The sequence below is a fragment of the Poecilia mexicana genome, unplaced genomic scaffold (assembly GCF_051168715.1).
Source record: "Poecilia mexicana isolate PSO_F unplaced genomic scaffold, ASM5116871v1 scaffold_1, whole genome shotgun sequence".
NCBI classification, from domain to species: Eukaryota; Metazoa; Chordata; class Actinopteri; order Cyprinodontiformes; family Poeciliidae; genus Poecilia; species Poecilia mexicana.
The window spans coordinates 15,369,827-15,498,624 of record NW_028263370.1 but is presented as its reverse complement, the minus strand read 5'-3'; the positions used below and the strand labels follow the sequence as shown (position 1 = coordinate 15,498,624).

At 39.6% G+C, this 128,798-nt stretch overlaps 2 protein-coding genes across 3 annotated transcripts in view; both read left to right on the top strand.

Annotated features, from left to right (window-relative positions):
* LOC106920279 (uncharacterized) overlaps positions 1 to 4,589 on the top strand; it is a 4,996-nt gene extending 407 nt beyond the window's left edge. Inside the window, exons 2-4 of the mRNA XM_014991195.2 lie at positions 1 to 102; positions 1,950 to 2,092; positions 3,558 to 4,589. The exon at positions 1 to 102 is cut by the window's left edge and continues 216 nt beyond it. Coding sequence (XP_014846681.2) covers positions 1 to 102; positions 1,950 to 2,092; positions 3,558 to 3,662 — 350 coding nt within the window. The 3' untranslated portion in view covers positions 3,663 to 4,589. The remainder of the gene's footprint in view (positions 103 to 1,949; positions 2,093 to 3,557) is intronic.
* Positions 4,590 to 24,603: 20,014 nt separating this feature from the next.
* On the top strand, positions 24,604 to 86,615 carry septin9b (septin 9b). 2 transcript variants are annotated; one of them, XM_014968360.2, is made up of 11 exons: positions 24,604 to 24,697; positions 42,356 to 43,039; positions 68,577 to 68,762; positions 74,993 to 75,124; positions 75,310 to 75,391; positions 76,704 to 76,841; positions 80,391 to 80,508; positions 80,716 to 80,811; positions 80,936 to 81,032; positions 83,794 to 83,845; positions 84,879 to 86,615. In XM_014968360.2, exons 1-11 carry the CDS (start codon positions 24,676 to 24,678, stop codon positions 85,093 to 85,095), a joined length of 1,824 nt encoding a protein of 607 aa, XP_014823846.2. In that variant the 5' UTR covers positions 24,604 to 24,675; the 3' UTR covers positions 85,096 to 86,615. The 2 variants fall into 2 exon arrangements, with proteins under 2 accessions (XP_014823846.2, XP_014823845.2); XM_014968359.2 differs by lacking the exon at positions 24,604 to 24,697 and adding an exon at positions 34,256 to 34,601.
* Positions 86,616 to 128,798: the final 42,183 nt, after the last annotated feature.

The window sequence follows — 128,798 nt, the reverse complement described above, 5'->3', positions numbered from 1 at the left end:
TCAGCAACCTGACCGTGGATGACCAGGGTGTCTACACATGTGTCTACAAAAAATCAGATAAAGTCTTTGTCATTTGCAGCATCTACGGAGTTTTCATAACAGGTTTGTTTATTTTCTCTATTCTATTTAGGTTTTATGTACAATGTCATTCGTCATTCCAGAGTTGTGTACAGCTGTGGAGTGAATTTTCTATAACTCTGCTTATACTTTTATGGACCAGAGTAAACATACGTTTAAAATGATTTTGTATGCAGCAAACACAGAGTTTATGTCACATTTAGACTAGACACAGAAGGATTTAGACCACCCGGCTTTGGTCTAAATGTGAAACAAAATGAGTTCATTTTATGCTAACGAGTACAGTTTCAGTTCACTCTTCCCATCCATCAGCCCACAAACATTAACAAACATTAAAGCATTGAGCTTACAAGTAACATGAGACGTCTTTATCGTCGTTTTGCAGATACAAGACAATTTCCAGAAGCTACAGTTGTAAGGTATATTGAAGTCAAAATGGCATCTTAAGGTAAAACTTGAAAACAAAAAATGATAATCTAATAGCAAAAAAAAATTGGCATAAATGTAACGCAAATAAAATGTTGTGGCTAATACTTCTACAGAGAATTGAGAAATGTATTTACATGCATGCATGTATCTCCATTCATGCTTCTATAATCCTGATTTATGAGGATAAATTGCTTAGGCTTAGACCAACCAAGAGTTTAAATGAAGAACAAAAAACCTCTAAATGACAAAAAGCACAAACCAAAACTCTAGAAAAACTTGATTAAACAGTTTTCATTGTTTTTCCAGTAACATTTTTGGGGAAGTGCTCTGTATTTCTGCTCAACTGAAAGTAAAAAAAACAAAAACAAAACTAAAGATTAGTGTTTAATCAGATGACATATTGTCCTGTGCAAGAAGATGGAAACCATAAGCATTGAATCATTTGGTTAAAATGGACACAAGTGGAGACAAAGAAAACCCTGAAGCAATTAAAGCAGTTGGTGCTCAAAATTTCTCTAAACAGGACTGCAGCAGAACAATAGTTAAAAGTGCAGTACCTTAAAATAGTTCATATCCTGTTAAGCACAATTTGCTCTGACTGCTTATTTCTGCGATCACCTTAAGAAGTAGATTGCTCTAATTTACATGCACGAGCAAATATCTCTTCAATCACAAACAAAAACAGCTGCAGCAGAGGTAAACAAAGAAAGTGAAATATGAAACATTTTTCCCTAGCATTTTAATTCACATATGACCAAACATGTCTCAAACCGTTCAGAAGACCATCTGTTTGTACAGAATCACATTACAAGGTGTTAAAAGACAGGGCTATGATGCGTCGCTTTAACTAATTATCTCAGAAATAAAACAAACAAACAAACAAAAAAATATATATATATATATGTAAATGTGGTTACAGAATATATTGATCCTATTACCATAAATCCGCTCATTAAGTCATTGGCAACACAGGTCTTGTCTTCAATAAACCACATTTCTGTGTTTAGATTGTCATGATTTACACCTTTGAAATGGTTTTTAATCTTTATTTTGGCTTTGAGGAAACAGGTATTGTCTCAGTAGGTTAATAGTGGGGGAATTTTGTCTTGTTTTATGTTTTCTAACCTTGATCCAAAAGAAAAAAATAAAACAATAACAATTGTATATACAAATTTCCAATGAAGACAAGGACAAATGGAAGGAAAAATATTATCTGCAGGTTGTTTGAATCACTTTATATATATGTGTGTGTATAAACATTATTAAAAAAAAAACACTTGTTTCTTACTCATCTAAATTAGAAATGCAGTAAAAACACAAAAGAAGATTTACATTCATTTCCAGTTCTATCTGGAGTTGTAGTGCAGCATCAGCTCGTGAAATCAAATATTCAAGAGAATTTAATGGTTTCTGTTGCTAATTTCTGCCTCTGTTTCACACAGAAACAATGTCATGTCCCACGATGCCTCCCACCAAATGTTCCACCTTCGTTGACACAAGGACAGCACTGATGCTGTTTATAATTTTAATCTGTGTCATCAGTGTGCTGGCCATGTGGATCTTCTTCTTGCTGATCACTCCAAGGGTAAATTTGCTTCTTTGCTCAACACTTTGTGGCTCTGCAACCTTTAGAATGCAACACTGGTTCGAAATGTCTATCAGCGGATATGATCACTCTAACCCATTTCTGAAACGCCGTTATCTGAAACCATCTAACTGCTGGGAACATGACAAGCACCCACAAACTCAAATACAGATAACATCTAAACCACCACAGTTATGTTTACATTGAAAATGCGCCTGCGGCTTCCTCTGACTTTACTCCGGCTACGTTTATTTTTTCCATTGCTGTCCAACTTGCGTGTGCTGCTTTCTGTTACACGTAACGTTACGTATTACACAGCCCCCTCAACAAAAGTACCACTAACATGTGTCCGCTTGCGAAAGTGTTTTAGCCCCTTGACTTTTTCACATTTTGTCATATAACCCCAACAAACATGTGATAGATAAAACATTACTGCGTATAGTTGTGAAGTGGGGAAACAAAAACAAACGTTTTTCAATTTTCTTTTAATTAAAAAAGAAAAAAAAAATCTGGACAGCAGGACTGTTACTTTAGAATCGAGTAATCTATTGATTATTCTGACAGTTAAGTAATTTAATTAAAAAGGAGATAAAGTAAAGCATTGTAAATGCTGCCATAACAGCAGTATTACTGTCAGATATCAGCATCGTCCCAAATTTCCGTATTTGTGTATCCCTGCAATGACTTTTCTGTAGTTTAGAAGTGACCCTGCAACGGTATTAGCTCATTTTATACAAAAATCTGAAATTACATTCAATTTAATAATAAAGCAGCAGGTTCACAAAGACGCTTCTAAAAAAAATGTCTGAGCACCATTCTTTAGTTTATGTATTTGTTGTCAGTCAATTTAATAGATTAACTCTCACTTTGCCCAACTATATAACTTTTGTGTCCATGTTAGCAACATGATTGGGCTCTTTCGTCACACACAACTAAACATCTGCCAGCTTTGTACCCCCGTGATGCGCTCCGCCACCCATTTGTTGCTACCGGGATGGTGGTAAATTTATTGTCTGGTTCATCCATGAAGCTACACTGAGCTTCAGCTACAGCAGCCCTCTGCGTTCAGGCTATCCGCTCCACCTGTATAAATACTCCCTTTGCGTACTTAATCCTGTTCGGTCCCATCCATCCTCTAGGCAGCAGCTCCGGGAGGAGAAATGCTGTTTTATTCCATGCATTGTGAAAAATACGTATAATTTTCCCTTTAGTTCAGAGCTAAATACTACTTTGTGTTAGTTTATTACATAAAGTCTACAAAACCCATTGCTTCCTAAAGGAGGACAAGTTAAACGGTATCAATACTTTTTTTTTTGTACCTCAAAGTGAACATTTCTATTCCCATTTATTCAAAATTTGTCGCTCAATTAAGTTGCATTTTCATAACTCTGAATTATTATTTTTTTCATCCACAACGATGCTAGAATAATAAAGAAGGTTTCCTCTGTGAATTGTTTGCTTACAGGTGAAGCAGTGGTGCATCAGGAGAAGAGCGGGAGGCGAACAGAAAGTCTCCACCGATAATGTGTATGAAATCATGAGCAGGAACGGACGAGGCCAAGCTGCTTAGAAATTCAGCCAGTAGGTTTTTATTGTGCTGGGCAAGATTTACTTCTTTTTTTTAAGCTTTGTTTTCTTTTAACGTTTTAATATTACAGTACAACTGAACTATACTCTGTCTTGTTTTTTACCGTTTAATTAACTTGTAAACTTTTGAGGTTTTCTAAAAAATAAAGCCAAAAAAAAATCAATTTAAAAATCCCATACAGGGCCTACTTGATCATTTTTTTCTGTATTTCCTTCAGTTCGCATCTGTTAATACTCAAGAAATTTTAAATGTTTTTTTTTTTTTCAAAACTAAGCGTCAAATCTATGTGATCTACAGTGCAAGTAAGAGAGAACAAGAGTCAGACACAATGAGACCAGATGCTGTTGTGTCCCACATATTGATGCAGCAGATCTAACTGCTAGATATAACAGTGGTTTACAAGTCTGTTGTTAAAATGTCAGATATGTAGAAAATTATTATTGTCATGTAGCTGTTTTTGGCTTTAAACCAAAATTTTGTTTGAAAATCGGTACAACAAGTAAACGACTAAATAAGATTTTTCTCAGAATCTGTGGTATTTAAAGGTCCGGACTGGGTTTGGTGATGAGTTTATCAGATGTGAACAGAAGGAAACCACAAGCGTCGCTGAACTGCTGTCATCTTAAAGACATGCTTTTCTCACCAGAAGAGACCATTTGGTGGCACTGAACCATGCAATGGAGCAACTTCACTCTCTTTGTATGCAACACGCAACTTTTTGTTTTCTAACATTTAATTTTCATGAAACAAAATGTTTTCTTTTTGCTCATTTGTAAATGTTTTGCCTTAGAGGCCACCTTACATTGTATGATTGCTTTGACTTTTTACTGTTATTTGGTGTGTTGGAATCCCTGGAGGACTGAAATGCAATAACCTAAAAAAAAAACAAAAAACATTTTATTAAAAGAGCCTTCCTGTTCGGATCTTTACTTTCACCAAACCACTGATCTGCGAGAGTTACCGTCTTGAGGTTTGTGGTGCCTTCCTTTGTCGTTTTTTGTGAACTTTGAATGGGTCGAGTGCCATTCAGGGTCTTTCTGTTCAGAGTTTGCATACAATCTGCATGCATGAGTGTTCTCCCTCTGTGCTCTGCTTTTCTCTCACAGTCCAGAAATAGGCGGGTTAGATAAGTTGGAAACTCTAACAGTGTTTTTACACCAAAACGGTTCCAGTGTTATAGTAAGTAAAGACTGTGGCACAGAGAAATGATGCTGCCCCGACACTGTCTGCTGTTTTCTGGGCCAGAATAAAGAACTGCTTTCATCAGAGGCTGGGAGATAATCCACATGGAAAACAACAACCAGTCACAAGAGCTTTATGCAGCAGGGGGCAGCTTTATATCACATTATGATGCTTTTCCCTCATCAAAAGCATACCTGGACTGTTGCTTTCATTCTTTCATGTGTATGTGAGAAATCCTCACATACACATGTGAGGATTTCTCACATGTGTATGTGTATGTGTAGGCACTCTCAAATGGTAACCATTTGAGAGTGCCTAAAGCACTTGCTCACACAAAGTGCCGTCTAGTTACAGAAACCTCCACCTTGGAGCTGCAGTCTCCAGCCGACCTTCCACTTCACAGAGCAACTCTTCTCCTGGCATCCCCCACTCTGCTCCTCCAGACTAGCGGCAGCAGCAATTAGCAAATGCCTAACTGCTGAGAGTCTGCTGAGCTCATCATACAAACCTCTCCTCAGTCTAACACTGTTATGTTGTGACCACATGCTGAAAGCAGAGTGTCAGAGCAGGAGCTTCTTAAAGAGACGGAGGCGATTTTTAAAGCGTCAGATTTCTTTTCAGTTATGTTTGGTATGCACAAAATTTTTACATGGTTGTAATTTTGAAGAGTTAAAATGAAGCTGGTTATTTCAGAGCATCTCTTTGCAGTGATGCTGAGATAATTGAGTTTGTCTAAGTAAACCGTGTTCATCACTGTTTGCATACACCCAAAACAAATCAGCTAGAGGTTAAAAGATTTACTAGTTGAGATGTTTATGACCTTATTTTGGTAGCTTTTGATGGGGGGGGGGAACTTGTACGCTACCCGTTGTGGATGTATGCAAATGTTTGCATGTAGGACATGTGATGGACTGATGACCTGTACAGGATGTGCCCAAATTCAAGCCCATTAAGTGGTGGAAACAGGCTACTGAAGACCTTCACCGCATAACCTTTACCAGGATTAAGTAAAAAAAAAAAAAAAAAGATTGATGCTAGATTATTTCAGATTCATTTTAGTTGAATTTGCCGTTTTCATTTTGTGCTTCAAAATCATATATTTTCCCAAATTATGTGATGGATTTCAGCTGAATATTGGCTTCCCCCACCTCCCTTTCAACATTTTTGATTTATTTTACAATATTACACAACTTAATTTCTGAACTCATTTGTTTTGGTCTCTTTCTATGCATGGATTACTTTAAGCTTTGAACAACAAATTAATTTAACATATTTAAAGTAATAAAACAAATTTACGTCTTTCTGCGTTCGCTCATGCTGTCTAAAACCTGCACCAGTCAAGGTTGTGAAAGCACTTGTTTGTGAGTATGTTTACACCACTCTTGTTGTGAAGTTAGTGCTTTTGTGAGGCTACATGCCTTGTGGCCAAAGGTTAGGTTAAGTGCTCTACATAAAATGTCACTAAATGATTGAGCTTGCTGCTCGCTCCAGTTGAGAAGTAGGTTTCCTTTCTTTTTGATGTACAGTAAAGTCATCAGCATCCTCCACCACAAAATGTCAAGGTTGTAGTCTAAAGCAGATCCATGCCAGCAGAAAGCTGCATCCTGTCATTCTACCTCTTCTGCAAGATGCTTTAACCTTTCAGCCTGACAGATCGACTGATTTCATGTGACAGAAAAGAGTCGACAAAATCAAAGCCTTGAGACATCCAATAGTCCTCATTCACTATTCATTTAAAAAAAAAAAATCATCTAAAAATATTTTTACTCACTGGTTTTCAACCCAACTGACACTTGATTTTACTCAACTTTTGCTGGTATTGATTTTATCTGTTTTAATTTGAGTTTTTTTTATTCAATTTACATTGTCGTCTGTTTGGTTTTGTCATTTTATTTAGCTGACTTTTATCTTTTGTCTGGTCCTCATCAGGCCGGTGTTGAAGCGCTTCATGAATAAAGTTGATGGTCTGACACCTCAACGATTACAACCATCTCTGAAATGAACACAGCCTTTTATGTACTGCTATGTTATCTAATCAGCCCACTAAAGTATTGAAGGAACAGCCACCGTGAGAAAACTTGAAGCTGTACAGCCACTGTACAGCTTCAGACATCGGCTCTTGACCTATTTCTGTCGTAACTGTGGGGCACAAAGTGAAAATTCGTTGAATTTGACAATCACAGAGGTAACAAATTTACAGGACAGTCAAGTGGACAAATTGGTTTTCTCTTTACAGTGTTTTACTCACCATGATAACAGAAGAGACACTGCCTCACCTGTGCTCCCTGACTGCAAGTCACTGACCTGAAGCAAGAACTGGATAAAGTTTCATTTAGGCTACAGCCATCACGACTGTCGAAAATGGAAAATGAACCAGATAAAATCACTACATTTTCCTTTGCACAATGTTTTTACCTCGCCACAAAATGACCTGCTAACATCATTTTGTTGATCTTATCTTCGTCTCTGCTCACAGCTTAAACGAGGAGAGGGGATTGAAGCGTTCAGAGCTTGAGAAGATGATGTTTGTTTTATTTATATAATTTCTATGTTGCATTAAATAAAAGTTTTGAATAAAACAATGTTTTTATGAAGGACATCACCTTAACAGCTCTTGTAATGAAGAACCATATATACTGTGTGATTCAAAAATCTTTGAAAACAAGAGTAGTAAAAAAGCCAAACCAAAAGATAAATCTGAGATTTGTTTGAGGTTCCGTTTGAGTTTTGCTTGAGATCAGAGCCCGTCAAATACAGTTTAAACAAATTTCAATTTCAACCAGAAGAGGGCAGCATTTCACAGTTATTTCACAGCAACACATTCATTCATAAAATCAGACATCGTGGAACGCGCTGCACAATCGACATGTCTATAAATGTGAGATTTCACTTTGAAAATTGTGGATCCCACATGGCAAAAATGTGAAAAGTGTCTTAAAATGAATCCATCTTCAATTCAGCACCATAATTTCACTGGAAATTGTAAATAATCTGCCCTAGGAGGATTCAGTAAGGGAGAGAAGAAATATATGTTTAAAACAAACAAACAAACAAACAAACAAACAAACAAACAACACATTCTTTAAACTAACCATCTTAATTTTGATTTAGCAGTAGATTCCACCTTCCTTAGGAAATGTAAAAATGTACCCAAATTAAAAGTGTAAGTGGGAAGTTTTCTCAACCCAACCAGGAACAACTGGAACCATGTGCTATCATATCATGGGACACAGATTAAGCTTTACAGTAAAACACTCCAAGTAAGTTTGGTTTGAAATTAGGCAAAATATGTGGAAAAGCCCCTCATGCCTGCTGGGCATAATGGAGGATGTGTGGTGCTGTGGGCCTGTTTGTTCTGCACACTTTGTCAGATTACATAGCATCATGAACTATTTGAAATACCAGGTTTTAGAATAAATTAAAGAATGCTTCTCTAAAAACTGGAAATATTTTTTTGTTATTGTTTTTTTTTTTTAAATCCAGATTGTCAAACCAAATCAGCACAGAAATGATTAATTAGGCATAAAAGTAATCCTCTTCCGTGGCCATCTCACCCCATAGATCTAAATCATGTGGGAACACCATGGGACGAGCTCTTTCAGGACCAGTAAGGAAGGAAAAACTCTCCAGTTAGGTTTAAAGCTTTTGTAAAGCCCCATACCTTCTCTGTTTATGAAGTTTGATTGACCAATGTAAGCAACTCTCGACTGTACTTAATGTTCTGCATTAAAAAAATCACAATATCTACGAAAAATAAAACAGAATGCATATATTTTTACAGTGTGTGAGTTACGAGTTTGTGATGTTTATGGTTTTATATTATATGTATGCCGTATACATTATTTTTTGTTGTGTTTGCCTTAATGATTGAAAATGGAAATGTACCAATTGCTAAATCTGGTGCAGATGTCGATGCTACCTTTTGTGAGATCAGTGTACATAGTCCTATGTCAATAAAGTCAGATTCAAAGAAAGACTGCAAAAGAGAAGACAATAAAAAGAGGAATAATCAAAGATCATTCTCTCTGTGTATCTTCTGAACTGTCTAGTAGGGAAAATGTTGGTGTTCAAAGCAATAAAAGTGGTAGAATATCTGGAGAGTCAGTTATTCTAATAAAACACGTTATTGCCAAAGAGAAGATATATTCCACCACAAAATTTATATATATTTTTTGAAAAGTTAGACTTTTCTACAATGTTCAGAGTTCATCCGTAATGAGAGATGAATGTATTTTACCAAACGTGTCAATAAATGTGACACACACTATAGCAGGTTTATAATTCAGCATGTATGTACAGGGGTGACCATGGAAGCAGCTCCGCACCAGAGCTGTGTCCGACTGCGATCCGTGCGTAAAAGCGCGTCAGCTGCGCTGTGCCCCCCCTCTCTCTCCCTCTCCTCCCCGTCATGCGCTCTGATTTCCTTTCATAGCAAAAAACGGTCAGCTTCACTCTGAACTACGCGTCATATTTACATCTGCGTTTGCCTGCAGTCGAAGGACGTCATTACGCACTCGGATCAGCTGAGCCAGAACAGAGAAGTATAACAGTGAAGTCCTCCTGGCTTTTGGGTTGAAGGAACCGGAGGAAAGGGACAGTCCAAAGTTTTCCTCTGGAGACAAAGACGCTGCTTTTTCCTCAGACGACTACGAGACGTTAACTCACCGGAAGCATGAAGAAGACCGCCAATCCAGGTACAAATATTATCAGAAACAAATTTCATCTCGGGACTTAGTGATAACATATATGGATGTCATGCAGAAAGTCATTAATTACGTGCCTTCATGTATTTATGTTGATTGTTAATTGGTGTATATTGGTACAGGAATGATTATGTCTCAATTTGTTTTTAATCTTCTGGTCATATATAGCAGATCTGATATAAGATTGGATAAAATGCATTGTAAATAATACTCCAATTTAAATGTGTTTTTAATCTAAATTAAATAAGTAAAATCATGATGAGAACTCATAATGTGCAATGTATATGTACAAATTACTGCTGATGCTCTTCTTAACCTTTATTTTTTTCTTCTCTTGAGCTGTTCTGTTTTTTTGGCTCCAACTTGTCACACTCTTTTAGACGTCATCACCTCTGTTGTTTTGGGCTAATTTGTTATACAGATGAGTGTATGTCCCTCAGGAAACCCCTTCTGGGTCTCTTGGCTTCTGTGGTCTTATGTGCCATCCTGAGTGTCATCATCACCATCATCACCATCATCATCATCATCCATCCTTTTCTTCCTGACCTTCTGTTTGAACGCATCGACTCCTCCGGGCTGCGCTCTCTGTCTTGAGTCATGATGCGTGCCTGTGTGTCCGTTTGGCTTCGCTTTTTAAATGTCTGATTTCTCATAATATCAGGTTGCATGGATATTATTCGAGCGGCATTGTAAGAGTTCAGGAGTCGGAAGTGCCTTGGAAAAGCATTCATGAGCCATAAAGATTTCCTCATTTTGACACATTACAACCGGAGGCGTCCATACGTTGTTGCATCATGTGTAGTGTGACAAAAGGATTCATGGTTTTCATTTTTCGGTGAAAAATGCTGCTCCAATTTTCACCCCAAAAAAAAAGTCATAATGTGAGAAAAATGACCAAGCCTTTATTATTTCTTATTTAATTTATTTAACAAACAAATCAATCTAAAATAAATGCTAACTTAGACTATCGTCCCACCGTCCTTTACTTTTCAGTTGGTCTCATTCTTATGGCTTTGGTAATAAAACTCTGTTCATCGTGACGTAATTTCACCAGGCAGACAGGATTCAGCCACAGAGAGGAAATATAAGGAAACTGAATCTAATTCAGCTTTTTAAGTATTATAACAGTGCTGGATCTCTTCAGCAGACCAGGAATCAGACAGAATAAATAAATCAAATGAAATAAATGTGTTTGTTTGGAAAGCACAAACATATTCACGTGATGTGAGAATAAATCCTTGCAGGCTCAACAGACCTTTTCACCCAGCAGCTCTATTTCTGGTTCTGGGGACATGCAAACACATAAATGTGGGTCACACAGACGAAATGTTGCACTTAGGCTTTCTAATTCTACACACTAATCCTAGCAATAAGCTAAAATAGGCTTCAGCATGTAGTCAAGATTATCCCCCCCAAAAACTGTCTTCTCATGACAAACTTTGGATTTTACAGCAGGAGTTCCAGCCCTCGACAGGCCATTTGAAAACACAAAAATCTATGTTTTTGGTATATTCGTAAACATTAAGAAGATAAAATCCCACAACTTGTTTGTTTGTTGAATGCTGCTCCGGATAAAAAGACACATTTCCAGTATTAAAACCCTTCCACCGCTAATAACAAAGCAACAAAAGACTAAATTTTAATTTCCAAATGAGGTAAGTTCAAACCAACAGAAAGGGTGTCCATTGTCCTAAAGCAATGCAGTTCTGGTGAGTAACTGCACTAACGTCTGTTAGAGAGAGTTGTGTATGTTGATGCAATTTAATATTTCTCAAATCATTTCCCTAATGTTAGAGCTTGGATATTTTCCCATTTTGGGAAAATAAGTTTGGTAGTAAAGGTGGCACCTGCCATGACACAGCATCACCATACAAACACTCTCACAGAGTCTGAGATTTATTTTTTTCTCTTGAGTTGTTAGCTATGCAGGTGGTCTGACTGCCACGTCACATCTGATGCATGATGAGAGCAGGTTTCTGTCTTGATGTTTGGCATGAGTTTCCCCCAGAAAACTGCCCACATCTACACACGTTTCCAGCAGGATGGGAATCTTGTCTCCCATCCAAAGCAAGCGTTTGAACTGAGAGGCCGCTTTGCTTTTTGATCTATCCTTTGTGGAGGAGAAAGCATAAGACCTGGCAACCACAGACTGGATTTCAGAAACATTGTCCATGCAGCATTATGACCTCAAGGTGTCACGTTATAGGTCAAGCTGGTGAATTTCATGGCTGAACTGAGAAAGAACTCAATTTGAAGTTGTTGCTTTTTTTTAATGATTGAACTGGCTTACCCCGAGAAAAAGATTTAATCAGTGTAGAGTTTACAGATGTAAAAAGTTGGATTGAATTTGAAATAAAAGCAATGGTAAATCAGTTCTGAATTTGAAAAAAGAAAAACAAACAAACTAAAGCAAAACAACCAACGTTCATTTATTCACCAAACGGTAAAAGTTTGGGTAACTCGCCCAAAACTGGCAATGAGACAACACGTTGTTTCAGTGGCATCCTGAAAATACGGGTTAATCTCTGATTGAAATGTCATAAATCTGTCCAAAAACTACCAGGACCATCTCAAAGTGGAGGAAGTCTCATTTTTACCTTTTACCTCTAATAATTATTTGCTGTTTTTATGCAGCAAAGTCCACAGGGACCCGGAGCCTGTTGGACTTAATGAACTGGATGCGCCCATGTTCTCGTGCAGCTTCATGTGTGACCCTTGAGTAAAGAGCATGAGCAGGCAGACCCAGGGGAGTAAATGCACTCTTACTTTCCTGCCTTTATTCCCTTTTTTCTTCCTACGCATGAAAGATTTCAGTGAGCTGTGCTGTATATTTTCTTGGATGGGTTTTCTTTTTTTTCTGAAGCAGGCTTGTCCTCAGCTGGAACAGGGTTCTCTGGTGCTGCTTGTTCTTATTAGTCTGAGCTTAAATTTATTTTTTCTCAATTTAGCATTGCTTTTTTTTTTTAAGATCCTATAATTCCTTATTTTAGTTTGGACTAAACATTTTAGAGTGGTGAAAGAATAACAGCCACGACTGAGGCTGCTTATATACAGTGTCTTGCAAAAGTGTTCAGTGTTCAGCCCAGCCTCACAGTAGCTGCATTTGCATTACAAATGTGTGCAAAACTTCGTCAATATTCTGCTAATGTCGAAAAAACACAATTTCATAATTGTGGTGCTAATTAAGAAACACAATTAAAATCATACATGAGTGTTCACACGATGTCATCGAGAAATATGCCACACAGTGGTCCTTCACCTACTTCCTGTTGTTTTCCTCTTCGTGGTTTGCGCCAGTGGCAACATTCGGTTGTTGATCGTGAGACTCAGGATATGAAAGAAATTTTTTTTTCATTGCAGTTTTGCAAAATAAACCAGCAGAAAACCTCATATTTTAAATCTGATGTAGCTCTATTTGCACAGCGACATGAAATATTGTTAATAGCATTCTGTTTGAAAGGTCTGTTTCTGAGTCATTTGGCATTAAGTGCTACGATGACCAATATACTCCAACTTACTTTGAAGAACGTCTTGGGACAGTATCAAAAACTTTGTATAAATGCATCAAACCTTGTAACCGCAGTCTGAGGCTCATCATTCATCCTCCCACTAAACCTCACCATCGCGTCCTCAAGAGAACGAGCAGATGAGGGGAGTCAATACTGCTCTTTATTTCTGCTTAACAATGCCTCTTCAGTGATAGCTAAGCTGGATTCCCTTATGTCTGAGTCACACTCTGGCCCGGCCTGCCAGTGCATTCTCTACAACCCCCTGTGATAATGAAACTGTCGTTCATTGTCTATTTTTTTTTAATCACCTTAGTGCCGAGCGGCCCGGCTCGCTGCATAATATGACCCTTATCTCCCCAAAGACCCCGTGCTTAAGTATGAAACCACTTTTTATCAGTCTTAGGTGCTAAGAAGAAAAGCTGACTGTTGGCCCCGCGGAGCTGCATTAGAACCCAACTACTTAGCTAAAGTTTTTCCTCTCAGTTGACTTTCTGCTCTGAGATAAGCTAATAGCCTAATGCGCTCCCTCCCATCACAGGGTGAAACGACATATGGTTTCTGTTCTGTCTCTCGGGGTTGTGTCTCCCGGTTATCTGTCCTCACAGCTGTGATTGCGATCTGAGTAAGCGTGGCTCAGGGCTCTGAAACGCTGACCCATACCTCTGTAAAGCACGCTCCAACAAAGGAGACCTCTCTCCCCGCTGATGAGCTGTCTCATATACCCCCCCCCTGCATTTGTGTATGCACATCCACGCATGTGAGCATGACATCATCCTGCCACTGTGTAAGAGTTTGGTTATAAATAGAGGCGGCCGTTGATGACGTTTTAAGCTCAACAAAGCCCCCTGTGAACAACAGGGGCGAACACGAGCCATGTCACTGCTGCTTATCGTGATGCGCAGCAAGTCGGCTGTGAATGATTTGGCCTCATGTTCGTTTAGGAAACACCTGATGTTGGAGCAGATGCCATCGGAAACGCATAAGGTCACTGTAATTAGAGCGTCACTGCGATAACAAGCTTGATATCAAATGTAGGGCAAGCAGTAGCGTTTGTGTTCTTATCTTATTTGGTGCTGCTGCAAATGAAACCTTTGAGGTGTTTGATACATTTGTATCAAGAAAATCGGAGATGGTTCAGGAAGTCTTGTAAGTCGCAAGGTGGGCCACCACGGATGGGATTAGTTTGTCCAAAATGTTCGCCTGATGTGCTCCTGAAATGGTTGTTGAACCATTTTATGTCTGTGGCAAGCAGCTTCATCCTTCTGAAAGAGGCCTCAGGCATCAGTGTATATCGTTTTTATGAAAGGGTTCAACACTTTCCCACAGCAGAAGAATACAACCCATATCTGACTTTTAAATGGCAGCCTGAATGGCCCATTTGCGATGGTTTCACCCCAGAAAATACACAAAACCCACCAGCGATGTATTTTGTTTTCGAAGTATCTGCAGTCTGAACAGTCGTGTCGCACTTTATCCGACTTTTAAGTCATCGAAGTGACACATGCATCATGACTTTGCGACCAGAAGAACCAGATACTGTAAATTTGGATGTAAATGATGATGCTGAAAATTATAATTCTGAAAAAATTTGGAGAAAAATCCTAGTCTCTCCTCCTGCATGAGCGTGTAGCGACAGCGGACAGTCACGTGCATCGCGTTCGTTCACTTTGCAGCAATCCCTCACACTGAGCGTGCACGTAGTGGGATGTCACGCTTTTTGTGAGAGAAATTAAAAACACAACTAAGATTTTTATATTAAACTCAAACGGATGAAATGTAGACAAAAGAGAGACGCAATAAATTTTCATGTGGTTTGGCATCATTGTAATGGAAATTACAGCTTTGGCCTCAGTGGTGAGAGCTTTTTCTGAGTGCTTATTAGGTCCCTTGTCTTTCAGTTCAACTGGAATAGAGAGATCTCGCTAGTAATGCGAGACGGAACAGTTTATTTAAAAACAAGTAATGTTTTACTGCTGCACAAAACAAGACTGGAGCCGATCCGCACAGAGTTCCTTTTCACTGAATTGTGAGGAGACTGAGGAGTTCTTTTGTGGGATGTGCCATTGGAGTAACAGTGGGTACTTGCGAGACCACTAAGAAATGAGATTAAATTTGTTTGTGTAATAAAAAGTAACTTTGTAGATGAGAAGAACACATGCAGTCACGGATAAATGAGGTGGAGTGGGAAGAAGAGAGAGCGGTGGAGACCAGAGCGTGAAAGGAGCCGACTCTGCTTCATTGTGGCAACTCTTGTTGGTCAAAAGTTCAAACTCGTTTCAAGATTTTACAACAGGTGGGGCTGCTTGTGTTGTAGAAATCTAGCTCTATAATTCACATTTAGCTTTGGTAGAAGAATTCAAAGTTTAAATGCTCGTCTAGTAATATTATCATTCATTTTTACACTGTACCGGCTAAAACGATCGAGTTTTGAGTTGTAGGTTTTTCTAAGGTCAATGCTTTTTCTCTTTCAGTGTAAACACTCCTCGAGTCACCATTGTCAGTAAGTAATCACACCATTATGCTTTGTAATCCTTCCCCCTCAATTAGATGGGCAGGATTTTGGTTTTAGTTTGGGTTGGCTTTGGCTTTAGCCCAGAAGGAAGGGAAATAACTCTAAACCTCCGCATGGCCCGTCCTTGGTAAGACGCTGGATCCACTTCGCCCTCGGTCCTCACAATGATGTGTTAATGTGTTAATGGGGGATTCTGATTTGTAGTGCGAAAGCACTACAAATCAGAAATGAATAGCTTAGATTTGCTGAAGTGAGGTTCTGTGAAATTACTTCCAGCAAATAGTTCCCTTACCTGTTGTAAAACGATATAATGTAGTGGTGAGGAAACGTAGAGAAATTTTAAGAGCAGTGAAAACCTAACAGGCAGTTTTAGATATTTTAAACAACTTTACCTGAAAATGTTAACGTCCACGTAATGCAGCGCGGTGCAGACGTTTGCGATAGACCACTGTTTGTCACAGTCTTCAGTTTTCCTTCAGGCGGATGGAAAAAGTTAAAGGGTAATGCTGCCCAGGGTGAGAGTCAATGATTATGAGTTTGCCATAATGCTTCGTGGCCCTGCAGCTGGAAGTGCTGAGAAGCAGTGGAAGAGCGGAGCCAGTAATCCACTCTGCTGTTCGCTCTACCCGCTGCAGCTTGGCACGGTTCTTTGAGGTGAAGGATTCAAACCAGACAGTTATTGATGATGTGAGGCAGAACTGGATGATTGCCGTTTAGAGCTGAAACATCAAGAACTGTGGCAGGTTGAATTTCAGGTTGAACTGCTGCAGAAAAAAAAATAAAAAATACTTTGCCTTTTTAGCAAAATACAGTGGAAGATGAAGTATAAAATTTCATAAAATAGACACATGGAAGGAGAAGTGACTTGAACCTGCAGGTGACCTAAAGGACCTTTGTAAATCCTAAAGTACATGAACCTCCATTTCAGAACTGATTTAGTGATACTAGCAAATAAAACTGCAGTATTCTCATGTACAGTTTTAAAAACTCTTTAATAAGGTAATGAAACAGCCTTTTAACGTAAAATAAATAACATTCTCCCATGAACACACAGGGAGAATGATTACGGTTTTTAATGCTAACTGTGCCAATTGCTAATATAAGACAGTGAAGACAGATTATAATGTGAACTTCTCAAAGGTTTTGTCCTTGCTTTAAATTATTAAAACCCTTTTCACAGCAACTACTCTCTCACATGACTGGATGTTGCTAATATATGTATTGATCACTGCTCTTAACATTTGCCAGTTGTAGTTCTTAAAAAGAAATTGTAATTGGCTAAATTATTGTCGTCGCTGTTCAAAAATTGGAGATCCGAAATTGGACACAAATCTCTTGTCGGTGCATAATTTGTAGAGATCGTTAGGCGTATTACACTAACCTGATTATTGTTACATCAACACATCTTGCATGTCTTTGTGTAGACGATCTTAGAGGCCATTCCCGTTACTGCTCTCAGGGCTGCTAAAATGATTCTGAACAGTAACTCTGCATGATGAATTTCTTATGCAATATCCACAGAATCCACTTATTTATCAGCTGCAACAAGAAACCTCTTATTTCCTGAAAGACATCTAAAACCTTTTTAGGATATCCCATCTTATTGAGGCTGCTGCCAGTCGTCTTTCACGTCTAATGGTTACCTTATGCTGAGAAGGAAATAGCCAGCAGTGTTACCACAGTGAGGCAGGAAAAGACAGACACACAGACTGCACTACCAGCACTTTTACTGCCTCTGACAGCCTAAATGACCCGAGAATGGGATTTAAATAAGAGAGGAGCCTGTGTGAGTTATTGCTTGAATGAATGAGGTTTTTTGTAAGCTGGAAAAGCACGTTGTTTCCTGCGCGCAGGCACTGTGTAAGCACTGTGTCACGTGCTGCCAGTCCTACGAATCCCCACGATTTGTTTTTCGAATTGTGGACAGATTTTGTTTGAACGCATATCGATCACTTTGTAATAACTTCTGTCTGAAGTTTTGACTTAAACTATTATCGTCATTGAGACATCTATTATAGAATTTATGATCATTTTGCGAGCCTCTATAAAGGTCATTCTTTAATTGTAGGTTTGCTATTTATTTTTTGGTCTGCTTTAAACTTATTCAAAGGTACTTATTCATAGCATTCATAGGCTAGCATAGCAAGCCTCAGCCTAGCTAGTTCACTTTGTTTGCACCTTGTTACTTTTTCCTAAATAAATCCTTTATTCTCTAACAAATCCTCTTCTAAATCCACCACCGACACTGTCTCGTATAAAGTTATCTATTATTCTGCTACGCTGAGAGAACGTTATTGGTGAGGGATCCGTTAGCTCAGCAACATCTGTCACAGCTAACCGTAACCACCGACGCTAACAGAAGTCAGTAGCGAAGACGAGAACAGGTGGTGTCATGCTGACAGGTTATGTCAGCGAAGAAAATAACCCAGAGACTAGAGGCTAGAAAACAGTCTTGCGCTGACTTCCTTTGTTTTGCAAGATCCATCTTGCAGGCAGGACCAAAGCACAAGGAGTTGGTGTCTAACTTCATTGGTCAGCCAGACCAATACGTACAAATGAATAAAATGTTGGGACTGTCGGCCCAAATAGCACGTCTGCCCATCGGGAAAAATGTCCAGTATGCCAGATGGCTAGTTTGTCTCAATTATTTGTGACCCAAATTGAAACTCAGAATATTTAGGTCTCCTTTTGTAAAGACTGTAGACCCAGTTTGGTTTTTTATAGTCAAAAAGACTGGTTTGAATGGTTTACCATGACCTATTCCACATAAAACATAGTTTGTGGCCATTGTGGTTTAACTACTTTTGTTTAAGAACTTCTCCATATTGTCCTTTATTTTTGTTAATTGCAACAAAGGGAGAAGACAGAATTATTCCACTTTTACCACATAACGTTGTCTGACAATAGTGTAGCATGTCCGTTTTAGAGGTTGATAGGTTGTAACTCCTTAGGAAAAACAAATAAAACAAGGTGAACACACGTTTAAGACGTTAATTTGCTGTGTCACTGTCTGTTCTCTTGTTCCCATAGTTCCTTGAGCGCCTTGGGCTGAAAGTTCAAAGCTCTATAAACAACCTAACAGGTCAAATAAGTATTACAAAAAAAAGTCTTTCCACTGATAAAATCTTAAGAGCTGATATCTGTAATCTTGGATAAACAGTGTGGCTTAACACCTGCCTGTGGCTCTTGATAGTGTGAGTTGGATTGGTTTTGTTTTTATTGTACTTATTCCAGTCTTTGTTTTATTGTTTTATTCCTGATTTTCATGGTTTTTCCTTTCTATTTTATTTTTGTCTGTTGGCACTGATTTAGTGCTTTGCAGCGCTTTGGTTAAACTAATTGAGTTTTTAAAATGTGCTTTACAATGGAGCTGTACAGCTTTGCAGTTTTTAACTTTGTAGAGCTCAAATAGCCACTTGGGAATAATTTGATTCCCACCTTGTGTGAAAGATCTCTAACTAACTGATTTCTATGAAGCTCAAAGGGAAAGGGCTTTCAGTCATTCATCTTCCATTTGTAACAGCAGGTAATAGCACAAGCTTGTCCTAATCGCTATCTGAGCAGAAATGTCACTTTCAGCTTGCCTGCTTTCTGACAGGCAAGCAGAGCAGAAATCAAGGATTGTTCCAAACATAGTTTCACACCTTCATGCTTTGAGCTTTGCATAAATTAAATCTTTCTTGGTTGGCCAGTAAAGCTTCATTATGACACGTACTGTACTTTATGAAAGTCCTGGTCACAAGGACGTTGAGATGTAAGAGATGTAAAAACAGGAGGTAATGCTGAAGTTGTGTGGCTTGGACTTATATTAACCCTTTTCCAACTGGATCCCTGAGCCATTAAACAGCAATTCAAAAGCATATTACAAAAGTGAAAACGTTCACTGTTACCCCGCAGCTTTAAATCCATAAACCTTTCAGTCTGCGAGGATTAGAATGATCCTGCTTTCATTGGAATACCGGATAAGAAATCATCTTGGTAGAAAAGAGCGAAACATGAAAATTAAATGTAAAATCTTCAGGGTTGTTGTTTTTGAAACACTTTTGCTGTCTGTCCATAGAAAATTGATGCTGGAATGCAATTTACAAAATCATCGCATCTTCATACACCGTTGCTACACGAGAAAGGGAGAAGGGAGTATTAGCATTAGTGTGTGTGGTCCACTTTTAAACCTGCCTTTCAGTGATGGGTGATGTGAAGAGCTGCATTTTCTCTGCACATGCCTCAGGTTGTGTGTGCCGAGTGCTGAAGCTGCAGGAAGGGACTCCCGTGTTACGGACAGCATCTTCCTCTCATCCTCTGTGAGTGTTATTGCGAGGAACCCGGAGGAAGATGAGTGCTGCGTGTCTCGCTGGTGAAGTCATCTTTCTGTGGTTTGCTGCAGCACGTCACCCTGTTGTCCCCTCCTACTGTCTCGTGCGTGCAGAAAGGATTTTTAAATATCTGCTGCTATGTTTGGATGAAAGACTTAAGGGAAACTCTGCATCTGTGTGTGCTTAGTTAGGAATGCTGTTGAGTAGTATTTATACAGATGTATACATAGACCAAGTGAGTGTTTGCAGCGCGGTGTGAATGTCTGTCTTTTGATAATTGCTTGTGTCAAAACTTTGAGCTATCCTCAAACTTGCTTGAGAAATAGTTGCAGGTGGCTTTCATGAAGTTACCAGCAGGGATATTTCAATAAAATTTAACTATGAGTTCTTTCTTCTTCTTCTTTTTTAAATGTAGCTGCACACAAATGTTGTTTTAAAAGGGGTGCGGGTTGGAGTACCCCCCGCTGTTTTTTTATTCTTTTTCTGCCGATTCGAAGGTCAGAACTTTGGCAGAAAATGTAATGTTTTTGATTCAATGTTGCATGACTCTGTTTTTGTGTTTATTGACGTAAAGCACTCTGAAATGCCTTGCTGCTGAAATGTGCTATACAAATAAAATTTGATTTGATTTGATTTTGATTTGAAAAGTCCCAACTAAATCAATGGACAATCCTGTAGAATGGTTTTGAATCGATGTTTCAAAGTTTTCTTTGACATAAGGCCACTAGGCGTGTTTTCACATCTGCTGGCATGGATGCTTCAAGCCGTCACCTTATCCTCTGTTCTTTCCCATCATGCATCTCTTTCTGCCACTCCACCATGCATTCCCGCTATTTGTCTCTTATCCTTCCTCACGCTGTTCGTTCTCCATCATTGTGCAGCGCTCCCCTGCAGGCAACTCTTTAGCGTTGGCTGGCATGCTGGTGAGTCCTTTGTCCAACCATTATGTAACTAAATTTAGCTAGTGTGTGTCACGTGCTCTGCCACAGGTCATGCTCTGAAGTGACAGCTTACATTAATGCTCACCCCAAGGCACACCATCCCCTCCTGGTCAATGTGGGAGACATTTTTTTTTCTCCGTTTTGGTTCAGCATGGGGGTTGAGTTTGTTTCGCATGAGGGAACAAGCACACGTGTCCGTCTGCGCCTTATGAGCATCTGCCTCATCGAGTGGAAACGTAAACTGTGTTTGGTATTTGTGGATCTAAGGTAGGGTAAATAGGAGGCTGAGTGTGTGCGTGTGTGTGTGTGTGTGCGTGTGTGCGTGTGTAGGATAAACTCTGATATGAGTGAAATCAGCTTGGATACCTCTATCCTTTCAGCTTGTATCTACCTCTCTGTGCCATTGTGTTGTGTGTGTGTGTGTGTGTGGGGGTGTGTGTGTGTGTGGGGGGGGGTGTGCGTGTGTGTGTGTGTGTGTGTGTGAGAGAGTTTTTCTGAGGCTCAGCTGTAACAGGGCAGTAGGTTGTAGGTTGCAGTGATTAAAGGTGTTGAAAGTTTTAAGCGAGGAGGGCATGCAGAGTTTATATTTTCTGAATCAGACGACATAAAACCACAGGAACACGTAACCAGTTTACTTATTAGAGCCACAACCTTATAACACCTGGGGAGGCTGCAGGATTTTAAAGTGAGGCTATTTTAAAAGGTTATTAAAAGTTAATATTTCACTTGTGGTAACTCTCTTGGCATCTGTAATTCGTGTAAATCCAGATTAGTCGTCATGAAGGCTGCAGCTGAAGTGGAGCGAAAGAAAAGCAGATTTCAATGAATTAGAATCTCCAATCTAAAAAAGAGTACTGTGTTATTTGTGGCGTTTGCGTTGGAAAGTTACTTTCAGAGAAGCTCATTTCTATTTTAATTTGCATCAATTTTTATGCCAATAAAAACCTTTAAAGATTAAATTTATTTTTCAATACACTGAAATAAAAACGATGTTGCGAACACAAATAGGGCAAATGTTAAAATATCAACTCCAAATCTTTTGTGTTCATAAAACCATTGATTAGTTACTCCACTTTCACACAGTTGCAAATGTCCAATTTCCAAATGTCACCCTCAAGTCTTATTGTATACCACACACTACATGAACTGCATAATTTACATAATCCAAAAACATTCAAATAAAATCATTTTTATCATTATCAGTAAAAAGTAATTGTTAGAATTTTTAAACCAAGTAGATGTTTATTTATTTAAATCAATAGACTTCCTGATAGTTCCATGTATTATTGTGCTACTGTAACCTGCGCTAAGCAGGTACCACTATACGCGTTTGTATGACATTAGTTATGAACTGAATGGATGAATGAGTGAATCAGCAGTTCATTTTATGCACAAAAACACATGAAAGCGTGTCTTCCTGTGTGCTATGCAAATGAGAGTGAGTCATCTAATACATGCACTGATGCTGTGTGCTTCATGTTTGTTCTTTTAAACTCAGGGATTAGCTGCTGCCCTATATGTCTAGAAAATTATCACAGGGCAGAAAAAGCCGCTGGCCAAAAGAGACGCGTCTATTTTTAAAAGTGCGCACACGTCGCCCTGTAAACCTCCCGCTTTCCTGCGACGTACTCAGCAGCAAAATACTTTTTCTTCTGTTGTTTGGTTATAAGCATAGCAACATCACAGACTAAATTTAGCTTAAGCTAATTTATAGGAAACTGCTGAAGTTTCTTTCATAGCTATAGTGAGAATGCATAAATATACAACCGAAATTCAACCATATCAGCTCGTGAATTAACTGGGCTTCTTTCAAGTAGACGTGGCGCTAATAGCTTTAAAACAATCTTATCTTAATAGTCAAGTTTATTTGCATAGCACATTTCAGCAACAAGATGGATCAAAGTGCTAAAACATAAGAGCTCTCGGTAATGCCTATCAATTTAACACTGCATTAATCTCTGAGGGTTTCTAAAAAGCCAAATTAGTCTTTGTAAGTGAGGAAGCAGCAGTTGTTTTTTCAGCCAGCTGATGGTGTGCAGCCCCTGGTGGGGGAGTGACTGTGCTACTGCTGCTGCTGCTGCTGCTGCACACAGACTTTCTCGGGCATCTTATTTACATCACTTTTAACCATATAGGAGACGTATGAGGGAATATGTTTGTGGCTTTGAAGGCATACCTTCGTAAAACCTTGGTGTACCATGATAGCCTGCCCACAGCCACTTGAGTTGAAATGCAGTATGCAGTATAGGATAATTAACAGTTTGCAATGTCCAGAAAACTGTGCAACCAATGCACAAGTAAGACATTATACAGCATAGAGGGTTCCAAGGTTGGGCTACAGTCTTGATTTCAGCAGTAGGACCTGCCAGCCGTACTATGCTTATTTATCTTAGACGTGGTGCTCAGAATATGGACAGAAAGGTTCTGCTTTGGCAGGGGAAAAACTTAGATTATTTGATGTCCATAAATATTTTGAGGTCTGTTCCATTCTGTGACTGTGTGAGTCTGTTTATTTTGCTCAAAGTGATTTGGTAGCTAATTGTAAATCTTGAGGTCAGGGTGTTGAGAGGGACTGTTCTTTGCAAGAAAGAGGAAGAGGAAGTCAGCAAGTTGTTTTTCTTGGACGATCGCTTGACCCGACAGAAAGATTTGTGTGTCTGCGTGTGTCTGTTTGCGTCTGGGCATTGTCTCTTTGACTTTCTTGTCAAGAAGCTCACCAAGTGGTCCTTGACCTTGTAGGAGCAGCATGAGGGGAGTTGGGTGTGATGTGTGTTTGTGTTCTCACTCTTTGAAGTTTTCCACAACTTAACATGTTCCAAGCAGAAATATCAGTATACATTACCAATATTTTATGCGACAAACGAACACAAAGGAGAGGAATTGGCTTTTTTTTTTGTCATTTTAAACTCCAACTCAGATTTACTGAATATAACCATGTATCCTTTTTTTTCCCTTCAGATCTCAACTATGCACATTTAGTCTTGGTTTTTCATATAAAATTCCAATAAAACAAATTGAAGTGTGCCATTGTAACTTGACAAAATGTGGAAAAGTAGGACTACTTTTGCAAGGCACTGAAGATGTGTGTGTTTGAGTCAAAAGTTGAATAAGCTCTCTCTCTCTCATCATTTAGTTATACACTTAAGTCAAATCTTTAAGCACTGAGCTGAGAGAAGTTCATAGATATCAACACACTTAAGAGTGAGTGATCCTATTATTAGAGCGCTATGAAGCAGTCTTCTTGAGATGCACTTGATGCATGAGACTCTCGGACTGAAGTGCTTATAGCCGCTGCGTGTAGAGAGTTCTCTCTCTTGTCCATTTCAGCAGACTCGCTGTGTTTGAAATGTAGCCTTCATGTGGGTTTGTGGATACTTTTAATAAAGTCATTACAGCAATTACAACATAGCACTGGAGTGTGCTGTCTGTTTTCTCTCTGACCAAAGGAGCTATTTAAAAAAAAAAAAATTCTTCACTGTCAGCACGGCAGCAGAGGCAAAAGGGGAGAAGAAGAGTAGCTTGGGTATAGAAGGAACTAGAAAAAAAAATGAGAGAGTGACTCCATACGATTCACACATGGTGGCGGATGTCTGTTCTGTTCACTTGTTTTATTCTGACAGGCTGAAAACATTAAAAGTTGGAGGACATGAGAGCAACAGAGACAGACGGAGGAAAGGGGAGGAGGGGGGAGGGACGGAGCGAGGGTGGAAAGACGGGGACAGAATGACTAAGTCGGGAGAAAGGGGAAGTCTTCTTGCAAAAAGAAAAGAGGGAGGGGAGGAAGGAGAGAAAAAGCGAGAGGTTACATGTGGCTATCTGAGGTAGCCGTTAAGTTATGGACCGAGACAGAATAGCTGGTAAGTTTTGACTCTTTCTATACTTCTTTTGCTCTTTTACAGCAGAGGAGGAAACTTCTCAGACATATGAAAGCTTAGCTCTAGATACCTCCCTTTTTGTGATTTTTTTTTTCTCATTATTTGGTGGTGAGACAGCTGTTCTGAGACATGTGTGTGTGTGTGTGTGTGTCAGTTTCTCCTCTCTCTGTATCTGATTCAGTGGGCAGCTGTAGCTACTGTGGGCTAGCTTTGAAATCACCCAGAATATTTCTGAACAGATACAGTGAGCTAACCTCATGTGATGTGCTGTCAGAGTTAACTTCCCAAAATGACAAGTCCTAATCTCCCCGGGCTGAAGTGGCGCTTTGATTGTCAGCCTTGAAATCACAGATGACCCCCCACACACACACACACAGCTGGAGTCCACAGACAGATACACAGAATCAAATCTTTATTGCATAATCACAAGCTTGGACATTTAAGATGAGGGGGACGATGACTTCACTTGTCAGATTACTTCTGGTCAGCCTCAGTTATTTTATGTTACGTAGGAGTGGAGTGACGCTCATGTGTCCTTGTATATATGGTGGAGATTTTAAACCAGCTCAAAACTCCTGAGTTAGAGAGCGTCAGACTTTACCTGAAGAACTGCATTTGCTATTTTTTTGTCACTCGCAGCACAAATCGTGTGTTGCTTTTCTTAGGTTTAGGGTGGAGGTCAGACTTTGGTGAGACGTTCCTCAGCTTTCTGCCCCTGCTGTCTGAGTGCTACTGTAGAGTTTAAATGAAACTTAATGGTGTGCATCAGGGCGAACCGTAGGCAAACGGTTCCTGGTGTTTGTAGAGGCCGTTGGAGTCCTTTCTGGTTTGAGAAAATGATACAACAAGTGTGTGTTCATGTGTACTTTTAGGGAATTCCCATTCGGCATTTGATTTAGCATTAACCAGATCGACTGTTTGTACAACGAGGCTTGGCTTCATTCTGACTTTTACTTGACTGCCAGTGAGAACTCTGGGACTACTGCTGGGTGACTTTGTCCCAAGCCTCTGCAGACACTTTTAGTTCCACTGGGTGGCACTGTTGTAGTGTTGTAATCCTCTCTCACGCAGGCCCTTATCTATATGTTCGATGGAATTTCCATGTGCATGATTTACATTCTGCAGACAGAGAGAGATATTTTTGTTTATGGGATGGGGAGGAATGCAGTAGGCTGACACTCTGATAGGAGATGAAGGTGGAGAACTGAATTATGGAGCTTTATTTATTTATTTTTTTCCTCCATCAGAAAACACAGTAGTTAGGCATTGTTTCGCCTCTTGTTGCTTTTTATTTGCGGAAGCTACACTCGGTCAAGGTTTCTTCCTGGTTTTTCGGGCTGAGCTGTGGACTTCTGTTTGAGCCTGTTGTCTTGGCAACAGCCGCAGAAGAAGCCCCATTTCATCTGGAGTTTTCCAGACAGAAGAACTAAGACCGTGTGGTATAAATGGGTTATTATACGCCTTTATTGAGCATGTGGCTGTGCCTCTGCCATCCAAAGTCTCAGTTTCCTTTTGTAATCTGTTGAAGATGAATTTAATACATTCAATACGACGAATGCTCTGACACATGTGGGGTCACATGTGGCCAGCACATTGACTTGTTGAATCTGCTCATTGACAGTGCGGAAGATAAAAAAGATGAGAGATATTTGTTGTTTGAAGTCGGGCCAACAAAACAGGAACTTATTGACGAGAGCAATTACAGTATTTGCGTGGTCTGTTGAACATAAGTGAGGGAATGATTCAGCCCAGGATTCAGTGTTAGATCTAAAATTAGATTGGTTATTATTTTCAAAACAAATTAATACATTCCAGTGGAGGAAATAAGTTAGTCCAAACCAGCTCACATCTGTTTGGAGACATGGCATGAGGCGGTGTTTGCACCAAGACACTGAAATGTTTGATTACTCTCTGCTCAAGTTCACTTAGAATAAAAACTGATAATTTATTACCAGCAATTTTCTAGACCTGCCATGGATTTTCGACGGGGTTTAGGCCTGAACTTTGACTGGGACATTTGAAAACACATGAACAGGCTTTGATCTAAGCCCTTCATGTAGTGATTTTGGTGTGTCTGGGTTTGGGGATATGTCTATGTCAGTGTATTTAGGATGCTTGCATGTTTTCCCATGTTTAACAGCCATTTCTCCCATCTCCTTAGTTCAACTTCAGTTACTTGTTTTCCCTCACAGCTGCACCCAGTTTATAATCAACCACTAGCTTCATCTTCTGCAATCGACTGTCATACATAAATATGTCCCAGTCAGTCAGATCTACTTGTTAGCATCCTGTATGCCACCAGGCTGTTTCCCTCTGTCTCCCGTGTTTTGTAGGATTTTAGTTTTCCTTATTTTCATCTCCCAGCGTTCTTCAGGCATTTGTGCCCTGCAATTTATGACCATTCCAGCCGCAGTTGTTTGCTTAGGTTGCAGCTCAGTATCAAGTTTGGCGTAGCTGTGGCTCAGTGGGAAATATAATCATTTTCTAATTGGAAAATGCTGGCTCAAATCAAAAATCCTCTCCTGCCAGAAGACCCTGTCCTTGCAGGAGAATTAACCTCGAGTTTTCTCCTAATCTTTGTTGGTGTAGAGAAGTTTGTAAGTGAGCGAGGCTTGTGGTTTTTTTTTAAAGATATTTTCAGAAAATTATATTTTTAGTAAGAAATTAATAAGAATGTCTTAGCAAAAAAGTGAGTAAAAAACTGGATTTCAAGATTAGTCCAGCCTCTGCTTCTTCTTAACTTTGACAAGCTTATTTATCCCTGGTGATAAAAAGTCTCCCCACAGCATGATACTTCCACCGTGTTTTACCAAACATTTAAAAATTACATGCATTGACTAATTATGTGAATTAGGAAGGGAATTAGTTGCACTATATTTTATTTGGAGGCATCAGAGTAAAAAAAAAATCTGAATACAAAATACATGAAACACATCTAATATTTTTATTTGATCAATTAATATGCAATGGTCTATCCCAATAAATTATGCAGATGATTTTAATTGTGCTGTAACAAAATGTAACATTTTTAAAGGGTTTTCACATGTCATATTTTTTTAAATGCAACCAGAGATTTATTTTATTTTATTTTATTTTATTTTATTTTATTTTATTTTTTTTTGCAACAAATGCCTTTTCATTCACATTAAGGGTGATATAAAGATTGAAGCACAGATATTGGAGAGACAGTCTCTTGGCTTACGGATCGTTATGGTGAAGCTCAGATGGTTTTTGGGTCAGCACTTTGCCTGGAACTGATTCTGCAAAGCCAGCAGTGAAACCTGAAGAGAATGTGGTGGGATTTAAATAACCATTTATTAAATCTGCAGACAGATGGGAGGAAAATCACTCAGCATGCTGGGATATTAAAAGCAAAGAAAATCTTCACATAAAATAATAATAATAATAATAATAAAATAAAGAAAATGTAAAACTCATTTCACTTATTAAGGTTCTGCTAACTGAAAATGACTTTTCAGATCAATATAGATTAGAAAAAAGTGGAAGTAAATTGAACAGAAACACATAATGGGGGAAAGACTAAAACCCAAAGTGAAAATAAAACCAAGTACAACTTCACAGAGATCATTTTTGTTAGATCTGAAGCGCCGTAGCCGCCCTGGGCCTCAGGTCCTCACACCTTAAAGTGTTCGCCCTCCTAACCCCACCCACACTGATAAACACACATGAACCTGAAGTCAGAGGAAATTAAGGAAATCACTCAGCTCTCCATGTTCCATAAATGAAGTGTACAGGATATCCTCAATGAGTAAACGCCCTGTAGTTCTCCTCCTACTGCCCTCCTCGTATCTCTCTTCACATTGTTCCTCTGATCATTATTCAGTCCTGATAGGGAACCGGTAAAACAGCCAGTGCAGCGAGTGACGGAAGCTGACAGGGGAAGCTCCACCTACAGGCATCCTGCCGGGGAGAGCTACTGACAGGTGATGTTGGAAACAAAGATTGGTCCAGAGGAGGCAGAAACAACTCATAAAGGTGCTCTTATGGTCAGTTTTACATAAAAAGGAACAAAGGAATAAGAGACAAAGTTTTCCTTAGCATTTTATATGACAGTCAGCTGCTTGTAAAGTCCTTGGATAGATCTTAGAGTTGTTTGGTATGGAAGTGCCTGTAATTCTGTAATATTTTTTACTTTTAAGGTAAAATTAAAAGAAAAATAGTTATCAGAAGTTATTGCTTCATTGATGATTGCATTTCAAAACCAGTTTTGCAGTCTTGTACAAGCAATCTGAAAGGAATATTTGGATCTGCAAGAGCTACAAAAGCAAAATAATGTGTCTTTTTTTATTGGAATTAACATTAAAATGCAATTTATTAAAGAACTGTTGAAGCCTTCATGGACACTGACGCTCCTGTCACAACTGGTTTTAATTTTTAAATTTTAAATAGTCAGTATTTGCTCGTAATAATGCTAATGGAAATAACGGTTTGGATCAAAGTCAAACGTCAGCCATCATGTAGTATTGTTGGTCCAAATGGATTTCACTGATATCTGTTTAAATAAATCTTTTAGGATACACTTACATTTAGCTGAGTGTTACATGTAACTGCCTTTTCAATCTAAACCTCTTGGTTGAATATGTTAAATAAAATTTTAATGCTAGCCACTAGTTGGAAACAGAGGTAATGATGGGATGTAAACTGAGCCACTTTGTTGTATTTTGCTTAAATTATGAATAAAATATAGACTGAATGCAATATATTATCGCAAGAACCTCTTAAAAACTGTCAGAATCGCATTAAGCACTAACTTATGTTTTCTGTTTTTTCAGAATAAGATGTATGTTGCCGTTATTAAAAGTAGCATTAAAATGCAAAAAAAGAGTCCATTTTATGGGTGAAACGTTAAAAAATGCAAACAAAGTGAAAAAATAAAACTAAAAATTCTGTTTTTTTACTTTTTTCCCATTGATCTCAGAGAGTTACTCATTCTGATACAAAGAACACTCCAGTGCGTTCACGCAATACCTGTTTTTATAGGAATCTTGAGCAGAAATATTTTAATAGTAATTTCATGAAAGAGCTGCTGTAGATTGGAGGTAAAAAAAAAACAAAAAAAAACTTTGAAAACACTTTGTTTCTTAATGTTTCTGGGTAAAAAAAATAAAGTAACCTTTAAATGAATCCAAAGACCTTTTTGTTTACTGGGCTATTTCAAGGGAACAGACACACAAACACGCCCGTTTCCAGTCACAGTTAAGAAACCACACATGTGTACAGGCTCACATTAAAGTACAGTTACTCACAGAGTAAATGCGCGCGCACACACACACAAACAGGAACAAACGCCTCAGAGGCTGTTTTAGCTCACTACAACAGAGACTTGTGGTATGGAAGCATATGTTTTACAGAACGTTGCACTGCCTTTTGAAAATAAAAGCGCTCCCCTCTGGTGCATTCTTATACGCATATATAATCAAACACAAAGCACAACATATGGTAGGCATCACAGGCATAACAGTTCTGTTCATTTAAGTATAAAGTGTGCAGCAAAAACCCACCAAAATTAAATTATTTGGATTCGATCTGCATGTCCGTCATATATGTAAAGATTACACATTATGAAAATAAGAAGGGTCAATTAATCTAACCTGCAATGCACTATAAAAGGGGTGACTAAAGCAACTTCTAATTTGAAAATAACTACAAATCTGTTGCATAATTTTTGTTTTGCAAAGCTTAGAAATTTGACAGTGACACCTGCTGGCCAGACAGAAACAACTGCTCAGATCGTTTCGGTGCTTAGTGGTTCATCAGATTTTTGTTTTGGCTCAGTTGAGCTCAGATCAGTTTATTTAAAATCAAATGACAACATCGAATCATCTCTGTGCACCTGACATAATACTGGTCTAATTCAGATTTAGTTGCATTCAATCAGCCACATTCACATCAATCCAACACCAGAGTTTAATTTGATTTCAATCAAATTCATTTCCAAAGAAACACATAAAATCTTTTTATTTTATTTTATGAAAGCTGCATATTTTCTTGAGTCTTCACTCTTTATGCGATCCCAGTTGAATAAAAGAGAGTAGCAACTCTATTTTAAGATAAATGAATCTCCATCAGAACATCTGTCTGCTTCGTTTGGCTGAAGGTTCAAGAGGCACAGACTATCTTGCTGTATTTGCACCTTCTGACAACATACATTTCATAAATGCGTTTAAAAATTTATATATTTTTAAAATCAATATCGTATGTGTAAGGACTCGATGTTCTGACATTAGACTTATTTCTTTGGCAGGAGAAAAGGATGGACATCAGCTAGAAAGATTCATTTTTGAAGATGTAATTCAAAAACCGTAAAATACGTAAAGGTCTTTGGATTGGGTAACATGGACAGGGAGCGTGAAATAAGAAACAGGCCTGAAGTGGAAGAATCCAGCACTGAATACAATACAAATCAAGAGTTTAAATACATGAGATGAGGGTGGATAGTGACAAAAGAACAAGATGAACTAATCAGAAGAAATGTGGCGCATCTGGGGAAAAGCTAGGAAACTGACAGAGAAGATTAATTAACACAGAAAGAGCTGAACTTAGACTCAAAGAAGAAACTTGAAAAATATATAAGAAAATATATTCAAATGTACAAATAAGGAGCACAAGAGTCCTCTGTGTTCTGGTTGGAGGAGACGCACACTAAGACCACACAAGCAAAGATTTATGGTTCTCTGCAGTTTACGTCTGAAATGGATTATTTACCATGTCCCAAAGCTAAAGTAATAAATGACACAACGTCATGTCTTTCAGTTTTATCCTCTTTTAGAGGATTCACTGCCATTTTGCACAATTTTATTTCAGCATTGCTCTTACAGCAAAAGAGAGTCTTGAAAGGCTCTGTGCTTAGGGGTTTACATTATTCCTAATGTTTCATATTGTTGAAGCTGTTGCTGGTCAGGAACATTAAACCATTATTATACTGACAAGATTATTTTAGATCCATATTTTGTACTTTACTTTTCATTTTTGCAAGCCAGAGAATTTTTTTTTCTTTAGAATAAAAGAACCAACCTAAGGCTCTCTCTGTGAGAAATGTGTTTTTTTTTTGTCTGTTTTGGAAAGGGTGATTGTAATTTACTAAGCTCACATACTTTCAAGAGCTTTCAGTAATCTGGCTGTAAAATGTGATGATATTAGTCTTCTGAGGAAACAGAGTGAAAGACATCCATTAAATAATAACTTTGTTGTAGTGCAGCTGGGACCATAGACAATCAGTAAAGCTCTTGGCTGCAATAACCTGCCAAGAGAATGAAGAAGTTAAAAGTTATTAAAAATAATGGTGCGCAACAACATGACGTGCCAGAGGGAAGTGTGGACGTTTTGTGGTTGTTGGTTTAACATCCCAGGTTCGGTCCGATACTCGGCTATGTATGGGTGCAAATTGCTTTGTTAAATCCCACAGGGAGGCAGATCAGTCAATGAGCAACTAAATCTGTCTCCTGTGGTGTCATTGTTTGCAAAATTGTTTACACTTTACAAAGTATTTTGGTATCTCTCCTGTGTTTAAATTCATCTACACTTCGTCAGCGTCTGCCAGGGGTCAAGAATTTGCCTCGGTGAAGTCATTTTTGCTGGGTTTAATGAACCCGCATGCTCCGTGTGCCACGCGCTGTTCTTTGTCCAGACACACCTTCAGAGAAGCTGCATTAGGGGAGCAGACTGGCTCAGAAACACACAGCATTATTCTGCATTCTCAGTGACCTCTGAGGTGTTGGGGTCAGGGGCCTCCGAGGTGCTTACTATTCTGTTTATGCCCCTAAGAACGCAGCTTTTCATTCAGGTGGGATTCTCAGTGAATTTTCCAGACCCTGTTTAGGGCCTTTTAGCTGACGCCGTTGACACTGAAAAACTGGATGTGATCTGGGTCATGACATCCATTGTGTTACAAATGTCTGTTGAGTGTATAGAAAGGAAAATATCAGTTCCCTTTTGGTGCACACACACACACACGCACACACACACACACACACACACACACGGCTTAGGCTTATTTCAAACACTTTTCGAAGACTTTTACCATTGAAATGTAACGCAGCATCAATATGTTTTCTTCACAAATCTCCTGTTAGTCTGATGGCAAACAGGACATTGTGGAAAGATATTCATTGATTGTATCTCTACTTCAGAAGATGTGTGGATAAAGAACATAGCAATGTGTTAAATCGGGATTAAATCTATCAACACAGTTTTAACAGTGTTTCATTTTTCACTTCAAGAATCTATCATTGAACCTGCAGAAACAGTTTCAAGGACGAGCCATGAAACCATGGCGGCACATCAAGCACAAGCTTCTTTTCATCTTTGCCAAAAACGTGCTGCAGTTTTGGGTTACATCGTCTGATGTCCACGACAAACTCAGAATCTCCCCCCTCCCCATTTATTTTTTTTAAAAATTGAATCACAGAGGACAGGTTAATGGAAGAATCATCCACAGATTGACTTCATGAGACACTGTCAGCAGCTTCTGAAATACTCAGACTGACCCGTCTGGCACCGTTCTTTCTTTTTAGGGATGCTCGGTTTCATCGTCATCAAGTCGCCTTCATCACTTCCACCTAAATGCTTTGAGCTGCTGTCATGTGATTGACTGAGCCACCGCTTATATCAACAAATATTTAGCCAGGTTTACCTAATGAAGTACCTGATGAGTGCAGTTCACTCTCTAAAAGCAAAATGCCACAGCCAGTTTATTTATTTGTTTTGCTGTTTTCATCATTCAACAAGATTACAAGCAATCCAGCACCAGAGATGCTAGATTGCAGAGAGTGGAGCATTGCTCAGTGTGGCTAATTTGTAGGAATAGTAAGACTATTAGTGTTTATATCAGTGTTATGTTTGTTCACACTTCTTCTGAGATGTGAGAAGACTGTAGGTTTCAGGTTTGGTAACAAAAATAAAACACACATGAAGGCGTTTGGTGAAGAAGAGGACATCATGGTTATTGGTTTTATCATGGTTATTTTCTGACTCAAAGGTGTGATGATGAACTCTTCCCTCTATCTGACCTTCCTTGCACTCTCTATCTGATTTGCACGCTGCAGGTAAAATATCGGTCATAGGTGAAAATGCTTCGGGGTCCACAGGGTTTAATAACAACTAAAAATTCCCCACGATGCTTTGCTTCTTTGAGTTGATTCTGATTGCTTTGCTTGCAGTCTTTACTGCCCCTTTGTTTTTATTCGACTTGTGCAGCTGCTGAAAAGGGAAATGCACCTCTGACTGTTCGATGGAAGTTATTCTCTTCCTCCATCAGTTTAGCTCGATTCTCTACGACGGTCGGCTGAAAATCAACACATGTAGCCCGGTATCTTTTCTGATCATAATTCATTTCAGTTGCTCTTGCACTGTTTAAAAGCTTGACAAAGAAATCAGAACTGAAAGCCTGTTAAGTTGAAAAGAGTCTCAGGTTATCAGGGCGTCTGTCTGCATGAACGCCTGTGTGTGCACGTAGGAGTGTGCGGGGGGCAGGGGACACACTCATACATAGGACACTAGAGGAGGGGAGTGTGTGCTTGTGTGTGTGTGTGTGTGTGTGTGTGTGTGCATGTGTGTGTGTGTGTGTGTGTGTGTGTTGCTACAGGGAGGAGGACAAGGGAGGAGGCTCGCCTTTTCCCCTCACTCTGACGCGTGTGTGCAGCAACAGAGCAAACTTAGTGGGATCGCTGCTCCCTTCACTGAGAGCTGTGGGCTAAGTCGTGTTTTGTATCGGGTCTATTTTTGAGTTTCTACAGAATCAAGAGGGAACCACTTCAAGGGGAAAAAAAACGATTTTTGTGAAAGTTTAAGCCAGGAAAAAAAAAACCAAACATGTCTGATGCTGGAGTAAACCCGCACTTGGAGGGAATTATTTCGGATTTTGAAGGTTTGTCATTTATTTTCTCTATTTTTCTCAGTCCCAGTGTTTATCCTGCCGTTTTATAGTGAGCGCCAGCATCTGTCAGATACTGTCCACAAGCTTTCCACCATACAGACTTGAACTCGCTGGGTTCAAGTCTGTATGGTGGCTTACTTGTGTTTTTACAAGAGTGGTTGTTAGCCTGTCAAAAATAGGGCGGTGGGTAAACGCTAGCCAAATCAGCCTGTCATCTGTTGTTGATTATCCTAGAGAGTAACGTCAATAACAGAAACAGACACAGCATTGCCCTCACTTCAGCGCGTTAAAACACCTGCATGTAGCGCATGAGACATTTGTCCCACTCTTTTCCCTGCTTTGTTTGTCTGGTGCATCTGTTCCCTTTGTCCTATTTTCCTCTTGTATTCTGTCATCCTTCCTTCTCTCGGCCTTCCTTTCCTGTTTCTGCTGCTGTCAGTACCTCCAGCTGCTGCCCGGCCTGCTGCGTTTGACGTCATGGCCTGGTGACGCCGACCATACTCACAAAGCTGGTTAGGGCTCAACAATGAGAAGGGCTCTGGCTCAGTGCCTTGCAAAAGTATTTGTGCCTCTTCAACTCCTACACGTATTGACACAAAACAAAATATGACATGACGAAGCGGAGCGTCGACATGAATTGACAGAGAAGTAATACGTGTACATTTTTCAGCAATGGACCAACCTATGTGCTCCTTTAAAACGTTAGTATTGTTGTTTCTAAATTAATATGAACTTGTTTTCTTTACGTTAGTTGAGGACAGAAAGCACTGCATCTTTTTCATTACTTTAACCATTTTTCATTTTCTGTAAATAAAAATAAAATTTTTGCTTGGACTTCCAGAGGCATGTTGTCACAATGTTCATTTTACTCAAACATTTGCCTATAATAAGCAAAATCAGAGAAACTGATCGTTTTAAGTGGTCTCAATTTTTTTTCGGAGCTGGATATTTTTTAGAAGGTAACCTAATTTCCATTTAGTTGAAGCTAAGCAGTGTCTGTTACATTCAGTGTTTGATGACGTGACTTAGGATCTGATTTGTGTAGTTCAGATAAAACACTGTATGCAGTAATAATTTACTAACTCGAGGTAACCTGCTGTAGCTCTTTGTCCTTTTACTCTGTCTGGTTCTCTGCATTCTTCCTGTTGCAAATGTGTGATGCTCTATCACTTCCACTTTTTCCAAGTGATATGAGCAGAGATGCTACTCAGGCAAAAGAAAAACATAGCTTTATCACATTATAATGTGTAAATGAACTCTAATTATATATTCATCGTGTTTCTAGAATACACATATTTATGAAATTATAACAAAAAAGTTCACCCTCTTACAATAGCACTAACACAATAATATACAAACATAAAAATTATTTTTAGAATTACATGATACATTTTATGATTAGATTTAGGGGTGCACTGATTGCAGTTTTCTGGCCGATCGCCGATTACCAATCTTTTACAAAGCCTAACTTACAGATTCCGATTTTAGGCGATACCATTTGTTGGACTGAAATGTTACTTAATATATCAAGAAAGTTGCTGAATTGGTAACAGTGGGGTGAATATTGTAAATGTGCAGACATGACCTGGTCAGCCGGTTTGTCAGTCAAACCTCTCTCACGGGAGAAAAGAAAAGCGCAGTGGTTGACTTTTAGACTTTTGCAGAGGCTGATCAGCTTCCCATGTAAAAATCGGTCGATCATCAATCTCCCCAAATTAAGGAAATCGGCACCGATAAATCGGTGTAACCCTAATTAGATTACAATTTATATTAACCATATAAGATGATGATGGTGCAGAAAAGTAGTTGGGAAAATGTTTCATCTATGGGAACTAATGAAGTTTATCTGATGTCTGGATGTTAATGAGAGACTGAAGATTTCCTGAAACTTAAAGGGGGGATGGTATAATGTACTTTAAAGGCACATTGTGTCATTTTATAGCATGTATGTTCATTTCAGTTCTTCTGATACCAAAAATATCATCACCGCCTGTCTCTTTAAGAACCTCCTACCAGCTGCTGCTGCATGAAAAGCTGCAACCCAGTAAATAAACACATCTGCCTGAATAAGTTAGCATGAGAGCATGTGTGTTTTTCTTTTAGTCGTCAGGTTCCTCAGATGTTGGGCATATTCTGATCAAGCTTCTTGTTTGTGTGTTGTTGTTTTTTTACTTCACTAAACACCCATGTCTATTACTCTTCCATATTGCCCAGAGCTGTGGGGAATCATGCAGTACACCTGACAGAGTGAGGTTTACTGCGCTGCTCCTGGGCAGCACTCACACCCATCACCGTCAGTGGAGGGAGGTGTTTTTGACAGTGCACCATTAAGGCTTTTCTTACCCAGAAAAATACCATAGCTTGAAACTTCATCGCTTACTGTTTGGCCTTGTCCTGTCAGTGGCGAGGGTCGGTTGTGTTTTTCTGTGCGTGACCACAGATTTTTCTACTCTGTGAGGACTGACAGCGTCTAAAGCCCCACTATGCATGAAACGGTTTTATATAACCGGTGTCTGACACAGAGTTACTGTCCTAATCAGTTGACTTATTGCATGTGGCTACAAAACCAAATTTTCTCAAGGATATAGGCAGTGAAGTATACCCGGCCATTTAAGAAAATTGCATTGGCTGCTTGTTATGCACATTCTTTATTAAATAATCTACTGAATTGGCTTTCTGAGGGTTATTTTGTTAAATTGTTTAATAGTGCTGTCACATAGTGTAAGTTGTTCACATGGTTTATTAGTGGTTTGACCCCATGTTTTCTCCAGCTAATGATATAGCTGTGGGTTTTATTCTCACTTAGACCTTCGTTGCTTTTCTTCCCTATTTTGTAATTTTCTTGTAAAAATCACTGGTTTCCTAATCGCTTCCTGTTTTAAATGCATACTCAGCACTTGACTCACGCGGTCCAGACTAAAATCTTGATGTCTCAACAATGCAGAGACACAAACTATTTGTATAGTTGTTATGATATGGTATTGTTTATGAAATGACAGGAACTCACTGGCTGTCAAGTGGCTAACCTCAGGCTAGAAACTGTATAATATTAGTTAAATTATACTCTGTTTTACATTATGAAACATTATAATGTTGTGTTTTTGCTGATAAATTACAAAATTTAATAGGTGTTTATTTGAAATGTCTAAAAGTCAATATCATCATTTATTTTAAAAAAGGAACAATACACATTAAATTTGTTTATTTCTGTCATGTAAGATTTAGCTGTAGAGACAGATTTTCATTTCCACTGAAGGTTGATGATATTAGTATAAAAATATTAAAATGGAAAATATAACTTTATCATAACTTTAATATGTTATACATTATATCCAATGTGCAATGTCCTTTAACAGCAGTAGGAATAATTATTGTTTCCATGTTTTATTTAAAATCAATGAGATATTAAACATTTTTAATACAATTTGTATGTATATACAATGAATATTATTATTTTTATTTACTTTTCAAACATTGCTCTGCCATCGCTTTAGATATTTACATTAGAAATGCTGCATTATTCTAACAGGACATAGTCCCAGTTTATATATTTAATTTTTGGTCAACTAAGGAAAAGCATGTTTTTGCTAACCTCAGTCTGGCCACAGATTGCACAAGTTTTGCCTAATGCATGTGTTACAGTGTCTTAGCCATCTTATATAATTTTCTGACCAAGTTTGGCAGAAAAGCTTATTGTCTGGTGAGAGCTAAACGTAGCCACAACCTTGGATTCCCCCATAGCAATCATGTAACAAAATGGAAAGCAACGAGTTAGACGGACACAGTCCAGTAAATACAAGCAGCACATTTATTATTAGGCTTAACTGGCAACATTTTCATAAAAATGAAATGGTAGGATTATAAAGTTCTTGGACAAGGAACAGATTCCCCTCAAGTTAATAAAAAAAAATTAAAACGTGACAAAATGAGTGTTACTGCATTGATGAATGACTTCTTTTTTTCTAAAATATGTTTCTGGAACTTGCGGCCTTTATTGAACACTCAATTTACAGGAAATATGGTGCAGAGAGATGGGGAGGAGACTAGGAATTGAACCCAGAACAACCAGGTTGAGGGTTGAACACAGGCAGTAACAACTGAGCCACTCAGCGCCCTATAAGTAATGCTTTAGTGGTTTTACCTGCAATGCCTGTAAAACCACTGTGTAAAAGGACATGTTTCACTTTCTCATTTCATGTTGTGACCTTTTCAAAAAAGTAAGAGTGCAAAAGCAGTGAAATGAAGACATATTTTAAAAAAATAGACTTCAAAACCTGCTTGGCATTCAGTTCAATTGCAGCGCTGCGTGAGTATTAGCAGCTGCTTCGTGAATATTAGCAGCTGCGTGAGTATTAGCCACTGCTTCGTGAGTATTAGCCGCTGCTGCGTGAGTATTAGCTGCTGCTGCGTGAGTATTAGCCGCTGCTACATGCTTAATATGGTTAAAGTCTCTTTTTGTGGCATTCCTTAATCAGAAACATTCTTCTTTTTCAATTCCAGTTTATTTCAAACATGAGTATAAATTACAGAAACCAAAGAAAAAAAGTATAATCAAACAAAGAAAGTCTAAACTCATTCAAAACAGGAAATGATTAAAATGATTTAGATTTTGCTTAACTCAAACGGAGCAGATATTAATCTCATTCTTTATACATAACAGTCCTGCAGTTAAAAATGGCTATAATGGCTATTAGAGATAGAAACACAATAGGGTTTATCGTAAAATCTGGATGCAAAATGACTTGCTTTCTAGAAGAAATTAAAAAATTTAACTGCTCATTTCTTCTCTGCTCTTTACTTCATTTCAATCTTTTGAGCTTCAAACACAGGATGAAATAGAAATATTAGTCTTTGTGAAAGTGTGTTTCTTATTTTCAAGGACTTGCTTTAAAAGTCCCTTTGGGCTTGTTCAGATGTTCATCTTCAAATTTCTAATCCTAAATTTCACACTAGCAGAAAATATTTTTGTTTTATTTTCAACTGGCCTCTTTTTATAGCTTTTTCCTGCTTTCAATTTAGATTTTTGTTTTTGATGTTTTAAAGGAATCTCTCACTCCTCTGGAACTATTCTTATTTATTTTTTTCCGAAACTATTAATTAGTGTAACTGAATAAAAGCAATTAGATTTGCTCTTTTGCCTTTCTTATCTCACTTGATTATTGATCGATCCTGAGACCAGGACATTGTTCATGTGTTCAGTGGGCAAAACGTGGGGTAAACCTTGCGTTACAAATGAAAAAATGTATCCACATCCTCACAACTAAGGGAAATTTAAAGTCAGCAGATCAGTTTTTGGAGCACGGGAGGTAATTGGAGAACTCTGAGAAAACCCACAGAGACTTAACAAGTGCATATAAACTCCATGCAGAGTCTCCTGCTGAGATCCAAACCTGCAACAATTTAGAGTTAACTGAGACAACAGGGTCAACCTCCTCTCTCTTTAATATATTTTCAAATTAGTGCATGTAATAAAGTTATATTTGTAAAAAAAAAAAATAAAAAAAAAACTTGTTAGTATTTGTGGGTTTTTTTGTTGACTGTGCTTTTCATGCAGCTGTTTGCATTCTGGTTTAAAGAGAGCTAGATTATTTTATTGCTTGCAGTAGACTGTAAATTACTAAAAAAAATAAACAAACTAAAGGAAAAACTGTCTCTCATATCTGAAAATCAGATTAGTTTCCCCTATTAATTTGCGGGGAGACAGCTGAAATGTTATTGTGTCTAGTTCTTAACCAATAAAGACATTTTGGTTTAAAACTGAGAGGCTGGGGAAAACCTCCCTCCCCTGCGGGTGTAGAAATGTTTAAAAATAAACATGTTCTCGTTATACATACATAGTTTTCACAAGGATTTTGAACGCAACTCTACAAGTAAACATGAGCACATGTGTTGCAGGCGCACCGCAGGCCAGAAACAGATCAAATAATCAGCACTGTGTTTTGAACTGAAGGAAACTTTCTTAGGGTGTGTGTGTGTGTGTGTGTGCGTGTGTGTGTGTGTGTGAGTGGTCTAACTTGTGTATAATTACGATGCCAGCTCTTGGCCACTGGCTGCGCTCCTCTGCTTTTCAATGGAAGTCAGATTCAAGCTGACTTTCAGCCCGATGAAATCTTCCCAGGGGGTAATTCCATCCCTCTGTGTTTGCGTCTTGGACAGTGCAGCTATTTCCTGGCATAAACCAAGAGCAGGGAAGATGCATAAAAGTAGAAACAGGGAGTCATAGAAATTCTTTGTTCCTACGACTGGAGGTGGATGGCATTTGGATGACTGTCTGCATTAGAACATGGAGGGAAACACTTTAAGCTGTTCCATGTAAAAGTGCGGAAGTAAATATTATATTGCGCCACACATGTAGCAACCAAGTCATGTCACAACAATGCATAGAATAAACTGTAAAATGTAACGAAAGCCTGGATGTGTTTATGGGTGAAATGAAATCAGAGCATGATTTAATTATTTCTGCTCATTGTTTCTTTCCAGCTTCAAACCTCAAGTATTAATTCTTTGACATTTTGACTAAAATCTAATGGGAAAAATGGTATCAAGTGGAAAAAAATGGGAAGCCACTCAGTTCTTGATGAAGAAATGTTAAAATTTTGATGCCTAATATATATATTTTATTTAGTTCCTGGTATTGTTCTTTTTCTCTTTTTTTTTTGTATATGCAGTCTATTTCAAGTCACCCCAGCTTCTCAAAGGAAATGCACCAAGGTCTTGACTAAGCCCAGGGTTTCTATTTCATAATTTTCATCCACTCTTTGGAGGATAACATTAGAAATTTTGCATCAATGTCATTTTGCACATTCCAATTCTTGAGATTGTCCTACATTTTCCTAGAACCCCCCCTCTGATGATCAATAAAATTTATGGTAGATTCTACGTTGGTCCTGCTGCAGCAAAGCATCCCCAAACCATGGCATCCTCACCGCCATGCTTTACATTTGCTATGAGATTATTTTCCTGGAAAGCTATATTTGATTTAAGCAAAACATGTCCTCTGTTCTCCATGTTGGACTCATATGTGCAAAAAACCGCAGAAGCCCTGGTCTTTGTTTATGTTCTCTTTGTGACTCTTTAGTCTAGAATTGCATTTTTTTTTAAGGGAGCAAATGTTTCTTCCTTCCACATCACCCAAGGAAGTGTTTGTCTCTGTCTAATTGTAGAGGTGTGAGCCTTCATATTCACAGTAACAAGTCTCTGCTGTAGATTTCATGGTGACATTTTAGCTTTAAAAAAACAACAAAAAAACGTATATGAACATCTTGTGCTCTAATTTCAGGGTATGCTTTCTTTGACAGTCACACCTGGCTAGCCTTGAATTCCCTCCAGGCTGATAGCCTCCCAGCTCTCACTGCTATCATACCGTGTCTGTCAAATGCAGCTAAAGGAAGAGTTACTGATTATAACTTAACAGACAGCTTAATAATGGCTGTCTGACTACACTGTAAAATGCCACTAAGGAAGGAACAGGAACAGGAATTTCACTTAAAAAGGGAAAATGAAATGATAAAAAATAGTTCAGTTCCAATTTAAGTTCAGTTCAGTTTATTTAAATAGTGTCAGTTAAAAACAAATGGCATCTTAAGACACTGTACACACAAAATAAAAGTGAGTTCAATCCAGTGACTGAGAGCTGGAGAGTTGAATGCTGAACAAGGTGTCACAGGCATATTTGATCATGTTAAAAAAAAAAGGAAAACACATCCCGATTGCTATACAGTTTTTTCTTTGTCCTCCCCATGCAGCCCTGAAGAGGTCCTTCGAGGTTGAGGATGTTGACACTCCGTCCCATTCTTCGCCCGGCTCTCGCCGAGCCACCAATTCCCCTCTCCGTAACGCCATGTCTCCCACCAGTATCTACTACCGCGACCTTGGCAGTGCCGCCCCCGCAACCAACAACAACAACCTCAACTACTCCCAACCGCGGTCCATCATGGGCGGCGGTGGATCCAGGACCCTTGAACCCGTTTCACGCCGTTCTGAGCTCTCCATTGACATCTCCTCCCCCAGCAAGCAGGTGGACAACATCACCAGCCCTGCCTCCTCGCGCTTTGTGAGCAACAGCGCGCTGAAGCGCCCCGAAGTCTTGGGACACTCCAGGACCCCAGAGATGGGCCACAGGAGGGAGGTCACATTTGCCAAGACCCTCACCGATTCCCCGGTGATCCGCCGCAGCGAGGGCAACAACAACAACAACAACGGTATCATCCGAGCTCCGGAGCAGAACCACGCTCGCAAGTTTGAGTCGCTGAGTCTTGGTGATGTGCGTAAACCTGAAATCAACATCACGAAAGCTCCCCCAGAGAACAATGGCCACCATCCAGCTGTGCATCACCCTCACCACCCCAACCCGCACCACAACACCATCGTCACCACCTTCCGCTGCTCCTCTCCCAACCACGCTGGACGCAAGTCTCCTAACCCTGACAGTAAGTCTGCGTAGTTGTGTCTCAGTGCAACACATGCTTGCTTTAGTTATATTCTCTTTTACTGTCCAATTCTGTCTTACCAAATGCAACTCCAAGCAGGATTCCTGTGTTAACAAGAAGTCATTTTCTTTAATTGCTTTGCAGATGACTGTAAAACTGTTTTTTTTTTAGCAAAACTTTCTTTCTAAGTAAGACAGAGCAGAAGCCAAGAGTAAGTTCAAATGAAAAGAAACTTAGAAACGTTTTAAACATTTGAAGTATGTCCTAAACCTAGAAGCTTTTGGAAAAACATCATTGTCAGTATTTACATCTGGTCAATTATGTATCTGTGACAGAAACACCATTGTTTAAACGAAGCACTAATGCAGAAGACCCATACTTGGACCAATATGAGTGTAAATGCGACTACATGCTGTTGTCCTCTACTTTCTGCTGGTATGTCACACTGAAAAATTAAGAAAACCTTTGAGGGCACGAGTACCTTTTCAATGAATTGTTCTTGAAAACCTTTACAACTAGTCCTGCCCTACATTCAATATCATCCCCTACTTAACTCGTATGATCTTAAATTTCTTAGATCGTGACTAGAACATGCCATCTGAAAGCAGTTTTTACTTTTCCTTCCATTTTTGTCCCATAAGTTAGTTCAGTAACCTCTCTTAGAAGATCGACACTAGCCTACCGCTATGGTGTGGCGACGTCTGCAGAGGAAAACCATTTAAACTGAGTGAAAGTGACTGTCTTCTAATCACATAAACCCAAGTCACACATTCTCCTTTGGTGGAAGAACAAGCATCCTGCTGGTTTAATAATATTGCTTTTTCCAGTGTAGAGTTTCTTTGAACTTTCCCCTTAAGTCCATAGCTGTTGGTGCACATCCATTCACACTATACTATAACTGACTGAACCAGTATTAGATATCGCACCAAGAAACGAGCCAAGAACAGGAGCAGCTTGTCTGATTAATCGGATGTCTGCCTGTCTGCCAGTAATACAAGAAGCCGTGTCCTTGGAGAACCATCTGTCAGCAGTAAGAGAAGGCAGACTGACTGTCTGTATCTGTGGTTATTCATTTCTTTTGTTCATGGCATATTAAAGCTCGGGGGATTTTTGCGATGTGAGGAAAACCTCACATGGCAAAAACCAGTTTGGCGTGGCAGTTGAGCTCTTAATTAGAGTTATGATAGAAGTGAAATTATACATGTATGTAAGTGAGGACGAAGACGTTTTCCCCTCCCGGTTGGATTTGTTCTGTTTGATTCTGTATGACAACATGATCCAATTACATGCAGAGTACAATTCTTTTTCAAAACCACACAACTGCATGTATTCCAGTGTGGAATACTTTCGAGTGCAATTACATGGCTTACAGATATGTGTGCCACGTTTTAGTAACACATAGCCAAGTTTATGTAACCCATATATAGTTTTGTGACACTTAAACATATTTTGTGGAATTATTTTGGTAATAAAAGTTAATTAAGTTCACAGACTTATTGGGTCGAGTGTGTAAGATACACAGTTGACAGATGTGGACACTTGTGTTGATCGTCCTGGTAAAGATCTGAGCAATCTGAAATTTGATTTGAAAAATAAATAAATAAATCAAACCCAGACCAATAATGAAATTGTTGCCTATATAATTTCATTTCTATTATAATTGACACCTTGAAATTGTCCTGCTTCTTTAGTTAGACTAGGAGTTAAGAAACTGCTACTCTTTCAAACACTTCCCCTTCAGCATCTTATCACAACAATGCTCCTCCTTTATGTTGTTTAATTAAAACAGTTTATAGGAGTGTTGAACTGATAAGAAGTTTGTATGATAAACTCAACACTGGAAACTCATGCAGCAAATAATCAAAGCAACACAGGGAATATTGTTCCCTGTTTTGGATGAGGGAATAACATTGTCCAAAAAAAGAGTTTAAAAAAATAGATTTTAGTAACACTCCCACTTTAAAAATCTTTTTATATATCTTTGTCATGCAGGGGAACACATTTCATTTAATCTGTGTATGGAGTGATAGCATCATCCTGTTGAAGAGTCCTGTAAACCAGAGAGGCTCATCTGGAGTGATGACTGTTATATCGTCACACTGATTTATGCTTTTTATTTCTTTGTCCTTTCTACTATATGGAATACAAAAGATATCCACCAGACCATTCCAATATTGTTTGATCATGTTAATCACTGCCAAAAGTAACATGTGAAATAAATGGCTGTAGCTACTAGAGGAAAACTAGGTCTTTTTGAGATGCATTGCTATTAAATGCATTACTCAGGTATTTTTGTACTTACTTTATGATTAGATATAATCTCTTTCTGATTTTAGGCCATTTAACGTTTTGTACTCTTGGCTGGGTCACAGTATTACGTGTTTCCAGATGAAATAGCCCACTTTATCATTTAGCTTTAGAAGTTTTGTCATCAGACTGTGAACAATGCGCCAATGTCTGAATCTGTCCGTGTTCGCCGGTGCTGCAGGATGTCATGTTGTGTTCTGCCTGTTTGTTGTCTTTTGCAAGCAACTATAAATCTCTTATCTGTGTCTTTGCTAAGAGTTTGACACGGCACTCTTAGAGATTATGTAGGGAGCTAGCTACTTACTGGTCCACAGGGAGGGGCCCAGTCAGGAGTCGAAATGAGTAGTGACCTGACTGGGAGTCCCAATGGCTAAAAACTCTAACCCAAGCATTTTTCAGGCATGAAACAATTACCTTCCTTTTCAATTTTAAAAAGATATAATGGAAAGTGTGGCATGTAATTGTATTCATCCATTTTGAAGAATCCCCTTTCATTGCAGTCATGGTAGTAACCTTAGGTTATGTATATTTTAGCTTTCAGCTTGTGACTGAAATGTTTATGTTCAGTTTCATCTGAACCGTTGCTTTGTAGCTGGCTGTTGGCTTATTGTGCAGAATCTTGAGTCTTCTGCGACATTTAACCTGTTTGATGATGCAACCATCACCATGTTTCACTTGGGGATGATGTGAATTAGTTTTTGCAGTCAAAGACAGCGGCCTGAACACTGACCAAAAAGAAACAACAAAACAAACTGTTGTGGTTTCAATGTTTCCCACACTTGTCATTTCCTGTACGGCTTGTGGTAAAACGAGCAGACCTCTTATTGCTTCTTTTCGCCTTTCTCTCTTAATAAAGGCAGCAGTTTTTGAAGTTCAGCACTTCCCTCAGAATTTCACTCTTGAGCTGTGGATCTCTGCAGCTCCTCCAGAGTTACCATGTGTCACTTGGCTGCTTCTCTTATTAATGATCTAAGTGCTTCGAGTCTGAACTTAGACAGACTGCTGTGTCTTGTTGGGTTTTGAGAGATGTCCAAAGCTTGGGTTTTTCTTTGACATCATATGTCTGGACAACAGCGGACAGGTGAGAACTGGAGCTTTAGTGCTGACCTGTCTGCTGTTGTCTTGATGCTCTTTGTTCACTAAAGATCTCTAACAAACCTCCAGGACCTTCACGGATCAGCTCGATTTATACTGACTCTATTTACTTATAAGGTCACTTTTAGGTGGTGCTTCAGTAAAGGTGGTATAGTTTTGCAGAGGATCGTGAGAAATCTATCCCTCCACAACTTTTTCGTCATACAATTAATGTGTTGGGTTAATCTTGTTATTTTTTTATGTGAACATCAATTGTGATTTCTTGGCTGCTCCATAAGCTACCTTCCTGCCCATTTGGTTTTTCCATGGCGAAATGACATCACAAGCAAGTGCACACAGAGTCCACTCTGCTTCCTTCCTTGTTCTCTCAACTGGGATTGTTTCCCCCGCAGTGTGACTGTGAGGGTTCTTGCATAGACCAGCCAGAGAGACGCTGAATGGAATCCAAAAATAATCTTAATTTATTACAAAAAAGTTCAAAAGTAATTAAACAATGAAGAACTGGGCCCAAACCTGAGGTCAACATAACAAACTACAACTCAGGTGGTAACACAAAGAACTCAAGCACAAAACTGACCTAACAAACAAGACATGAGGGGAACTTAAATAGTGACTGATCAGACCACTGCTGACACATGAGGGGTAATTAAACATACAGGAACTTAAACAAATACTAGTGAATACAATACCAAATCTTTAAATTAAATAAACATAAAAATGAAACTACCAAATAGAAGAAACATTAAAGAAATGGTTAAATTAAACTAAAGAAACGGCGTCAGCTGTCACAGTGACCTCACTGCAGGGTATTTCCTCTCTCTTGTGTCTTGTGATATTATGATATTAGTCCATCAGCTTCCCAGGTCCTGGTGCTCTGCACTGTTTGGAACATTGCAAAGCAAGACATCAGTATGTTTATACAAAAGGTGATCCTTATAAATGTTATGGGTAGGCAACCATTTTGCATGAACTGTTACTGATGGCTGCTTACTGCTGGGCAAATAGGTCATTTAGGTTCAAGAATTTAGTCTGATTTCTTTCCACCAAAAAGCAATTGATCATCTTCTGAAACCACATCCTCAACTTCAGTTACAGAAAGTGAGATGTAGTTATTTATCTTCTAGGGAATGAGACCAAAATCTCTCTTCTAATGGGTTGTGGTACTTAACAAGAGCGAGGCAAGAATTATAGTAATTTCTGAGCAGAACGCAGAGCTGACGCGAGTCGAAGCCTTAGAAAAGTCCCACCTCAAAATGGGAAGGGATATTTACTTAGAAGAATTGTAGAGACACATTTTAAAGCAATGGCAAGAAATCCCTCCATCTGTTTTCTGTACCTGCCTGTTCCTGTTCACCACGGCGGGGAGGAATAGCCGTTCCAGTAATCCTTGCATCCATTGCTGACATCCAGAAGGATCTATTTTTATAGCGCGGCTAATGATGAGACCCCATTCCATATAAACTCACAAGTATTAAAATAATCACACGTCTTGTCAAAGTGCAGTGTGTCTTGTCAAACAAGATCCAATTGTAATTACCTTGACTGCATCTAGTGAAGTAACTGTAAAGTATTATTATTATTATTATTAGTCCAGATATGATTTGTGTCCCACGCAAAAAGTTAGACCAATGAGACTCATCGCCTGCTCAGGATCAGCTCAAGCAACCTGATGGAGAGCCTAAGCCTTAGTCTCAACACCAGGTCAACACCTTAGGCCCTAAGATGTTGATCTGTCCAACAAATTCCCCAAATTGCAGTTGGATGGAGCATCTTAGGGATGCGTAGGAACAAGCCCCATCCACGCTATGCAACTCAGCGACTGCCAATATCCTGACTGCAGATAATGAAGGTCAGCTGTGTCTATTCTATCAAAACAGAGCTGATACTTGACAGAAATTGTAACGATGTTGCAGAAATCGACGAATGTTATCAGAAGTAGAGAAAGATAATCTGCATTAAAACAAGCAGATCTCTTTATAAGAAAGCATGCTGTCAGCAAACATGGAACAGAGTTGTAGTAGTGGTAGTAGTAGTTTGACATAGATACTATTCCATTAAGGACACTTTGTTTTGGCTTTTTCCAGCTATCATCCTTCATGAAGCCTTGAATTTGTAGGTTCAGGAATCCACAAACAAACAAACAAACAAAAAAAGACAAGGTAATTACACTCAAGTCTGTGTTGAGACTGACTGACCGAGACTTAGGAACAGAGAGTTGCTTTCATTCTAACACTAAAGATGAACTTCCTCCATTTTTACAGCTACTAGAGAGCGGTGAGTGAGGTCAGCAGGGCCAGCATTCGACCATAAACTACATCCTTATCTGAGGACTGGTGGGTTATCGTTGGGATCACATCCAGATACCTCATTGAGTTTCGTCTTTAGTCATGACTCTAGGGAAACAACCACTTTTTATAGCAGTGGCCCAAGGGTAAAAATAACAAGACTGAAGCCAAGGCTATTTTTTGGGAAGATGTGTATTCACAGAGTGGTAGTGCTATTGTGTCACGCCTTCCTGTTGTTCTGATCAAGAACAAAAGAGATACCGTCACGTCAGACCAGCAGATGCTTTAAGTAGAGCTAGAAAATGGCTTCAAACTGTCCAAATAAACACACTGTCTTCAGCTACATTTGTCTTACAATTAAGGTGTAACTGCTCTGGTCAAAGGAGCAAGTGAAATCATTTGTCTTTAATTTGGACTGACCTTCTGAGACCGAGGGGGAGGGATCCACAGAGGGTGATTTGTCTCTGCTTGTCCGCAAGTCAAAAAAGAGTATGCAAACACACTTTCGTTATCTTTGGATTTTTTTTTGTCTGATTTTCATTGTCTCTCATTAACAAGCCCTCCCACACACACACACACACACACACGCACACATGCATTCAGCCATACATGCACCCTCAGGCAGAGGCATATCTGAGGTCAATCCTCTCCCAGTGCAATTACTCTGGACTGATCCCAGACCATTACTCAGCGTGACCTGTCGGCTAATTACCCTGGAAAGAAAGATGTTAGAGGCAAAGTAGAGGAAGCAGAGATTTTTGTGTAGGTGGTTATGAGGGAGAACTGCTGCAGAGAGAGAATGAAGTCAGCATCTAGGTTTAAAAGGATGATTTGAATGAATATGACTGTAATAATCACCCATTTTGACATATTGGACTAGGCTACAGAAGTATACATTTACTTTTTCAATGACTTTAGATCGCTGGATATAATAAAACCACAAAAGCAATGTTGTGTATTATCCCCCCCCATGCCAACAAAAAAGTGCCTCACTAGACATCTGTAGGCATCCCATGTTGTCTGACCGTAGTTTATTAATGTCGGTCACTTCATTGGGTAGATTTGTTCAATTGTCCACCAATGCAAGTAGAAAAATCAATTCATTTATGCTCGTTGATATGGTGAAGGCGACTTGGTGAGGTTCAAACCGAGCACCAGAATGGGAGACGAATGGTCCTTAACTATCTTTGGCTGTGGCATGGTTTGTGGTGCCAAATGGATTTTAGATTCCTGACCATGTCCTTCCCATAGAGTAGCCATTTTCTGATTACTATTTCCAGAATGATGAGCACCATATCAAAAAAGCTCAGATCGTCTTAAACTGGTTCTTTGAACGTGACTCTGAGTTCCTGTGCAACTCCAGAGTCTCCACATCTCAGTTCATGGTAGCACCTTTAGGACGAGGTGGAGCAGGAGATTATCATCATGAATCTATCACTGACAGATCTGAAGGAAATGTATGATGCTGTCATGTCAATTAGGACCAAAATCTCACAGGAATGATAACTTTGTTAATCTTATTAAGGCAGTTATGAAAGCAAAAGATGGTCCAACCCAGTACTAGTAAAGTGTACCTTATAAAGGCCATAGATCTGCTTTTGCAGGGAAGAACAGATTGTTAAAGACAGTGTGTCTGGTTGAGCCAAATAATGAGCACTCTGGAAGTCAGTCTCTTACATCAGTCTTGTTCAAAAATGCCCTGCAGTGAGAGCAGCGACAGTCCCTTCCAAATATCCAGAACTGAATTTTGGTCTTGTGTTTCTCCTCCACCAGGAGGCAGTGTTTGATAGATAACATCCAATTACAGGATAAATGGGACAAAACCTCGTTTCCTTCCGTTTTACACCTTAATTTAAAATGACATGTTACGTCTCGTGTCACAGTAGTCTGCCTTATGGCTGCAGCCTGATGAAGCCCCTGGAACTGAAACATGGACCACAGGAGTGTAACGTCAATAGAAATGTATCAGAACAGAGATTACATGCCTTTCTCATGGAATGAGATTTTTTTTAAAACACTCTTGCGTATCATTTCCTCTATATACTTATTTTTAACACTGCTTTAAGTCGAAACTAACAAAGCTTGAGAATATTTTTAATAAATGTCTTTATCTTAAAGGGAGAGGGAATGTAACTGAGCACTGGGAGGGAGACCATACACACACACACCCACACCCACACACACACACACACATCCACAAACGCACATGCACGCATACACACACAGTTCCGCACTTCCAGATAAGGCTTTCGGAAGTTGAAGTTTACTTTGAGCATCTGGGGGAAGTCAAGGGTTAAAGAAGTTTCCCACCACTGCAGAAAGACCTTTGTCCTGTTCAGTCATCATGCCATGTCCCACAGCTGCTGCAAACACCCCCTTACCTTTCAGCTTCCTGCGCATGCTGAGCATCCCGATGCAGATATCGATTTCTTCTTTAGCAGATTCAATTTCTCTTCCCTCTCAATTTTTTGTATGAATATGTTTCTTTTGGCCTAACGCTGAACTCCACAGGAGGTTTTGCTTAAAGGCTTGTTTTCGGCAATTACACACATAACAAAACTCCAATCTTGTCATAAGATGAAAGGCAGATAGTAGATATGGGCTTCGGGCTGCATAGAGCAGGCTAAGATAAAGCTTACACTCAGCGTTTATCTTCAATTAAGTGATCCGGCTCCATTTGGATCCTCTTTGTTTATTCAAAGATTAGAGGTTCTTTTGTCCAAGAAACTAATGGCAAAATCATGTCTTTTATATTCACAATCAGATTGATGAGATTGAACTCGACTTCTGTCAGCTATCAAAACAAAAACAAACATTGCATAGCTGTGCTTTGTTGTCTGCCATTTTTAGTATTTAAAGAAAACATTTTGTTAGGTTTCCTTCTCAAATGGTGAATGTGTGAATCTTTTGACTCGCGCAAGCAGTTATGATTTAGAGGAACAAGGAAATATGAATAGATTATATGATTCTGTAATAATCAGCCTTATCAATCTTTGCTAACGAAGTTTTATGCAGACAACATGCTTCAACGAGAGCAGCCGTACGATGTCTGCATGGACAGATGGTCAAACATGTCACATTCCTGCCGTCTGCTGAGATGAATATGAGAGCAGAGATTCATCTGCTTTTGTTTATTCATTTCTGTATCTAACTCTAGTCATTGGAAAAAATATGAATGGAACCTACAGTTTAAAACCTTCTTCACTGAATACAATGGAGACGCTGTAACTGCTTTGCGTTATAACTTAGTTGGAAGGTTTGCACTTTTACTGCACATCTTATACTCAAGACACACAATTTGATCATCAGTTTTCACAGATAAATAAAATTTGAAAGTCTCAAACTCACCGATTATACTGAGCTACTAAGAAATTTAACCAAGGGCTACAAAAATATTGCAGCAATAACCTAATAAAAACACTTAATCACATTGTATCTTGAATGGTTAGTGTAGCTCCAGCTGACGTCGAAAAGTCAATTCAAAATCTTAACAATTAATTTTGGCTTCGTTTCCAGTGCAAATATCTTAGTACACATGAAATGAGACAAAACTAGCACACAAGTAACCGTTTAGCAAGCTTTAGATTGAGCTTGTTTTAAGTAAATAGCTCTTTAATATTGATGAAAAGTAACAGTTCCACTGGCAGATTATTTCACTTCTAACGTGGGAAAAATGTCTTAAAATACTTTTTAAAAATCAATATTTAAGTATTATTCATCCAACAGCAGTCCTCCCCTCCACTACAAATGCACAAGAACTAAACAGGTAAAGAAAATGGCGAGCAGCTTCAGAAATCTAAATGTACTATGTAGACTGAATGCACATTGCAAAGTTATATGAAAAAGCTTTTAAAATCTTTATCGTGTCATGAACTTTCAGTGACGGATTGATATGTGCAGCTTAAATCGGACTTTGAAGAGTGAACTACTGTACATACTTCGCCGACTGACTGCAGGACTGTGCATTAAAACGTGTTTCCTCTTGTGACATCTTAGAAGCTTCTCTTGCCTAAACGTTAAAAAGCACAGCTCATAAGGGCGATCTTATGTTGTCACAGAGATTTACGCTGACAATTTAGGGATTTGGATAATTCAAAGGAAGCTTTCAGGTTCTCCTTCCAAAAGGGAACGCCGTAATCTGCTTGAAAAATAGACGTGTCGGTGGAGCTCAGATAAATGTCTAGTGAACTTTCACCTCCAGTCTGGATGGCATGAAAATCTCGGTGATGCTACACAGCAGACTGAACACATCGACATCACTCAGGAGAACAGGAGGCAGGCAAGGATGAGGAATTAAAACGCTGAAAGGAGAGCGGGGGGCAAGCTGTTTCAAAGGATCAACCACTGGCAGCCGGAAATTCTGGAGGTAAAAAGAATAAAAGTGATGCTCACTGATCCCTGAAAGCAGAGCTTCTCCCTTGACCGTAATTTGCCTCGCTGCTTCTGCCTTCGTGGGGTTTCCATTAAAGAAAATTAGCATCATAACTCGGTTAGATGTTTCTGGAAGACATGCAGCAACTACACAAATAGTTTAATTACAGAGCTGCTTCCGCTTTTTTTTTTTTTCTTCCCTCTTACTGCCTGTGAGTCGTCCCCTGCCCCTGCAGATCCAGGGATTCCCCAGAAGGCAGAGCCTGTGGAGTCGCTCTGTTTATTGTTCATTAGGGAAGGCTTTGCCTCGAGAAGATCATGAGATAGATCTAAGTGTGTGTCAGTCCTGGAAGGGGTTGTTTCTTCAATTAGATCTTGTTGAAGAGTGGCAAAGAAAACTTACTAACGGCTGCTAACCTAATAAAGTGTGAAGTTGGACCTTTGAATCCCCCATCCAAGCCAGAGGTGAAACAGAAAAAGGCTCGCAGGAGAGATGACTTCTACTTGCAGTGAAATATACAGCAACCACACAAATTTCATGGTTGGTGAGTATCAAGTTTGGTTGTTAACACTTATCTCAAAGGCTTTTCATGCGTTGTTTCACTAAACTGAAATCGGACACCGGCTGGTTGAAGCCAAACATGTCTGATCCTCAGTAATGCTTGTAAAGATGTGAATAAGGGAAATTAATGAATGCTTTGCCCTTTTTCCGCTGTCGTGATTTAGTTGCAGTATTCCCTCTTATGAGACTCTGCTGCTTAGTTTCTTTCATTTTTTTTGGAGAACTGTCTTTGTGGTGTTATTTTAAAGAACAACATGATTCAAACTTATTGTAGTTGGCTGGTTAAGGCTGCAGTTTCTCTCCGACTCTGTTCAAGTCCTGGACGGATGTTTTCACTAAACACAGCTGAAGAAAACTTTGGCGACTTAGAGCTCACAGATAAATATTATAAGCAAACACTGTTCTGTCAATGAAATCCATAATAACTGCTTAGATTTTCTGTCTGCTTTGGGGTAACCAAATCTAAAGTCCATAAAAGCAGCGAGTGAAAAAGAAAACACAGAGTTTTGATTAGCTTACTGATTGACACAGGATGAGTGACCGAGTGCTTCATATGCCTTGAACTTTTTTCATTTTTTGTCACATTGCTACCAAATAGCATGTGTCTTATTGAAATTTGATATAATTGTCCACAGTAGCACGTTATTGTGATTAATATTTGTAGTTTTCAGAATATTGCACAAATTGGAATCTGCAAATGCACACCACAAGCAGCCAAGTGGCCCATGATCCACATCTCATGTTGGGGAAACTATTGACAGGACAATATGTAAGAGTGGTACAGTGGTGGTAGCATCATGCTGTGGGGATGCTACTCTTTAGTAGGTACAGGAAAGGTGGATGCAGCTCAATACGAAACAATTCTGGAAGAAAAACCTGTTAGAAGTAACAAAAATTGAGAATCAGTCAGAAGTTCACTTTTCAGAAGGGAAAAAAAAATCAACAAACCTTTCAATAATGCTGTTGGAAAATACACGCCACACTTTTACATTTGTATCTATAAAAACATAATTTCATTACTTTTTAATAGTTTATCAAGTATCGAGGCAACAAGGAGAAGTTCAAGGGGAGCGAATACTTTTGTAAAGAAGTGTACATTGGTATTAAGAAGCTCAGGATGTGCATATGTACTTTTAATTTAAGTGTATTGGTAACATGTGGGAGTGATGTCAGATAGGGACGGGGGCCGCTGAGTCCTGGGGGCCCGCAGTGGGGAGTCCTCACTCGTCACACATGCTGTCTCCATTTGCACCACAGGGGAGCGGAGCAACAGCAGCACAAAACACACAACAGGAAGACTGTAGCAGAACTATCTTCCCTGTAGATATCCAGGCCAAGCCAGATGTTCCTCCTCTTTTCCCTTTCTCCTTTTCGAGCAATAATTTTCCACCCACCCCCGTCCTCCTCGTTTATCTCTCTCTTCCTGTCTCCTCTTTTCCTCAACGTCCTTCCTTTCCTTCTCTTTCTGTTCTCCCCCTCGCTACACAAGAACATGTCCCAGAGTCGCTTGAGCTGCTGAGTTACAAAAGTGACTCTTTTAATCGTCTCCTCATGTTCTCCACCATCTGCCCTCAGCAATCATCCCTGACCTGGACCAATCACAGATCTCCCCCACTGACCCAATAGCGCACCCGTCAAACAGCGTCTGCCACAAAGGTTCATACTCCCAAGAACCTTTTTCACTTCTTGTTTTCTTTAAACCATACACTTTATAAATATTTTATTAGGATTTTTATGTGATGTTGGGAAGTGCAAGGATATTTATCATTTATCCAATTCTAATCTGTGTGTAATTGTACTCACCCGACCTCCCCTCCCCCTCCAGTCAACACTTTGTAGAACCAACTTTTTCCGCAATTACTGAAGAAGTTGTAATGTTTTGATCGAAAGGCAGATTGGATAAAAATCATTTTACACAAGAATAGTCTTTGATGTAAACAGGTTCCAGTTGCAGCTCTGGCACTATGTTTAGGTCATTTGTCCTAAACATGGTCCAATATTTCACAGCCTCTAACAGGTTTTCCTGTAGAATTGCTGTATTTAGCTCTGTCCAACTCACCATCAACCCCTCTTTTGCGCCTCTTCTCGTGTCATCTGATCAGAGAACCTTACTCCCTAAATCAGGAACCTGCAGGATTTTGCTCAGTATGGGCCGGATGTGACATGGACCCTGTGATTGGAGACCCCGATACGTTAGCCCAAAGGATTTCATGATTGGTTGCTTTTCTAAATAACCTCTCTCGGGTTAAGGTGAAAAATCCTCACATTTTTCTCCTGAGACGCAACGACAAGGTAAATATAAAAGCGTATTTGCCAGGAGCGTGTCTTGTTACCTTAGCACTTTAGGTTGCTTGTGTTGAGTGGAAATGAACAACATCACATGCATGCATGCAGACCCACACACTATCCATTCCCTTGCTTTTGTAAATGCTACTTTTTCTCTTTTTTTCCCCAAAGTCTGACACATCATACAGACTTCTCATTTGATCTTAGGTTCCCACAAGAGGAAATGGCAGCTTGAGACACTGGTGTGTCATGGGTTTCATCCAGAGAACATTGCTTACTGAGCGGAGACAATTTTATGGGAACATTTTCTTTGATAAGAGGAGATATGCAACAAAATGCTGTCATATCAAAAGGGCTACTCTGTTGATGCATGTTGGGGAAAACATTTAAGATTTCTCTCAAGAGACATCAAGCCAATTTAAACAAAAAAAAAGAAGAAGAAATGCTGGAGGAAAGATCCCCTCTTACTCATAAAACATTGATAAGTTAATGCAAAAACAGATCAGATATCTTCTCTGTAGCCAAGAGGTTGTAAATGTTGAGTTGTGTCCTTGAAGAAAGTTGCATAACTTTGTCTGCAGAGCACAGATTCAACTTTTGTAAGATTCTTAAATGACCTTCCAAGTAGACAAACCTTTGCCCTGTTGTCAGTTCTTTCAGATCGGATTCAACACATTTTCTGAGATTTTTTAAAAATTAATTTCATAATGTCTATGAGGACAGTTAACACATATACCTTTTAAATTTGCCAACAGTACCCAATAAACACAGGTTTCTACATTGACTTTCACAACAAAACAGACAATTACTGAAATCTAGCCGTGGCAGGAAGGAAGCCTTTTTGCTGAACGTCATAAACGTCTCTTAGACCTTCAGCCAGTGTGCTGATGGGAAAAAAGTATCAACCCATGTCAACACAGGAACAAGTAAATCACTGAGTCGTCCATGTCACTCAAACTCATCAATAACCTCAGCCTGTCCTGCACTTTAATCATTAGGTTTATTCCCAGAGCATATATTTCTTTTTCCTTTTGACTCTGCAGTCTTGCCGTTGCGGGGCAGCGGGGGTCACAGGATGCAGGAGTGATTCAGATTTCCAGGGAACATTTGGAAACAGTTTCATCTGTTTTGCTGCCAATGTTAAATTCGACGCAGCTTCGCTCAGTCTAGCTGATGTTGTTTAGCTTTTAGGATATCCTTTCTTAAAGGAATAGATGTGGAAAATAATCCCCATCTGTATTGTGTGAGCCTATCGTGCTTTAGTATAAAACTATAAGCAATTTGTGGCCACGTGCATGCAAAGGTGAAATCAGTGACTGAAGTATAAAAATCCACAACCACATATTTTCTTTTTTATTCAACAAAGTATTTCTTTTTGATTAGAGGAGATCAAACTGAGGGTTAATTAAAATATCAATTTTTACCAGTGCTATGGGTACAACCACAAAAAGCTCCATTCTTTTCTTTTGGTAGAGATACATTTTGGAGAATTTAGTCAGAACACAATATTCTAGTCTAATAAAACATCTCGATTCCATTTGATGTTGAAGAATGTAATGCTAGAGGCTAAAATAAAAGTAATAAAAGTAAATAGTCTTTCCCAACTTAAAACACTGCAACATTAAAAGTGTTTAATGAGACTTCTTATCATGCTAAGCGGTCTTATTTGGCCCCCAGTTTTTACACTAATCCAAGCTAAAGTATAGCCTCTTTTACAAATGATCCCTTTAAATTTCTAAATATAGAAGAGTTTTGAGTTAGTCATGGGTTTAATCATGTGTTAGTCAGAGCCGGAGGGATGCTGCGCTTGTGCCTCTCAGAGACAGAGAGCTAGTGATCGCTGAGGAAAGAAGAGAGATGACCAAATCTCCTCCGCTTGTCCACACACACTTGTAAAATGTAATACCCTCCTCTGTTCAACAAAGCAGTGGGAGGGAAGGAGCAGATGGACACACACAGGAGGAGGGAAAGAGGATATTATACCAACACATTCACACACAAACACACACACACACATGCACACACACACACACACACACACTGAAGTCTATTTGCATTTTCAGTTGTGACATAAACACATTTTTTCCTTCTCAAGTGGGTTTTCTCGCTCCCACGTGGATCGGGAAAGCTCTCCCGTTTCCCCCAAAGTTCTCCACTGACTTTCTCTGAATGAGGGGTGTGGCTGACGAATGCCTGGGGATGGCGGTCACGTGACACTCTGTGGGCGTGGCCAGGGAGCAGGAGCAGCAGAAGCAGTTTTGGCCTCACAAGCTGGAGCTGTGATTCAGAAAGGAAGAGATTGGAGAGAGAAGGAAATAGAAGGAGAGGAAAGGGTTGGGTGAGTTGTCACTTTTCATGTTTGCTGTGTTCTTTCTGTCTTGTGCTAAAACTTGGGGATGGTTTCATGAAGAAAGGAGAAAAAAAAAGTGTTGGGCTTGGAGAGTTAAAGTAGGAAAACAGAGAAGGGGTTGAAATGGATGTGTTGAGGCTGCTTGTTTCTCATTTTGCCAGGTGTTCTTTGCTGTGTTGTGCTTGGAAGGAAGTTCCAGAGCAGAAAGGTGAAGCTTGAGCGTGTTTTGCGTGGAGGAGGTGTGTGGAAAGACCGTAATTTTGTTTGACAGCCTTGTACTTAGTGGAATATCTGCTCCCCCTGCTCTCTCATTGTTCAGTCATTGGAGAGAGTTTGGGGGCTCAGTACTCCCATTCCTCCTCCCCTCGTCTTTTCTTTCTTTTTTCCCTCCCACCCATTGTGTCCTCTGCTCTGCAACATGCATAGATGGTCAAGCTTCCAGAATGAGGAGCTGACCAATCGAAACAGCTGTTCTCACTCTGTTAGTGATTTGTCTGTCCTTGTAGTCTGTCTTTTTTCTGTGGCTTCACCTCTTACAACAATCCCTCCAGTTTCCAGGCTCAGTTTGACCTCAGATCAGTGAAGTCAAGCTGTTTTGATGCAGCTTAATTTTGATTGTCTCGACAATAATTTGTTGGGGGAGGAGAAAAAAAAAATCAGTGTTTGTATTTTTGAGATTTTCACATCTGCTATTAATCAGAAAATAGGAACTGACCTTTTGATTTATGTTAAGTGTTCAGACTTTTGAAGTATCATCCATCAACCACATGTTCACTGTGTCACATGGTCTACCTCTCTGGCTTGCCCTCTGTTTCCTGAATAGTTGCATTGTTGGGTACGACACCCAGAAGTCTTAAGTCAGAAGAAGTTTTCTTTCCTAAAGTGTTTTTGTCAGTGTAAGGAGGTCGGAGAAGACCCGTCCCAGCAACCAGAGTTGATCCTGTCTGGACATGGACGAGTATCACGGTGCACCGAGGCATTGACCAGATTCAAAACTGCTACTGTTAAGTTATTTACACAGTTAAAGTCCTTTTATTGAGATGCCAGAGAAAACTTGGGAGTAACTGGGGCTGCAGAACTGCCCCTCCCCCACTCATTGCTAAGAACTGCTTATTCAGAAGGCTAAAAAAGAACCAATTGCACTTTAACTGAAAAAAAGGGGAAATTTGCCTCTTTGGAAACTTTTTGTTTGGGAAAAACTGCCATCATGTAGAAAGTAAAGCAGTGCCACTTGTCACGCTGATTTAGGTAACTTTGTTTTAAAACCATTTGCAAGTTAATTTCTGTTAACCTGGAATGCTACCCAACTAATTAGCCCAACTAATTGCCTGGTGCTAGCTAATATCACATTATTATACTCCCTGTCCAATTCCTAAAGAACAGAGGGGAAAGACATATTTTTCACCCAATAATCATACATTTAGCAAGAATTCTACAGTATAAATCACAATTTAATAACAACTGCAGCTTTTTTCTTTTTACATAAAAGCTAGTAAATTTTGTGATGCACTTTAATCCAAAATATTATGTGTTGCTGAAATGATATATTTACCCACACTGTATAAAACCATGCATAAAATTATCCAGATTCTGTTTGGACGATAATTAATTCTGTAAAATGCCAGAATGATGAGGCAAAGAATATTAGAATTGTTTTCACTGCATCCTGCAGAGTTAAAGCTCTTTGGTCACTACAATTACTATTCCTTTAAATCAATTTACAGCAGTCTGGATAAGGAATGTATAAAGTACCACTGATCAGCTCCTGGCTTCATCATGTTCTGCAGATTAACTGTCTCTGTATTATTTCAGATAGTATTTTTTGACTCTGACAGCTTTATGTTTCCGTCAGTCAAATGGTCGAAAACCTGGAGGCTCCAACTGAGAAATGGTGTGAAAATCACACCTCACTCTTTGAGTGACGAAATGGTGCCTCTCCACTCAGTGGGGCTCGACTTTTGCAGTGTTAAGGGGTCATTAATAACACTTTCTACTATTTTCCATCAAAGGCTGCTTCGCTCATCAACTTACATGTGTTTTACCCAGCAGACGTCCTGCTGCATCAGTGCTGCAACTGCATCATATTAGATATAAATATTTGTCATTTAAAGCATCTATTTGCATGAAAAAGTGCTTCAATCCACCTAGTCATTTTTAAAGCATTGCTAATCTAGAAGATAAAGCTTCTGTTAAAGAGCAACTCAATCACAAGTGATTGAAAACGTCACCATGATTGTTCAGGGCCAGCCTCCTTTCCTTTTGCTTTTAGAAACTGTAAACTGTGCAGTTGACGAGTCCATTTTCAAACCTTAAATCTTGAATGATACAACATCTGTAAATGCTTAGTGTTTTGTTGCTGTTGTGGACGATCATCACACTTTTGCTGTTTCTGACCAAAGAATTCGCCTGCAGGCAGTCGAGCTGCAAAAAGGCGAGGTGTGAACATGAGCATGTCTGCAAATGCTGTTTATTACATTACTGTTTTTTTCTAAAGTCCTTCCTCTCTGTAACGTGGTTAGATTTATTCTACGCCTTTAAAGTAGTAATTCTGCTCCAGCATAGTCATTTTTTGGTTATTTTTTTTTTGTTGTTCAGTGAAGGGTGACACATTTCTGCAGACATGTCTTGCTCTGTTTATCTCTGTGAATGCCCACAGGAGAGAATGCTTTCTGCTCTACATGTATGTCGTGGCTGGGAGGAAGTCGGACATGTCATGTTCTTTCAGGGCTGACAGCTTGTTGGCGCTGGGGGAGGTATAGTTATCGTGGTCCCTTCTTCAGCGCTGTGGCAGTGTGATTAAGTAATTATAGGTCATCTGTCAGATTCGCTTCTTGAAATTATGACTGGAAATAAAACGTACAGTTTCTGGCATGTGGGTAAATTCAACATGGTTACATTTAAATGAGTTTGTCTCTTGGTTTGAATGATCAGGTACATTTTATTTCTGATCAACTATACAATCTTGATATTTTGGAATTATAATATTGTGTTTTCTAGTGATTTGTAGAGAATTAGATTATGTTGTGCATGACTTTATGTTCTGATTGGTAATTATTTGTTTGGACATTAGAAATCAGTCAACATGCCATACCTAGTGGTACTCAGTCGCGCTGACAACACTTGTTGGTGTGGATGTTATTGCAGAGAGAAGACGATGTGTCAGCTGTTTTCAGTAAGGTATTTGAAAATTAAGTCGGAGGAAAAAGAATAAGAAGCATTTTTGAAAACCTATTATATTTTCATAGGAGGATGCCTGTTGTTCATTTATATTGCATTAGATGTCGGCAGATAACAGGAAGGTTAATGTATTGCAGCAAAATTCCTCTGTAGAAAAGTAAGCCTTTAGATTTTTGCAAAAATAAAAAAAGTACACTATTTCATCATTTATTATTATTATTTTAAAATCAATAAATTAGAATCAACCTGAGTTAGCATTAGCAGGTTGAAGGTTTACAAAATTTCTGCTTGGTGAATTTCTAAATGATTCACTTGAAGTGACTTACTGACCACTAAAGAAAAATGTACCTGAAAGCTAGATGTATTTTAATTATATTAACATATCGATTAACAAAGGGAGAGTTACTGTCTGTGGAACCTCTTAAGTGAGGGAATTCACCCTTCATTTCTAAAACACAACATATTTGCATAACATTGAAATATCATGACCTGAAGAGGAACTTTGGTCTTAGAAGTCAAAGGTCAGCTGTGAAACGCTTCTAATTTCCTCATGAATTGCTTCGTCACATTCAGAATGAAAGTATTTGAACCAGTCAGCCCCCTTTACCACTCGGTGATTAGTGGCTTCCAGATTTACTGCACCATGGGCTCTGTTTGTCCTTTTCCCCATACCCCGTCCCCTGCTGCAGCTGCTAGCTGGTCTTGCGGTGGGACCCTCCTAGTTTCCCTTCCATGTTTCTCAGAAACGTTCAAGCTTTGAGTTACAGCTGTGGTCAGTGGGTTCTCACAATGGCACACAGCAGAACAGTGTCCTCCCTGCTGTGTTGGACTTCACTTTTTTCGTTTAGTCAGTCTCCGCTTACAGCCATTGATCCCAGCTGCGCTCAGGCGGCTTGTGTCTGGTATTTTAACACTTATCTCTGGCAGTGCTCTTTATCTCAGCGACCCCCCCCCCCACCATGTGATGACCCCACTCTTTGTCTCCTTACATTTTTTTCCAGTCTTTTAGGGGTGTTTGAGACCATCTGCTCTGCTCCACATGAAGCCAAGGGCTACATTCTCCAAAGGCCACCACAAGTGACAGTGCCTGGTGGCATTCCTGAGACCTCTTTGGACATTTCTTTTCGTTTTAGGGCCGTGTGTAGCCATTGTTGGCCTCATGTGCCATACAGTGGAATGTGAACCTAAGTATTTATTTGACTTTAAAAGTACAGATGCAGTAGGTAGGACAAGACATGAAAAGCTAGTGCAGTAAATATCAGTGAAGCTCTGCCACAATGCTAACCGTCATGCCGTTTAGTGTAATCAAATCTGTGTAATCCTTTTAAGCTTGTTATTGCTGATCTTGTCATTGTGAGTGGAACTGATTATCGATCAGTTGCAGTGACTTGAATACTGTTCCTCCAGAAGGCATTGCTAGACCAAACAATTGCATTAATGCTTATGACGTTCATCATAATCCAGCGCTTGTTTCGAACTGTACTCTGCTCCCTTGACTTTAAAGTAGGCATGGGCTAGTATGAGATCTCCTGGCATAACCTTGAACCATAGTTGCATTAAAAATAAGATTTAAAAGTAAAATAATAACTTTATTGATTTGGGCTGGAAAGTGGCACTGTTGGTATCAATGTTCTTAACTGGTTACTCTGATTTTGTTGTAGCCAGTTATCTAATTTTGTCTTTTAGGCCTTCCTTCAGCGAGCCGGGCAGCACTGCACAGCAAGTGGTAGTCGTAGAGCATTGCAGAGTTACTCTGTGATCCACACAACCCCATTTAAAGTACTTTGCTTTCGAGATTTAACTTTTTAAAACTTTATATATGTTGATACTGGTAGACAGCCCTTCAGGAAAATATAAAACTCGCTGCAGATAATCTGGGTGTTTAAAAACATCGAAATCTCTGTCATTAAATGACTTTAATTTCACACAGTGATTCAGAGCAGCCCATTACTGCATATGACTGGGAGTAACTTGAGCACTTTCCAACAAAAGAAAATACAGTCTAAACACACCTGAGAATGTTGGAACCATTCAGTCTGCTTAATGATTTTTGGGAAAGTAACTGAACAAACTTTAAGAAATGATTTAGGAAAAATGTCTTGCTGGATGTAATCTGCTCCACCAGTTGGATGGTTCAGAGTCTTTCTCAGTAATTGGCCAAAGCGTGCAGCTCAAGTCTAGATTCTCAAACTAGGCTGGGTTATATTTAGTTAAAGATCGAGCTCACCACATCTCGTCTGTGGTTTATCATACCAAAACTCTGTCCACTCTAGGTCAAACTGTAGCTGTCTTTAGTTATCCCAGCATTTCACTGGTGCATTTTCTTTTTTCCGTCCATGTGAACCAGATGGTTCCTGCTGTGACATCTGGTAGGATGGGGTGCAGCATGGTGTGTTGATGTCTTCACCTAGGCAACCAACCAAAGATGTGCCTTCCTCTGACAAAACAATGTTCCAGTATAAAAGAGCTAGTTCTGACCAAGTAGTGTGGGGGGAAAAAAAAGAGAAATTAGTATTGCTATTGGAGTATTTTTGGGAATAATGTAGTTTTAAAATAAATACCTAATAAGTATATAAGAAATTAGATTCAGACATTTTGTCTTCTTGGGCGAGTTTGTTGTCAAACCCCTTTTATCTATATTTAATTCAGACAAAACCTCCCCACAAAAACACACAATACTAGCCAGAGATAAAGCAGAATTTTACCATGATCTTTTACTTCCTCTCCAAAATGAACTAATAAAACATATCATACTAAGAAGTGCTAAACAAGACTTCAGTATCATCACTCAGTATGCTCCTGAAGAACACATTGCACCTGTTATTCTAGGTGCTTCTAAAAGTAGAAAATAAACGAATTCCTGTGTTCAGCTGCTAACTTCTGAGCTGCCTGACTGCGGATGTGAAGTTTGTGGTTTTTTCTGCTGTCAAGTCCTCAGTGACAAACAGGAAACCAAGATAAAACACACAGCAGGAACTCATTTTTATTAAACACGAAGACTTGTCATGCAATCCTGTGAGCAAACTTCATCCTCACCGATGTGAGCGATTAAATCCTGAAGCCCACCTCCAAAGTGTCTGCTTTTAAAAATAAATGACCAGAGCCTGGGGTTTTCTCTTTGATGGGATTTGTCCATTCGTGCAAAGAAAACTCATCCACTTCATTCATTCAAACAAAGCTGAAAAAAACCCAGCTAATCTCTAAATGTTCCTGTTGCATGTTGTGGTAAAACAATATAAAATACTCTGCTTAGTGTTGTGTAGCATGTTCTTGCAGTAAGCGTGGGATGGTACAAAGTTCAAACTGTTTGGCAGCTTTGAGTGGAAATATAACGGTTTCAAGATATGGTATTCAAAAAGTTTAAAACAAAATGTGGAAAAGGATCCGACTTTTATCTGTACAGTATTGTCCCTTTTTGTGTAGCTGACTCTCAGTTGGTTAGCATGTGGTTTTTAAAAAATCTGCCTGTTCATTTAATTTGACTCAAATGAGATGAGGTCACACGGTTTACAGAATACTTGAACTGAGGCAGCGACTCAGCCCTAATCTGGAAGGAAAAACTGGACAAACTTAGTAAAATTTATTGTCAGAGGCCATTTTATTTAGACAGTACGACTTCTTAAAACCAAGTTTATCTTTGTCAGTCACAGTAAATTGCAGCTGCTGCCTTTTAGTCAGCTGAGCAGAAATACACAGAAAAGAGAGAACATGTATGACCCAGCATCTCTTTCTGTGAAATCTCATCTAAAAGAACTGAAAATATGCAATATATATACATATATTAGTAAAGTATATAGTTTAATATATGTAACTGGCCCATGCCTACTGGTTACTTCTATTAAATTTTGGTAGCTAAAAATACCAAACTAGTCAACTGGCCAGCTTTTCTTATTATATTTCAAAGAGATTACTCTTTAGAGACCATATTCAGTTCCTGAAGGGATTCATTGATACACTGATGCCATTGTACCGTTTGTTCTTGCTGGTTTGCCATACCGAGTTTCAGTTTCTCATGGCTGAAACGTTGTTCCTTTTTGGTGCGTCAGTGAAATTGCTCCCACGTGAGCACGGTTTGGATTTAACTGATGCTGCACCTCTATCATGATCTGAAAGTTTATTATAGTTTTCTGAGAAGTAAAATATAAATAGTTTTCACTGGCCTCATCAGTGGCATAATGTTGAGTTGCAGATTTAATGAAGAAACCTCTTACGAACAAATATTTTGTTCATAGGAGGATTTTAAAGGTAGGGGCAAGCTGACGATCGGCGTCTCTTGGAAGAGATGCGGCCTCTGAAACTACTATCGCCTGCCTATGAAGGGGAAGTCAATTTTGCTGCAAAAGAGTAGCTGTCACCACGCCTTTGCTGTGTATTTTCCTCTGCTAAAGCATGTTTTCCATTTGTACAAGTTCTGGGGTCGTGGAGCCCGAAAAGCAGCTTGGCTGCAGACCTGTATGTCATTAGAGCTTATCTGCATCATTCATCGTTCAAGAGGCTTCCAATGCCTTTCGGGTTCAGTATGAAACAGTGCATGTGCAGGGTTTGCCAAACGATACTTTGTGATATTGCATGGAAAGATTCGCAAGCAAACGTTGAATATAAACGGATCCAAAGAATATTGTGCAAAATCCAAGACACGTGTTGGGTTTCTTAAGGACAGCACTGCTGCTCTAAATCAACCTGTGCTCGCTGTGATGCTGTGCAAACTGAAGGCTAACATTACATTATAGATTACACAGTTCTCTAGAAATGTCATGTTTGCTTTTTTTTTCTTTTTTTTTACTTGAATTAATGTCGTGCGAGGGAAATTGCATCTTGAGAGAGTGGAAAGAAAACTTCTACAGAGATTAATTACTGACTGAGTGGGGCTCTTACATTTTAGGTGAGCAGTTCGTGGTATCAAAGTGCATCAGCTAACCATTAAACTGTCAAAGCATTGAAATTTAGCAGGACTGACGGCGACTTTTGAAGGTGTGGCGCTCTTCCTTCTAATCTAAACTCCAGCTATTCTGTGAGTCTTGGAAGAGACGAAGACTTTCAGAAGTATTCATTTGAAATCCATGTAGAAGTCTGAGGCAGAAGAGTCTATGATCACAGGACACACGCAGATTTATGGTGTTTAATGAGGAGACAGACGAACGTAGTCGTTAGAAATGTATTATTAGCCCTCTGTCTTTTCAGTAAGAAAAACCTTAAAAAACACCCACATACTGTAAGTGATGCACCAACTGGTCATTACAAACGTTCCTCAGAAACATGGTGTGTGCTGTGCTTTGCAAATGTTTTCCTTCTGGTTAAAGCCTAAACGTCAGTGCAGTGTATTTTTTTTTCCTACAAAAAAAATGAATACATGGTTCTAAAGAAGTGGGAAGATTAAACATGAATATTTAGAAAGTATTTTTTAGAAACAATTGTCTGAAAAGAACAGCATGCATCTGGCACCGCTTTTTATGATGCCTCGGAAATAAAAATGTGTAACACAAAGTGGAGAATACAGGTCGGGGACAAAGTTGTGGAGAATTTTAAAGCAGGAATACGTCATAAGACGAGATCCAAACCTTTAAACATCTCAAGGAGCTCTGTTCAATGCATCGTCTGAAAATGGAGAGTACACAGCACAACTACAAACACTTGGATGTGTGTAGGTCACCTAAATTGTCTGACCAGGTAAGGAGAGCATTGATAAGAGAAGCAGCCAAGATCCTCCAATATAACTTTGGAGGAGCTGCAGATTTTCACAGCGCTGGCTGTAAGCTGGGCACTTTGCAAATCTAGCTTTAGTGGAAGAGTTGCAAGAGAAAAGTAATTGTACAGAGAATATGAAAAGTTTGCCTTGAGAAGGGAACTTGTTAGAGACTTTGTTTTCCAGCAATTACCATCTCTAAGCTTACAGCCCGAGTTGCAATGAAATGGTTTAGTCCACTGGTCTCAAACTCCAGTCCTGAAAGGCGGGGTCTTGATCAATTTGTAGATTTCTCTCTGCTTCAGCACACCTAACTCAAATATTAGCTCATTGGTGGAGCTCTGTACAGCTTGACTTCATGCTAGTGAGGCAGTTTCACCGTTTACTTCAAGTGTGTAGGACAAGGGACATAGCTAAAGGTTGCAGGACTATGGCCCTCGAGGAATGCAGTTTGCAACCACTGGTTTAAACCATAATGTTTTTGAATGGCTCAGTCAAAGTACAAATTTAAATCTAGTTCCGAATCTGTGGTGATTTTTTTAATTAAGGAGGTGCTTCTCCTCCCCCAGTTTGACTTGAGTCAAAGTGTTTTGCAAAGATGCCTGGGCCATTACAAACGCATCCCACTCTTAAAAGTAAAGCTTGTAACTATGCACTATTTAAACTAAACTCTCTTTTTATGTGATTTTTGGCAACCAAAAGAATTGAAGATAAGTACCTGTAGACTGAATATGTTTAAAGCCTTCATTCAGCCTTAAACATGTGTCTGTGGTTTGTGACTTCAGACCTCAGACAGACACTACGAAAAGTTTCTGTTAGAGCACAGGAAGCCGTTGTCTCCTCCTCCGAGAGGAGTGACTCGATTTCTACAAGCATGCACTAGCACATTTTGGCAGAGCCGAGCCGTGTTTCAGTCTGCTTGTTGCAGCGTTGCCTTGGCAGACTGTCTTCATCTTCATTTTTCATTTCAGCAGTCCTGCTCTAAACTGAGGTAAGTTCTGATTTGCAGCGGCTGCTTTGTGTCCAAACCACGTTTTGTCTGGTGTGTCTTGCTGCTTTTAGACTCGTGCAAAGCAGTGCTGGAGTTTTTGCCACTGGAATTCAAACTTCTGCACCCATTGTTTCAAAAACGTGTGCATTTACTGTTTTGCAGTGCATCTATGTTTGTTGCTTTTTATTTTTGCTTAAGTTTAACTGAAAAGTTCTGGACAAAAAGAAAAGCTTTGTCATTTGAATAATGGATAGGTGCAGTAGTGTATGATTTGCAGTCTGGGACTTTGTTTCACACAGGAAATGAACTGCTGAGAGTTCAGACGCCTTTACCCTTCATCTCAGTTTCACATGTATTCACATCTTGAACAGTTCCTTTTGAACAATTCTGTGGATAATAATTCCCCTGTTTCTTTTTTGCCTTTCCTTAGGGTCAGAGGTCAGCCTGAGCCACAGCAACATGTCCGAGTCTGCCAAGCCCCACCATCCCAGCCCTCAAGGCAAGGGGGAGAAGAGCCATGGAGGAGACTTCAGCTACGTTGGCATCGACGCCATCCTGGAGCAGATGAGGAGGAAGGCCATGAAACAAGGCTTTGAGCTCAACCTCATGGTTGTGGGTGAGTTGGAATCATTTAATACAAGCATAAACGTAAATGCCAGCTAGAACGGAGGCACAAAGAAATCACACCAAAACCTGATTATTTTCAGTTCAGCCAATCCACATCAGCCACTGACTGAGTGATCGAAACTAAAAAAAAAAAACCAAACCGTCAGATCAGTAAACGCATCATATCTAAACTAACAGGTTGTGGTGACATGACACTCTTCAGTTTCTTTGCTGTTACAGAGGCAAGAAGACTGAAAGTTACTCGTTTTCACTGTGGGTGTTGGGATTTAGATGAATTCAAGTTGTTTTATAAAGGAAACTGTGTTTTTACACGTGAAGACATGTGAGCAGTCGCCTCTGAGACAGTGAGAGAGTAACATGTTCAGCAGGGAACAGGAAAACTGAACAGAGTGCAGCCAGCCTAGTCAGTCGTTTTTAATTTTCAACCTATGTCTGTTGTGGAAGGAAGAGGATTTGGAAATGTTGGCGGCATTTTAGAAATTTCTGAGTTAAGGGATCCATTTCCAGTTTGCAGAGACCTTTATGAGTTATCAGGGTAAACCTACATTTTGTAAGAGTGCCAGAGTTCCAAGGTATCAAAGGCTTAAAAAAAAAAGTCCACATAAAGATGCATAAAAATGATCAGGTTTCCATTATTTACAACAGGAAAGCCACAATTATATTGTCAGTCTGCTTAATGTTCTCATGACAATGATTTAACAAATTATGGAAGTTTTCTCTTCACCTAAATATATTTACCAAAATCAACCGATTTCAGCTTCCATCACAATTAGTGATGCACATTTAAATTTCTCTGTAAGCTTACATCTGGTTGAGCGATGAGCAGTTATGGAAGACCGAAGTAAAACATGGACTAAACACCCACTGAATTTGGTAGTTTTAAGTAAATGTGCAAATTACTGCTCTGCTCTTCTAACAAGCTAAAATTGGGTATTTTAGCTTGTTTATTTTAGCCAGATTATCGGCTTACTTGCCTAGCCTTCATCGCTGCCTACTAAATATGTAGTTCTGTCTTTTTTGCATGTCCATTGCGTTTCAGAAAAGCCTTATCTTAATAACGCTAATGGGAGGTGCCCCTTTACTTCCCATGGCATGACTTTGCAAACAGCTGACCTACTTCTGTGTAAACAGCAGAAATGAGAGTGACCGTGGGTGGCATCAATGCAGCCCTTAACCCAAGCATAAACCATAAGAGTCTTATGAAAAGTATTGTGGGTTTTAAAAGCATGTCTCTTTTTTTAAAGGTGTAATATACATTGAGACTGGAAACTGGTCCATGTCTTTTCTCGAGGATATAGTGAGCTAATTGCTAATATTCATGCTAAACATGCCAATAATCGTGCTACAATTATTTGAAATGTCAGTTCCATAAATATTTGGTATTTGCTTTCTAACATCACCTCTGGCCCTAATATAAAATATTAATACTAATCACATTTCTATTTATTCTAGTTCTTAAATATGAATCAGATTTTTTTTTTTTTATTGTTATTGGCAAGTCTAATATTGACAAAAACCAGCGATCAGAAATCGGCCACAAAGTTTTGACATGGAATGTCTGTGGAAGAAGAAGAAGAAGAAGAAGAAGAAGAAGAAGAAGAAGAAGCTAAATTTAGGGGGAAAAAAGTAGATTTTGGTCTGGTTTGTGAAATGATGTAATGACTGACTGTTTAGATTTTTATCAAGCATGAGCAGTAACTAGACTCTAAATTTGATTATGTCTGCATGCTACAAGAGACTGATCTGAAATCTAAACTGACACAGATGTATGTAAGAGAGCTTGAAGCTTTTATTACTCCCAAATGTGTGGTGTTTACCCTAATTGAGAAAAAAAAAATCAGTATAAAATATAAAACATTCACTGTTTTATGCAGTAACAATAAGAACTGGCAGTTCAGAATGGTATGCAAAGAGACACTCAAAACCATAGTCAGCATTTACATAATTATTTTTCTCATTACTCACTTTGAACACTTTCTAATGTGTTTTCTTCTAAGCATTTCTTGGAAGAAATGCCAGCCTGGCGCCTTCATCCACATGATTTCCTTTTGTGTGTGTATTCATGGTGTACCAAACAAACAAAGCAGCTTGAGTGGATAAAAAGAGGCTGTCGGCCCGAGAGGGACAATTAGTCTGACAAGTCGAAGCGTTCGCATCAGCAGCAGCTCTTACAGTGACTGTGACGGCAAGACAATACGAATCGGGCCGCTCCATCAAGTCTGTGTATGCGTCTATTTGTGTCAGTTTTCATAAACGGCTGTCTGCTAATGGCAAGAAAAGCACGCGTTAAAAATGTTGGTACTGTTTTCAGTTTTTGCCGGTCTGAATTGATTGTGTTTGAAACAAATTTTGTTTACCTTCTGGTTCTCTGTCATTGGAGGCAAAAAGGAGGAAAAAAAAATGTAATGGCTAAAAAATGCCTCAGGAACACCAGTGGTCATCTAACAATTACTTTACTGCATTTAAAAGCATTTCGAAACTGTCCGTTCTTATACAGAGTCCTGCAAAAGTGCTTGTAGCCAATGGTCTTCTTGCAGCTGTTTCTTCACTTACATTCTTTAGAAAACCTTAAGTCCTTCACAGAGCAGCTGTATGTTTTTTATTCGTTAACTCGGAGTTTGGTGACTTTTAAAGGCAGTTTATTGTACTGGATTTTATTTCAGGGTGTTATTTCAGCTAAATACAAAAAAAAAAAATTGCTACAAATGTCCTGCTTTTTATTTGCCAAGTTTTAATTACAAATTATAGTTTTCCTTCCACTTACCAATTTATATATGCTGTCGTGCTGGTCTATCAAATAAAATCCCAATAAAATTAATGAAATTTATGAGATGTAAAATGACAAGCGTGAAAAGAAAACTGCATCTAGTCCACTTTTGGTCCCCACATTGCATTTGTATACATCCGTGTCCATCATTCAGTCAGTCAGTCTTAATTTTATGACAGCCTTTTTACCCATCGAGGCGTGAGCAGCTTATCCTGCTGCTTGGTTGCATGCATGGAGTCCCTCTAATGTAATCTGGGTCTGGAAATATATTACCCATATGCAATGATGGGACATCAGTACGGTTCAAAGTTAACTGATTGCCAGTGAATCCTGATCACAGCCTCTATGCTGGATGAGTTCATGCATTGATTATTGGGAAAACGATTCAAGGAGTAAAATTCACCACACACAGAATGGGTCACTTGGCAACACAATCATGTCTTTTATGCTTTGATTTTTGTTGACGCTGAGAGTTTCTGTAGAATGCAGTTAGCTTTCCCTGGAGGGCAGCAGTTTGTGCTCACATGTTGGTGAAGCATCAGCTCCAAAAGGAATCTCTTGGCATGACAAACAAGGATCTGCAACATAAACTGTGTTTTTCCAAGGGAGAAATATTGATGATAGTAAAAAAAAAAAAAAGAGGGGGAATTAAAGATGCAGAGAGGAGAACCAGAACTCCATGGAGGGAGTTTATAATAGTTCTGGTCTGGTCAAAAATGATACAAATAGTTTTTTTTTTAACTAATCACACACAAATACTTATTAGTGACATCAATGTAATTAAGTAAATTTTGACATAATTTCAGTTTATTTTGCTTGTTGCACGCAGACTGCACAATCCTGTAAACAGCTGGCAAGTACGCACTTGCAGCGCTCCGACACCTGAAGGAAAATTCAAAACTCGTGTGGTGAAATAAAATGTTGTGCAACTGCTGGATATACGTTTTATGCAGCAGCAGATGGAAAAAGAACAGACAATAACTTTGTGATTCCACGTCGAATTCTTACGGAGTGAGAAAACGTACAACGCAACAGTTATAGTGTCGGATTCCTCGGACCGAGTGTTGGCGGATACGTACCTAAGTGCATCATGGGAGTCCAGTTTCTCACAGTCAGGCTGGTGCTGACTTGCCATTTGTGTTTGGTTCAAAGAATCCTGGGAAAAATGACTCAATCCTTGTGCTTCGTTACCTGTAGATCCTTGAGAGTGATGCTTGGTGTTGTGATAACACCAGAGTGTTAATTAAAGTATGAAGAGTCCTGTGAAGAATGGGCAGAGGTTAGAAGCAAAAGGTTTTCATGGAGTCTGAGTCGGGTCGTTTTAAAGGTTAGAACAGCTGTGGTCTTGATCTTGCTCCCGTTGAGTCTTGTGGCATTCAGGCAGAGCATTTTCTGACCCCCCCCCCCCCGCCCCCCTCATCCCCCCATTCAGCTGGCTGACTTCAGCTAGTGTGAGTGTGTCTGTGATACAGGCAATGGAAATGTGAGCATGTGCTGGAGGATGAATTCACAGAGTGGCCTGAATGTGGAGTTGGTGTAAAAGGACAAGTGTCTCCCTGGGTGCAACAGAAGACCTACTAACTTGGCAAAGCTCCACGTGACAGTTGACTCCCACAGGGCCTGATGACAAAGAGCAGGAAAAGGGCTGAGTTTGCGTAAAAGTTCATTTTAAACAAAGCTACATTCCTAACGCATGATTTTTGCACTCCACAAAAACCTGTGTACTTTGTCATATGACTATGTACACAAAATCTTACAAAGTATTTTTGGTCCAGTCTTAAGTGCATATATGTTAACGCACATGAAATAAGGCTAAAGTACTTGTTCCACTGGCTGACTTTTTTCACTTTTAACAAGACATTTTCCCCATGCCATAAGGGAAATAATTTGCTAGTGGAACTGGTACTTTTTCATCAATATTAAGGAATCATTTACTTAAAACAACCTCCCATATATTGGGGCCGTCTGTTGCACAGGATGAATATTTTAGACATGTATGGCTGGCCACATGAGAAGAAGTTGTCAAGGAGAATATTATGTGCAGTGCCTTTTTTCGTTATTTTTTTAACCATCCTCAGTAAGTAAGCTTAATATCAATTTAGGTTAACTTTGTTGTGAAATTCAGTTTTTTATTTTGAGAGGCTTACTTCCTGTTGAACCACATGCTAAGACAGTTTTGAGACTGCAGAAAGATTGCAGTCTCAATACGGTTTTTGTCTGTGCATGCCGTGTTTTGTTTTAAAGAAGGAAGAGAAACGGTTATAAGAGATTCAGATCTTCATGTTTTGTATTTTCATTTTTTCTTGATAAAGATTTTTGTTTTTAAAGTCAGGGTTTTGCGTGAGGCCTTTTACTTTTCCAAGAGTTCTTCAAGGATGACACAGATACTGGATCTGTTACCATAACTGTGTTTAATGCTAAATTAGGGTTTGTCGTTATGATAATGCATTTTTATTTTTATTTTTTTTGACGACATCTGGCTGTTTGAATCTGAACTGCATTATTTCAAAGTAAACATGGTTGGTTAAAATGCATCTCGAGTTTTATGAAACCTTTGTTATATTTTACAAAATGCATACAGGGAGACATCTTCTCATCTTGTTTCCAGATACCAGTTTTGTTTGTCTATTGTACGTGTATAGACACAAGAAGAGGGGGAAAAAAACTGCAAAATGGGACGTAGGAAATAACAGCAAAGCTCTATAGACAAACTGAGTGATGGTTATAAAGTCTAACAGCTGCTGGCAGGAAAGATCTGCGATAAATAATGCTGCATTGTGCAACAACAATGCAGCAGTCTCTCTCCATTTTGGTAACGGCTTCATGCATTAGATGGGAGACGTTGTCCAACAGTGATGTTGTTTTTAGCTAGGGTTCTTCTAACCACCTGCACTGGGCTGAAGGAGCATCCAGAGACAAATTCCCCCAATGTCAGTTCCCTGGATGAAAAAAAAAAAAGTATAAAAACAAATATTTCTTACACCATTAGCCTCATTCTTCGTGGTTCCTCTTATACAGCGTGAAAACGGCTAGAAAAACTGAGCTATGTTTAAGCGCTTCTCTTCCTCCCTTCAACATGTGGAATTTTTGTTGAGTTAATAATGTACCACAAAGACAGTCAGGTTTAATTCATCACATTCATCCCTTGGTGGGTGATGATTCTTTTGTGTGTGGTCTGTCGAACACGTCTCTCCTCCAAGCCCCCACAGGTCGCTCATCTGACCTTGCAGCTTCATGCTTGCGATCCTCGTCTTCCTAAATATGCAGACACACTCATACTCACACACACTATACCCCAAACCTCAGACCTAATGTTTTGTCCGGGCTTTTTGGGTTAAGCAAACAAAAAAGTTGAATTTAAGTGAATGCGTTTGCATCTTTTGTGGAAGAGAAAATAAAAAAAAACAGATGGGAATCTGACTTTCTTGTGTGTTTGTGTTTTTGTTTTTCAGGGCAAAGCGGCCTGGGGAAATCCACCTTGATGAACACACTGTTCAAGTCCAAGGTGAGCCGTAATAAATCGGTGCAGTCCAACCCGGAGGAGAGGATCCCCAAGACGATTGAAATTAAATCCATCAGTCACGGTTGGCCTATATTCAAGTTTAACAGCGCATGGCATTTACACTGCACATATGGTGCTATTAATTATGCAGTGCTTGTGTGTGTGTTTTTTTTTTTTGTTTTGTTTTGTTTTTCCATATGATGACCTATTGTGTTTTCAGCAACATAATTGTTCCCTGACAAAAAAAATTGTTTTGTTTTTGTTTAGATATTGAGGAGAAGGGAGTGAGGATGAAGCTGACGGTTATTGACACTCCTGGTTTTGGAGATCAAATCAACAATGAAAACTGGTGAGTGAAGACGGTTTCCCTCCGTGACCATGTTTGATTTCTCATCTCTGCGCGTTCCATCAAATCTTTGAGGAAAATGAAAAATGAATGTGAAAAATCAGGGATCTCTTTAGGATAAGTTGTGATCTTTTGTGTACATACATTAACATTAAGTGCCTAGGTTAATCTTTGATTACAATTCATTTCTATCCAGTTGGCAGAAGTGTTTTTTTTTATCATGTGACCTTTTTTTGTGAACATATTGGACAACGATTTGCAAAAAGTATCCCCGTCTTTTTGGATTTTTTTTCACACATTGTGATGCTACAGCAAAAAGCCTCAGGTTATTTAATTTGGAATTTTATGATACAGACCAACATACAGTAGCTACTGGGCCGTTTTGCCACATGCTTGTGCTTTTATCTCCATTGCCGTTCATGGAATTGTCGTTCTGTTGGAACGTGAAACTCGCCTCCATTTTCAACATTTATTCAAGGGGTGAAAATTTAAAACCCTTTGAAAATTGTAATTAATTTCTTCATTAATTCTGACCATCTTCCGTGTCTCTGCTGAATAAAAGTGTCCCACAGCATGATCAGTCCATCACCATGTTTCACAGTGGAGATGTCTCAGCTCTTTTCACGTTGTCGGTCTCATCTCAGTTAAGCTTCTTCTTCCACATGTTTGCTACTTCCATCCAGGACTTAGGTCAGACTTTAATTGGGAGTTTCTGTGTCTTTCTCTCAACAACTGATTTCTACTTAGCATTTTTCCATGCCAGGTCAGATCTGTGGTTCAGACACCACGTAGTTGTTTTAACAGATTCTCCCACATGAGCTCTGGATTTCTACAGCTCCTCCAGAGTCACCATTGATTTATTGGCTGCTTCCCTGATTTAAGCTCTTCTTTCCTGGTCAGTTTAGTTGGACAGTCAAGTATTAGTGGGTTTGTAGTTCTCTTGTGCTATTCTTTTATAACCTCACCTTGCTGCAAAGTTTTCCACCATTTTCTGTCCTGTGTTCCCCGATCTTCATTACGCCATTTATTCTCTCATGTTCTTTAACAAACCAGTGAGGCCTTCACAGAACTGTTCAATTTCTGCTGTTCTGTGAAACTACACAGAACAGTATAAATTACACACAAGCATTTGCTTTCTTCCACTTAACAATTTTACACCACTTCTGTGTTGGCCTAAATCTTAGTAAAATATAAGAAAGCCAGTAAATGCAACTTGGAAAACACGTTTGAGGTTTGAAGAATGTAAATAGACATCATAGCTTGATGATTTCATGTTTGCCAGCGAAACGACTCATTTTTTACACTCGTATTTCAGCTGGCAGCCCATTATGAAGTTCATCAATGACCAGTACGAAGCCTACCTGCAGGAGGAAATCAACATCAACAGGAAGAAAAGGATCCCAGACTCCAGGGTTCACTGCTGCATATACTTCATACCCCCCACAGGGCACTGGTAAGATTGCCTCCTAAAAAGATCAGCTCTCATTTCAACCCCCCTCCCCATCCCACATCCACCAAGTGGTTCACATTTCCCTCAAATGACCTCTGAGATGACTCAGGCCTGTTTGGAATCTCCTCAGACCGCCTGTGTGTCCGCAGCTCTGTTGGTTTCTCAGTTTCATCCACCACTCTTATGATTTCATGGGGAAATAATCCCTCCCTGAGCTTTTTTTTTATTTTTTAAATGTTAACAAGACCCTTTTGGCCAATTCTCTGTTTAAAAGTCTCTGATTAAAAAGAAAGATGTAAAACCGAGTGGTTTAAAAATCATGAGCAGATGCTGTTTTACTAGACTGTGGTCAAAAAAATCTCTTTCTGTCATCTATGGGAGCAGAATTTCCCAAAAAAAAAAAAAAAAATCTGAAAGTATTGTTACAACAGTAAACTTTTCAGTCAGTAACTAAGACAGACCCATCCAATGCTGCTTCCCCGTTATGCACCAAGAGCTCCACAGTTGTTCGCTTACAAAACAGATTCTTTGTGCAGCTGTGGGGGAAACATGTCCGTATTCTTGACAGAACCCCTCAGCAGTGAGCCATGATGCCACAGCTGCTGCTTCTGGGTCCGTGTGTGTGTTTGGTAAGAGGAGTTTAGGTAGAGCTGTCATGTGGGGCACAGTCGTGGTATCGTGTGGTTGTCCTTACTCATTTGTTATCATGAATATGGACTGCCTTCCAAGTTATTGTGGCATTATGAAAATGTCTTCTAAATGGGTAGCACATTTTCGTTACTTTACTTTAAAGGTTTGTAAATTATGCCTAACAAGAAACCCACAACTCGGTGAAAAGACGGTGACAAGTTTACTTGATCTGAGCAGAAATCTAAATCTGCATTTGAACTGTTTGTTTGATTCAACAAGTGATTTTAAAGAGAAACATCAATTGGGTTCACAATTTTTATTTTAACGCACAAAAATCCACAAAGACTCAAATTATGCTTGCAGGGTCACATTGCATTACACCCAAACCTATATATGGTTGAATGTTCTTTAACAACACATTTTTGTGTCTGTGAACAAGGTTCTGACTTTTTCAGCTACTTTACCACATTCCTTATCATAAACGGTAGAGCTCTTTCAAGTCGGTTAGTTTTCTGGCATGGACTCTGCTTTTGATCATCGCCCATAAAGTTTGAACGATTGAGATCAAGGCTTTTGGGGAGGCCGTGTTTGCTTGGATTCATTGTGTCCAGGTTTAAAGGATCTGACTAACAAACTACTGTTACAGGCTACAATTTCACCTTAACATTTAAGATTTTTACATTTGCATCGATTTGCTTTTGAGCTCATCCCAAATGTTGAGCTGGATGTCAATCTCGTTCATCATGCAGAAATATCGAAAAGGGCTGAAGGGTTAGTAGAAAAGGAAGTAATACGATTATTTTCTGGTCAGGGTGATACTCCCAGAAGTAAATATAAATGACCTATGTGACAAATGAAATTGTTTGGACTGTTAAAAGTGCTAAAGATTAAAAAAAATAATAAAAAAAGTTTCCAGATCTTGTCAAATGCATCACTCTAGTTTAGAATATATCGACGAATCATTTCAAGACTGAGACACAGTCTTGCTGTAATATCTAGATATTACAGCAAGTCTGGCCAGAAGAGACACAGAGGAGGACATACATGCTTCACAGCGCGGCTGACCCGTTAAATACAAAACCTTTGGTAGTATTAAATCGCTGACACAGATACGGTCCAAGAGATTCGTGAAGCCTTTGAATAGCGAGCCAGGAGATGAACTAGAATGAGCTCCTTTAAAACTCCTTCCCCTTCAGACGTGGAGTGCGCTTAGTATCTTAAACTTCTTCAGACTTAGAAAAAAAATCTTGACTTGCAGAGAAGTTAGTTTGAGAGGAATCTGCTGCAAAGTTGCATTTATAGGTTTCAGATGAAAGATATGGGGTTACTGAAGCAGAAATGCAGCAGTCTGGGCATCGGATGCTATTTTCAATGAAGGCCTCAACAGTGTCCCCCCTCCAAGCAGTGCAGCTTTTACTTCAATTTCAGTGTTTGCTCTGTGACTCCTGTCAGCTTAGAACTGCCTTCTGATCACTTACAGTAAAGGAGGAAGGTGGTTTGCTTTCAAGTTGTTTTCTCTACACTCAATTTGATCACTGAGCTGCTTTCAAACCGTCTGCCATTTCTTTCATCACTGCAGCCACTGAATTATTGCATGCATACAAGAGGACAGATGTAACGTGATCCTGCATGCACATTGTTTTGTTTGCATTTCTTGCCCTGGCATATGTTATGGAAAAACGACGTGTGCAATAAAAAGGATGCGGAAATGCTCAGTCATGCCGTGTGTGCTTGTATGTTTTTGTTTCTACACGTTTTACAATACAATGATTAGATTCAAAATTAACTGACTGCAACAGATTGCTTCCCACCAACCTGAATCCTCCTGTACTTATCTTTTGATTTAGATGTTTCATCCTTTTTTTTTTGTCTTTGTTTTTGTATCTCTCTTTCCCCGGGGCTTTCGATGCTCTGCGTCACTCGTCTCTCTTTAACTTTGTGCTGCTCTGTTTCCTTTTCTCCGCTTTCCATGCTTTGTGGAACACATGCTCACCAGTGTTTCATCATGTTTCAAGGCTGACATGCCCATCAGTCTGTGTGGAGAGCGAGTCAGGCCTGCCCCACAATCCGCCCCTGGGAGTCTGAGCCAGGCTGGCTCGGCTCGGCCGAGGCTAATTGAAGGGCAGAGCAGACTGCATGGAGGGAGTCTGTGTGAAGGCTCAGCTGCAGGCAAAGCCGAGATGAAATTAAAAAAAATAAAACATAGAAAATCTAACAAGCCTGAGAGCATATCATTCCTATCAACTGTGCCTTGCAGAAGGATTCATAGTTCTTAAAGCTTTTCACATTTTATCATTTAACACTCTCAAACTTCAGTGTGTTTTGCTAGAATTTTATGTGATAAACGAAGACATTTTTTAAAAAAAGTAAAAAAAAAGGGACATTTTCTCAAATGATCAGAAAAGTGTGGTGTTGCAGATGTATTTAACCACTAATAAATTACTCCTATTGCATTCAGTCATCCAATTGGTCAAATAACAAACACATCACCTTTACTGCGCCGTTGTTCATGGACAAAGAGATGGAGCACAGATTCATAGAAGAATAAATCTGACGAGACAAATTTGATCGACAAAAGATTTGTAGGTGTGATGTAAATCCTCCGAGAGTGATTAAGATATTCACACGACACTTCTCAGACTTTTGTCAAACGTTTTTAAAAAATCACATTTTGCTTCCACTTTACAATTAGAAAATCCAATAAAACACTGGCATTGTCAATGATAAAGGCTGCTGATCAAATAAGTTGTGTGGGATGGTCCTCAGTGAGCGGATAGCTTTAGGAAATGCATTTACTCCCCTCTGGTGGTTATTTTATGTCATTACATCAAATCCATTTAAAGTGAATCATAACTTTACTTTGTACCACAGAGGGAAACGGGAAATTATTCACACTCAAGTTTCTTTGTAATCGTCCTGCAGTCTCAGACCTCTGGATGTGGAATTCATGAGGCGCCTCAGCAAAGTGGTCAACATCGTCCCGGTCATCGCCAAGGCCGACACACTGACCCTGGAGGAGAGGGACAGCTTTAAACAGACGGTGAGAAATGTTTGAATGTGCTTAGACGTTTCCTGCCTTTTCAGCTGCATCACATACGAGAAAGTAAAGATGCGACCATGTGTGCAGTCTCTTTCAGATGGAAAACTCGTGCTCACTGACGATTAAAATCTCTTAATAGCTTGTCCGTCATATAATGTGAAACTTTAGCAGATCTAACTTTGCGTTTTTGTCTCTCGCTGCGCGTAGATCAGGGAAGAACTGCGAGCCAACGGGATCGACGTCTACCCGCAGAAAGAGTTTGATGAAGATGCAGAGGACAGAATGATCAACGACAAAATCAGGGTGACTTTAAATCCAGATAGATAAAGCTTACCTGAAGCATGTTGGCTTTGGCTTACTGTCTGTCTACATACAAACCGTAACCAGAATAAAAAAGTGAATCGGAGTGTGTTCTGGCCCAAATCAGGAGATGATCCCTTTTGCTGTGGTGGGCAGTGACCAGGAGTACCAGGTGAATGGGAAGAGGCTTCTGGGAAGGAAAACAAAATGGGGCACCATTGAAGGTAATAGAACTTGAATCCCTCTCGGTACATGCAGGATTTTGTGTGTTTGTGGAACTTTAAGGTACTTTTTAACCTCTCGTAGGATATATACATAAAAGATGAGAAAAAACAATAGCAAGCACACAGATTGGAAACAAATAGAACATCTTGATTTTTGTTACTTGACACATTCTCAAAACCTACTTGACGTCAAGTAAGTCTGATTAAGAAGTGTAGTGTAGTAATGCATTTGACCATTTTTGCAAATATTTGCAATAAACTCAAAATCATGCTAATTTCTATGTGAATTTCTGTGGTCGTGGAAATGCAAATAACAGGGGATTTCCTTGGACAGCCTTGGATGCTGGTCCTTGTTGATCGCACTGAAAGTGTTGATTTAATTTCCCCTTTGTCAAAGAAATTTGACACGACACTCCAAGGCAACCAGACCCACCAAACGGTTTGGCTAAGCTTCCCACAGAAAAAATAAACATGTTAAAGAATTAACACTTTTTTGTTTGATTAGACCAGTTTACCCCACTCACATGTCACAACAGCTGTTTTATTGAAATAAATAGCACAGCGACTCACATTCTTCTCAGTCACTTACCACAGCGCTCACCAACGTGGTGAAGCTGCTCTACAAAGAAACCCATGGTCTATACTCTTTCTGAAGTATTTTAAACTGTGGAAAATAACATATTGCAGCTTTTACATGTGGCTGGGCGGTCGAACCATTTGTTGCACAGATACTACACGGGTTTCTCTGAAAAGGAAAACAAGAGACTTTCCTCCTTTTTAAGATAATGAGAACAAAGAACAGCAGTAAAGTTATTGCAAACAAGTGCGTTTGTAATTTGGTGTGTGGTTGTTTTACTTTGTTTTATTTTGTCTGACTTTGTCAAAGAGATGCGAGTGTGTCCTCTGCTGGCATTTTCCCACATTTTGATGAAGCCCTTTTTGTGGGTTTTGGGGAATATTGTCTGATTTACACATGGTTTTTACATTACTTGGTTCACAGAATCATAGCATCTGGTTCTCAAATACAGTTTACTACATTAAACTATGCTGATCCTGAGGCATATTAGAAATACAAGTTGCTTTGTGAATAGGATACAAGCTACAATACAGGCAGAAATGTATATAAATTGAAGAGAAACTATTTGTCACATTCATACTGGATTAAAGGGAAAATTAGTGAATTTTGAAGTGAGGGTTAAAAAAGTTATACGAGGATAATTTGTGTCTTCATTAGTGTAAATCCAGTTTAGCTGAAGGCTAAAGCTAACATATTAACTCTCAAAAACAACAGCTGTTTATATTAAAGCAATTTTAAGAACTTTTGAGCTACTGCCATGTCTTAATTCTTACACAGGAAGTGGAGGAAGAAGGTGATCTTCCTGTGTGAAATGTACAGAGATCTGAATATGTCAGCAATTTCTGATCAGAGTTATCAGTTTATTCTGAATGTTATTTATTTTTTCTTCTTAAGAAATACTCTGTTGAAAAGAAGTTTAATGTCTGACATTCAGCCTTTCCCACAAACTCTCCAAGAGTTTCACTCGTAAAACCGATTGATTGTAGTGTGTAATAAATAAGAATCAAGATATTCTTTTTAAGTTGACCATTGTTGTCTATTCATTATGAGGAAGTTTTCATTAACACAGTTTGGTTTGAACACAGATTTTAGAAGTGGGACAAAAACCTGTTAATAAACAGTAAGAAGCTTATGGTGGTGTTAAGATCAGTGTAACTGCACCAAAGTGTGTTTTTAAGACAAAACACACTAATTAGAGTTACATTTCACTTATTTATTTCTTTAGAAAGCCAAATGCAAATAATATAATGTGGAAACTCAATGGCCAGAGGTGCATTTTCTTTTAGATCCTGTGTGAATAACTGTTTAATACAAACATAATTTCAGCAAATGTCCTTAAATTAGTGTTCACTGTAATTGCTATAAAATGTTTGAGACTAAACATTTACTCTAGGCAACTTTAACCTTTTAACACAACCTCACTTAAAAAAACATTCTTTTAAGATTTTTCATGTTGGAAACAAGCGTCTCCCTTTTTGGAGTAAAGTCATTTCTGACAAATTAATTACATTTTAGAATCTCTCAACACTTCAAGGAAGCTGAATGAAGGGAGGCAGATAAAGCAGTTGCTGAAACCTGTGGGAGAGATGAAGCCACTGGAGATTTCCGAAAGATTCGGTGGTTGAAGTCTCCACGTATCATTCAAAAGGGAGAAATTGTTTATATTATTGAAGTTTAAATGTGGGAGATTAAAGCAGGACTAGAGCAGCGCTGATGCCAGCCAAGTTAGTGTTGGACATTCCCCCGATGCCTCTAATCAGCGCTCACAGGCCGAGCACTTCCTCCCCTCTCCTCCTTTGAAAGCAAATTTAATTTCCTGCTCAGTATTTCAAAGCTTTCCATAAATGGCGCCCTCCTTTTATTTCATTTTCAACCTCTGACACAATCTCTAATTCCAACATGTGTTAGCCCCGAAGGGAGGCACTAGTGACTTGTCATGGAGAGTTTGTTGAAACGTCTCATTTTAAAGTTCTCCCAGTGTGGAGGAGAGATGGGAATTATTAAACGCTCTCCATTGAGGAGGAGTGCGTTATCTTGCTTTAAGAAAATTGCTGGAGATCTTGGGGCAGCAGCGTTTTTCCTCTGTTTTTGCTTGTGGCCAACACTGCCATCTTGTGGTGTTTTAGGGGTTTTCAACATTCAGAATTGTTTTAATCACTATTTTTTTTTTATCTCTCTTTGCAGTTGAGAACATTGCACATTGTGAGTTTGCTTACCTGCGAGACCTACTCATCAGGTGGGAATCCATGTCATCTAATTATTTCCTTTTCATGACTTTGCATAAGTGCTTAAATGAAATTGAGTTCAGGACTGAGTCTCTCCTGCCAGGTCAGAAACACTCAGGCGTTTTGTGTATCTGGGCTGAGGTAATTGTTGGCTCCGCTGAATCGATGAAGCTTTACTTCACAGCAAGAATCAATAGAAATAAAATTTTTTAAAATGTTTCGAATGCCTGTTAATATAATGCTACATCTCAGGATTTGTTCATGACTGTGTTTTCTTGAGTTGTTGCCTGCATCGTTTAGGTAAGTGAAAGAGAAGGTAGAGTTTCAGTCTTAGGTTTAATTTGGGGCTTTAAATAATATAGTTCAACAGTTTTTTTGTTTTGTTTTGTTTTGTTTACAGTTGATTTATGTGCAACAAACAACTTGAATGAATGTAAAAAAAAAAAAAAAAAATCTACACATTTTTGGACTCTTGGGTTTTCTTAAAGCCACACAGGCTCAAAATTATGCATAAACAAAAACAAATATTTTGTATAGTTCCCTTTTCAAGTTGTATAATGACTGTGCGTTTTGTTTTCACCAACAAGCTTTCGACATGTTTGACCACAACATGTATGTTTGAAGGATTTTAGAGTGGTAGAGGCGCATTGCTACGTCCAAATTCTTCATTTTCACTTCAAACCAACAGCTAGATGATTTAAATTCAAACAGAGCTGCCTAAAAACCTGATCTCTGTGGTTTAAATGGGCGCAACGATTCTCATAACAGTTGTTGTTTGATATACATCTGGAATTATTTATCTCCAATCAATTCAGATTATGCAAATTGTTAAAATGATTGAAAGTGTTGCCGTTTTATTTACCCAAGAAGCACTCGGGCGTTTTGTGTAGGAAAAGAAATGAGCCGTTTAAAAGCCCAATATGACCTTCATGCCCAGTTTGAGTGTGTGAACACATCAGAACTGTAGCTGGAGAACAATATTTTGTCCAATAAAAACAAAACAAAGACTTTCCACCTGCTAAGATAATCCCTACTCATCCGCAGGACTCACATGCAGAACATCAAGGACATCACAGGGAGCATCCACTACGAGACGTACCGCGTCCGTCGGCTAAACGAATCCAACGGCCAGGTCATCTCTCAGACGTCTGACCATATGGCGGTTCAACCGAAGGCCAACGGTCAGCTGGAGGAGCAGCCCGGCGCCCTGCAGGCCAATGGGGTGGCTGCTCAACATGAAGCCCTGTCCCATGAGATGTAGAGGTCAACTGTGGCACCGGTTTATGATATCAGGCACAGTCCATACACTCAGACATGCTGTGTTTACACGAACAAGCCCAAATCTATATAGAACACACACACACACACACACACACACACACACACACACACACACACTGATGCTGTGAAGAGCATTCTTACCACACAGATGGACAGGATACAATTTTTCTTTCGTTTTTTTTTTTGTTTTTGTTTTTTTCTTTTCTTTCCTGTATAATTACATTTCCGAGTAAAAATCCTTGCTGCAATACACGGCAATGTAAAACAGTTAAAACTAAAAGTTTCAGTTCCTGGAGCAACTAAAAAAGGAAAGGGAAAAACTCCTTCCGGGGTGCAGATGCCCTCAGTCAAACCCTGACAGAAAGCCGTCTGATCAGTTGAAACAGCATCGTTTTTAAAATGAAGTACAACGTGCGACGATTCTGGCCGCGCTCTGAGCTAGAAACATTTCCGTGCCACTTGCCTGGTCTGTTTTGTGCTGTGGTGTATAGTATTGTATCGTTACTGAGGTTAAATAGGACTAGGGTTAGGTTAGGTTTACATTGTTATGGGTAAAAGATATAGTCGACACCTCTGCACTGTGAAACAAATCCGAAATGCAACGGTGGTGTGGAGCAGCTCCTTATGTTGTGTTAGGATGTTCCAAATCCCTTTATTGCCAAACCAGACTGTCTTTGTCGATACATTTCCGATAGTGTTGTGTTATCAGCTGTCTTACATTTTCCATTGCTTGTTTACTGTTGTATTTTTATGGCTTATGTTAATGTTCTAATATTAATTGTATAAGATGAGGTGCATTTGTCCAATGCCGTTGTTTTGTTCACTCTTCTGACCGTAAACCAAATAAATTTGTTTTTGTTCTAAAGAGAAGCACATACAGCATATAAGAGCTGAATTATGAGTAGCTATTTAATTGTTGTTTAATGTAGTACGTATAATTCAACTTTAACTCCTGAAGTTTGTAACAGGCCATAAATGATAGTTGATAATAACTTTAGGTTTAAACTGTCGTCATGGTTTTTTTTTTCCTACAGCATGTTTTATCATATTTGAGAGACTGCACTATGTCGATTATGAAATTATTTTAGCGAGAGGAAACATTCCTACCAATTCATGATACTTTCATTCAGGATTTCTGTTACATTCGTGTGTGGGGGGTAAAAAAAAATGTGCCTATGAAATTTTAAAATAACACGTGCAAATAATTTGATGCAAATGCATTTCAGCAGCAGCTAAAATGTAATATTTTTGATGACTTGTATTCTCAAGGAATGTTTTCTAGGCCCAATTTACCTGCCATTCTCAGTCAACTTTGTGAGCCTGAGCAGAACTATTTTCCATAGTAAATGCAAACAGAACTGTTGTATCTTAAGGAAAAGTAACTGAATTACTCTTTGTTTACTGTTGTATAGTTCCTGTGTAATTCGCCATGCTATTTCAGATTAAGGTTTTATCTTTGATATGCTATCTCAAAGAATAAAGATTGATATTTTTACTGTCTATTTGTGTAAAAAGTGTAGAAATGAAAATGACGTACTGCGTCTTTAATCTATGTTGAATTCCCCATCATCCGTATGTTCAATTATTTCCTCTGTGGTGGATATTCATACATTTAAATATCTCTCGCCCCCTGATCACTAATGAGCTACCTCCTTTTATTCCAAAAATGTAAAAATAACTTGCCTAGCTTTAGAAATGCATTAGCAATGCAGTACAGCGTCTCTTTAATCCAGGTTATAATCACATACTGATGTGGGGTCATCTGCACCATCTAAATTACAATATAATGAAATATTACATATTTGAAGAATTGTCGTGCAATTTGTTGCATTGCAGGGAGAAGGTCCTTGGTTTGAATCCTGGTCTGGAGTCCTCTGAGTCTAACGACATGACTGTTGGGGTTAAGTCTGTGCATGTATGTTCCTTTTATTTCTAAAGCCCGCTTTAGTCTATGTTTAGGGTCCCCGATCAGTAGGAACATGTAATTTTGTCCTGGTTACATGAAAGTGGTTGTTAGTCTTAAGGGAAAATCCATCCTATAAACCATGTTCCCTTATAAGCAGCCATGAGTGGCAAGAAGATAAACTGCAGACCAAATTTTGCTCAGCTTATTCATAATAAGCGTATTTTATAATATCCAGATATTCTGCCCCACAATGACAGCAGAAGCCCCTTTGGGAGAAACTGTGACTTTGCAGCAGCAGCAGCAGCAGCATCATTACTCCCCCGGACTGCTCTAACAGGGCCTCTCATTTTCACCTCCTGTCACATCCTCCTCAACGGCACGGCTGACCGTAATGTGTTGACAGTTAGCCGCATCTCAAAGGTCGTCGTCTACTGTTCACAAATTGGAGCTCCTGCTCTAGCTGTTGTTGCTGCGTCTCAGTTGGAATCGCTGCTCAGAAGCCTCCCTGTGAAGAGAGCAACGGTGTTTTGGTGGCAAATGTGAAGGTGAGAGGCAAAAAAAAAAAAAAACACTTGCAGGAAGATCAGCAGCCACTGAAAACTCCACTGACACCAACATGACTTTCCCCGGCTGCAGAGCTAAGCGTGAGAGTGTTTGGCACTGAAAGCATTATGACTGTGTCAGACCCTTGGCTGCAAGAGAGATCTGGAAGTGACATATTTACTGTCTTGGTGGTAAGGCATACACCCCATGTTTTAACAGAACCAGAGTAAATTAGTTGGCTGCTTTTAAAATCGGCTTTCAAGTTGACATCGTCACCTAGGCTGTATTTACACAAGACCGCCGTCTGCAAAAGGCCAGTATTTTCAGATGAGTGTGGAAGAGTCCTACGTTTAGACGGCACTGTCAAGACGCGTTGTAGTTGTCATGCCAGGCCACTGGTTGGCGCTGTGATTGGGGCAAGGTGCTTCAGAGTGAAATCATGTGACAGGGTAACCACAGGCTCTCATCCATTCATTTTCAGACTTTTCTGAAAAATTTCTGAGTTCAGCGCGCACACCATCTTTCTCTCATAGCTGCTATTTCTGTGAGTGACCTACAGATATGAATCGCGGAACTATTGGAGACGACAAATAGCCCTCTCATACGCTTCAAATGATTTTCCTGAACGGGAAGCAGTTGTTCGGACTGCTTTTTTCATCAAAACTGACTGGGTGTCTCATAAAGGTAGAAATCCTTCTCCAGCTTTCTGTCTCACACACACAGCAGTTGGCTAAGGCTTAATCGCTATAGCAACAGAATACAGAGAAAGGCAGAGCTGCTGGTTTGGACTACAAAGACTCTGTAGTTCTAAGCATGGTGGAACACTTTAATACACATGGTGGCACACTCAATTATTACAGAGGAGGGCTGAGCTGGCATTCAGAACTACTTGCTGTTTTGGGTATTATTGAACCACTGTTACACATTGGATTAGTGTGGCCATTTAAAATGAATCTTACTGAAAATTTCAAAATAAAAGACTTGACATTTTTCACATCAGGTAATTGCTCTTTTGGGCTTTATGTGATTGGTTTAAAGAAACCACTGTTAAACATTGATTTAGTGTGGTCATTAAAATGAACCTTACTGAAACTTTCAAAATAAAAGCCTGCATATTTCTCTCACATCAGTGCACCGCCATAGGCGGTGCAATAATATTAGCCTTTTTCATGATTTTTTCCTCAGGATAATGAACTGCCTTAGCACAAACATTAGCCTTTTACCTAAAATAACCTATTAGTTAATTTTATTACTTATTTCCCATGTTTAGTATACTGAATGGAGTAAGTCAATGCCCCACATGCTACTGATAGTCTTCATGCTAACATTAGCATTTTGGCTAATTTTAGCTTATGCATTAATTTTAACATACTGAATGGTACAGGTACAGCTTAGTCCACATGCTTCTGACTTTCCACAGGTTATTAACTAGATTGCAGCTTTCTTTAGCATTAATGCTAATTTTTAGCATCAGAACGCTTGATTAAAAACCGATGGGCACACTTTGGCATGCCCCGGTTAAATTTCTTCAGGAATTTTCTAGTTCTAACATGTCGTTCACATTTGACAGTTAGCTTCCAACATTAGCCCATCTCTGACAAGCCAAATGCGGATACAACATATAAAAGTTGTGTTGAACTCAACAGGTTAAGTAGCACACACAGTCGCATTGAATGGCACTCGGAACACATTTTAGCACCAGTGATTTTTAGAGTAAAAAAGGATAAATTGACTCACACACAGCTTATAAGAACAGAAGCCCAATAAGGTAAGTTGTTCAAACACATTATTTTCATCAAACACTTTTCATTGTCTTTTCCTTCTCCGAGATCGACTCTTGGAGACAAGAGATCCAAAAGAAAACCAACCTTTAGTGGTTATGACAAATATTAAGCTGTTAAGTTTCAAAATAACGTGTGCTTAGAAAATCTAGCAATGCAACTTCAATGATTAGCACGTTTTCTGGTAACCAAGTGCCATGAAGTAAACATCTGATTTTTATTTTTGCAAAACTAAAAATCTGTTCTTACTTTAATCTCAGAATTCTGAGAAAAAAGTCAGAATTATTATTTTTGAGATTAAAGTCAGAATTCGGACTTTTTTCTCTGAATTCTGAGATTAAAGTCAGAACTGATTTATTTTTTTTTCCAGTGGCCCTAATCCTCTTCTGTAAAATTCCGCTGCACATCAACATATAACTTTTTTTTTTAACTTGTGATGACAATTAGTAGCAAAGCATTATTATTGGATATTATATTCAAGTTTGGCAACTCTAAAACACTCATATTACTTCCAGTGAGGAGAAACATGTTGGTAAAATTAAAAGACTAGTTTAATCAGAATTCGGTCTGTGGAAAGAATAATTTTGAACCAAATTGCACTCAATATTAGTTTCCGTGCTTCTTGTTGCATTTTGTTGTTTTAAGTTGTTCATTTGTGATGTTCAGTTTAGTGTTTTGCTAAAATGATAGCTTTTAGCATTTTAGCTGCAGCAACAGTGTGAAAATTATTATGGACACATATTAGCACTAGTTCCATTAAGTAGACCTTTTCAGCTGAAGACATTTTAAAATGTCACATCAGGAAATGCAGCAGTGCATAAATGACGGCAGCATTCCAATCTAAGCAGAAAATGATATTTGATCACTGATGGGAGTTTTCCATTGTTAATGTCACTGTGTCTTTCATACTGTCACATGTCAAAATAAGGCTTTAAGAACTATTTTTCCTATGATTCCAACATTTGTTCAGGCACTATGTGGTACATAACCTTTAATATGATAACTAAACTCATTCATACCATTTGATTTAATCAGAGGATATTGTGTTTTATTCCACCGATTACATTCAGAAGTAGCCGTACATATGCTGCATGTCAGTGAGTGTTCAGACTCCTACTCATCTGTACTCATCAAAGCCCTTGTTCTCCAAGAGATCTTTAAAGTGAAGTCTTAACAACAAAAGGAAACATCAGTTAGCAGATGCCGCTCCACTCAGGCAGTGAGACGACGCGAAGCGGCAATATGTGAAACTGTGGGAGGCCTGAATTAATTAGCCATTAAATAAGACAAGCAGCGGGAGTTAATTTTAAGTTGGATACCCTGGAGCAACCCAGATATGATGAGTATTAAGAATTGACAGGAAAGTGAAGTGTGGTTGAGATTTCTGTCTGATGGTGAGCAGCTGGCTAGCTGCAGGTAGACACCGAGGACCAAGGCTAAGAAACGGTGAAGCCGCTCTCTGCAAACATTTATACATGGCAGTTGGTGGCTGACAAAGTATAATTGCATGTTTTATTTCTTTCATGTACCCACCACTGGATCAGAATTGCTACACTGACATAGGGTATTTATATTAGACCTCTCAAACTTTTTGACATTTTTTCCCTTTTCAGCCAGAAACTTCTGTGTGTTTTCTATGGATATTATGTAATAGACATAAAGTAGAGTATAATTGTGAAGTGGAAGGAAAATGTTGTATGGTTTTCACACTTTGGCAAAAAATATGAAGTGTGACTTACATTTGTATTCAGCTCTATTGAATCAGTCAGTGACGTTTATGAGGCACTAACTCCTCTGGAACCAGATGTCCGGATATACTGAAATGGAGAGCTTTATTTCAATTTTGACCTTCACTAAAATATTTAGTTGTATTAAAGGCTTTTAATTAAGCTTACTGTTAAACAATATAGCAAGAAAAATAAAATATTTATAGGCTATAATATTAAATTTCACATTGTTTTATTTAAATGTGCTTATTGAGATTGGAAATTTCCTTTATTTGTATACGAGTTCCAAGCATCTCTCCTTCTCCACTGATACCTGAGTCGCTTTGTTGCTTGCCTCCATTTTTAAAAGTCTGGCTGCTTCACTTGCATCTGTTGCATATTGAGCTTATAGAGCTCATCACTGACCCCTATCAGTGAGGCTTAGTACTTTCTGCCTCCCCACCCGCATTTTCACCTCACATTTTACGGCCAATTACAAAGTCTAACTGTACCTGTAATTAGCATGACATGCAATAGTAATTTTCCAACTTTACATTTTTATCTGAACAGAGAACCGCAAGTTGGGTTCAGTTTAGATTTCACACGGGTGGACTCTTTTTATCATTTAGGTGACCTTTTAAGGTAACTGGTAACACTTTATTTTATTTAGGGGTATCGGAACAAATAGGGGTGAGAACATACACAATGCCGTAATTTTCTTTTTGTTTTTTGCAATATGTAATATCAATTTTTAGTATGTTGAAAGCCATTTGTCTTTTTTGTTCCATTGCACATTTGTGGGACATTTTGTCTTGGTCTGTTACATAAAATAACCAATAACATTTTGTGTTGTTCTTGTGCCTGTAAGGTGAAAAAATGTGAAAAATAGTTTGCTTTCACATGTGAAACATTGGATCTTTTCATCAAATTATTAGGAACCATGAACAGCAGCAGAACCCAAACTTTAAATGTTTAAAACATGCACAACATGGTCATGGTATGAAAATAAGAACTTACTTCTGTGCAGCAGCTTGAAGATTTGCAATTATAACTTCTAAAGACTTCTACCAAGGACTTATTTCTCAATTAGATATTTTAAGGCTATAATTTTGTAACAATCATTATTAGAACTCCCCAAACCTTGTCTCAGTAATCTGCAGCCATAAGCTCCTGGACAGACTTACCACTTTGAACATTAAAATAATCAATGCTGATAACAAAAAGGAGCCTTGGAAAAAAAAAAAAAGTATTTTAGATAGCTAATTCCTGGGCTCAAAATATAATTAAGAAATGGCAATTAACAGAAACTGTGAGGGTCAAGTTCAGGTGAAAGACAGAGAAACTTTTTAAAAGAAAAGACCACGTGGGAGATATTGTACGAAAATTCAATAAGGGTTTATAAGGTTGCTTAGATTTATCAAAATGTAGTGGTGGTGAGTTATTCCTCAGTTCAGCTTCATTTGCATAAATTGTACCACACGTGTTTAAACCACCAAGAGCATAAAACTCTCAGGGTTTTCCAAAGGCAAAAGAGTTAATATGAGCAAGAAACGCATACAAGAACATAACCACCCTCCTGTTCAGCTTTCTCCATCACAACAGGGTAATAGTGCCTTCCTGCGAGAAAATACTAAATATACAAAGAACTATTTTGAAGTAAAACATTCTGATCTGATGGAATCATCTATTTTTTAATCACTGTTGGCTCTGTAGAGCCTGGCAGAGCTGCTGCAGGCAGACAGGCAGAAAGCCAAGCAGACACACTTCCAGTTCAACGTCAGCGAAGTGAGCCAGATCCCGTCTGTACCAAACACACATTTAAACAAGCCCGTCTTTCATCTGCGTGCTTCTTAAACACACGCAACAGGATGTTGTTGTATCTGTCTGTTACTCGCATTTGAATTAATCTGCAGGCATGAAGACGTCTAAAAACAGCACAGTAGCCTCGCTCACACCTCCTCTGTCTTCCAGCGCCGTGCCATCTGAGTCACCAACACACAGGGTCATTTATTGGTCATTAACTTTGCATTTAGTGTGACCACATTCTGATAATTGCCACACTGTGATAATTAACACCGGCAAAACTACAGTAAAGATGCGTCCCGTCTCCGCAGAGACACACACAGTGTCGGATTCCTCTGATTCTTTGCCTTTTTTTCTTGAGCCCCACTGGATATGAAGCATTGCACCCACGTTTGTTGTTGAGGTATGCAAATGTGCCACATCAATCTATGTGTTTGGGTTTGGTTGGTTTCAACCCATGCCCACCCCTACTCCTCCGAACCCCCCCATCCCCTCCTTACCCCACCTCTTTTTATCCACACCTCCCTCCTCCACCTTCCCTCCATCTCCCTCCTGCTTCTAAATCAGGGCACTCGTGTGCGCGGCAGAGGGCTGCTGCGCCCTCCTCCGTATCTTGCCCATATGCAAATAGGACTTGCTTTGATTAAAAGACAGCTGCATATTTCATTAAAGTCACCAGCGGATGTGTAGGGAAAGAAAAGGCACATCTCCCTGGAGAGGTGAAGGTTGTTTAGCTGGTGTGAATGCTGCGGTACCTAGCTTCTGTTTAGTGTCAGTGAGGAGAACAAACTGGACAGCGGGCTGCCCAGGGATTTCTCTGGGCTTTAATGGGACAGACTGACTGGTACATTAGTTAAAGCTCACTCTGATGCAAGTTACAAGTGAATGTTTACAGCATGAGCGCTAGAGCAAGAGGTGAAATAGCTGCATGACTTTCGGAGGCTAAGGTTTGCCTTGCAAACCCTTTACGTTTTTGCTATTGAGATGTAACAGCCACAAACTTTAATCAAAATTAGAGGGATTTTGTGTGATAGTCCAAGGGCAAAACTTTGAAATAGAAGAACGGGAGCATCCCTTTTTAAGTCCTGCCTCAAATTCTCAATTCAGCTTAGTTCTTGATTTTGATTGGGCCATTCCATTCCTGTATTTGAGTAGCTTTGGCTGTATATTTAGGTTAGCTGATCTACGGAAGGTTAATCCTTCCACAGTTTCTAACAGGCTGTCTAGATTGCCCCATACTGGCTCAAATAAACAAACCCCACATCATGATCTTACCACCACCCTGTTTCACAGTGAGAGCAGTTTGTCCACAATCATCATCAGTCCAAATCGAGATTTCTCATAACTTTCTTCCAACAGCGGCTTTAATTATTGCCACTCTGCCTGAAGGGGTACTAGCTGTAAGGTCGACCTCCTGAGATGTGGATCTCTGCTGCTCTCCACCACTTAAAGTTCTGCAGAACTTCATCCTTGGCCCATGTTTGTTTTCTTAGAGTAAATTACAGACCAGTTGAATGTGCACATGTAATCAGTGACATATTTGTTCACAAGTATTGGAGTATAAGTGGTGGACAGAAATGTATGGCACACTTTTCATGTTTTGTTTGCAAAAACTGTTGAAACGTTTCCTCCCTCTTTAGCATTGTTCACTACTTTGAGGTTTGGGGTTGTAACGTCACAAAAGGGGTACAAATTTTCTTACAAGGCACCATACATGCCGTTTGCCTCCTGGTTACAGCACTGTGGTGAAATGAGGTATCTGACTTGTCTCTATTCGGTGTATAAGGATGTCTTATAGCGTGCTTTTTTGTTTTTAGCACAAAAAGACTCTGCCTAGTCTTTTTGTGCTATTGCTTAAAGATGCATACAGGGGGTGAGGTGTGGGGGATGACGGTACCGGGTGAGCAGATGCTGGCACTTGGCCAGCTCCAGTGGAATTCAAAGACACTGGAAGAAATGGGAGGACTGATTATACTCTGCATAATCAGTCAGAGACGACTGTGGATGATGGTGAGCTCTCCTGCTTTCCTGACAGGACTGATTGTATTTATGCAAGGATTGAAATAAGGGCGGGGAGGCAGTGAGATGCTAGCAGGTGCAAGGAGAGCCGTAATGAGTGGCCCCCACTGCACAGCCAAGGACATATACCCAGGAGGAACTGATTGAATGCCATGCCAATAAAAGGAGGCAGTTTCATGCACCATTGACCCAGTTGGCATCCTCACAGTCACACTGCGATGAAACCCCCTTCGAGGTCACGATAATATGAATTACATTTTGTTCCTCTGCGGCTTGTGCTGCTCTGAGCTAGAATGAGACCAGACCCTTAAGCCAATTTTCCTTTTCTTTTCCTTCTGCTCCCGCTTTCCATCCGCTGTTTTCGTTGTGCGTCAAAGCTAGGGGAAAATCAGATTGAGTGTTTGTTTGGACAGAAACGAGAGGATCAAATTCTGGTTCACAATAGGTGGGGGGAAATAATCAGATCTGAGCCTGCAGCATGCATACAGCCGGAGACATTGTCCTTTCATTTTCTTTCTTGGTGGAGCTGCATGTCCCAAAGCGAGCTAATAGAATGCTTGTCTTGTATCTTTTCAGCCATGAACTTTACTCTGTCTCAATTACATTCAGTCTGGAAACATGCCTTGAAGCTAAATAAAGGGTTTTAGCTCAAATAAATTATTTGAAGAAGGATGTTCACTGATATTTTATCAGATAACATCTGTTTTTTTGGGGGGGAAAGCACATTTTTGACATTGGTTCATGCTGATAACTTTAGAAAACAATAATAACAGAGACAAACAAAAAGGCAAAAGGTGTTCAAGTAAATTTGTAAAGAGATTAGAGTGCTTTTCTGTGTGACCCAAGTCCAAACCTTTAAATGGATAAATCAGGATACGCTCGCTGTGTGTGTTCAATCAGCTTCAGATCTATAAAAAAATCATTTTGTGGTTTTTCTTTTTTCGTACATCCCCTCACACAATCTGACTTTCATTTTATTGCTATTGGAAAGCCAGTTCCTCTGAAAAATATTGCTCCAGTATTGTTAAAATTGCCATTGTAAGATCCAAAATTTGATCCTCAGATAAACACTTCTGCCAGAGAATCACTATGAATGAAACTCCAACATTGCAACATGGACCCAATAATCTAAATTAGAAGAATTAAAAAAGAAACATTTATCCTTTTCCTTCTTGTTGGTCTGTAAACTCCCAATACGATGCACCGAAGTTTAGTTTGTAACGTAACAAGATGTAAAAATGTTCAATATCTTTTGTACGGCATTGAATAGACTATTTCATAATTGGTTATTATGAGTGATTGTGTTGTTTATTGACATATTTCTAAGAGTAATAGTGAACAAAACTGGAAGTAAAAAGCAACAAAACCAGTGACATTGTACTTGTTCACATGAGTTGGTTTGTTTTGTAATAGGTGTTGTTTTTTTTTGTTTGCGGTAAAGAAAGATCAACGTTGCACAAAAAAACCTGGGTTTGTGCTTCTTCAAGATGCAGATCTCGTTATTGTCTTGAGTAAGACCAAGAGTGGTTTGCGTTGAGAGATCCGTTTGATTTCTGAGGAAATATTTAACATGAAACCAAACAGAAAAGGGATTTTGTAAAGTAAGTATGTCTGGCGCTTTCCAAAAGCAGCTCGTCTCTGGATGTGTGCTGCAGATATTGCAGCAGTGCCTCCTGCGGTTTAAATATCAACATAGCATTGGAAGGTGGGGGTGCGAAATAAATAAAAATATTGTCCTCTTCCTCATCCCTGACATTAATGTATATACAAATTCACGAGCATCTCGGTGCCCTTTCCACTCCATCGAGCTCTGCCCACTGCTCCCTTGTGTTATCGGTTCACTGTTTTCTGCAGAAAATAGAAGTTAAGCTCACCTTATTTACATTTATATGATCAGATTTTCCTCCTTATGGAAGGTATGCAAATTTGCCCTTTTCAGGAGTCTTGAGTTTGTATGTTTGTTGCGAAGGGGATGAGTAAAATAATAGCAATGCCCTCAAGGAGGAAACGCACCCAAGTTCGGATTTTCTGGACCTCATGAATTTTGTGATGATCAGTTTTGTTTCTTTTCCGAGACTTATTAAGACGTTTGAGCTGTAGGGATACAATACATGAGATTGATGTGGACTCAAAATGTCTCTTTTTTTTTTTCTGCCTTACAATCCGGTGTTTTCTGAATATCATCTTTCATTTTCTTCACCTGTCGGCCTCTAAATTCATCCATCAGATTGTGCTTCTTGTGAGATGTGAGAGGGAAGGGGGAGGCAGGGTGTGCTCGGCCATCAGTCTTAAATCCTCTGTGTGTCGGAGCAGAGATGGGGATAAAAGGTAAATACGAGCGCTGGCTGGATGAGAAAAACCTCAGTGAGACATAAAATGTGTATGAAGGTGGACATTCAGCTCCAGTAAAACTTCTAAACCCCCTCGTGGATTGAATGGCCGAGCCTTGCTCCTCTTTGATGTTTGTGCACATACAAGAGTGTAAGTCTGTGTGCGTGTGTGTGTGTGTGATTGTAGTGGGCAGATAAGACAGAAAAGCACTTGAGCAAATTGCTTTCTGCCCAGGTCGGCATACTGCCAGTGCCGGTCTTTATTCTTTAGAACAGCCATTGCAGAACTTCAGGCCGGCTCGCCCTGTTGCCCGGCTTCAACACTTTGCCTCTCTTTACCTTCCAGCAACCTTATTGATGAAATGCTGATGTGGAATATTCAAGTGACATTCCAGCTAAAACCAAATAGTATAATCAGGTAATAAGAAATTAATTTTCCCCATGGCTGCACTTTGGCTGAGGTGTTGATGCTGGGATGGAGGAGAGAAATCAAAAGGCACACGATGCAGGTGGAGGGCGGTCTCTTGGTGGCCTGCCTCCTCTCTCTCTCTCTCTCTCTCCCTCTCTCTCTCTCTCTCTGTGTGTGCATCATCATTTCTCATGACACACACTGACGGTTTGACAGCCGGCCTCCCACCACCGCACACATTCACACACCCCGTTTCTCCTGTGCTCATACAGATTTCCAGATACTTTAACATTAGCGCTAAAACCAGCCTCTCCACACCACTGAACTGTAAATGACCAACCCAACGGACGCCACATCATATGCACATAAACAAACGTGCGCTGTCAGGGGAGAAACTTGATGACTGTCAGAGTCTGACATTGTGAGTGGCAGAGCACTGCTGGTTCAAGTCTGTAACATAAACTGCTTTGCAAAAGTATTCCACATTTAAATTTTACAGTTTTTGACATTTAAAGCAAATCCATCAATGGATTTTGTTGGAGGGTTTATCTGGTAGTGCAACTCAAAGTAAGTGCATAACTATAAAATGAAAGAAGATTAAAAAACAAAAAAACTTTCTGAATAAATATCTAAGTAGGTGTGCCAAGCTGTGAAAATGTCCCAGACTGACGTTTATAAGGGTTTCCATTTTCCCATTTATGGACAATCTATGTATGACATATAGGGGATTTGTGTCCACTTATGTAGGCGACATGTGGAAGACTTGGGTCAGATAGGATCAAAGCTGAAATTTTTGACCTACGTATGAAATGCTGTAGAAATGAAAAACTAAAACTGGAAAATCCTGGGAATTCATAGTGAAACATAGTGGGGGCAGAATCATGCTGTGGGAATGTTTCTCTTCAGGACGTCTGATGGGAAAAATTGATGGAGGACTGAACCCAATTGCCTGCCACACTGAAGATTTTTGCATTACTCTGTGTTCAAAACACAATTGAGGCTTATGGTTTTATAATAAAAATGTGAGAAAGTTCAAAAGGTACTTGTTGTTTTTTTTGTTTGTTTCTTCTCACACCTCCAAATTTAATCCTTAATCTCTCCTTTCTTCTCCATTCCATCCGCTTTTGTTCATCATGCTAGTTAATTAGGAGGCAGAAGTCCATCGGTGTCAGTGCTCTTGTGTTTTATTGTTCCTCCTTCTTGCCAACCCCACCCCCACCCCCGACCCCCCTCAGGGTGGAGACATCATTAGCCCTCCCCCACATCGCATAGATGCACACACATTTCATGCCACAGTCCCCACAGCCCATCCTGTTCTGGCCTGGCATGGCCATCCATCTCTCTCCTCAACCGCCACCCACCCAACCACAGCAATCACCCCACACCGCCCCTCCACCTCCCCGTAACGCCACCCGTTTACCTGAGAGCATTTGTCTTCCCGTCGCTCTGTGAGCAGTGGCCGACGCAGTGAAGAAAGACAGGCTGTGAGGAGGGTGAAAGAAAATAAATAAAAAACTCACTGGCAATATGCAAAAATGTGAAAAGGTAGATGCGGGTTGTCCTGGCAACGGCTCTGAGGTTATTTCCAAGCGCTGATGGAAATCAATGTCATGTGCCAGGCAGGCAGGCACCTCCGTCCTCAGGAAAATTAGAAAGAGTGGGGGGGTTGAAGGGAGGGGAGGATGAGGAGGGAGGGCTGGAGGGACAAAGAAATATGCAGAGGAGTAGAAAACACTTTTTTTTTCTCTTCTGAAGGTTTGCTCCAATGTTTTTTAGTTTTTTGCTATAGGTCATGTTTCTTTTGTTACCGCTCTCTGGCACCAGCCTTACTTCCTTCTTGGGTTCAAAAGGGTGAAAACAAAATTCTGTTTGTGAGATAAATCAGTTTTTTTTTTTCTTTAACAGAACTGTGATTGACTTACCTGCTTCAGGTTGTGTGAAGACAAAAACAGTAATCTGGCATTCAGATGGATGACCTATAAAGCAGCACTGGAGGATTAGCTCAGCCTGGCAGGTCGGAGTTGCGTTCATTACAGATTTATTTTTTCCTGAACTAGCAATACCCACCGTTGATTTTGGAAATTCCAGCTCAGCATGACTGATTTTGAACCTTCTCTCCGCAGACATCCTGTTCTGCTGAGTGACATTTTCTACTGCAGGAAAGATGAACAGGGTTCAAGTTTGGAGCCACTTCCAGGGACACAAATGCTTTTAAGCTTTTTCAAGGACAGCTTTTCAAATGTCGTCAAGTGATTTGTCATTCACGTTATGAACAATGTTTTCCTCAATTATTCTGAAGGTAAAGGTATTTTATTCTTAGTATGAAATAACTTAAAATTGAGTGCTTAAATACTCACGTTGCTAACATAAATGGATAAAAGTTTTAGTGCAGTGGTTGAATGAGAACAAATTCAAACATTTTAGCGTCAAATGCAAAACACAATGTGAAGAGGAAGTAACATGAAACAAAGTGATGGTTGCATCATCTTGTGTTGTTTTTTTTTTGTCCATCAGGAACAGGAAAACTGCTGAGGTGGAGACTGATGAAGTCAATACGGTCAGTCCTGGAAATAAACCTGGTAGAGGCTGGCGAAGAATTGAAACTGGGCTGGAGGTTCACTGTCCAGCATGACGACAACCTAAGCATACCAGTCAAAAACAAGACCTAATTTCAACTGAGAATTTTCTGGGAGAACTTGAAAATCACTGTTCAAAGATGCACTCCACTCATTCTGAGAATTTTTTACTTTTTCTGATTTATAATTAACAAAAAAATAAAAGAAGAAACATTTACAAAACGTGTTGTTTTGGTTCACAGTTATGTACTACTTTGTGTCAGTCTATCACATAAAATTCTGCTAAAACACCAAGACTTGTGGTTGAAATGTGAGAAAATGAAAAGAAACACTTGGTATGAATTCTTATTTTGTCATCCTGGCTCAATTTGATTCGCCTCAGTACAAAAATCGCATGTTAAAATAACAGCTGCTCATAGTGTTTTGCATTTCTGTCACAAACAAACAAGCTACCAAAGTTTTTTGCTCATGTATCCAATGTTAGTCTGCCAGCGTTAGCCATGTGCAACATTTTGTAAAACTAATTTTTTTCTGCCAGTTGAGAATGAATATTTTTGGCCAGATTTGATTTAATTACCCTTAAAGTATAATTTACAGTAGAAAGCTCTGCAGAGCCCAGGCTGCCACTGATGGATATAACCATGGCAGGCCGCTGTGTGGAATAGATGAGCCGTGTGTGCCAAGCCAATGGGTCCTCCCTCTCATTTGCATAGCTAACATGGCATTCACATTCCGGTTGACACATTTTCAACCTGCCACTTATCCTATTACTGGCTGTCCCCTGTCTCAGCATTGTTTGCTGTGTCTGCACTCTCTCCTCTTGCCAGCCCAGTTCCCACACTGTTGTGTTTCAGGGAAGCTCACAGGCTGTTTAGACGCTGCAGAACTGGACATAGCCGGGTACGTCTAGAAACACCTGCCGGCACACTTTGGAAGATGACATGAAAGGAAATATTCACATCCAGTGCACCTCTCTTAATGCCACATGAATATACGTTCCAAATGAGTCACTTGGCGCAATAACAACACTGAAAACCAGCTGAATTACACTGAACAGCGAAACAATCTTTGTTCAAGTAATTTTAATATAAAACGTAACTTGGACATTTTTTCATGGGTCATATTCTAGGTTGATGAAAAGCAAGATGAGATATTTTCTTCAGACACGCCTGCATGCATGCATAATTTCTTTGTTGCCTCGTGTGTATTGTGCAAGTTTCCATTATGGAGGTAATATTTTGTCATTAAGGTTTAATTTTTGTCGGCGCCTTTGCTCTGCATGTTTAATTTGAGTCTTAAATAAACTCCCCCGACCCTGCAGCCATTTCTGCCTCCATTTGCTCCTCTCCCTCCCTCCGCTTTCCCCTTCACTAACTTCCTCCCCCTTTTCCTTTCCCTTTCTGATCTTTTTAGAGGGCAGCATTGTGCTGCAAGAGAAATACATTTCCTTGGGCAACAAAAAGGAAACACTTATTAGTGTTAAAGGATGGGTTACCTTGTTCACCTTCACCGTCACCGCAGGATACGTTCTGTTATTATCTCACAGAGCCGCAGTGGCATTTGCTTCATCACAGGACTGCCGACTTGGAGTGTGTCGTTCTGCGGCGAGCCTTTCAAAGTTTCATGAATACCTTCAGCAGGGGGCCTTGGTATCTTTAACGCAAGACATCCATGGCATTTCTGTAGAGTTCTACCCTTAAATTGTTGTGCAGACTGACTCACTGCTACACTCTGAACTCTGCAAATCTAAACCCACCAAACAGATTCTATGGTGGAGGAGTTCAGTGGATGCTGCTGCCGTGTCACACACTGATCTGCTGATCCATTTTTGATGTGCTGTGTTAGTAGACTATGGAAGACATGAATATTGATGGAGGTGTTGAGAGCCTGTACATTGCACAGTGATTTCCACCCATCAGGCTATGCAAATTATATCTACTCACATCTCTGTTCCACCATACTGCCCCCTTTTTCTTCTTAATTAATGATGCTTGGAAACTGTTTTCAGTTCCAAGAAGATGGGCAGAATTAGAACTGATATTAATGTTAAGCAATTATTAAGGACTTGTGCTGTTCCTTAAGTCATCAAGAAAAAATGTTTCCCGTTAAATGATCTTATGCATCTTTATCTTCAAACTGCACTGAACCGTGCAGTAGATTTAAAACATGTTAATGTGAATTCAAGTGAGAAACTGCTGCGTTTTTAAGTCTTATTTCATACTTATCGCAATCCTACATGTATTTTCCTGTATTTACAGTGCTCTGCTAAAGCACAGATTCTGAATAAGATTTAGATCTAGACTTTGACTAGGCCAGTTTAACACATGATTGATCTGTATGTTTGGGGCTGTTGCTCTGCTAGAGGAGGGATACCCAATGGTGGGATTGAGATTTCATTTAACCTCTTATACCCTCAGGGGGTATAAATAAATTTAAACTTAACATTTTGGGCAAAACCTTTATGCGGAATAGTTTTTGAAAGATCAAAGCCTCTTTTAGCGGATAATAAAAAATAAAAAAAAAATTTAAAGGCACGTGGAGCCTTTGTTTACAGAGCGAGCCGAGGTCGTGGCAGCTGGACCCACCGGTGGGTCCGTCGGGTTCTAGGGTGAAAACAAGTGCGGGGGGGAAATTTGTTCTGTAAATGTGACTACAGATATATAAGTAGCATTTACAAATGCATAAAAAATTATTTTGGACGTGGGTTTTGTCATTGCAGGAGCTTAACTGTAGAACCACCTTTTAGTTCATTCGTAGCACTTGCACACTAAACCAATTACAATGTTTTTTTTATTATTATTTATTTTGTGAGTGTGAAGTCAAAAGAACATAGAAACCTCTGTTGGAAGATGAGCCTCCATACTAGCCTCAAGTCTGCTGCAGCCTCTAACAAGTTTTCTTTCTTTCTCCTGTATATGCACACATATTTTGAGCGTTGGTTAAAACACTCAGTGTTGGTCTCTTCTGACCAGATAAGTTTTTTCTACATGGTTGCTGTGTTTCTTCAATGCTTCCTGATGAATATCCAGCAGGACTTCTTATGGCTTTCCTCTTGCCACTTTTCTACAAAAGTCAGATTTTGTGGTGTGGATGACTTATAGCTGTTCTATCAACAGATTCTCCCACATGAGATATTGATCTCTGCAGCTTCTCCAGAATCACAGTGAGTCTCTAGTTGCTTCTCTATTAAAGGTTTCCATGCCTAGATTTACTGTTGAAGTGGGGTCTTTATGTTTGATGAATTCTTGTTTGTAACTGCAATTAGTTTCTCAGGATTTTATTTTGTAGTATCAGAAAAAAATAGACTCAACACAAATGGATGTCAAGATTTTTTTTTTTAAATAATCTGGAGACCATGTTAAATTCTTCTGCTTTCCGTTCTACTTTGTGATCAGTCACTTAAAATTCCCAGTAATCCACTCGGGTTTGTAGCTGCAATTATCCTGTAAAAGTTCAAGGACAATTTTGCAAGGCAATACAAATAAGTATGGAAGATTACAAAGCCTTTCCTGTAAAACCATTTGAAGACTGACAATTTTCAAATATAATTTCCTGCTGGTTCTTTTGCCCATCGTTTTTTTCTGTACTGTGCGTTACATATGTGTAAGTTGAAGTAAAGCTCTTTGCTCATTAACATTCAGTTTCTAGTGATTAATAAGTTTGCATGGCTACAGAATGCTTTCAAGCGTTTGCATTGAAATCTGACAACCTCCACTGTCCCTCCCCCAGAATCTGCACCTGTACATGATAAAACACACCTGACAGCAGGCAGATATGCTGAATTATAAGTCGTCTGCTCGCCTCATCGTCTACGGCCAATATGGGCCGCGAATCTCGTTTTCATCTTGAAAGATGAAAAGAAGATGGAGGGCAACCCATAAAGAGGAAAAGTGAGGAGCAGGAGGGGGGGGATAAGCGATAAAGCTGACATCAGGGTCAAGTGCTTATCTAGCATCACATTTCCCTTTGAAATCCGTCTATACGAGTATGCTCCTCCTCACACTTTTAGAGGCTTTGAGTGCACATGTGTGGGTCTGCAAACAGCCGCACAGACTAAGAGCACGTGAATAAAATCGGAGGAGTACAGGAGAATATTGTTGGTTGTTTTAACTGTGAGTGTGTGCAGCAGAGAATGTATGCAGGAGATGAGAGAAAGGGAGAAGCTATTCAGCATGGAGGTAGTAGCTCACTGACAGGCTGCACTGCCACGCTCAGCCAGTTCATTGCTGTCATTCCTTACTTCTTTTGACATTTTCAATTATGTCTTTCACACATGGCTGGGCACTTGTTTTTTTTCTTCTTCCATGCGCTCCTTATCGTCATTCTTCACTTTTCTGTCTCACTCTTATGCTCCCACCTTCCCAGTCTGTTCCTCCACCGTGCTCATTCCATTTCCTTTTTAAGTGGCTGCTCCCTCTTTGCTTTGTGTGCCACAGCTGTTCACGTGCCGGGGGTCAGGTAGCCCTGCGATCCTATTACTTCCTCCCTCTTCCTCGGCGCGGCGTGAGAAGGGCGAGCGACGGGGCCGACGGAGGAATGAAAAGGAGGCTGTCAGAGATGTCAGGGGAGTCCTGTTCAATTTATCAACTTATACTGACGGGGTTCACATGGGGCAAGGTGCAGAATGTATGGATGGATCTGTACTACCTTTTTTTTTTTCTATTTACATCCTGCCCTCCACTAAAACCTTTGAGGGAGATTAAAATAAAGGTATCTACTGCGCATTGGGGTTTTGTTTTCCCAGCTGTTCAGATCTGGTTGCAATCATTTGTGTAAACTCTCCACTTCAACCTCAGATGAAATTATGGGAAAGAAGTAAGTTATTGTGATAAGTGCATAAATGGTGGCGTAAAGACAACAAACGCTGCCAACTGTTCCAACAGGTTCATCAAAAAAATTATAAAAATAAAGAATAACCCTTTTCATGAAAACAACTTCAATTTGAAGCTAAAATTTATATTTCGACTATTATTTAGGTAAATATCCTGCATTTTGTCATTTTGATGATGACCGCAGCCTTGACAGGATGGCACTGATCAGACATGACGTCACATTTGCTCATTTATATTCATAAATGCGCAAGTTGCCCAGATGTTTGGACAGAGTACAAACAGAATGTCAACATCTGAAATGATTCTGAATTGATATTCAATGAGAAAAAAAATTATTCCAATGCATTAATAAATCAATAGTTTGACACCTGTCTTCCTGGCTGGGTAGGCCAAGATAACTTTGTACTAGCGAGTGGTTTCTACCAACACCGTCTTCTTTTCACTCACTTTGAGTCCTTTACGTTTCAACCAACATTGAAGCGGCGGTACACCATGTTTCACTATTGAAACATATTGAAGCGAGCGAAGCTCCCAGGACCTTCGTCATCTTCCAAAGTTATAATCATTTCAGATGTCGTCGTTCTGTTTGTGCTCTAATTGTTCGAACATGCAGGCAACCGCCTATAAATATTAATGAGCAAAGGTGACGTCATTTGCGATCAGCTCCATTGGGGAGTAGGGTCTCCTGATGTTTTCCTTTCCTTCCATTAGAAAACACATTCATTTTTTCTTTATGTCTTATTGTTCTTTTTTAAACAGGATAAATGTCTGGTGTAACTGAAAGAACTGCGTACATGGTTAAATAAGACACAATATGACAGCAGCTGAGGTTCTGCTGGCTGTTCCTGCCTCCTTATTAGGAGTTTTCCTCTCCACTGTTGCCTCGAATCAGATTATATCTGACATAAATGAAACTGAGTTCCTACAATGTGATTTGTCTTCTTTTCCTAATTTATTCAAACTTTATTGAACACATGATAAGGTGATTTTAAGAGAGGAAAAATTCTTGAACTTTAAAAACCTTTTGACTCGTTAAATCCTCTCTTACGCCCGGGTTCAGAAAAATGCTGTGCGCAAAGACTGAGATCAGATAACAGCGTCACAATAATCAGCATTTATTCAAGACAGATGCATACTATCACCAGACAAACACATCACATAACATCAGAAACCTCAGAGCACAAACAACACATGAATTTACCTGAGAGAGAAAAAGACAAAAGATGGAAACGACAAACAAAAAGCAAAGACGTCTTTGGAGAAGTTGCAAGAGCAAAATCTAATGTGTTACTTCTGTGTGGAAAGTTTTATAGTAAAAGGCGTATTCTTATCTTTAATTTATTAAAATAAGGCGTATCTTTGCTCATCCAATCCAGGAGCTATCTCTGACCCTCTCTAAAGCCAGGAACTCCTGCCGTGTTTACGGCTTTTCACAGATGAGTGTGAAAAGCTACAACTTCCACTGTATTGTTTTCCCACACAGATAAAAGGCAGTTCAAAAGATCCTAGCAAACCATCTGCTGTAACTACAGGTAACATAAAGGTCAATAGGCCAGAATAAGTTACTGATTTTAAAACCACAATTTAGGCCATTTGAATCAAGACATGTTAAGTTTTAAAACTAGGTTATCTTAAATTTATTTTCTTAACAGTGATAAACTCAAATTACCTAAAGCATAAGTTATATGAATCATTACCATAGACAGAGGAAAGAAAAATAAATTACTATTTAATATTTCAGTGTTGGCTCTAGTACTAATGAGCTAACTGACTAATTAATTGAGCCCCAATGAAAGCAGAATGTTATTCTCCACTAAGTGCGTCGAAAGACACCAAGAGCGGATCATTTTCTTTTTGGACAACTTTGATTTACTGATTGATCGATAATCGGACTGACTAAGTGATGGCTTTTGTAATGGGAAGAAGCCCATTTTTCTCCATTAAGGTAAACTTGTGGGGCGGGGGTCCCCTTACGCTCAGCCATGATGTAATGTGTATGTTCTAATGACCTCAGCATAATCACCGCCATTATGACACAGGCTCTCGGCTCCCTGAACCACTCCATCATCAAAGTGTTACCTACTCATGCCTACAGCCAGCGCTCATTTACTCCTCGATCCTCTTCAGCACCAGTTGGGCTGACAGATTAGTGGAGCAGCTGCCAGATCTTTAGCCAAATTGCAGCAACAAGGCTCTGTGTGATTCTGGTTGAGCCAGACAGAGCGTGCGTATGCGGTTGGCGCCCGCCAATCAGGTGCCCTCTGTTGTTCTGGCTTTCATCTGGAGGCAGCCAATATAGCAGGAGGCCAGATATCTGTTTTTCCAGGCAAATCAGGGGTAAAAGCTTGCCAGTTCCTTCTGCCCCTTTATCCCCACTCTCCTGCTGACTCTTAACCCTGACCCTTCCTTGGGGGGCTTCCCCCACTTGGCAAGAGAGAAGCCGAAAGGAGAGGAGGGGGAAAAAAAATGTTGGAAGTCAGTAGTGCAGGCTGAACAAGAGGAATGAGGAAGTCATGGTCAAGGGCTGATTAATGAGCCTTTAATTTAATCAGCATGTCCCATCTCACCAAGGCCTCCCTCCACGTGGCTCTGAAGCAGCTTATTATTTTAGCAGGTCTGTGGTCGCCCCCGGACCCCTCCCCCTTTCTCCACCACATTCGATTCTTTTCCAGCCTCTCTTCTATACAACGCTCTTATCTGTGGCGGCATGGAGGATATGACTTGAGGGGAATGATTAATTGAGCGTTACAGACCATGAGGGATGCCTTACTGCACCGCATTTTATTTTCAGACCTTGTGCTCAGATATCCAAACAGAAACTAACAACACTGCCCATTGTCACACGGTGATTGTTCTTTATATTGCATATTGGCTTCTGTTGCACTTGGTCTATTCATTTAGCTAACGGTTTAATAATGGCCTTATGTTTTTATTATTAAGCTCAGTAACTAATGTCTCTAGCAAATTAATCTAAATTATTCAGCAATGTGATGTTCTGGGTAATACATAAATGTAGCTGATCTAAAAATTAATTCATAAAACCTGCATTACAATCAGGTTAAGAGTATGAGGAGTTAGTTGCCAAGAATCAAAAAACTGTTTTTTACCCAACAACAAAAGAGATTCACAAACTCAACATCGTCTTTTCTTCATTTATTAATTTTAGTTGCTTAAGCATAACCAAACAGCTCGGATAGCCAAAATGTAAGGCTATGGATTAAATATCCATAACCATGGATTAAAAATCATTTTGGTACAACCAAAACCTTCTATGCTATTGTTGGGTTTTTATGTAAAGATCAACATAATAATTGGTTGTGAAATAGAAGGAAAATTATTCATAGTTTTCAAAAACGGTACAACTGTAGCTACTAGTGTGTTTTCCCCAGCATGATGCTGTTGGACCATTTTTCACAGTCTGCGTTCAGAGTGATGTGTGGCCTAAAATTTGGTAAATGTTGGTCTCTTCTAACCAGAACACGTCATTTTCCCAGGTTTGCTGTTCCTTACAGGACTTCTTATTGACTTTCTTCTTCTTCCATAATGATCAGGCTTGTGAACTGCACCAACTGAATTCTTTTGCAAGGCGCTGTTGTTCTCGTCAGGGTTTGCTTCTCAGAAAGAAAAGCAAAATTTAAGTCTGGTCTAGCAATGCCAACATAAACCAACACTGAACACAAAACTGAAACTTTCTGACTGCACAAAGTTTGAGTGTGACAGCACAGGAACAATCCCCACAACACCTTTCTGTTTCTGAAATGTTTAAATAGCAGACTCAAATCCTGTAGCAGCCCCACTGCTGGCAGCAGACAGTATCATGTAAAACCAGCCTCTCCTTGCCTTTCATCGCTAACACAAGTTGTCACTCTGCAGACTGTTCACACCCTCGCTCAAGCTTTGGGTCAGATAAAACAGCGCACGCAGCACCTTCTTTGGCGAATGCAGAAAGCGATTCATTTATTGCCAGATAATTAGAAATGATGGCAGGTGAGGGTAAAAAAAAAAAAAAAAGAGGGTGGAAGGAGTGATGGAATAAGAAAGGCTTTGTAGTGAGTCAGAATGGAGATGAGAGAAGCTCTTTAATTCCACCTCTGATTACTAAGTGGCTTCGTCCATTATCTTTGCACAGTGAATAGCAGAACACCATAAAAGTAAAATGTGACTCATCCATCCCTGCCGGTTATCAAACACAGCGGCGTACTGGTGCCAGCCCCCCCTCCACCTCATCTGTCCCTAGGGAGATTGACACAGCTCCTGCTTAACATAGTCCTTCAGAAAGTACACATAGGTTGTGTCCTTGTGTTTCCACATTTTAAATCTCCCTTTTGGAGGCATTAACAATCGGTACATGTGTGTGTGTGTCTGCAAAATTGCATATGTGTGTTTTCCTTCCTGATCCGAGACGTGGTAAGGAGTATAGGTCCCCTCCTCTATCCACGGCTGTGGTTCTCCAAGAGGTATTACTTCTCTTATTGCTGCTGAAAAGTCCCATCAGTGCCAAGCGCCCTGATTTATGTCCCTGATCCCACCACCTCTAGCTCCTTTCCATTAGGCTTTACAATATTCCCCCCATTGTTCAGCTCCCCACGTTATCAGCCCTGCCCAGGCGTGTCAGCAGTACCGACCTCGCACACGATCACGTTGAGGACGGATGGAGGGAGAGATCGAGGACGCAAGGAGAAGAGAAGGGGGGAGGGCACCCGGTGTTTAGATGAGGAGGGAGATGGAAAAGCGGGAGGCGGGGGATGTGAGGGTGGTTGAATGTGGGGGGAGATGGAGCAAGAGGGAGGCTGAATGAAATGAGGAAAAGGAGGTGGAGGGCAGCATGTAGAGGGAAGTGTAGGTATGGGAGATGTCCATCTAAGCCTCGGTTTTATTGTTCCTGAAAGGTTGGAGGGGGTGAGAGTGGGTGTGGGTATCGCTTAGACCAAATGTGAACAGACTGCGATGATGGCAGGGTGGAGATGTCATTTAGATGCATTACAGAGGGGACATTCTCTTAGTGCGCGTCCATTAAGATACCGTCTTTATTGCCTCCGAATGGACTGTGTGTTCTGAGCGGTGTTGACGAGATAAGGCGCACGCCGTTGCCGCTACTGACAAAAGTTTTTTTGATATGGATCCCGTTCTGTCAGTTTCACTCAGACTTTCTGCCTTGAAGAGAGAGGTTTGGATGAAGACGGGAAGTCGAGGTGCACTTTGTTAAAATGGCTACCTTTTAACTCGGAGGGTGTACAAAATAGCGAGGGCAGATGTAGCAAAGCTGTTAAGAGCGCCACAATGAATGCTTAAAAAGGCAGCCTTGAGAAAGGTCGAGAGGGGCGCACGAGAGGAATGCGAATGAATGGGAACAATTTAAAGAGATTCAGGATCAAGGCTCGTCTTGATATCGTGTGAGCAAGATGGAGTGGATGAAGGTGACAGCGAAGAGGCAGAATAAGTGCAGTGAAACTTTTACGTTTGGTGAAGTTAAGCCAGTTCTGTGTCATCATAACCCAAATACAGTTCCTTAAAAAAGTTTTGTTTTCCTTTCAAATTTTTCACATAAACCAAAAAAAGTAATAGATATTTTTGGGGTTTTGCAATAGACTGACACAAACTAGTTCATTTTAAGTGGGCAGTGGAAGAAGCGACTTTGAGCCGATGTTCACACTTGCGCCATTGTTGGCCTGCTAGGTCAAAAATACTTTTTGGTGACCACAGACTCAAGCGGTTCCCTCCAAGCCACTACTGGGCTAGTGTCCAACTGATACTTCCTACAGTAAACTGTCTTAGACCAATGAATCTGTTAAAATGGCTCAAGTCAGATTGAGCTTGAGCTGTTTTGTAATAAGAAACTGTCAGAAATTTTGATGCTACACCTTTTCAGTTTTTTATTAGGTGAAAATTTCTAATTGTTTTTGCTTCTGCTTAACATTAAAGGCACATTAGACAATTTAAAATGTGTTCCAATGTAGCTCATCGGTGAGATTAAAGCTATCTATCGAAGATAATCTTTAAGCAGGTATAGAACACATTTTTCACTAAGTCTTGTGATATTTTTTATTGGTCTGACGTAATATTCTAAGGTTTATCCTCATTAAAGCCCCCGTTTTCATTAGTCTTAGGCAGAAAATTCATCATAACTAATAAAAATAAAAATAGCGTAATTGATCTACATAATGTCTTTCACTTTGTAACTTGAGTTAATGAAATAAATGGACTTTTCAGTTATAGTCTAGTTTATAGAGATACAACTGAATGCGGCACTTTGCATTGATCTATCACACAAAATCCCACTAAAATACCTTAAAGTTTGTGGTTATAATGTGACAAGACAAAATATCAGGCGTTTTGAATAGTATTTCAAGACCCAGTTCATATTGCATTCCTTTCTCTTTCAATTCTGCAAATGCCAGCTCAGACAATGACATGGTGAATTTCAAATGAGTTTCAAATCGCCCTCATTTCATATGTGTGGCGAGGGGGCCCTTAACCCGTTGAAGAGCTGAATCCTTCCTTTAAGAAATCCCTCTGACACGCACCTTTTAAGCGGAGAAGGATGAGAAAACACGGATGAAACGGGGGAAAAAAGGAGAGGGAGGAGGTAAGCAGGGCGGCTGATAAGCTTGCCTGCCTGCAACTCTGTAGAGAATAAGGCAGAAGAAGTTTTAATATCTCTAAATCAGTTGCGCGATATTGAAAGTGTCATCTAATTGAAAATGATTTAGGACAGAGGGCCCGCCTGGCAATCATATATAAATTCACTCCTGACACCAGCTCCAAAGTCTCTCTATTTCTGTTTTATGAGTCATTTGCATGGTGGGGGCCTCGGAGAGTATAAACCATGCAAATTATATGGAGCGCTGCACAAGGTGATGTATCCCCTCCCCTCCTCCAGCTCTCCATCTCGCTTTCATTCCCCCCCCTTAGCCTCAGGAGAAATGCTTTCTGCTTTCCTGCCGCCTTTGTCCAGAAAGTCATTTATTTCTCTTGTTGTTTGCTCACTTGTTATTTTACAGCTTGCTGCATAGGTTGGAGAGAAGGAGTCGGCTGCCGCCCCGTTCGACTGAATGACTGTCATCTTCCATTTGTAGCTCCATGTAATACGTGGAAGTTATTTCCTTATTTGTAGCGGGGGAAAAAATAGATGGAGATACTCACAAAAGAAAGTGTGGTGTATATCTGCCCACGGTACATAACAATGAATATCCTTGTGCTTTAATGTGGCACTGAAAGCCTTGGAACACATCCATACACTTTAGACTATAATTCAAAGCAATACCTGCGCCATCTAAAGCTGGACACTAAATAAAGAATCATATTACAACGTCTGAGTTGGCTTTCTTCTCCTTAAGTTCTGTCATTAGGATTCTCTTCTTCCAAGCCATCGGCAGAAATACTCTACATGAAGGGCGGCATGAAACGCACGAGAAATTCAAAAGAACGTTTAGAGAAAATAACGTTGGTAAGATGAGACAAGTGGATGGATCACAGTAATTCTCTCCCTGACTGAACGCCTTTCTTTTGAAATGGTTGTAGAGCGCCGCAGTGTAAGCTCGGAGGAGCTGGCTTTATATGTTGTAACCTTTATGACCCCTATAAAACATTTATGATCTAAAAAAAAAAAAAAAAAGTTCTCTACAGAGAAAAAGTTTTATTATGGCAGGAGATAATGAGGAGGAAAAAGAGAGAAACTGAAAGTAAACCAATCTGGAATTTATGTATGTTGTTAAAGTTTGTAACCTTTGGGGGGCGGGGGGGAGCGATTTAATCATCTTCAAAGCAGTTTGGGTCAACGTGAAGAGCAGACCGGCACTCGCTGCCTTTTTAAATGTGAAACAAGTAAATATTCTGAGTTCTTGATTCTGATTTCATCGTTAAAGACTGAAGCGCCCAACACACATCTCCACTAATTTCCAAGATGAGACGACAATTGTTTGCCCTCCTTCAGCCAAGCAACCAGCAAAAGTCATGCATATGAAATTTTGAGGTAGTGCACATAGACATTCAGCATGTGAACGTTGAAAAATGTCCAACTTTTGTCGCTGTCATCACGTCCAGTGTGTTGCCTTTGGCCTGTTGCTGTTGTTTGTTGTTCCCTTTCTGTAAAGTTCATAAGAAGATGGCTGAGTTTGACACCAATGACAAACCATTTGGGGAAAAGTCAACTGCATTATTTGTTTTATCAAAACAACAACAAAAAAATATGTTTTATGGGGGGGATCCTTGGAATGAGACAAGAGTGGATTTCAATACGAGAGTTGAAATGATCACAAATATGGGAATATTTTGGTTTTAGTTTTCATCTGTGCTTATATTTTTGATGTTATTGTTGTTCCTGTAAAGCACTTTGGTGCAGTTTTACACCTGTTTTTAAAGTGCTATATAAATAAACATGACTTGACATTCTGCCTAAATCTCACTATTTCAGATCACTTCTTTGTATTCAGTTCATAGTGTATTCTTATATTTCATTTGTTCATTTCCTTGGATGAGTTCTAGCCCTGGTTATGTTTGTTTTCCTCAGCCTATCTGCCTTTTTGTCGCCTCTTGCAGCTGTACCTTGTGTGTAATCACCCACCTGCATCTTCTCAGTAATCAACTCCCCAGGATTTAAGCTCCTCCTGACTATTTGTCACTCACTGATGGATTCTTCTTCCTGTGGTTTGTCATCCTGTTTTCCTTTTAAATCGTCTTTTCACCATCCTCCCAGCTTCTCTGGTTCTGCACTGGGGTCGTCTAGAAACAACTCCAATCATGACAGGAATATTCCAAAATAATTTTAAAAATATATTTTAACCATGTAAAAAAAAAAAATCTTATCTTTTCATTTTTATTCTCTAATTGAAACATAGTAAAAAAATAATGTTGAAAAAACTGATAATTCTTCTGATTTCATTTTTTTGATTCTAGCATGGGTTTGTGATAGAAATCTTTCCTTCACTTCTCTGCTTTGTAGAATCTTTTTGGTTCATTTAGTTAGAGGCCCCAGGACAGTAGCAGTTATTAAGGTGTCAGTAAACATGCATAAGGGAATATCCGCGCACACTGTGTAATCTAACATGCTGAGGCCTTTTGTTTCAGAAACTGAGCTAAGTAAGTCCTTGGGGGGCAATTTGTGTGTAAACATGTGTGCCCTTGTTTTTCCCCTGGATCTGTGGTTTTGCTCTATTTACTAGGAAGCACTGCGGTGTAACATTGCATGTGTGTGCACACATTGTCCATGTTTTGCTTGTAGACCTGCACATCCTTTCAATTAATCAAATATGAACTGCTTTGCCTACATTACAATATTCTCTGTTTCATTGTTTTTATTTGTGCCTATATGCATTGATAAGCATATGCAAATGTTGGGGGTGCATATGTGTGCGTGCACATTCAGGAGCTGTTCAATGAATGACTGCAGCATTCTAAGTGTTGCCTGGGGAGTCACTGTGTGCGGTGGCGGTCTTGTTTGTCTTCTGCTGCTGTTCAAACAATGGCTCCCCATGGGGCCACTCTCCACCTAATTCAGAGACTACAGAGAGGGAGAAGTTGATAGGGGCCAACTTACACCAGCTCAATTACACACCTATTCACTAGTGCACACACAGACACACTTCTGCAACAGATGCACAAGCAAACACCAGAACACACGAAGCCGTGTAAGGCTCCACCAAATGGTGCCTTATGGCTGTACCGTACACTTTCTGTTGTGCTTACACACACGCACACCGTGAGAATTATCCTGGTGTGTCCATGTCGCATTCGAGGTTCTGTCATTTCCTGTAAAATAAATAAATTACAGTTACATCACTACAAAACACTTTGGTCAACACTTTTATAACTAAAAGTAATAGAGAAGGTAAGAACAAAATTAAAAAGTAGAAGAAGAATCTTCTGCCACTTTAAGGAGATTCTAGCTTGTTAGCTTAGCTATATTAGTCTGTAGCTAAGCTAGCAGTAATAACACACTGTAGTCTATCCACTACAGTGTGAAAACTATGTTACAAATTGCCACTTTTTCTTTTTTCTCTTTCCTTTTCTGAAAAGAACACATCAAGACATGAGCAAAGAATAAAAGAAAGATGGCAGTAGTCAGTGTACTGTTTTTTTTTTTTTGCTAAAGAGTCAAAAAATCCACTCTATCATCTGGTTTCTTATTTTGCTAATGATTTGCTGCTCTATCTTAAGCAGCCTACCTGTTTGTTTCCAATGTACAATTTCTTAATATGAACTGTAGCGAACTTTTTGTCATGAGTTTCTGTTTACTCAACTAGTATTTGTCTAATCTGTCAGAAACAGGTACAGTTTTGGTGCAGTTCCCCAACACAAAACCACAAGCATAAAGGAATCAGTTTGTACGTATGTGTGGCCATGTGTTACTATGTGCGTGTGTGTGTGTTTTGTGAGCGCTGTGGGCCCATTACAATGTTAGTGTGGGGTGACTACCAGGAGAATAGACTGTAGAAACAAGTGGATTAGGACTTTCTAATAAGGACAGGCAATACCTCTTGATGGATGATAGCCTTCACAGTGTATTGCCATACATGAAGGATGCCCATGCTGTAGGGGCTTCAGTGTATGTGTATGTTCTGGTTTGACTGTGTATGTCTTCATGGTATCATCACTTTTGTCAGTGTGTGTGTGTAAACTCCAATGAAATATCAACGTCTCTCCCTGTATTTCTTTCTTTCTTTCTTTCTTTTTTTCTTTCTTTCCCATTAAAACCTCCTCAATTTCCGCTACAAGTGTCTTTGAAGACCAAAATAAATATTTGCCATTCACAAATGCTCAAAGCCTACTTGAACAGCTTGGCTGTGCTCAAAGAGTATCATTGATAGATTTGCTTGGAAGTACAAAGGAGTCCTGGGTAAGGAGGCATGGACGTGTCGGCTGCTTGTGTAGTCAATGGGACCCTTTTACAAGCTTTTTTGGAGGATAAAAAGCATGTCCTTTTTCAGCATGACACTGGTGTCAGTGTGTTTCAAAGGTGCTCCAGGGCCATTTAGGAATGGTGACAGTGCCGCCTGCTTTGATTAAAGCGCTGCAGAGCAGAAAAGAGAGAGGCAACTCTCTGTTAAGTGAATATGGAAATGACCTCCGCCACTTTCTTCTGCACCCGTGTCAACCTCTCTTAATGCGCTGAGCAGTGGTGTGCGTGGGAGAAAATGGTGACATGATGGGCCTTGTGCATCGGTTGTGACCGGTTCAAGTGTTCCGACTTTGATTAATTAATACATTTCCAGTGACTGTCGGCTCTTAAGGACCGAGAATGTTGCCAGCAGGACCCCAGTAATTTCTTCTCTTAAACGTTTTGTCTATTTGTCACAGAACAGTGTGTAAATACTCTAAAAAAATACATATGTCATTGTCATTTCTGTGTTATTTCTGCACATGATGTGGTTCTTTTAGCAGCTTCATGTTTCAAGGAGTGCTGGAGTTCTCACCTCAGAGTTTGAACCAGCTGGAATGAGAATCAGTTCCTCTGAGCCTCAGGCCACAGTTCTCAGGTCAGAGCTCAGTGCACCTCAAGCAGAGGAGTTTAATTCAAATCCTTTGCAATTCAATGCAAAGATATGTATCGTTTTTTAATGAGAGTTGGTAAGATAAAGCAAGGGATGAATTTTCTGCAGTAATGTGGGCACTGCTCTAATCTATCCTGGTGGATAAAGCTCTAGCTTTACCAACCTCTCTGCAAACTAATCCATTCTGGTGTTCTGGAAAAACTGCTGTTCGCAGGTACATACCATCCAATGTGACTAAGCATAATCTTTTTTTGTAACCTGAAAGATTGACTGACAGAAACTAAATAGGAATGTAAGAAACAATTTTCAGATTTTTATTTGTAAAAACTGTTAATCTGTTGTAGTATTTTCTTTCCACCACCTTGGCCTTGTTCTTTAATTCCATCAAACTTTAAATTTTGGTTTTAACCTGAACCAGTGTGACAAAGCTAAAAGGGAATGAAAACTACTGCAAGACTCTCTACTAAAGACACAGAGATACACAGTCTGGACAAAAAAAAAAAAGTCACACACTTTAATATTTTGTTCTACGCCTTTAGCATTGACTATAGCACACATTTGCTTTGGCATTATTTCAATAAGCTTCTGCAATGCCTCAAAATGTATTTCCATCCAGCATCACATTGACTTCTCGCCAAGATCTTGCATTGATGATGGGAGAGTCTGACCTCTGCACAGATTTCATCCGATCCCATGACCTTATTGCATCGCTCCAGAGTCCAATCTTTATGCTCGTTTGCAAACTGTAACCTTTTTTTCTGGTTAGCCTCATTACTGGTTTTCTGAAGGCTACATTTGTGCTCAGTCCCAATCCCTTGAGTTCGATGGTTCCCCACTTTCCTTCCAGTTTTTATTAGATGGTTTTCAAGCCGATTTTAGTAGTTTCTGCAAACTGCTCAGATATTTTCTCTGCTTGATAACAATTATTTGACCCTTCTTGAACAAGCTAACTTTTTTTTTTCCACGGGTACAGGATGCTTCTTTCCATGTGTTTGTTTAAAAAAACACGAGAAGCTGCTCATTGCATCTGCTGGGGTTTAATAACTTATTGCCAGCTGAAAGATAATTGGCCGTGCTGTGATTAGTCTCAATGCTATCGGCTTTGTTAAATTTAGGTAGCGACTTATTTTAATAGTTAGATAACGTATTAGAGAATTGCATATAATTAGATCACCTGTCAGGGGACAAAAAGCACAGTTTTGTTGAGCTCCACAAGCAATTATATCTGTACACAGCCACCTGTAAGCATAAGACATGTTAATGCTGCCTCCTGCACTGTCAGTAAGCTCATTTACATTTGAACTTGTTCCAGTGACCCTGAATCGCCAGCCCTCCACGATCAAGGACTCCAGTAATTAACCCAGCACAACATAGTTGTCACCCAGTAATTGATCTAATTGTTTGGCTTGTCAGCTCCCGTTCTACATATTAAGCATTAAATGTGCTGTGCGTCATTAATCAGCGGATTATCATACGTCTGGAGGAGGGTAAATACGATGTAAGCTTGCTTTTGCTAAGGAATAAGAGATGTAATGGCATCCTCGAGGTGCAGTAAAACCCCACTTTTCCTTTTATGTTTTAATAACTATCACATTTTTACAGGCTCTAATCCTCTAATAGCTCATGAAACTTCCTTTTTCACAGCCCAGCAACACATTGTCATTTTATGCCTCGGATTTACAGGGTGTTGTTTCTTGCCTGACAGAGTGATGAGCCTAGGAAAATATGCAGACTTGAATTTTGTTTAGCCAGGGTAAATCACAGATTCTAAATTGGGCTTTTTCAACACCATCTTCCCATTAGCCTTAATCCACTGCCAGAGAGTGCCAACATCATCTCTTAAACTCTCCTACTTTCATGGAGGTCCTGTGTATAATGTGTGTGCATGTTCTCGTGTGTATGTGTTTTTTGTGCTGCTATGTGGCTCATGTCCAATTCAGACCTAATTCATGACTAAGTCTAACATATTAAGGAGCGGACTGCCCCTAGGTAGCCATAAAAAGTGTTGAGCTGCCACTTTTTCTGAATTTTAAGCGCTAGATTACATGCTGTACATTTCCAACGGTTCCCATTCACGTTCGCTCTTTCAGTTTCATCTTTCTTCTTTGTCGAGCCTTTTGAGCTGCAAACAGTGACAGAGTGTGTGCTCTCAGCCAACACACACACACTCGACACATTAATAAAAATAACAATAAAAAGGTAATCGAATCTCTAAAAACAATATGTACTTAATGTTGGTCTAATATCTGCCGCTAAAAGCCCACCTCATCAAACTGCAAATTAGTCTTGGCCGTAACTTTATTACGGCCCCGCTCAGAGACGGGCAGCCATAAATAATTCAACTGAACCACCTCTGGAAGCGCTGAGATTTAATTCTGCATAAAAAGAAAGTGTGTGCACATGCTTACGTGCATGCATGCCTGTAAGGTTTTGTTTGAGCCCGTGTGTTTACTAAATTGGACATTGTTCTGCGTAAGCACGCACTCACAGCAACACACACCCCGCTAACTCCAGGATCTAATTTTGCTCCCTGTGCTCATTGGCAGGTTGCCAGCCTTAGTCACCTTTTCCTTAGCATTACCTATCAAGAAGCGCCATGGCGACACACTCAGCTACATCCATCATTCAACGCCAAAGCGAGTCCTCTCAGGTATCACCGCATTCGGGCAAAGATATTGGGGAAGCCACAGAAATAAGACCAGGGGAAGTGTTGGTGGAGGTGCAGGAAAAAGGAAAATTAAAGAAAGTAAATAGCTCAAAGATGGCTGGAAAATATTGCAGATCTGAATGAAAGTTGACAAACTACTCAAAACACATCAAGGCATGTATTAGGCTGAACACATACTTCTACTGTCATTTGGCTACATGCATGGTCATAGTTGCATCATGAGATGAAATGGAGAACATAAATAAGTAATTAAGTCACAATATATGATTGCAGAATTATGTGCCTAAGTCCTTCTCTAAGCAAGACATTTTCCATTTTTTAACATATAAATATGATACACTTAGGATTCTCTTCATTCATTTTTGGTGACACTTTTATTTCAAATTAAAGTGTCCTTCCTGTTTGTCATTATTTTTTTCTGGTAAGAGAATCTTGTCAAAATATTCCAGATCCTAATGGTTCAGTCAAGTGATGCACTTCGTATCGGCCAAATTGTTGAAATAATTGAGGTAACATGAAGAATATTTGGTTGGAGACAGATGCAAATATCAATGAGACTGTTTCTTTTTGTCGAAGTGCCATAATAAGGATCATATTAATTGTGAGCCTCTGTGACTGTTCCCCTAAAGCCTAAAATAATTTATTTTCATTCTTTATCTGGTAATATTTTTGCTGTTAGACTATTGACAGTAGGAATGTTTTGTTTCACTCCATGGAGTTTCTGATAAGCTTTTAAACAAACCCAAATGCCTTAACAATTATCAGATTTTTTCTCCCCCCCATAAACCAGTAAATATAATACAGTTGTTTCACATCTAAAAGTAATATGATGAAATTGTCATGTCACAGCTTGCAGTGTTTCCATATGACGACTATCAGATATTCTATCACCTGTTCTTGCTGTGTCCGAAATTATTGACTTTCCACATCGCAGAGCAGACAGCCGTGGTACGAGCCGATACCTCGGGGCAGATGGAAGGTGTCTACTGCCCATGAAAATGTCATCACTGTACCTGCACCATAAATCTTCATTAACTCAGCACAGATAGGCGTCAGGGGATATGGCCCCTGTTTCACTGGAATGCCCGAGTGTTACCTATTAGATCTGGTGTGGTGCACAACATTCAATTTCAGTTCATTGTGTGAACAGGATGGAGCCATTAGAAGCGCTTGGCTGATGTACGGTGTGGTGGAGCAGTGGGGCGTTTTACCGGGCCGTGGTACGTTCCAAAATCTGCATCCTGCTGAAAGCAAGAGAGGCTTTGCTTTGGTAAAAACCTGGAGAGGTGGGTGATCGTGGAGTTATAATGTTAGTCTATTGGTATTAAAATTTTAAATTAAATGCCAATACTACTTGACATGGTACGGTGCATTATGGATCTGAAAGTTCAAATAGAATAAAAATGACAGGATAACAGATGAAATCGGACAGGGCTTGAGAGACTGTGTGCCTCACCAACTTCACATATCTTTAAAATGCAAATGAATATATTTAAGAAAAAAAAAAGATAAAATATCCAACAAACATTCAATAAAATATGTTGCTATTGTGGTTTTAATGAAAAAAACAGTAAAAATGCTTATGAATACTTTTGAAATCCACTTTTTCTATCTACCTGCCTTTTCTGTGTATCTATTCTATGCATAGATAGGAATACATTTTGAATGATGCAATGTTAAGACAATACCAGTGACAATAGTGATTGTCTTGTCTGACCTGTGCACCTGAGGAAGTTTGCCTCCCTTCTTATTTGTACCAAAAACAAGTTCTACGACCGCATGAGCAATTCCTTTACTCATAGCATACAATCTAAAATGGAAAAGACAAGATTTCATTATCGGTATTATTAATGTTAAGGCTGAACAATGGGTTTAATGTTGCTGTGAGGATGAGATTTATTTTTAAGATATGAAAAGGGTCAGGTTGTTATGGCTACAGTTAGAAAAAGTCTGTAGAAAACAAATTGCTGGCTTATGTCAGTTTTGTTTTCTGAAGCGTAAAAGCAGTTTTGTGTGTGTGCTTTTGCCACAACTCTTAGGTCACAAAGGAAAATCAATTCCACCAAGCTGATGCTCCAGCACCACCCACCTCGCCCTCCCTTCACCCCCTTGTTGCCATCTCCATCCTGTGGCTCAGAACGTCCCAGCATGGAGGCAGCGGTGCGAGCAGAGAGGCCAATATAACTCGGAGATAAAACCAGTATTAGCTACATGCTGAGAAACTGGGCTCTGCAGGCCATTTTGGAGAGCCAGGGCATTTCAAGGGGGAGGGAGGCAGCTTAAAACCTTAGCTGTGTGTGTGTGTGTGTGTGTGTGCGTGCGTGCGTGCGTGCGTGCGTGTGTGTGTGTGTGTGTGTGTGGCTGTTCCAATAATACTGGATATATGTGAGATAAATGGCTGAACATTATCGTTCAGGCTTGGGCTCCCAGTTATTTACTGTCATGGCTGATTCCATTCCCTAATCTTATTTCCTATGACTTCTAAGCTCTAATTTATTTGTCAGTGTCTTTAAAACATTCTAAGAAACAAGCTTTCCTGTCAGAAACGTCATCAAAATGAGCAATTTAAGAGTAAATGACATGACAATACTAAGCAGCCAGCACAAATGCTGTATTTGTTTTCTATTGTCGTTTTAAAAACTCATAATCTTTCCCAGAAATAAACATTAATTTTATAAATCCGTACAGCCCACACCTGATCCTGGTGATAGAGGTTAAAAATAAAACTTTATCATTAGCTAAATGTAGTGCTCATTTTTAGTCTTGTTTTAGCGGAAGGTAATTTCTTTTACTTAAAATAAAATTACACATCAAATGTTCTCCTGATTGATTCCTTGTTTTCCTGTGTTAAATGGCAAGAGAACAGGTTGACACTAATGTAAAAAAATGAATGCAGTTTATTTATCTTAAAAGGAATGTTTTGTTTTTCATTTTTACAGATTGTTAGATGTTTTCATTTCATCACAGGTTTAGATTTTTGCTTCAGAAAGTCAGATGGACGTCAAATATGCAATAAAAAAGGATGAAAAGTGCAACAGAAAACTGAACAGCAGGGGCTTTAAACTCTGTTCACGAAATCTTGACCTCAATAATAGTTTTAAATTCATGTCACATTGTCATTTTAAGTGCTGCTGAGCGGCAGAAACAACAAATCATTTAAGTAGAAATTGCCTGACAACATGAAGTACGTTGCAAAATTAAAAAAAACACATCACGACCTAACCCTACTTAAGAACTCTGACAAACAGAGGCGTTGACGTCTATCCATCTGGAAAGTCTCAAAACCAGTTTCTAAGGCTTTGGATCTCCAGTAAGTGAAGAAAACATGGAAAGCATTCCCAGGAATGGCCAATCAAAATTACTCCAAGAGAACATTGACGACTAATTTAGGTGAAGCAATGAGATGCCTAATTAGTATCCTATATATATCAACACTATCTCCTATTTAGTACTTGAATCAGGTTCTGATTCATAAGATCAGCCTTTAAGATTTTTATTCAAACTTAGTTTGTGCTTCCTCCAAAATGTCCCCTGAAACTCCACCTGAGATCATCTCTTTTGTATTTGGGATAGATGGTAGGGAGGGCAGAGGTTGCAGTCAATTCCCTGTCACAAGAAAATAAAATACAGCAAAAAAGTGTTGAAATATTAATGTGGCGTGAATGGGGAGCCATCAGTCCTTTTTCTTGATGTCTGCAATGTAATTTATCCTTCCTAGCTGTAAATGAGCAGCACAAGAGATGCCTTCAGGGAACCTACAAGTCCCAGGAACTGTGATTGTTCTCCAACCACAGACCCTTCACAATTCCTCAAAGACTGCATCACCTGAGATGGGCACGGATTTATGATTTACTATTACAGCTAATGCTTAAGACATGACAGTTCAGATTATAAAGTTAGGCTCAAAGTACGGAGAGAGACATGTTATCAATTCCAGGTTCACATTATGAGAGAAATGCAGTTTAAGCCAGATTTTATTTTGGCAATCAGACAGTAAATATCTATCTGCTATAAGCTAGAATAAGGAGAACAAATATGTTGTAGATGTTTTTTCAATCTTTAAATTAAGAAGTTTACATTTGTTTTCTATTGAGAGAGTTGTTTTTTATTATTATTATTATTTTAAAAAGACCCATTTATTTCTGAACTTTAAACCTTCTGGCTGATGGCTGATGTTTTTAGTTTAAAGTTATTTGGACTTATTTCACTTATTTCACTGTGAATAAGGACTTAGTTAGCTTGTAGCATATTTCAATGTGGCTATATGTGCAGACAAACCACACAGAAATAAGTTCTCTTCCATAAAGAAAGTATTTTGTGTTAAACATCTTTTACATTTTAGCTGTAATCCAATCCAATCCAATCGAGGGATTATCTTCTTTAAATCAATCCACTTTGTCAAAATTAGCTTAAGGAAAGAGGTTAGTGGGAAGCTACACAGATTATAAATACTCCACCAAACCAGAAGGGATTCTCCTGCAGCTCTCTCTAAATTACTATTTAGAGAGAGCTTCTTACATTTCAATTTATGGAAATATTTTTTTTTTTTTTTTTGCATTAACTCACAATATATAGCTGCTGGCATAATTTGACTCTGAGATGTACCCATGACTCATCAAATTACACTTTCATAGCCAGGATGCTACCGAAGTTACACCTGTGAACCTTAAGTAGCTTCCCGTGCAACATTTTCTTTCCCTCCATATTTCATGACTCCTCCAGAGTTGCTCTGATTCACGTATTTAGAGAGACTCCTCCCTGTGGGGCTGCTCATGTTGATGATCATGTTGTGAAAAGAGCATCAGTGCCTCTTCCAGCACACCGTTTGGGCTCAGGGGCGCAGTGCTTTACCCGTTTACAGCAGGATGATTCTGCCCACGTTGATAAGTGTAATCAAATACTCTAGAGGATGTGCAGTAGGATGAACAAGAAGTAGTCAGGGAATGAGTGAAGAATATATCTGGAGCCAAATCAGGCGGAGGTTAGGGGGGTTTTTACGAAAGGCAACAGAATCTGCACCCCTTGTCACTTCGCTGCACACTCCCATTTAGATCAGTTAATTAGTGCATATCTGCATAGAGGGAGATTGACGAGTGTGTTGCCATGAGACGACTCGGCTGCTAATTAAGACAAGCTCTGGGAGGGCAGGGGATGACTCTGTGTGACAGAGAGAGCGCGCAGTCGCATGAATAACCTTTCGCATAAATCTGCGTGCATTTTGCATACTTGTGCATTTATTTAGTCTCGTGTAGCGTGGAGATGAATGTGAGTATGTGTTTAGGGAGGGAGGGTGGGGGAGGTGTGTGGGGGGCTTTGGATAACAGTTGCATGGTGGAGGAGGGGGTTCATGTTGTCTGTTGGTACATGTGGTAGTACCTATGTAAGACATGAAAAAAAAATGAAAAAAACGGAGAAAATCCCTGATTTGATGTAATTACTTCATAATTGTGTGTCTGACGGTTCCTGATTGCTTTGTTTATTATAAACGGAGGGTGAAAAAACTTCTGGTGGTTACACTCACACTGCCTCCTCTACGTCCCACTGTCTGTTTGTCTTTTTGTTATTTTGCGTGTATTTTTTGTGCCGTTGCTTTGATCTTTTTTTTTTTTTTTTTTTTTTTTTAAGAAGACCTTATTTCAGGACTTATTTCACTGTGAATAAGGACATAGTTAGCTTGTAGCATATTTCAATGTGGCAGACAAACCACAAACCTAACACTAATTGGTCAATGTGGATGACATTTAATTCTGTGTGCTGTCATTGTGTCTTGCTAATTCCTCTCATAGCTCACATGTGATCGCAGTCAAATGAGTCATTGTACTAAAATTTTGTCATTTTGCTTTTTGGAAATCCAATTCGAAAAGTCTTTGAGAAGAATATTTTCCACTTTCAACATGTTGCATTCTTCTCAACTATGAAAAGTTAGATTTCAACATCATCCTCATCTTTATCCAATAAAAATGTAGTTTAGTTAAAAAATTTGTTTAGTTTCTTTTCATGAGAGGCAGATTATTCCTTAATATAATATAATGGTTTCTGTGTTCTTTATTGTTGCCTAAAAGGTCTTGCCGCATTCAGGTCATTCAGGTTGTGGCCCCACATTTCCAGTTATACAGGAAAACAAATCTTCAGATTCATATGAAGGTGCAGCTGGAACGTTATTGACCTAAAGCAGCATGGCTTCCCTCAGCACTGAAAAAAACCTAAGCAAATACACAACAGTGCAACGGCACAAACCGTATCAGAAAACCCTGTGCACCTCCATGATGGAAGGTTTTCTGAGAATGAGCTGTGGAGTGTGTGCAGCTGCAGTCTGCATTCAGCGCTCTAAAAAGCTTCATCTCATTACAAAATTCAGTTTTCTGAGAAACACGGTGGGACATGCTACAACATAAGAGGCAAAGTAAACGTATTGCCATTCGAAAGAAATGGCACAATTATATTCGATTATGGCTCTCAAAATAATTGGTGCTTCATGATTCATGTTCTTTTCTGTCCCTCTTTCGTTTCCACTCATTGAGATATGCTCCAACTGAAGGCACCAGATGACCTTCAGCCATCCCTGTCCTCCACTCTTCCTCAGTTCTTTCTGTTGTCTTCTAAAAATAGACCCTCCTCCCCAATCAGGAGCAGAGTCGTGCGGCTGGCCCTGTGGGCACAGGCTTTGGCAAAAGAGTGCCAGAGATGAGCCTAATTAACTCACTGGGAAGGACAGGGCAGGAGGTATAGTGGCGAGCAGAGAAAGAAGGAGGGATAAGATGGAGAAGTGAGTAGAGGAAGAGTAGAGAGGGACAGATAATGAGAAGAAGGTCACAGAGACAGAGGAAATAGGCAAAACCAGACCTCTAGGGCAAGGATATAGATGTGAAGAAGGCAGACGGAGAGTGATGGAGAGGGGTCTAATTAGACGTAGGAGCGAAGTCCCTCCTCACTTTACGCAGCAATACAGTAAACAAGGTGGGTCAGGCAGCTGCAGTGTCAAGATATAAAGAAGGAAATATGGAAGGCACGAACCGGGCGATCGAGCAATCCAGCCGAGTCAATTAGCCCACGTCTATAAAACAAACCACTTTTAATTGGCTCTGCCAGGCTCTCATCCAGGCAGGAAGCTGCTGCTTCCTGCAGGTAAGAGCTGGAGCCGAGGTGGGAGATAACGGCAAAGACGAACGGTCGCCAGCATCATTCCTCCTCTCCTTATCTGATATCCACTCCTGCTTCTGCACACCTCACACTTTTTAATTGCACATTATCTCTACCTGTGGCACTCATTCCGCAGCCTCAAACACAGACACGACGCTTTGTACTTATTAGGTCCATCCACGGGAATGTAATTTCTGTGTTTGTTAATCCTTTGTTATGACTCCACACATGAAGCTTAAAAATGTTTTTAAACCCCTCAATAGATCTTTTCACAAGAGCAAATCTAATTAGTGCAAATGATGCAACCAGCCAAGGACTCCATTTGTAAAACAAATAAGTCTTTATGTCAAACAAAATCAACAAAAGCAGACTACAAATAATAAAAAATAAAACCATCTTAGACAAGAAGCTAATGTTAATTAGATGCCATTCCGATTTGAGAGGACTAAGATTTCTCCTGAGTCCTACCAGAGGCCCGTCTTTGGCTATCATGTTTGCAGCTCGCTTGTCATTAAGAGGTTAAACAATTTTATTAAAAGTGTCATTTTGTGTATAGCTTGAAGAAAGCAATAATTAGATTAATTGTGCTGAGCTACTTAAATTGTTTTTCTTTGATTTCTTTATTGTTTCTGGTTTGCAGTTTCCATGTCTTGCCAACAAGCCTAATAAGCAGTGAGAGTGTAATGATTTTAACTTTAAATAATTCAATCCTGTCTTTATATATGTCATAGCGACCCAGCTGTCTTTGTGCAATGCCTGAGTACCACAGTGGAGAAATAGCCCCACAGCATGATTCTGCCACTGCCATACTTGAAAGATTATACAGTGTTTTAAGGTTTAAAAGCTTCCTCTTTCCCCTTCCAAACACACTTCTTGTCACTGTGGTCAAATAGTTCAATGTTTGTGTCATCTGAACATGAAAAACTTTCTGCAGAAGGAATATCAACAGCCAGCAGAGTCACAGTTAAATCACTGCAATAGTGGGCTAAATATGGCTTGGGGAAATTGAAGAGCGGTCTTGGCTCGTCCATCATTTTTGGCTCCAGACGATCCAGCGTTCATCAGATCTAAATGAAAATGTGGATAACATCTCCGCCCCCCCCCTCCCCCCCGTCCCCCAGACAAGGCTGATGAAAAATCTATGAAAGGTTGACAGTTTTAATCGGTTACCAAAAACATTTAGATGCATAATTTGCAGCTGAAACGATGAACATGCCAAAAGGTTCCTTCAAGGTGTTTCAACACTGTTTCCCTTCTCGTTACGATGTATCTGCTCAGTTTCTGTAACAGTCTGCACTCTTTTCACGAGGTCATGCATCACACACCACCTTGGCCATATGTCAGCACTCTTCCCCTGTCTTGCACTCAGTGGCCCCTGATGAGTAGCTTGGCCCAGACTGACTGTGATTACCAAACAGGGCAAGCATGTAGTCTAATTAACACATTAACAAGCAGCAGCCAGCCGACAAGGGCCTACAGCACCACCGAGTAAGGGTCTGACAGCTTCATCCCCCATCTGTCACCATTGGCACACAAAGACAAGCTCCGTATGTGCATTTGTGCGTGTGTGTGTTTCATCGCACTGAAACGGGCCCGCCCCTCCTGCACAGTGTCTTCTCTTCATGAAGCCAGGGGCGCCCTCCTGATGCGGCCATGTCACAGTGCGGTGAGACCCTGCCAAGGCAGAACTATACATAGCTGCTGGCATCAGCCAGGTGGTGTGGCAGTCTGTGCCAAGTCCAGCAATGCTGTAAAGGGCTACGCTGTGGAGAAGACGGTCGTGTGTAGGAAGTTTCTCTCGTCGGATCTTGGCACAGCTGAGTTTACACCCTGGCGCAGACACGTTTCTGCAGAAACAAAGCAGCAGTTACTCTATGTGATAGACCAGCACAAAGTAGTTTGTAGCTATGAAATGAAAGGAAAAAGGTGCATGGTGTTCTTCATGTTTTTTTGTTTTTTTTTGTCACTTCGCAGCATATCAATCAGATTTAAACCAAAACTAAAACTAAAAAGGAGTTGGTTGAACTGAGCTTTATTTAGAGGCACTGAAGTAAAGAAGCCTGAAAATAAATGGATGCCAGATTTTCTAGATTTATATTTGTAAACTTTTCTAAACCACATACCATTTTCCATGGCAACTCTGCACTACTTTATCTTAGTCTAACAAAAAATAATAATAATAAAAAAGTTTTTCTTGCACCAAAAAAACATGGGAAACAATTCACAAAGCAGGATGTTTAATTTCACCCATATTTTTTTTTTTGCTTTTGTGCAACAGGGTTAGTGCAGCACAATTCAGCTATGCTCAGTTTGCTTCTCCTCTGCTTTATTTTTCAGTACCGATAGCGTCCTCTCAGTGAGAGAGGGCTCAGCTGTTTATTCACACAGCGTGTATGAAGCTGCAGGGACACAGTTGCAACTTCTCTGTGTGTCGGTTTATTACATTACATTGATTTAGCAGAAGCTGTTACCCAAAGAGAC

Excerpts from the sequence above, each read along its gene's own strand:
- septin9b (XM_014968359.2), top strand. The coding sequence starts at position 34,547 with ATGTCTGATGCTGGAGTAAACCCGCACTTGGAGGGAATTATTTCGGAT. Across the intron at positions 43,040-68,576 it reads CAAGTCTCCTAACCCTGACA|GGTCAGAGGTCAGCCTGAGC; the intron begins GTAAGTCTGCGT and ends GCCTTTCCTTAG. Across the intron at positions 76,842-80,390 it reads ATACCCCCCACAGGGCACTG|TCTCAGACCTCTGGATGTGG; the intron begins GTAAGATTGCCT and ends ATCGTCCTGCAG.